Source organism: Pseudophryne corroboree, chromosome 3 (genome assembly GCF_028390025.1).
Source record: "Pseudophryne corroboree isolate aPseCor3 chromosome 3, aPseCor3.hap2, whole genome shotgun sequence".
In the NCBI taxonomy this organism is placed as follows: Eukaryota; Metazoa; Chordata; class Amphibia; order Anura; family Myobatrachidae; genus Pseudophryne; species Pseudophryne corroboree.
In genome coordinates this window covers 91,206,506-91,350,684 of record NC_086446.1, presented here as the reverse complement: position 1 = coordinate 91,350,684, position 144,179 = coordinate 91,206,506, and the positions used below count along the sequence as shown (strand labels likewise).

The 144,179-nt window shown below is 48.1% G+C and overlaps 1 protein-coding gene across 2 annotated transcripts; it reads left to right on the top strand.

Annotated features, from left to right (window-relative positions):
- The first annotated feature begins 23,908 nt into the window (after window positions 1-23,908).
- On the top strand, window positions 23,909-128,894 carry LOC135054845 (zinc finger protein OZF-like). Of its 2 annotated transcripts, none has more exons than XM_063958244.1 (9): window positions 23,909-24,052; window positions 32,404-32,456; window positions 90,430-90,512; window positions 91,582-91,699; window positions 99,153-99,250; window positions 111,170-111,287; window positions 111,591-111,685; window positions 112,094-112,214; window positions 126,177-128,894. In XM_063958244.1, the coding sequence occupies exons 2-9, from the start codon at window positions 32,426-32,428 to the stop codon at window positions 126,986-126,988; spliced, it is 1,476 nt and encodes a 491-aa protein (XP_063814314.1). In that variant the 5' UTR covers window positions 23,909-24,052; window positions 32,404-32,425; the 3' UTR covers window positions 126,989-128,894. The 2 variants fall into 2 exon arrangements, with proteins under 2 accessions (XP_063814314.1, XP_063814313.1); XM_063958243.1 differs by lacking the exon at window positions 23,909-24,052 and adding an exon at window positions 25,028-25,096.
- Window positions 128,895-144,179: the final 15,285 nt, after the last annotated feature.

The window sequence follows — 144,179 nt, the reverse complement described above, 5'->3', positions numbered from 1 at the left end:
TGAGGTGCTCTACTTTGTGGAATTGCGTATAGAAAGGGCACTACTGTGTCGTCTAATGTGAATAAAGAGCAATAGGGTGTGGTGTAATGTGAATAAGGAGCAATTCAGTGTCATGTAATGTGAATAAGGAGCTCTACTGTGAGGAGTAACGTTTATAAGGAAAAGTGATACTACTGTGGGATGTAATGTGAATTATAGACACTATCGCATGATCAAATGTGAATAAAGTTGCAGTACTGTGTGGCATAATTTGAATTGGGGGTACTATTGTGTGGCCATGCCCCTTGCCAGCAAAAACACACCCCTTTTTGGGCTGTGCGCCAAATGTGCGAACTGTTCCTATTTAAAATATAGGGGGTACAAACACCAAAATAAGAACTACTATGGGTGAGGGGTTATGGTGCTGGGAAAGAGGTGCAAGGTCAGAGGCGGAACCAGCAGTGGTGCTAGGGGGCACCAGCCAAAATCTTGCCTAGGGCATCATATAGGTTAGGGCCGGCTCTGGGTATCACAATATATTTCTATTATACTGGAGGTATCACTATATATTTCTATTATACTGGAGGTATCACTATATATTTCTATTATACTTTAGGTTTCACTATATATTTCTATTATACTGGATGCATTACTATATATTTCTATTATACTGAAGGTTTCACTATATATTTCTAATATACTGGAGGTATCACTATATATTTCTATTATACTTTAGGTTTCACTATATATTTCTATTATACTGGAGGTATCACTATATATTTCTATTATACTGGAGGTTTCACTATATATTTCTATTATACTGGCGGTATCACTATATATTTCTATTATACTGGATGCATTACTATATATTGTTATTAAACTGGGGGCATTACTATATATTTCTATTATACTGGCGGTATCACTATATATTTCTATTATACTGGAGGCATCACTATATATTTTTAGCCTTGCCTCCAGAATCCCCACAAAAAGGGGCTGTGTCATGTGCCCCATCACAATACATGACATACCCATTTTTCGTCACTCAGTACCCATAAGAAAATATTTCTACTTGCACCACTGCCTGAATCTAGGAACAGACAGGTCCGTAATCCACTGCTGATGTAACAGATGCCCCGTAGCTAGGCACAGACAGGGCCGTAATCCGCTGCTGATGTTACAGCTACCCTGTATCTAGGAACAGACAGGGCCATAATCCACTGCTGATGCTACAGCTGCCCCGTATCTAGGCATAGACAGGGCTATAATCCACTGCTGATGCTACAGCTGCCCCATATCTAGGAACAGACAGGGCCGTAATCCACTGCTGATGTTACAGCTGCGCCGTATCTATGCACCGACAGGGACGTAATCTGCTGCTGATGTTACAGCTGCCCTGTATCTGGGCACAGACAGGGCCGTAATCCGATGCTGATGCTACAGCTGCCCCGTATCTATGCACAGACATGGCCGTAATCTGCTGCTGATGTTACAGATGCCCCGTATCTAGGCACAGACATGGCCGTAATCTGCTGCTGATGTTACAGATGCCCCGTATCTATGCACAGACAGGGCCGTAATCCTCTGATGTTGCTACATCTGCTCCATATCTAGGCACAGACAGGGCCATAATCCACTGCTGATGCTACAATTGCCCCGAATCTAGGAACAGACAGGTCCGTATTCCGCTGCTGATGTTACAGATGCCCCGTATCTAGGCACAGACATGGCCGTAATCCGCTGCTGATGCTACAGCTGCCCTGTATCTACGAACAGACAGGGCCATAATCCGCTGCTGTTACAGATGCCCCGTATCTAGGAACAGACAGGTCCGTAATCCGATGCTGATGTTACAGATGCCCCGTATCTAGACACAGACAGGGCTGTAATCCGCTGCTGATGCTACAACTGCCCCGTATCTAGGCACAGACGGGGCCGTAATCCGCTGCTGATGTTACAGATGCCCCGTATCTAGGCACAGACATGGCCGTAATCTGCTGCTGATGTTACAGATGCCCCATATCTATGCACAGACAGGGCCGTAATCCACTGATGTTGCTACATCTGCTCTATATTTAGGCACAGACAGGGCCATAATCCACTGCTGATGCTACAATTGCCCCGTATCTAGGAACAGACAGGTCCGTAATCCGCTGCTGATGTTACAGATGCCCCGTATCTAGGCACAGACATGGCCGTAATCTGCTGCTGCTGTTACAGATGCCCTGTATCTAGGCACAGACATGGCGGTAATCCGCTGCTGATGTTCCAGATGCCCTGTATCTAGGCACAGACAGGGCTGTAGTCCACTGCTGATGCTACAGCTGCCCTGTATCTAGGAACAGGCAGGGCCATAATCCGCTGCTGATGTTACAGATGCCCCGTATCTAGGCACAGACATGGCCGTAATCTGCTGCTGATGATACAGATGCCCCGTATCTATGCACAGACAGGGCCGTAATCCGCTGCTGATGCTACAGCTGCCCCGTATCTAGGAACAGGCAGGGCCATAATCCGCTGCTGATGTTACAGATGCCCCGTATCTAGGCACAGACATGGCCGTAATCTGCTGCTGATGATACAGATGCCCCGTATCTATGCACAGACAGAGCCGTAATCCGCTGCTGATGTGACAGATGCCCTGTATCTAGGCACAGACAGGGCCGTAATCCGCTGCTGATGCTACAGCTGCCCAGTATCTAGGCACAGACAGGGCTGTAATCCACTGCTGATGCTACAACTGCCCCGTATCTAGGCACAGACATGGCCGTAATCCGCTGCTGATGTTACAGATGCCCCGTATCTAGGCACAGACAGGGCCGCAATCCGCTGCTGATGTTACAGATGCCCCGTATCTAGGCACAGACAGGGCCATAATCCACTGCTGATGCTACAGCTGCTCCGTATCTATGCACAGACAGGGCCGTAATCCGCTGCTGATGTTACATATGCCCTGTATCTAGGCACAGACATGGCCGTAATCTGCTGCTGATGTTACAGATGCCCCGTATCTATGCACAGACAGGGCCGTAATCCTCTGATGTTGCTACATCTGCTCCATATCTAGGCACAGACAGGGCCATAATCAACTGCTGATGCTACAATTGCCCCGTATCTAGGAACAGACAGGTCCGTAATCCGCTGCTGATGCTACAGCTGCCCCGTATCTAGGCACATGTTTGTGTAATGTTGACAGGGCTGTAATCCGCTGCTGATGTTACAGATGCCCCGTATCTAGGAACAGACAGCTCCGTAATCCGCTGTTGATGCTACAGCTGCCCCGTATCTAGGCACAGACAGGGCTGTATTCTGCTGCTGCTGCTTCACCTGCCCTGTATCTAGGCACAGACAGGGCTGTAATCCGCTGCTGATGCTACAACTGCCCGTATCTAGGCACAGAGAGGGCCATAATCCGCTGCTGATGTTACAGATGCCCCGTATCTAGGCACAGACAGGGCTGTAATCCGCTGCTGATGCTACATCTGCTTCATATCTAGGCACAGACAGGGCCATAATCCACTGCTGATGCTACAATTGCCCCGTATCTAGGAACAGACAGGTCCGTAATCCGCTGCTGATGTTACAGATGCCCCGTATCTAGGCACAGACATGGCCGTAATCTGCTGCTGATGTTACAGAGGCCCCGTATCTATGCACAGACAGGGCCGTAATCCGCTGCTGATGTTCCAGATGCCCTGTATCTAGGCACAGACAGGGCTGTAGTCCACTGCTGATGTTACATCTGCCCTGTATCTATGCACAGACATGGCCGTAATCCGCTGCTGATGCTACAGCTGCCCTGTATCTAGGAACAGACAGGGCCATAATCCGCTGCTGTTACAGATGCCCAGTATCTAGAAACAGACAGGTCCGTAATCCGCTGCTGATGTTACAGATGCCCCGTATCTAGGCACAGACATGGCCGTAATCTGCTGCTGATGTTACAGATGCCCCGTATCTATGCACAGACAGTGCCGTAATCCGCTGCTGATGTTACAGATGCCCTGTATCTAGGCACAGACAGGGCCGTAATCCGCTGTTGATGTTACAGATGCCCCGTATCTAGGAACAGACAGGTCTGTAATCCGCTGTTGATGCTACAGCTGCCCCGTATCTAGGCACAGACAGGGCTGTATTCTGCTGCTGATGCTTCAACTGCCCTGTATCTAGCACAGACAGGGCTGTAATCCGCTGCTGATGCTTCAACTGCCCTGTATCTAGCACAGACAGGGCTGTAATCCACTGCTGATGCTACAGCTGCCCCGTATCTAGGCACAGACAGGTCCGTAATCCGCTGCTGATGTTACAGATGCCCCGTATCTAGGCACAGACAGAGCTGTATCCCACTGCTGATGCTACAACTGCCCCGCATCCAGTGGTGCAAGTATGTGGGTACGCTTGGGTACGGAGTACCCTTAAAAATGTGGCAGCGGGTACTCAGTACCACCTGTCACACACTTTGCCAATGCCACAATTATAATGTTCCACAAAGCAACAAGACCATGGTGCTTGGCAGCATGACGGCTCCTCCCACTTTGTCAGGGTTACTGGGAGTGCGACAGTGCCTGTATTTTCCTGTTATAATGGAGGCATTACTATATATTGTTATTAAATTGGGGCATTACTATATATTTCTATTATACTGGAGGTTTCACTATATATTTCTATTATACTGGAGGCATTACTATATATTGTTATTAAATTGGGGGCATTACTATATATTTCTATTATACTGGAGGTATCACTATATTTCTCTATCGTCCTAGTGGATGCTGGGGTTCCTGAAAGGACCATGGGGAATAGCGGCTCCGCAGGAGACAGGGCACAAAAGTAAAGCTTTCCGATCAGGTGGTGTGCACTGGCTCCTCCCCCTATGACCCTCCTCCAAGCCAGTTAGATTTTTGTGCCCGGCCGAGAAGGGTGCAATCTAGGTGGCTCTCCTAAAGAGCTGCTTAGAAAAGTTTAGCTTAGGTTTTTTATTTTACAGTGAGTCCTGCTGGCAACAGGATCACTGCAACGAGGGACTTAGGGGAGAAGAAGTGAACTCACCTGCGTGCAGGATGGATTGGCTTCTTGGCTACTGGACATCAGCTCCAGAGGGACGATCACAGGTACAGCCTGGATGGTCACCGGAGCCTTGCCGCCGGCCCCCTTGCAGATGCTGAAGTAAGAAGAGGTCCAGAATCGGCGGCAGAAGACTCCTCAGTCTTCTAAAGGTAGCGCACAGCACTGCAGCTGTGCGCCATTTTCCTCTCAGCACACTTCACACGGCAGTCACTGAGGGTGCAGGGCGCTGGGAGGGGGGCGCCCTGGGAGGCAAATGAATACCTATTTTGGCTAAAAATACCTCACATATAGCCTCCGGAGGCTATATGGAGATATTTAACCCCTGCCAGAATCCGTTAAGAGCGGGAGACGAGGCCGCCGAAAAAGGGGCGGGGCCTATCTCCTCAGCACACAGCGCCATTTTCCCTCACAGAAAGGCTGGAGGGAAGGCTCCCAGGCTCTCCCCTGCACTGCACTACAGAAACAGGGTTAAAACAGAGAGGGGGGGCACTAATTTGGCGTTAGAAATATATAAAAAAGATGCTATAAGGGAAAACACTTATATAAGGTTGTCCCTATATAATTATAGCGTTTTTGGTGTGTGCTGGCAAACTCTCCCTCTGTCTCTCCAAAGGGCTAGTGGGTCCTGTCCTCTATCAGAGCATTCCCTGTGTGTGTGCTGTGTGTCGGTACGTGTGTGTCGACATGTAGGAGGACGATGTTGGTGAGGAGGCGGAGCAATTGCCTGTAATGGTGATGTCACTCTCTAGGGAGTCGACACCGGAATGGATGGCTTATTTAGGGAATTACGTGATAATGTCAACACGCTGCAAGGTCGGTTGACGACATGAGACGGCCGACAAACAATTAGTACCGGTCCAGACGTCTCAAAAACACCGTCAGGGGTTTTTAAAACGCCCGTTTACTTTAGTCGGTCGACACAGACACAGACAGGGACACTGAATCCAGTGTCGACGGTGAATAAACAAACGTATTCCTTATTAGGGCCACACGTTAAAGGCAATGAAGGAGGTGTTACATATTTCTGATACTACAAGTACCACAAAAGAGGGTATTATGTGGGATGTGAAAAAACTACCATAGTTTTTCCTGAATCAGATAAATTAAATAAAGTGTGTGATGATGCGTGGGTTCCCCCCGATAGAAAATTATGGGCGGTATACCCTTTCCCGCCAGAAGTTAGGGCGCGTTGGGAAACACCCCTTAGGGTGGATAAGGCGCTCACACGCTTATCAAAACAAGTGGCGGTACCGTCTATAGATAGGGCCGTCCTCAAGGACCAGCTGACAGGAGGCTGGAAAATATCATAAAAAGTATATACACACATACTGGTGTTATACTGCGACCAGCGATCGCCTCAGCCTGGATGTGCAGAGCTGGGGTGGCTTGGTCGGATTCCCTGACTAAAAATATTGATACCCTTGACAGGGACAGTATTTTATTGACTATAGAGCATTTAAAGGATGCATTTCTATATATGCGAGATGCACAGAGGGATATTTGCACTCTGGCATCAAGAGTAAATGCGATGTCCATAACTGCCAGAAGATGTTATGGACACGACAGTGGTCAGGTGATGCAGATTCCAAACGGCACAAAGGTGTATTGCCGTATAAAGGAAGAGGAGTTATTTGGGGTCGGTCCATCGGACCTGGTGGCCACGGCAACTGCTGGAAAATCCACCGTTTTTACCCTAAGTCACATCTCTGCAGAAAAAGACACCGTCTTTTCAGCCTCAGTCCTTTCGTCCCTATAAGATCATATCTGCCCAGGGATAGAGGAAAGGGTAGAAGACTGCAGCAGGCAGCCCATTCCCAGGAACAGAAGCGTTCCACCGCTTCTGACAAGTTCTCAGCATGGCGCTGAGACCGTACAGGACCCCTGGATCCTACAAGTAGTATCCCAGGGGTACGGATTGGAATGTCGAGACGTTTCCCCTTCGCAGGCTCCTGAAGTCTGCTTTACCAAGGTCTCCCTCCGACAAGGAGGCAGTATGGGAAAAAATTCACAAGCTGTATTCCCAGCAGGTGATAATTAAATTACCCCTCCTACTACAAGAAAAGGGGTATTATTCCACACTATATTGTGGTACTGAAGCCAGAAGGCTAGGTGAGACTTATTCTAAAAATTTTTTTTGAACACTTACAAAGGTTCAAATCAAGATGGAGTCACTCAGAGCAGTGATAACGAACCAGGAAGAAGGGGACTATATAGTGTCCCGGGACATCAGGGATGCTTACCTCTATGTCCCAAATTTGCCCTTCTCACTAAGGGTACCTCAGGTTCGTGGTGCAGAACTGTCACTATCAGTTTCAGACGCTGCCGTTTGGATTGTCCACGGCACCCCGGGTCTTTACCAAGGTAATGGCCGAAATGATGATTCTTCTTCGAAGAAAAGGCGTCTTAATTATCCCTTACTTGGACGATCTCCTGATAAGGGCATAGTCCAGGGAACAGTTGGAGGTCGGAGTAGCACTATCTAGGATACTGCTACAACAGCACGGGTGGATTCTAAATATTCCAAAATCGCAGCTGATCCCGACGACACGTCTGCTGTGCCTAGGGATGATTCTGGACACAGTCCAGAAAAAGGTGTTTCTCCCGGAAGAGAAAGCCAGGGAGTTATCCGAGCTAGTCAGGAACCTCCTAAAAACAGTGCATCATTGCACAAGGGTCCTGGTAAAAATGGTGGCTTCCTACGAAGCAATTCCATTCGGCAGATTTCACGCAAGAACTTTTCAGTGGGATCTGCTGGACAAATGGTCCGGATCGCATCTTCAGATGCATCAGCGGATAACCCTATATCCAAGGACAAGGGTGTCTCTCCTGTGGTGGTTATAGAGTGCTCATCTTCTAGAGGGCCGCAGATTCGGCATTCAGGATTGGATGCTGGTGACCACGGAGCCCAACCCGAGAGGCTGGGGAGCAGTCACACAAGGAAAAAATTTCCAGGGAGTGTGATCAAGTCTGGAGACTTTTCTCCACATAAATATACTGGAGCTAAGGGTAAATTTATAATGCTCTAAGCTTAGCAAGACCTCTGCTTCAAGGTCAGCCGGTATTGATCCAGTGGGAAAAACATCACGGCAGTCGCCCACGTAAACAGACAGGGCGACACAAGAAGCAGGAGGGCAATGGCAAAAACTGCAAGGACTTTTCGCTGGGCGGAAAATCATGTGATAGCACTGTCAGCAGTGTTTCATCCCGGGAATGGAAACTGGGAAGCAGACTTCCTCAGCAGGCACGGCCTCCACCCGGGAGAGTGGAAACTTCATCGGGAAGTTTTTTCCACATGATTGTAAACCGTTGGGAAATACCAAAGGTGGACATGATGGCGTCCCGTCTGAACAAAAAAAACGGGACAGGTATTGCGCCAGGTCAAGAGACCCTCAGGCAATAGCTGTGGACGTTCTGGTAACACCGTGGGTGTACCAGTCGGTGTATGTGTTCCCTCCTCTGCTTCTCATACCTAAGGTGCTGAGAATTATAAGACGTAGAGGAGTAAGAACTATACTCATGGCTCCGGATTGGCCAAGAAGGACTTGGTACCCGGAACTTCAAGAGATGCTTACAGAGGTCTTATGGCCTCTGCCGCTAAGAAGGGACTTGCTTCAGCAAGTACCATGTCTGTTCCAAGACTTACCGCAGCTGCGTTTGTCGGCATGGCGGTGGAAAGCCGGATCCTAAGGGAAAAAGGCATTCCGGAAGAGGTCATTCCTACCCTGGTCAAAGCCAGAAAGGAGGTGACCGCACAACATTATCACCACATGTGGCGAAAATATGTTGCGTGGTGTGAGGCCAGGAAGGCCCCACAAAGAAATTTCAACTCGGTCGTTTCCTGCATTTCCTGCAAACAGGAGTGTCTATGGGCCTAAAATTGGGGTCCATTAAGGTTCAAATTTCGGCCCTGTCGATTTTCTTCCAGAAAGAATTGGCTTCAGTTCCTGAAGTCCAGAAGTTTGTCAAGGGAGTATTGCATATACAAACCCCTTTTGTGCCTCCAGTGGCACTGTGGGATCTCAACGTAGTTCTGGGATTCCTCAAATCACATTGGTTTACAACCAGTCAAATCTGTGGATTTGAAGCATCTCACATGAAAAGTGACCATGCTCTTGGCCCTGGCCTGGACCAGGCGAGTGTCAAATTGGTGGTTTTTTTCTCAAAAAAGCCCATATCTGTTTGTCCATTCGGACAGGGCTGAGCTGCGGACTCGTCCCCAGTTCTCTCCCTAAGGTGGTGTCAGTGTTTCACCTGAACCAGCTTATTGTGGTGCCTTGCACCTACTAGGGACTTGGAGGACTCCAAGTTGCTAGATGTTGTCAGGGCCCTGAAAATATGTTCCAGGACGGCTGGAGTCAGGAAAACTGACTTGCTGTTATCCTGTATGCACCCAACAAACTGGGTGCTCTTGCTTCTAAGCAGACTATTGCTAGTTGGATGTGTAATACAATTCAGCTTGCACATTCTGTGGCAGGCCTGCCACAGCCAAAATATGTAAATGCCCATTCCACAAGGAAGGTGGGCTCATCTTGGGCGGCTGCCCGAGGGGTCTCGGCTTTACAACTTTGCCGAGCAGCTACTTGGTCAGGGGCAAAACACGTTTGCTAAATTCTACAAAATTGATACCCTGGCTAAGGAGGACCTGGAGTTCTCTCATTCGGTGCTGCAGAGTCATCCGCACTCTCCCGCCCGTTTGGGAGCTTTGGTATAATCCCCATGGTCCTTTCAGGAACCCCAGCATCCACTAGGACGATAGAGAAAATAAGAATTTACTTACCGATAATTCTATTTCTCGGAGTCCGTAGTGGATGCTGGGCGCCCATCCCAAGTGCGGATTATCTGCAATACTTGTACATAGTTACAAAAATTGGGTTATTATTGTTGTGAGCCATCTTTTCAGAGGCTCCGCTGTTATCATACTGTTAACTGGGTTTAGATCACAGGTTGTACGGTGTGATTGGTGTGGCTGGTATGAGTCTTACCCGGGATTCAAAATTCCTCCCTTATTGTGTACGCTCGTCCGGGCACAGTATCTAACTGGCTTGGAGGAGGGTCATAGTGGGAGGAGCCAGTGCACACCACCTGATCGGAAAGCTTTACTTTTGTGCCCTGTCTCCTGCGGAGCCGCTATTCCCCATGGTCCTTTCAGGAACCCCAGCATCCACTACGGACTCCGAGAAATAGAATTATCGGTAAGTAAATTCTTATTATTTCTATTATACTGGAGGCATTACTATATATTTCTATTATACTGGAGGTTTCACTATATATTTCTATTATACTGGAGGCATTACTATATATTGTTATTAAATTGGGGGCATTACTATATATTTCTATTATACTGGCGGTATCACTATATATTTCTATTATACTGGAGGCATTACTATATATTTTTAGCCTTGCCTCCAGAATTCCCCAAAAAAGGGGCTGTGTCATGTGCCCCATCATAACACATGACATACCCATTTTTCGTCACTCAGTACCCATAAGAAAATATTTCTACTTGCACCACTGCCTGAATCTAGGAACAGACAGGTCTGTAATCCGCTGCTGATGTTACAGCTGCCCCGTATCTAGGCACAGACAGGGCCATAATCCACTGCTGATGTTACAGATGCCCCCCATCTAAGAACAGACAGTGCCGTAATCCGCTGCTGATGTTACAGATACCCCGTAGCTAGGCACAGACCTGGCCGTAATCCGCTGCTGATGGTCCAGATGCCCTGTATCTAGACACAGACAGGGCCGTAATCCGCTGCTGATGCTACAGCTGCCCCGTATCTAGGAACAGACAGGGCCATAATCTGCTGCTGTTACAGATGCCCCGTATCTAGGAAAAGACAGGTCCGTAATCCGCTGCTGATGTTACAGATGCCCCGTATCTATGCACAGACAGGGCCGTAATCCGCTGCTGATGCTACAGATGCCCTGTATCTAGGCATAGACATGGCCGTAATCCGCTGCTGATGCTACAGCTGCCCCGTATCTAGGCACAGACAGGGCTGTAATCCGCTGCTGACGTTACAGATGCCCCATATCTAGGAACAGACAGGGCTGTATTCTGCTGCTGATGCTTCAACTGCCCCGTATCTAGGCACAGACAGGGCTGTAATCTGCTGCTGATGTTACAGCTGCCCCGTATCTAGGCACAGACAGGGCTGTATTCTGCTGCTGATGCTTCAACTGCCCCGTATCTAGGCACAGACATGGCCGTAATCCGCTGCTGATGTTACAGATGCCCCGTATCCAGTGGTGCAAGTATGTGGGTACGCTTGGGTACGGAGTACCCTTAAGAATTTGCCAGCGGGTACTCAGTACCACCTGTCACACACTTTGCCAATGCCATAATTATAATGTGCCACAAAGCAACAAGACCATGGTGCTTGGCAGCATGACGGCTCCTCCCACTTTGTCAGGGTTACTGGGAGTGCGACAGTGCCTGTATTTTCCTGTCATAATGGAGGCATTACTATATATTGTTATTAAATTGGGGGCATTACTATATATTTCTATTATACTGGAGGTTTCACTATATATTTCTATTATACTGGAGGTATCACTATATATTTCTATTATACTGGAGGCATTACTATATATTTCTATTATACTGGAGGTATCACTATATATTTCTATTATACTGGAGGCATTACTATATATTTCTATTATACTGGAGGCATTACTATATATTTCTATTATACTGGAGGTATCACTATATATTACTATTATACTGGAGGTTTCACTATATATTTCTATTATACTGGAGGTTTCACTATATATTTCTATTATACTGGAGGTTTCACTATATATTTCTATTATACTGGAGGTATCACTTTATATTTCTATTATACTGGATGCATTACTATATATTGTTATTAAATTGGAGGCATTACTATATATTTCTATTATACTGGCGGTATCACTATATATTTCTATTATACTGGAGGCATTACTATATATTTCTATTATACTGGAGGTATCACTATATATTTCTATTATACTGGATGCATTACTATATATTTCTATTATACTGGAGGTTTCACTATATATTTCTATTATACTGGAGGTATCACTATATATTTCTATTATACTGGAGGTTTCACTATATATTTCTATTATACTGGAGGTATCACTATATATTTCTATTATACTTTAGGTTTCACTATATATTTCTATTATACTGGAGGTTTCACTATATATTTCTATTATACTGGAGGTATCACTATATATTTCTATTATACTGGATGCATTACTATATATTGTTATTAAATTGGGGTCATTACTATATATTTCTATTATACTGGCGGTATCACTATATATTTCTATTATACTGGAGGCATTACTATATATTTCTATTATACTGGCGGTATCACTATATATTTCTATTATACTGGAGGTATCACTATATATTTCTATTATACTGGAGGTATCACTATATATTTCTATTATACTGGATGCATTACTATATATTGTTATTAAATTGGGGGCATTACTATATATTTCTATTATACTGGAAGTATCACTATATATTTCTATTATACTGGAGGCATTACTATATATTTTTAGCCTTGCCTCCAGAATCCCCCCAAAAAGGGGCTGTGTCATGTGCCCCATCACAACACATGACCATACCCATTTTTCGTCACTCAGTACCCATAAGAAAATATTTCTACTTGCACCACTGGCAGCAACACCCAAGGAGAGCCCACCCCCTAGAAACACTGGGGAGAGATGGGGAAAAGGGGAGCCTACCCCACACTTTACCACACACAGGGCAGATGGGTATCGCGGAGCCTAATCCCTATTTACTATTTTGTCCCCAATATGCAGAGTGTTTGCAGCAGAAGGGCGATAGGAGAGGGTTTGGGGCACCAATATCTCACCCCCTGCTGCGGTTTCTCCTGGGACTCTGACACTCCAACCCCCTTGTGGTGAGTGTTCCTCCACAGCAGTAGAGGCAGCAGCCATGTAGCACTTCTCCTCCCCAGGGGTCTGATCCAGGCTTGGATTGGCCCACAGAGGTACAGGGGAAACCACCGGTGGGCCCTACTGCCCGGGGGGACCACCTCCTACTCTAAGGATCAGGTTCTAGACTGTGCACTTGAATTATACATATGTTACCTTATACTGGACTATGGTGTATTTTCTACAGTACATTGCTGTTATTAATCTGTTATTAATCTGGTACATTGTCGTGTATGCAGCAGCTGAATTTGCTGTATATATTTCTGAAGGGGCCCAGATGTTGCACTCTCTAATGGTTAGTCAAACCAATGAGGTGGCAGGCCAAACCCCCTCAGCAGACTGGCCACACCCCTAAACATGGGACCCTACCACTGCATTCCCTGGTGGGCCCTACATGCCCCAGTCCAACACTGGTCTGATCCACCATCCAGCAACAACCTCCTCCCCACAGGGAGGGGGAGGGGGAGCGCCCACTCCTGGCAGCACAGCAGCACTTCTCCTCCCCAGAGGGGAGAGAGAGCCACGCCTTGCAGCTGGCTCTCCCTTTAAAGGGCCCTGGCAGCCCTCAGGACCTCCTTTCTGCCCGGCCCATTTACAGGTCACTGGGTCCCAGCAACAACCCGTCCCCAGGTCCCTCTGCACTGCAACCCAGGGGATCCAATCAGCTAGGGGCCATACTTTCCCAGACTTTTTATGTTGCTGGGTAAGAGGTGACACACCAGAGAATTGGCTGCAAAATCCCAGTCAGACAAGCTGACAGGGTCACATAACGTTCAGGCAGGGCTTCCATTTTGTCCCTATAGGAGTGTATAGGAGGGGTGCTACATAGGAATTTTTGGGGAATGAGAGCAGTTTACAGAAAAAAATTTGGGGTCTGCGTTCTACTGTTACAGGGCATTACAAGTTGTTTCTTTATCATCACTGGTGGGAAACCATGTGGTTCTCCCCATCGATGGTAAAAGTATTCAATCAGTCATAAACTATTGAGTATATTAAATCATCGATAGTCGATGGCCATCCCTAGTTCTACAAAATGAGGCGTGTCTACCAGGGTCTTCATCGTTGCATGCAGACTTCCTGGACCCGGTTAACCGGTCCGATGGTCAGTCTAAGTCATACTTGCCTACTCTCCTGGACTGTCCAGGAGGCTTCTGAATATCGGGTGGCCCTCCCAGGAAGAATGGGCAAGTCTACCGACTTCAGCTGCACCCCGGCCCTTGTTACCCACTTAGCGAGTAAAATGGGTGGTCCTGGTGACAGTGGGGCTGATTCAGCAATTTTTGAGATGGCCACGCTGTGCGCACACGCAGGTCCCATCCAGCGCGAGCAGTTAATGGGATTCGATCACATTAACTGCGAATGCCTCTGCATCATTGATAGACAGAGGCGTTCACGGTGGGCGGCCATGGGCATTTGAGGGGCGGTGCCGGGGAAACAGGGGTGTGTTGGTGTCGTTTTCAGTGTCGTCACACGCATTGGCTCCAATAAAAAAAATGGCGGCGGGACTCCTGCCGTCGCAGCTAGGCTGTGCTGGCAGGAGGCATCCACAGTTTCTGCGACCACATTGTAATTGCGGTGCGATCGCAATTACAGCGTGATTGCAGTGGGTGGGCGGTGGGTAGCATGTTTGCGGCCTGGCCCTGCGATGGGCGGCCCCCAGCATGCGATTAAAAGGATTGCAGATTCTGCTAAAAAGCAACATCTGCAATCCTTACTGAATGAGGTCCAGTGATGCAAACCAGGCCCACAGAGTATATTAATGTTACTCATATCCTTCGCACTAAGACATGGCTGACGTTAGCTTCTTATTGGGCTAGCTTCTTATTCAGAGCATGTGATATTACAACAATGAGTGAAGTTAGGTCACTAGGCTGATATATTTATAGACAGTAGGTGTGCAAGGGTTAAATAGCCTTGACCATCAAAAGTGTCGCTTGGATCCCACAGATGGTAACCATAGCGATATGGCATGCCAAGCAGCCTTTACCTGTATTTTCATATTAGTGTTCTCTCAGCGCAGTAGACCATGGGGTTTATATAATAGCTTCCGCTGTCACAGAAGCTGCAGGATGCTGGTGAGATTGCAGCTAAATTTAAAGCGGCAACGAGTTATAAGGCTGATTCCGAAATCGAGAAGCTATTACGTAACCCCCCGTATGGGCTTATACACACTGCAAACTGCTGCTAATAGTGCATCATTTATAGTGTATGGCCACCTTTATGCAGATGTAATGCAATAGATACTGGGAGCTATGAGCCTAATTCAGACCTGCTGGTAGCGGCGTACGCAGGCTGAAGCCCAGAGAAGTGTGCGCACGTGCAGCAGCTGCACTGCACGTGTGCACATAGTGAGATGCAAAGGCATTTTACTTGTGCGATCGCCTCTGTCTGATTGACAGGCAGAGGTGGTCATGGGGAGTGTTGGCGGCGTTGCGGCGGCGTTTGGAGGGTGCGGTCCAGACAACGCAGGCGTGTGCGGACCATTTGCAGGGCGGGCCGCGGTGGCTTTGTGACATTACACGCAGCCGCTGCGACTCTGGTGTAGCTAGGCTGTGTAGTCAGACAACTACTCGGCAGGTGCGAAAGCATCAATCAGCATCACCGCCGTACGATGCTTTCGCATGTCTGCGGGGGTAAGAGGACCGGGCATGCGGGGCAGACTTGCCCTGTGCTGGGCGTCCCCCTGCATGCCAAAGATTTTGATCGTAGATGTGCGGTTTTTTTTAGCACATCTACAATCAGGTCTGAATGCAGCCCTATGGTGGGTTAGGGGGGGGGGGGGGGGGGGTCATTTTGCAATGACGCCAAGGGGGGGAACAGTATAAACACTGGGTGTAGACCTATATGATGGAATTGGTCGCTCCATCTCACTGTCCAAGCATAGGTCCCGGTTCAGGTTTAATCGCAATAGGCGATCCAACCACAAAACTTACTAGAGCGTCCTGCACATGCGCCCGCATTTTCTGTGGATGCCCAGAAATTGGGCGCAACACTGAGGGGGCGGAGGCGGGGAAACGAGGACGGTGTCATTCAAATGGGGGGCGTGGCGTGGGCGTGATCACAGTGGCTACATCAGAAAGATGGTGGTGGGCCTCCTGCGGGTGCAGCAAAGCTGCACCGGCAGGAGGCAACCATACTTTCTGTGACCAAGCAGAAATTGCGATCGCATCGTCAAGGTCTTCGTCAGAGGGTGTCTAATGACGAAGTCCAATGACGAAATGCGTTGGACGTGGCCAACAAAATCTGTGACGTGCTGACCAGAGTTCGGCGGGTGTTCTTGGCTTGTTCCCAGTCCTTGCTGCTTTGAGACATTCCCACGGCATCGGGTATCCTGTTGCGACGGTGGTTGCGGTGTCTGGCGTTCCGGAGGCCTGACACAGCTCTACAATAAGCGGGTTACCTTATACTGAAATGTATGTGAGTTGCTATGTAATAGTACATTTTTAAGTAATCATACTCACCTGTACGCCCTTCATTTCTTTTATATATATATATGATATATATGTGTGTGTGTATACACATAATCTAATCTATTTATCTATCTATCTATCTATCTATCTATCTATCTATCTATCTATCTATCTATCTATCTATCTATCTATCCAGATAGATGATAGATAGATGATAGATAGATAGATAGATAGATACTGTATAAAAGCTCTGTAGTTTTTAGTCAGTGCCGTTTCTAACGGCGGGCGAGCCGTGCAACGTCACGGGGCGCCCGCCGCAGCACTTTGTGTTTCCTTATCTCCTCTCCTCCCTCTTCCCGAGCGCTCCTGCTCGGGGGGCGGAGTTTCGCAGAATGACGCGTTTGCGTCATGACGTCACAACGCAAACGCGTCATTCCGCGAAACCCCGCCCCCCGAGCAGGAGCGCTCGGGAAGAGGGAGGAGAGGAGATAAGCCTGGAAGGAGGAGGCGGCCGGCGCGAGGGACGTGAGGCGGCTGGACCAGAAGAGCGGGAACATGTAAGTAGTATCTCTATCTCTCTCTCTCTCCCTTCCTTCCCCCCCCCCACTTGACACCTGCATGCCGCACTGTGTAAAATGGGGGCACGTGCCTGCCGCACTGTGTAAAATGGGGACACCTGCCTGCCGCACTGTGTAAAATGGGGATACCTGCCTGCCGTACTGTGTAAACTGGGGACACCTGCCTGCTGTACTGCGTAAAATGGGGGCACCTGCCTTCCGCACTGTGTAAAATGGGGATACCTGCCAGCCGCACTGTGTAAAATGGGGGCACCTGTCTGCGTACTGTGTAAAATGGGGATACCTGCCTGCCGTACTGTGTAAAATGGGGACACCTGCCTGCTGTACTGTGTAAAATGGGGGCACCTGCCTGCGTACTATGTACAATGGGGATATCTGCCTGCCGCACTTTGTAAAATGGGGACACCTGCCTGCCGTACTGTGTAAAATGGGGATAACTGCCTGCCGCACTTTGCAAAATGGGGACACCTGCCTGCTGTACTGTGTAAAATGGGGACACCTGCCTGCCGTACTGTGTAAAAATAAGAATTTACTCACCGGTAATTCTATTTCTCGTAGTCTGTAGTGGATGCTGGGGACTCCGCAAGGACCATGGGGAATAGACGGGCTCCGCAGGAGACTGGTTACACTATAAGAAAGATTTGGTACTACCTGGTGTGCACTGGCTCCTCCCTCTATGCCCCTCCTCCAGACCTCAGTTAGGATACTGTGCCCGGAAGAGCTGACACAATAAGGAAGGATTTTGAATCCCGGGTAAGACTCATACCAGCCACACCAATCACACCGTATAACTCGTGATATTAAACCCAGTTAACAGTATGAAATATAACTGAGCCTCTCAACAGATGGCTCAACAATAACCCTTTAGTTAGGCAATAACTATATACAAGTATTGTAGACAATCCGCACTTGGGATGGGCGCCCAGCATCCACTACGGACTACGAGAAATAGAATTACCGGTGAGTAAATTCTTATTTTCTCTGACGTCCTAGTGGATGCTGGGGACTCCGTAAGGACCATGGGGATTATACCAAAGCTCCCAAACGGGTGGGAGAGTGCGGATGACTCTGCAGCACCGAATGAGAGAACTCAAGGTCCTCCTCAGCCAGGGTATCAAATTTGTAGAATTTAGCAAACGTGTTTGCCCCTGACCAAGTTGCAGCTCGGCAAAGTTGTAAAGCCGAGACCCCTCGGGCAGCCGCCCAAGATGAGCCCACCTTCCTCGTGGAATGGGCTTTCACTGATTTAGGATGCGGCAATCCAGCCTCAGAATGCGCCAGCTGAATTGTGCTACAAATCCAGCGAGCAATAGTCTGCTTAGAAGCAGGAGCACCTATTTTGTTGGGTGCATACAGGATAAAAAGCGAGTCAGTTTTCCTGACTCCAGCCGTCCTGGAAACATAAATTTTCAAGGCCCTGACTACGTCCAGTAACTTGGAATCCTCCAAGTCCCTAGTAGCCGCAGGCACCACAATAGGTTGGTTCAAGTGAAAAGCTGATACCACCTTAGGGAGAAACTGGGGACGAGTCCTCAATTCTGCCCTATCCATATGGAAAATCAGATAAGGGCTTTTACATGACAAAGCCGCCAATTCTGACACACGCCTGGCCGAAGCCAAGGCCAATAACATGACCACTTTCCACGTGAGATATTTCAGATCCACGGTTTTAAGTGGTTCAAACCAATGTGATTTTAGGAAACTCAACACCACATTGAGATCCCAAGGTGCCACAGGAGGCACAAAAGGGGGCTGAATATGAAGCACTCCCTTTACAAAAGTCTGAACTTCAGGCAGTGAAGCCAGTTCTTTCTGGAAGAAAATCGACAGAGCCGAAATCTGGACCTTAATGGAACCCAATTTTAGGCCCATAGTCACTCCTGACTGTAGGAAGTGCAGAAAACGACCCAGCTGAAATTCCTCTGTAGGGGCCTTCCTGGCCTCACACCACGCAACATATTTTCGCCAAATGCGGTGATAATGATTTGCGGTTACTTCTTTCCTGGCTTTTATCAGCGTAGGAATGACTTCCTCCGGAATGCCCTTTTCCTTTAGGATCCGGAATTCAACCGCCATGCCGTCAAACGCAGCCGCGGTAAGTCTTGGAACAGACAGGGCCCCTGCTGTAGCAGATCCTGTCTGAGCGGTAGAGGCCATGGGTCCTCTGATATTATTTCTTGAAGTTCTGGGTACCAAGCTCTTCTTGGCCCATCCGGATCCACGAGTATCGTTCTTACTCCTCGTTTTCTTATTATTCTCAGTACCTTTGGTATGAGAGGCAGAGGAGGGAATACATAAACCGACTGGTACACCCACGGTGTCACTAGAGCGTCCACAGCTATTGCCTGAGGGTCCCTTGACCTGGCGCAATATCTAGTTTTTAGTTTAGGCGGGACGCCATCATGTCCACCTGTGGCCTTTTCCCAACGGTTTACCAACAGTTGGAAGACTTCTGGATGAAGTCCCCACTCTCCCAGGTGTCGGTCGTGTCTGCTGAGGAAGTCTGCTTCCCAGTTGTCCACTCCCGGAATGAACACTGCTGACAGTGCTAAGACGTGATTTTCCGCCCATCGGAGAATCCTTGTGGCTTCTGCCATCGCCATCCTGCTTCTTGTGCCGCCCTGTCGGTTTACATGGGCGACTGCCGTGATGTTGTCTGATTGGATCAGTACCGGCTGGTTTTGAAGCAGAGGCCTTGCAGACTTAGGGTATTGTAAATGGCCCTCAGTTCCAGAATATTTATGTGTAGGGACGACTCCTGACTTGACCAAAGTCCTTGGAAATTTCTTCCCTGTGTGACTGCCCCCCAGCCTCGAAGGCTGGCATCCGTGGTTACCAGGACCCAGTCCTGTATGCCGAATCTGCGGCCCTCTTGAAGATGAGCACTCTGCAGCCACCACAGTAGAGATACCCTGGTCCTTGGAGACAGGGTTATCAGCCGATGCATGCGAAGATGCGATTCCGACCACTTGTCCAAGAGGTCCCACTGAAAGGTTCTTGCATGGAACCTGCCGAATGGAATTTTGCTTCGTAAGAAGCTACCATTTTTCCCAGGACTCGTGTGCAGTGATGCACCGATACCTGTTTTGGTTTCAGGAGGTCTCTGACTAGAGATGACAGCTCCTTGGCTTTCTCCTGCGGGAGAAACACTTTTTTCTGTTCTGTGTCCAGAACCATCCCCAGGAACAGCAGGCGTGTGGTAGGAACCAGCTGTGACTTTGGAATGTATAGAATCCATCCGTGCTGTTGTAGCACTTCCCGAGATAGTGCTACTCCGACCAACAACTGATCCATGGACCTCGCCTTTATAAGGAGATCGTCCAAGTACGGGATAATTAAAAACTCCCTTTTTTCTAAGGAGTATCATCATTTCTGCCATTACCTTGGTAAAGACCCTCGGTGCCGTGGACAGTCCAAACGGCAGTGTTTGGAATTGGTAATGACAATCCTGTACCACAAATCTGAGGTACTCCAGGTGAGGATGGTAAATGTAATCCCCCTCCTCCAGGCTTGCAATAACCGCCTTGAGCGATTCCATCTTGAACTTGAATTTTTTATGTATGTGTTCAAGGACTTCAAATTTAAAATGGGTCTCACCGAACCGTCCGGTTTCGGTACCACAAACAGTGTGGAATAGTAACCCCGTCCTTGTTGAAGTAGGGGCACCTTGACTATCACCTGCTGGGAATACAGCTTGTGAATTGCCTCTAGCACAGCCTCCCTGCCTGAGGGAGTTGTCGGCAAGGCAGATTTGAGGAAACGGCGGGGGGGAGACGCCTCGAATTCCAGCCTGTACCCCTGAGATACTACTTGAAGGATCCAGGGATCCACCTGTGAGCGAGCCCACTGATCGCTGAAATTTTTGAGGCGGCCCCCCACCGTACCCGGCTACGCCTGTGGAGCCCCCGCGTCATGCGGTGGACTCAGAGGAAGCGGGGGAAGAATTTTGATTCTGGGAACTGGCTGACTGGTGCAGCTTTTTCCCTCTTCCCTCGTCTCTGTGCAGAAAGGAAGCGCCTTTGACCCGCTTGCTTTTCTGAAGCCGAAAGGACTGTACCTGATAATACAGTGCTTTCTTAGGCTGTGAGGAAACCTGATGTAAAAAATTTTCTTCCCAGCTGTTGCTGTGGATACGAGGTCCCAGAGACCATCCCCAAACAATTCCTCACCCTTATAAGGCTCTATGTGCCTTTTAAAGTCAGCATCACCTGTCCAGTGTCGGGTCTCTAATACCCTCCTGACAGAATGGACATTGCATTAATTCTGGATGCCAGCCGGCAAAATATCCCTCTGTGCATCCCTCATATATAAGACGACGTCTTATGTTCGCAAAATAGTATCCCTGTTTGACAGGGTTACAGACCACGCTGCAGCAGCACTATCTGCAGGTCTCAGTCTAGTACCTGAGTGTGTAAATACAGACTTCAGGATGGCCTTCTGCTTTTTATCAGCAGGTACCTTCAAAGTGGCCGTATCCTAAGACGGCAGTGCCACCTTTTTTTGACAAACGTGTGAGCGCCTTATCCACCCTAGGGGATATCTCCCAGCGTAACTTATTCTCTGGCGGGAAAAGGTACGCCATCAGTAACTTTTTAGAAATTATCAGTTTCTTATCGGGGGAACCCACGCTTTTTCACACTTCATTCACTCATTGGATGGGGGAACAAAACACTGCCTGCTTTTTCTCCCCAAACATAAAACCCTTTTTTAGTGGTACTTGGGTTAATGTCAGAAATGTGTAACACATTTTTTATTGCCTGGATCATGTAACGGATGTTCCTAGTGGATTGTGTATATGTCTCAACCTCGTCGACACTGGAGTCAGACTCCGTGTCGACATCTGTGTCTGCCATCTGAGGGAGTGGGCGTTTTTGAGCCCCTGATGGCCTTTGAGACGCCTGGGCAGGCGCGGGCTGAGAAGCCGGCTGTCCCATAGCTGTTACGTCATCCAGCCTTTTATGTAAGGAGTTGACACTGTCGGTTAATACCTTTCACCTATCCATCCACTCTGGTGTCGGCCCACAGGGGGCGACATCCCATTTATCGGCATCTGCTCCGCCTCCACATAAGCCTCCTTATCAAACATGTCGACACAGCCGTACCGACACACCGCACACACACAGGGAATGCTCTGACTGAGGACAGGACCCCACACAGCCCTTTGGGGAGACAGAGAGAGAGTATGCCAGCACACACCAGAGCGCTATATAATGTAGGGATAAACACTATCACTGAGTGAATTTTCCCCAATAGCTGCTTGTATAAACAATATTGCGCCTAAATTTAGTGCCCCCCCTCTCTTTTTAACCCTTTGAGCCTGAAAACTACAGGGGAGAGCCTGGGGAGCTGTCTTCCAGCTACACTGTGAAGAGAAAATGGCGCCAGTGTGCTGAGGGAGATGGCTCCGCCCCTTTTTCGGCAGACTTTTCTCCCGCTTTTTTCTGTATTCTGGCAGGGGTAATTACCACATATATAGCCTCTGGGGCTATATATTGTGGTTATTTTGCCAGCCAAGGTGATTTTATTGCTGCTCAGGGCGCCCCCCCCCAGCGCCCTGCACCCTCAGTGACCGGAGTGTGAAGTGTGTATGAGGAGCAATGGCGCACAGCTGCAGTGCTGTGCGCTACCTTGGTGAAGACTGAAGTCTTCTGCCGCCGATTTTCCGGACCATCTTCTTGCTTCTGGCTCTGTAAGGGGGACGGCGGCGCGGCTCCGGGAACGAACACCAAGGACGGGTCCTGCGGTCGATCCCTCTGGAGCTAATGGTGTCCAGTAGCCTAAGAAGCCCAAGCTAGCTGCAAGCAGGTAGGTTCGCTTCTTCTCCCCTTAGTCCCTCGTTGCAGTGAGCCTGTTGCCAGCAGGTCTCACTGTAAAATAAAAAACCTAACATATACTTTCTTTCTAGGAGCTCAGGAGAGCCCCTAGTGTGCATCCAGCTCGGCCGGGCACAGAAATCTAACTGAGGTCTGGAGGAGGGGCATAGAGGGAGGAGCCAGTGCACACCAGGTAGTACCAAATCTTTCTTATAGTGTGCCCAGTCTCCTGCTGAGCCCGTCTATTCCCCATGGTCCTTACGGAGTCCCCAGCATCCACTAGGACGTCAGAGAAATGGGGATACCTGCCTGCCGCACTTTGTAAAATGGGGACACCTGCCTGCCGCACTGTGTAAAATGGGGGCACCTGCCTGCGTATTGTGTAAAATGGGGATATCTGCCTGCCGTACTGTGTAAAATGGGGATACCTGCCTGCCGCACTTTGTAAAATGGGGGCACCTGCCTGCGTACTGTGTAAAATGGGGATACCTGCCTGCCGTACTGTGTAAAATGGGGATACCTGCCTGCCGCACTGTGTAAAATGGGGATACCTGCCTGCCGCGCTTTGTAAAATGGGGACACCTGCCTGCCGCGCTGTGTAAAATGGGGACACCTGCCTGCCGCGCTGTGTAAAATGGGGACACCTGCCTGCCGCGCTGTGTAAAATGGGGACACCTGCCTGCCGCGCTGTGTAAAATGGGGACAATTGCCTGCTGTAATGTGTAAAATGGGGACTTTATTATTTTTATTCCCCCCCCCCCCTGTGGTGGGCGTGATATCAGACGAGGCCACGCCCACTTTAATGAGGCCACGCCCATTTTATTCAGGCCACACACCCTTGTCGGGAGCATGCTCTTTCTTTTTATAGCAATGGTGGGGGGGGCGCATTTTGAAATCTCGCACTGGGAGCCAAATTGTCTAGAAACAGCCCTGTCTTTAGGGATCTACAAATATCTTTTAAAAAACCCAAACCAGTAAGCTAGGCATGCCCAGTGGTTAGGGAGACAAGAATAGGCAGACACAGACCCTCCCTCTTGCAGCCATGTTATGTGTCCTTTATTACAGACACCTCTCTGTACATGCAGTATTCCTCTAGCGCTTACACTGTAGAGCAGAGAACAGACACAGAGGAAACTACATCTCCCATGAGCCTCTCTTGCAGGGAACATCTTAATGACATCAAAAGGCAGCGACTGACTTGATCAGAGAAATCGGAGTGCTCACTCCCGGCACACACAGTACGGTGAGAGCTGCTACCCATTCTCTGCTGATGCTGCGTGTGCAGGGGGAAGTAGTGGGGACAGTGCTGGGAGAGCAGGCAGAGGGGAGTCAGGGAAGGAGTAGTGGGGACAGTGCTGGGAGACCAGGCAGAGGGGAGTCAGGGGAGAGCACAGGGAAGTAGTGGGGACAGTGCTGGGAGAGCAGGCACAGGGGAGAGAGCAGAGAATGAGTAGTGAAGACAGTGCTGGGAGACCAGGCAGAGGGGAGTCAGGGAAGGAGTAGTGGGGACAGTGCTGGGAGACCAGGCAGAGGGGAGTCAGGGGAGAGCACAGGGAAGTAGTGGGGACAGTGCTGGGAGAGCAGGCACAGGGGAGAGAGCAGAGAATGAGTAGTGAAGACAGTGCTGGGAGACCAGGCAGAGGGGAGTCAGGGAAGGAGTAGTGGGGACAGTGCTGGGAGACCAGGCACAGGGGAGTAAAGGGAGATAGCAGGGAAGGGGTAGTGGGGACGTGCTGGGAGACCAGGCAGAGGGGAGTCAAGGGAGAGTGCAGGGAAGGAGTAGTGGGGACAGTGCTGGGAGACCAAGCAGAGGGGAGTCAGGGAGGGAGTAGTGGGTACTGTGCTGGGAGACCAGGCAGAATTACTGTTGTGATTTTTTTTTTAATAATTATTATTATTATGCTTTCAGACTGTTAAAATAGCAATGCTTTCTTGTGCTCTAGGGTAGGTCACCTTTTTTCTGCTTTAGTATAGGAATAAAGATTTCAGTCCTTAAAAAAAAAAAAAAAAAAAAAAAAAAAAAAACGGATAGTTTCTGTCATGGGTGATGGAACATCTAGACTTGGCTTGTATATAAATTTAATTGACTTGAACATTTGTTGTTTGTTTTATTATTTCTAAATATTAATTTTATGATTAAACTGTTTATTTTCAAATAGATTTAATTTGTCTGAACAACAGGTTTCATCAGTTTTCCGGTGTTTGGGAAGAAATGGCTGATTTCCACATTTTCATTCCACCACCCAAGTGGTTGGACGATTGTCTTTAAGTGTATGTCCAGCTTTAGGTGATTGTTTATGTAGAAAGATTTCTATTGCCCTATATTTATCTGAGGTCCTAGTGGATGCTGGGAACTCCGTTAGGACCATGGGGAATAGACGGGCTACGCAGGAGACTGGGCACACTATAGGAAAGATTTGGTACTACCTGGTGTGCACTGGCTCCTCCCTCTATGCCCCTCCTCCAGACCTCAGTTAGATTTCTGTGCCCGGCCGAGCTGGATGCACACTAGGGGCTCTCCTGAGCTCCTAGAAAGAAAGTATATGTTAGGTTTTTTATTTTACAGTGAGACCTGCTGGCAACAGGCTCACTGCAACGAGGGACTAAGGGGAGAAGAAGCGAACCTACCTGCTTGCAGCTAGCTTGGGCTTCTTAGGCTACTGGACACCATTAGCTCCAGAGGGATCGACCGCAGGACCCGTCCTTGGTGTTCGTTCCCGGAGCCGCGCCGCCGTCCCCCTTACAGAGCCAGAAGCAAGAAGATGGTCCGGAAAATCGGCGGCAGAAGACTTCAGTCTTCACCAAGGTAGCGCACAGCACTGCAGCTGTGCGCCATTGCTCCTCATACACACTTCACACTCCGGTCACTGAGGGAGGGGGGGGGGGGGGGGCGCCCTGAGCAGCAATAAAATCACCTTGGCTGGCAAAATAACCACAATATATAGCCCCAGAGGTTATATATGTGGTAATTACCCCTGCCGGAATACAGAAAAAAGCGGGAGAAAAGTCCGCCGAAAAGGGGCGGAGCCATCTCCCTCAGCACACTGGCGCCATTTCTCCCTCACAGTTCCGCTGGAAGGAAGCTCCCTGACTCTCCCCTGCAGTCTACACTACAGAAAAGGGTAAAAAAGAGAGGGGGGGCACAAATTTGAGGCGCAGTAAATATTATAGCAGCTATAGGGGACATAATTCAGTTAGTCCCTGCATTATATAGCGCTCTGGTGTGTGCTGGCATACTCTCTCTCTGTCTCCCCAAAGGGCTTTTGTGGGGTCCTGTCTCCTTTAACAGCATTCCCTGTGTGTGTGTGTGGTGTGTCGGTACGGCTGTGTCGACATGTTTGATGAGGAGACTTATGTGGAGGCGGAGCAGATGCCGATAAATGTGATGTCACCCCCTGCGGGGCAGACACCTGAGTGGATGGACTTATGGAAGGAATTACGTGCAAGTGTCGACTCCTTACATAAAAAATTTGACGACATGCCAAATGCGGGACAGCCGGCTTCTCAGCTCGTGCCTGCCCAGGCAATTCAAAGGCCATCAGGGGCTCTAAAACGCCCACTACCTCAGATGGCAGACACAGATGTCGACACGGATACTGATACCAGTGTCGACGATGATGAGTCAAATTTAATGTCCACTAGGGCCATTCGTTGCATGATTGAGGCAATGAAAGAGGTTTTACACATTTCTGATATAAACCCAGGTACCTCAAAAAAGGGTATTATGTTTGGGGAGAAAAAACTCCCAGTAGTTTTTCCCCCATCTGAAGAATTAAATGAAGTGTGTGAAGAAGCGTGGGCTTTCCCTGATAAAAAATTGGTGCTTTCAAAAAAATTACTAATGGCGTTCCCTTTCTCGCCAGAGGATAGGTCACGTTGGGAAACTCCCCCTAGGGTGGATAAAGCGCTCACACGTTTGTCTAAAAAGGTGGCACTACCGTCTCCGGATACGGCCGCCCTAAAGGAACCTGCTGATAGAAAGCAGGAGGCTATCCTAAAGTCTATATATACACACACTGGTGTTATACTGAGACCAGCTATTGCTTCAGCGTGGATGTGCAGTGCTGCTGCTGCTTGGTCAGATTCCCTGTCAGAAAATATTGACACCCTGGACAGGGACACTATATTGCTAACCGTAGAGCATATAAAAGACTCAGTCTTGTACATGAGAGATGCACAGAGGGAGATCTGCCGGCTGGCATCTAGAATAAGTGCATTGTCCATTTCTGCTAGGAGAGGCTTATGGACTCTGCAGTGGACAGGGGATGCAGATTCTAAAAGGCACATGGAAGTTTTGCCTTATAAGGGTGAGGAGTTATTCGGGGATGGTCTCTCAGACCTTGTTTCCACAGCAACAGCTGGGAAGTCAGCATTTTTGCCCCATGTCCCCTCACAGCCTAAGAAAGCGCCGTATTATCAGGTACAGTCCTTTCGACCCCAGAAAAACAGGCGGGGAAAAGGCGGGTCCTTTCTGTCTAGAGGCAGAGGAAGGGGAAAAAAGCTGCACCACGCAGCAGGTTCACAGGAACAAAAGTCCTCCCCCGCTTCTTCCAAATCCGCCGCATGACGGTGGGGCTCCACAGGCGGAGCCAGGTACGGTGGGGGGCCGCCTCAAAAATTTCAGCGATCAGTGGGTTCGCTCACGGGTGGATCCCTGGATCCTTCAAGTAGTATCTCAGGGGTACAAGCTGGAATTCGAGGCGCCTCCCCCCCGCCGTTTCCTCAAATCGGCCTTACCGACAACTCCCTCGGGCAGGGAGGCTGTACTAGAGGCAATTCACAAGCTGTATTCCCAGCAGGTGATAGTCAAAGTACCCCTACTTCAACAAGGACGGGGTTACTATTCCACACTGTTTGTGGTACCGAAACCGGACGGTTCGGTGAGACCCATTTTAAATTTGAAATCCTTGAACACATACATAAAAAGATTCAAGTTCAAGATGGAATCGCTCAGGGCGGTTATTGCAAGCCTGGACGAGGGGGATTACATGGTATCCCTGGACATCAAGGATGCTTACCTGCATGTCCCAATTTACCTTCCTCACTAGGAGTACCTCAGATTTGTGGTACAGGATTGCCATTACCAATTCCAGACACTACCGTTTGGACTGTCCACGGCACCGAGGGTGTTTACCAAGGTAATGGCAGAAATGATGATACTCCTTCGAAAAAAGGGAGTTTTAATTATCCCGTACTTGGACGATCTCCTAATAAAGGCGAGGTCCAGGGAGCAGTTACTGGTCGGAGTAGCATTATCTCGGGAAGTGCTACAACAGCATGGCTGGATTCTAAACATTCCAAAGTCACAACTGGTTCCTTCCACACGCTTACTGTTCCTGGGGATGATTCTGGACACAGAACAGAAAAAAGTGTTTCTCCCGCAGGAGAAAGCAAAGGAGCTGTCATCTCTAGTCCGAGACCTCCTAAAACCAAAACGGGTATCGGTGCATCACTGCACACGAGTCCTGGGAAAAATGGTGGCTTCGTACGAAGCGATTCCATTCGGCAGGTTCCATGCAAGGACCTTCCAGTGGGACCTCTTGGACAAGTGGTCGGGATCGCATCTTCAGATGCATCAACTGATAACCCTGTCTCCAAGGACCAGGGTGTCTCTACTGTGGTGGCTGCAGAGTGCTCATCTTCTAGAGGGCCGCAGATTCGGCATACAGGACTGGGTCCTGGTGACCACGGATGCCAGCCTTCGGGGCTGGGGCGCAGTCACACAGGGAAGAAATTTCCAGGGACTTTGGTCAAGTCAGGAGTCGTCCCTACACATAAACATTCTGGAACTGAGGGCCATTTACAATGCCCTAAGTCAGGCAAGGCCCCTGCTTCAAAACCAGCCGGTTCTGATCCAATCAGACAACATCACGGCAGTCGCCCATGTAAACCGACAGGGCGGCACAAGAAGCAGGGTGGCGATGGCAGAAGCCACAAGGATTCTCCGATGGGCGGAAAATCATGTACTAGCACTGTCAGCAGTGTTCATTCCGGGAGTGGACAACTGGGAAGCAGACTTCCTCAGCAGACACGACCTACACCCGGGAGAGTGGGGACTTCATCCAGAAGTCTTCCTACTGTTGGTAAACCATTGGGAAAGGCCACAGGTGGACATGATGGCGTCCCGCCTCAACAAAAAGCTAAAGAGATATTGCGCCAGGTCAAGGGACCCTCAGGCGATAGCTGTGGACGCTCTAGTGACACCGTGGGTGTACCAGTCGGTTTATGTGTTCCCTCCTCTGCCTCTCCTACCAAAGGTACTGAGAATAATAAGAAGGCGAGGAGTAAGAACGATACTCGTGGTTCCGGATTGGCCAAGAAGAGCTTGGTACCCGGAACTTCAAGAAATGTTATCAGAGGACCCATGGCCTCTACCGCTCAGACAGGATCTGCTACAGCAGGGGCCCTGTCTGTTCCAAGACTTACCGCGCTGCGTTTGACGGCATGGCGGTTGAATTCCGGATCCTAAAGGAAAAGGGCATTCCGGAGGAAGTCATTCCTACGCTGATAAAAGCCAGGAAAGAAGTAACCGCAAACCATTATCACCGCATTTGGCGAAAATATGTTGCGTGGTGTGAGGCCAGGAAGGCCCCTACAGAGGAATTTCAACTGGGTCGTTTTCTGCACTTCCTACAGTCAGGAGTGACTATGGGCCTAAAATTGGGTTCCATTAAGGTCCAGATTTCGGCTCTGTCGATTTTCTTCCAGAAAGAACTGGCTTCACTGCCTGAAGTTCAGACTTTTGTAAAGGGAGTGCTTCATATTCAGCCCCCTTTTGTGCCTCCTGTGGCACCTTGGGATCTCAATGTGGTGTTGAGTTTCCTAAAATCACATTGGTTTGAACCACTTAAAACCGTGGATCTGAAATATCTCACGTGGAAAGTGGTCATGTTATTGGCCTTGGCTTCGGCCAGGCGTGTGTCAGAATTGGCGTCTTTGTCATGTAAAAGCCCTTATCTGATTTTCCATATGGATAGGGCAGAATTGAGGACTCGTCCCCAGTTTCTCCCTAAGGTGGTATCGGCTTTTCACTTGAACCAACCTATTGTGGTGCCTGCGGCTACTAGGGACTTGGAGGATTCCAAGTTACTGGACGTAGTCAGGGCCTTAAAAATTTATGTTTCCAGGACGGCTGGAGTCAGGAAAACTGACTCGCTTTTTATCCTGTATGCACCCAACAAAATAGGTGCTCCTGCTTCTAAGCAGACTATTGCTCGCTGGATTTGTAGCACAATTCAGCTGGCGCATTCTGCGGCTGGATTGCCGCATCCTAAATCAGTGAAAGCCCATTCCACGAGGAAGGTGGGCTCATCTTGGGCGGCTGCCCGAGGGGTCTCGGCTTTACAACTTTGCCGAGCTGCAACTTGGTCAGGGGCAAACACGTTTGCTAAATTCTACAAATTTGATACCCTGGCTGAGGAGGACCTTGAGTTCTCTCATTCGGTGCTGCAGAGTCATCCGCACTCTCCCGCCCGTTTGGGAGCTTTGGTATAATCCCCATGGTCCTTACGGAGTTCCCAGCATCCACTAGGACGTCAGAGAAAATAAGATTTTACTCACCGGTAAATCTATTTCTCGTAGTCCGTAGTGGATGCTGGGCGCCCATCCCAAGTGCGGATTGTCTGCAATACTTGTATATAGTTATTGCCTAACTAAAGGGTTATTGTTGAGCCATCTGTTGAGAGGCTCAGTTATATTTCATACTGTTAACTGGGTATAGTATCACGAGTTATACGGTGTGATTGGTGTGGCTGGTATGAGTCTTACCCGGGATTCAAAATCCTTCCTTATTGTGTCAGCTCTTCCGGGCACAGTATCCTAACTGAGGTCTGGAGGAGGGTCATAGTGGGAGGAGCCAGTGCACACCAGATAGTACCAAATCTTTCTTATAGAGTGCCCAGTCTTTTGCGGAGCCCGTCTATTCCCCATGGTCCTTACGGATTTCCCAGCATCCACTACGGACTACGAGAAATAGATTTACCGGTGAGTAAAATCTTATTTTAACATTCATGTACATCTAACGCAAGGGCAATCCAAAACATCACTGCATAAAAGCCATGTGCACACACTGTTGTGGAATAGAAAACTAAAGGGAATGTCTTGTGTCCTGGGTGCCATATAGGATAAGGGTGGCATACAGGCACATGAGTTGGGCAGCACCGTTAAGGATAGACTGGCAAGGGAGAAGGCGAGACTTTGGAAGGCTAGATTGCAGTAATCAAGGTGGGAAATGATTAGGGCATGAATGAGTTTGTTTTGGGACCTTGAATAAAGATAGTACTGCAAACCAAAGAAGCTGATGACATACCCAAGTGAGGAGGTGTTGTCTGCAGGCAGAGCCTTCAGGGATCACTGTAGGAAGCAGGAAAGGGCGAGAGGTGGAGGTAGAGGCCGAGAAGGAATGGCAGGAGATAGAAAACTTAGGGGCACATTTACTAAAGTGCTGTTCTCTAGAAGTGGAGATGTTGCTCGTAGCAACCATTCAGATTTTCATTATCATTTATCTAGCACCATCTAGGAGATAATTGCTAGAATCTGATAAATTTAGTAAATATACCCCCAAGAGAGAACTGTGTCACGAAGGTCAACTTAATGGAGAGAGTGAAGGAGAAGGTTAATGGGGTAAAAGGCTGCTGTGAAGTAATGAAGGATGACAACAGAGGGAATACTCTTGGATTTAGCAAGGAGCTTGTGAGCGACTTTGGTCAGCGTAGTTTCTGTGCAGTGACGGGGACGGAGGGCAAATTGTAGAGAGCCAAGGAGGGAGTCCTCAGAGAAGACGAGCCTCTCAAGGGTTTTGTAGTCGAAGGGAAGGAGAGAGATTGGATGGTAGTTTGACAGAGAGGCAGGGTGAGGAAATGGGAGACACAAGGGAATGTTTAAAGGAGAAGAGGAAAATGCCACTGGAGAGGGAGAGGTTGAAGAGGTGTGCATGTTGGGGCAGACACTAGGGGAGATGAAGAGAAGGAGGCAAGATGGAGTGATATCAACGGGGAGAAGAAGGGAGGTGAGTGTATATCTATATACGAAAGCAGATGGCAAGTCACTGGCATCCAGGGCATTAGTTGTGAATGTTGGAATTAACTCCTGCAACAAATGGGGTCCTCCAAGTACTGCAAACAGTGAAGGAAACAGCCCCTGGTAGCTGATAACATACTGGTGTCCTGTCCCCCTGCAATAAACTGAATTGCCAGATAGTTTGGTGCCTCCGGTGCATAATTGTGGCACTCCCTAAACAGCAGTATGACGTGGTAGTACCTTCCACAGCAGCTTACCTGTAACTGGCAGCATGGTGCAGAACAATCGCAATGGGCGGCATTCAGATAGAAAAAAGTCTAAAGAATAAAAACGTAATTCTCAAACCAATGTTTCGGGGTATTGGAACTCTCTCTTCAGGGTGGAGAAATGAATACACAGAGAAACTAGCCCAGCTATATAACCAGATATGTCCCAATAAAATAAAATGTACGTATGTGATTATGTATAATGTACAGGACACGGCTAACTGATGTCTGACTGTCGGACACCAAGTAGGTCATCCGCATTCCACCAATCCTCATCTCCGTGTATTCCTCCTGTTTCCTCTGTGTACAGCTATTACTCTAAGGACGAAATAATGATGATCGGAGACCAGTCGGAATCACTGGGTAAGTGGGAATTTCCCACACAGCGCTTATATATTATAACAATAACTAAAAGTCTTCCATGTAAGCAGGTAACATGCGCATGTTCAGCCAATCAGGGGCGGCTCCAGAGGTGGGGCTGCAGCTCAGTTCAAATTCAAATATGGGAATCGCGCCAACTGCCAGTGAGTCAGTTTGAAGTGGCAGTTGGTGACGGTTGGTGTGGCTCTCATATTTGAAATTTGAACTGACCTGCAGCCCCTCCTCTGGAGCCGCCACTGCTACAACAGTTTTGAAATGTACTGTCCGTATAAACGCAACTGGGCTAAAGAATTAGCAGTAACTGCTTTAGAAAGTGTTCTTGTTAATTACCCAATGGGGAAGATTTCCTTACGTTAGACTGGGTTGTATTGTATTAGGAGAAAGTGAATAATGCTAGAATGACACCTACAGGTGCTGTAGCGTGAGAGCCACTGCCAGCAGTGAGACAAGTGTACAGTATTTCTTTGTAGAAAGTGTTGTTACTGTAGTAATTGTTAATCGATTTTTGGGCAATCCTATAAGTAACATTATACACCACCTTACTGATCAATGGCAAAACAATATTTTGGAGATTTAATATACCCTTACCCACTTGGGGAACACTGGATGTCCAATTCCTGCATATGAGGAGATCCCTGAGCTCCATCCTAAGCCTTACTTCCCGGAGCAGTAGTAGCTGTGCACATTACACGTGACTGCAGCAGTGGTGTCAGAAGGGGGGGAAGGATGACACCAAAATGCCGGCTTCTCCATAGAGACAGGAGCCAGGTGCTGCAGTGTAACATTCTCCTGCAGCATCTGGCTCCTGTCATAGTGGAGGAGCCGACACTGTATACAGCCCTGTCCGGTGGCAGCCAGTATCTACGTGGATGCTGGACACGCCTCCTGGAGTGATGAAACTGGTGCTGTCTGCTAAGCCACGCCTCTTTATAACAAGGCCATGCCCATTGTACGTTACTTCTCTATGCCATGAACCCTCCGTGATATGCCACTCCCCCTTTTTGGTGCACAGGGGGTGGCGCAGTGGTTGTCACCTATACAAGTGACACCTCTGCACTGCAGTCAGGGCTGCTGGAAGTTTCCTAGCAGGGTATTACCTTGCACTGACATATACTGTATATGTGAGAGGTACCCAATAACTGCGTTGTGGTTATTGTTACATTAGTGCTGTGAGGGGCACAGACCTCGGCTACTAAATCTCAGGAGTGTAACTATGACATAAACTGGACTTACATAGGGACCCTGAAGAGAGTGTGCTTGGCTACTGTGTGGGGAACCCACAGGCTCTAGCCCAGTGATTTTCAACCTTTTTTTACTCGCGGCACACCAAACAATATTTTAAAATTCCCAAGGCACACCATCAGTTCCCCACAGAAAAAAAACAAAAAGCACACATTGGCCCTCACAGTAAAAAAAATATATCGAAACATACATTAGCCTACACAGAAAAACAATCACATTGCTCCCCACATAAATCATGTTGCGTCTACATAAATCAATCACATTTATTCACATTGTTCCTACCATAAGTCCATATAAATCCTTATTCTCTCCACAAAAATCCTATTGAAATCCTATTGTTCCCCACAGGAGAAATAAAATAACAAATATTAGCTCCTACCTGTCAGCTGTCCTACTCCCTATCCCTCAGTGGCGGGGGCTGTTTATAGTGGAGTACTGCGAATAATGAGCAGCGGGCATTTGGGCAGGTGTGGATGTGGGTGGGCAAGGAAAGCTGTGTATGCAGGCGGGAACTGGAAGATGTGTATGCAGGCCGGTGGGCTGGCTGGGTGGTGAGACGCGGCGGCCATGACCTATGATATCACATTGGCGCGTCTTCAATGCATAGGTCACGGCCGGAGCTGCTCTGGCTCCACGGCACACCTTGCAACTGGTCACGGCACACTAGTGTGCCACGGCACACTGGTTGAAAAAGCCTGCTCTAGCCCCTGGGCTAATCTCTGGAGGTGACTGGTGAGGGAGAGATAGGAAGATGGTGACTGAGCCGTGGTCAGGGCTGGGAGATCAGGTGACCCCATCAGAGCACCACATGTCAGGGGCAGCCAGCACTTGCAGCATGCGGGATAACAATAAGGGAGACCAGGGCCATAAGCAATCACACATTGTGGTAAGTCAGTAGTATAGTAAGGAAGTACAGACACCGCAGGCAATGCTGGTCACTGCTGACAGAGGGGGGCATCAGAGGAACAGTATGGAAGCACAGAAGGATGAGGTTTTGGTCCTGAATAGGAGAATGCTTGTTGTGTTTCAGCTTCAATAACTGAATAGGGAAAGCAGCAGACATTTACTATAGAACAGAATAGAGGCCCAGATTCAGCATGAGTTGAAAAAGCACAAAGCTATAATTCCTTTCTCTAGCATGCAGGGAGCGCCCAGCACAGTGCAAGGCTGCCCCGCATGCCCCCCGCACTGAAATGCCAGCGCATTACTAAATAGTGATAAGCTCGTATCTTAAGGGTAGACCCCTACCTTCATAGCGAAGTCAGTCTCCGGGCCCCCATGTTTTGGGTCACAGCGGCTGTGTGTGACATCACGCAGCCGCTGCAGCCCACCCAGCAAACTGCCTGGTCATGCCTCTGTTGTCCGGCCTGCGCCTCCCCAAAGCCACGCCGCTGCCCATAAAACGCCCCGGACATCACTGTGCACATTTACACAGCACAAAGCACACTGTGGGCCTGATTCAGAGGAGGGCGATACTGTGCCTGCAATAGCGCCCGCTGCTGGATTTGCAGGTGCAATAATATGACAATGAAAGTTTCAGCCTTGCCCTTCTGCATTAGCGTGTGCCAGACAGTGCAAGCAGGGAGACACCCATTTCCTGTGCCCCCTTCCCATATGCAGTAACACCGCCGGAGATTGCAGACAGTCCCCTGTCAGCGCTCCATCGCATTCAGACTTTTTTCCGCATACGCAGTTGGAAAGAATCTCCCAAATGATGTGAACTTTGGTCCTGTGTGTGGCTCTGAATCAGGCCCTGTATGTGATGTGTATAAGGGCACACTACCCAGAGATCTCAGGTTTAGGGGACATATTTCCAGATGGTTTCATCTTGGTTCCACGCGTCCCTCATGACCCCTCTTCTATGCGGTGACACGTTCATCTGCATAATTTATTTTATTTATTTATTTATTTATTAACAGTTTCTTATATAGCGCAGCATAATCCGTTGCGCTTTACAATTAGAACAACAGAATAGAACCAAACTGGGTAAAAACAGACATAGAGGTAGGAAGGCCCTGCTCGCAAGCTTACATTCTATAGGGAAATAAGCATTGATACACAAGGATAGATGCTACCTACAGTATTGCATAATGGTCCACCAGATTGCTAGGTTCCTAATGGGTTGTATGATATGATCACCCGTGCAATGTTGGCCAAGTGTCAGGACGGTGTGAGAGTAAAGAAAGACAAAATATGTGATGTTATGTGTACTGTACAGAGAGGATGTAATTGGATAGGGAAGCATTGAAGGTTATGTAGGTGGGTCTGGAATTTGATAGGCTTGTCTTTGGTCATCACTCTCAGGATCTATAAGCTGTCTGATGGCTGATGCCCTCCCCTCTCTTTTCAGCCCACAGTATACCACCCCATGAACTTCAGGTCAAATAAAGACAAGGAGACGGATGTAGGGGAGAAAGGGATCAGAGCTTTTATTTAGAACTGATGCTAATTTAAGTCATCCTTCAGCACTCAGGAGAGGAAAAACCCCTGGTGGGGGAAACCTCTGGGGAACCATGGCTGGAAGGACTGCCCTTCCCTCTGGGCATTAAGAGGCTCTGCAGCTGTAGTGGAGATGTAAGTGACGGGCAGGGTTGCCAGGAGCCATCACATTCACCTTTACAAAAGGCAAAACAGACCAAGGGCTCCTAACGCGCAGCAGCAATCCTGTGTGCATTCATCCCACTCTCTGAGGGCTTCTTCCACAAAATTGCCAAACCTGCTGACGAAATTCATTTCCTTGTCCGGATTATCTCTCCTGGCTCTGGGTGGGATTACACCAATATCTGCGTTGGAAACTGTGTCACTATCTGAGTGGGAGACTTCATCATTACGTGGGGATATGATTGCGTCACAATCTGGGTGGGTGCTGTCAGACGTGTCACTATGAGGATCCGGTGCTGCCTGTCCTATGAAGTATTCATGGACAAATGCAAATTCTGTCTCTAGCGCTGAAGAAGATGCGGAATCCCCTTCCAACCTGTAATACATAAAGGGTCATTTTACCATTTGCTCATTAGTGCTGTGCCCGCTAATTGAACAATTAGCTCCCTTTTCCCACATAATGTGCAGCTGCACTCGCCTACTCTTCTGGAACATCCATATTTATTTAGGAAGTCCAGTGGACTCCCTAGTGAAGTGGGAGTAATGGGTGAAATTATGACATGTTGTTCAGAAAGTCGCATCATCTTGGCCCTGACCCCTCTTGACAGTCCTGTAATGTACAGCATTATGTTGTGAGGAGTGGGTCCTAATGAGAAGCACCAGGCCACGCCCCCTCAGTGATCCGCTGCATGTCCCCTCCAGGAATTTTCCAGTGGAGGAAGACTACAGGAGGAAGTTGGCACGTATGTGACTGCACTGCATAGAAGCCACTTCCGAAGGAGGGTTCTGGCTCTGGCCTTCTTCAAGTGGCCGAAACCCCAGGAACCGATATCGGGAATACGTCACATTCCTGATATTGGTAAATTTGGCAGCATCATATTCCCCATAAAAACCTATGGGGGATGCAGCTGCCGGCGGCAATGGAGGGATCGCATCAGATATCTGCTGTGGTCCCTCCTACATACATTCAGGAGATACCTTATATTTGTGGCCAACCCCCGAAAACTGATGTTTTCGGGGATAAAGCCGCAAATATACTTTGATAAATGGGCCCTTAAGTACGGTTTGGGAATGACCCCGATTGCTTGGGAAATCACACTCATGGCTCCCTGTGGCTGCCAGAGCTTAGTGGTCATGTGGAACCACAAACTTCAGAATGCCCTGGCAGCCAGGACCTGCTAGAGTTCCACAAACGTATCTAATGGTGTAAAGGAAGTTAATAGTCACCCAAGTCTCTTGATTACCACATTATTATTCTACTAAATCTATGAGGAACCTTCTTCCTTCTGTTCTCCCTGCTAGGAGCCAGCCCTCATCATCCTATCAGGGTTTTATTCTTTTCTGTAGAATAGGACCTCTTCCCGACAGACAGAAAAATATTCCTTATGGATTTAGAAGGATACCACGTGACAGTAGAACCGCCGCGCACGGGTTGCGCCACACGTTTTTATTCCAAGATATATTTATGAAGAATTCTCTGTTTAAAAAGCCAATTCTCATCAAGTTGTGGTGTTTGGGCGCTACTCTAAGTCAGGCTGTCACTTGCATTGTCACTATTGTATGCGTGTTATGTTATACCTGATGTGGCAGGGTTATTATATGCATATGGATGAGTCCTGAATGTGTGTACACAATGATAATAATAATACTAGTATTGGTAAAATTCAGTATACATTGGTGAGATATAGACGGTGCTTATATGGAACTCACACTTCCTCTGATGAAGCGCCTGCGGCTGGAGCCGGACCCTTTTGGCGACCACGATACACTAAGATCTTTAGTTTTTTCCCAGCTTGATGTTGTTTTCATATTGCAGAAAATCTAGGACGCTCCATCCCACCACATTCTGCTTATTGATCTTTATTAATTTGTCTCCTGTAAATGATAACATAGTTGAATATTAAATAACTGGAAGGGGTTAGCTAGTCATTAAGCTCCAGATAATAGTAAGTTATTGACAATGCTAAATTCCTTTGTCGTATAAACAACCCTTTATGAAGTCTAAGAACACTGTACGCTGTTTATTTAAGAAGTACCGTACGGGTACGCTGGTTGCGTAACGATCGCTCCGCCGTAGGCGAGACGCTCAAGCGTCACGTTCGCTCACGGCCCAGCGATCACAGGACAGCACGTTAAGGGCTATGACTAGAGTAATGATTCGCTATGGCGTAGCGGACGCTCGAGACCACGAGGAGATCACCAGCGGCGCTGACGCTCACAACGCTATACCTTTATGTCTAAACCTTATACCAATGAAATACACAGAATACCTTAATGTGAATACAGGGTGTAAGTGCAACCTTATGTAACCTGACTAACTACAAAGCTGCTTGAGCGTCACCGACGCTCAAGTGAACACTTAACACTATAGGAAATACACAGATACTGGTTTAGGGTCCAAAGCCTATTAACTGTATTATATCTAATATACTTGTAAAAGGGGATAACAGTACAAATGATACACTACAATATAACAGAGACTTCCTAACCAAAATACAATACTATCTAATACAATTCAATACTAGTCTAGGGGAGATGTGAGAGAAAAGAGAAAGGAGAGAGAGAGAGAGAAATGGAGAGAGATGAGAGAAATTGGCTCACAGTAAGACAATGATTACGGAGAGAAACTTACGCACAAAGGGTATGATCGCATGCGCCTCGATATCCAGCTCCCGGTTATCAGCAGAAAACCGTTGATGAGAGAGTGAAGTTGGATATGGTCGGCCTGCCTATTTATGCCCCTCACACAATGCAATCTCATAGTCCCTACAATCCCATTGTCCATTGGACGTCGGAATTCGGCCCTGTATCATAACAAAAGGTCATAGGTTGATTCATACAGGTGGGCTGTGACGATTTCAAACAGCTCAGGTGGGTGGGAAACTAGGTTTCCCGCCGCATACCTGAGTATGAGTAAATAATAGAAATGGACATAAACTTCTTATGTCCATAACTATTCGCACGAGCGATTAATACGCTCCAAACCAACACCGGAATATTGCTAATTAAATACTCTTCCGATGGGTACCAAACACTGCTGCATGACTCTTGTTAGACCCTTCCCACAATACAAAGAGGGATTCCTCAGCTCAGGGACATTCTATATTAACTAAACTTTCAGAAACTATCAAAGGGACCATGATCTACAAACTACATTAATTGTGAAAATATGTAACGATTGGGTCGCACGCTACGACTACATACTCTTTACCGTAAATACGCATACCGATGCGAGCGGGTGCACGCATCAGCGGGTATGCGCTATCACGGGAAAGCGCACGCATGCGCAGCACGGACCAGCATGAGGTGCAAATATGGCAGCGTGTATAGGGATATTTTTCTGACTTTGACAGTCCACCCTTTGGCAGTCAGTAATAACTGCCACCTTCTAAAACATTTCAAAAGGAGAAAAATATATGTCAGGGGTTAATTCATTTCCATGGTTGGGTGAGGGAGGAGAGAGGAGTAGGTGTGAAGAGGGTATAACCTAGTGTGATAGCAGAAGCATGTGTGTATGAGTCCATGTTTGGAGGGTCATGTATCATCGTGCCGTACGTGTTGTAAATCAAGCTTCGAGGTATTGCGAAGTATACATTTGAATTCCTTCTTATCCCGTGGTACGGGTCTGTGGATGGGCTGTCAAACTTTACCGAGCTCATTTCGGCTTTCAGTTGTAACAAAATGGGGATGCACATTTTAGTTGATGATACATGAATGGGGGAGGTATGTGGTTGCTGATATCTGTGCCTGTATTCCCTATCGTCTATGTGTGTCATTACCTGAGGGTTGTAGAGATGAAGATAAAGAACACTTATGGAAAATGCAATGATATTCTATGTCAGGGAAATGTACATCTGTCGTTGAAGTTGTGTTCGGTATCTGTTGAGAGTCGTCTTCTTTGCGCTGTATTGCTCCTTGGGCATGAGCAAATAGCTTTGTCAGTGCCATCAGATTTACAAAAAATGTTGGGCTAGCGTGAGTTTAAAAATACTAGGGAAACTGGGGATCCATGGCAAAGTTCATCAAGTGTCCATATCATAGGTTGTCAAAACTTCATCTTTGGTGCTTGTCTGTTGTCTGTATAGCGTCTCGTCAACTTCCTCGTCCAAGGGGGTCTTTGTATCTTGGAGAAAAGCAGAAAAACAGGTGAAAGAAACGGACCGTATAATCGCATTTTCATCACATTCTGGTTTCTATCATTGGGTCATAAATCAAATCCAGGTTAATTATAGTTTCCTCACTCCTCAAGCTCATCACTTTTGTACTTTGTTTGCACCTCATTAAAGCCTGCCCGCATCTAAATATCAATCCAATCGATATAACGACACCCAAGATACATAGTAGAAACTTTCCAACATCCATTATGACTCCTTGAGCCCAGTCTCCCAAACCGGAGAACCAATTTCGCGGGTTCAACCATGACACCCAACCAGTCAGCTCATTACCTACAGCAGCAAGGGTGAGATTGTGTTTTCGACGAAATTCCCACTTCAATTGGAGAATATCGTCCATCTTTTGGTCTATGACCTCTACCGGATCCTCGGTGCTATTTGTGATATACGTGCAACACTTTATGCCGTACTGTGTTGCCAATGTAACACAATATCCGCCTGTTACTGCTGTAAGATAATTAAGAACCATCCTATGCTGAACTAGTTCTGTTTTATAAGCTTGAAGTTCTCTTCCAGTGTATCTAAACGTGTCATCATACATTTCAGTGATATTATCTAACAAATTGGCGAGTGCGGAAATGTATTTATAGTTCATCACTCCTCGAGCGGTGCGAGTGAAATCTAACGCTACCAGAACCTGAATCCCGGTGGATTCATGGATAAGATCAGAGGCCGGATGCTCTAACCTTTCTGACAGTTGTCTTTTAACTCGGTGCTCGTAATGAGTGTGAGTATAAGGAGCTTGGGCACCACGGTGTATGTCCTTCATTTTGTCATGTGTAACAGTCATCACTTCAGGCAATACTTTTCCAATATAACACAATCCTTCAGAGTTTGGGGCAAGCCACTTGTACGCCTTTCTCCCGCATATGAAATATGCATCATCGGGGAGAACATATGGGACGGAGAAGGACATTACCATGTTACAAACCTTCCAGGTGAAATCTCCTGACCCTAATTCTTCCATCTGCTTAATGCACGTATCAGTTTGTACGATATGTGCACAGTATACTGGTGATACCTCTCCAACTCTAGTAATCCTATTTCCTAAGGTATATCGATACCGGAAAGATTTTCCTCTACTGGCTATGTGGCGTACAAGCTCTGTATCTGTAGGCATTCTATCTGCTCTGTGTGAAAAGGTCATGGTTAAATTGCTCCACGACACTTCCCAATTTCCCGGTTTTCTGGGATTGGAGATGTTGAAACATAAGAGGGACCTATCCACATGGTATTGGTGGAGCTTCAAACTAGGAGGGCTGGAGATATTAAACCTCCGGTCCACCGGTCTCCCACCACTTAGCTCAAGTACCTCCCCTAACGTTAAAGGAAATGGTACTAGCCCTGATTTGCTATAACCCTGAGGTACTTGAGAGCATACCCAACAATCTGTTTGGTTTAATACGTTACCCACTAAGGAGTGATAGTCACTCAATGGATGCCGGTCTATATGGATATTAAAACTGGATTGGCATTTCTTTATGCATCCATCTTCAACCAGATTATCACAGAGCCTACAGATACAGTTTTCTTCAGCTAACAATCCGTCACAATTTCTTCTATGATCAATGCTATCGGATCGTTTTCTGATACTCGCCTTTGCTTGTTGGTTTGGTTGATCTTGGAAAACTACTCCTCCATCATCATAATCGGAACCCATTCCAGAACCTCTCTCGACCTCTATGGTACTCTCGCCGGAACAGACTGCTCTGGTCAACATCATGGTCAACATCATAATCCGGATCACAGTCTCTTGGGGCAAGTCCATCTTTGAGGAGGAAATGGAGAAGAATGAGAAGGGGGAAAAGAAATTTTAAGGGAGAGGGGATGGGAAGTGGAGAAAAACAATAAAAGGGAGAGGGGAGTCGACAACTGCTTTCGGTCTTCAAGGCTCAGGTGCCGCCTCAGTCCTCCTGGAACAGACACTCCAGTGATACAACCTCTACCGTCTGTTCCTTATCACGGGACTTCTCTGGATCAGCAACCTTTTTGCAGTGGGATGAATGGACCCAAGTCTCTCTCTCAGCAACCTTCAATGCTGTGGTGCTAGTCAATAAGACCTGGTATGGTCCTTCCCATCTATCAATAAGACAACCTGAGCGTAGAAAATTTCGTATCATTACATAATCCCCAGGTTCAATGTCATGACAATTACTATCTGGTAAATCAGGAATCACCAACTTCAGATTATCATTTTGATTCCTTAACTGTTTACTCATGTTAATTAAGTACTTTACAGTTACTTCATTGTTACATTTCAAATCATCCTGAGGGTTAATCATGACATGCGGTTGTCGACCAAACAAGATTTCAAAAGGAGACAGATTAAGAGGGGACCTGGGAGTGGTTCTGATGCTATACAAAACGATGGGTAAAGCTTCTGGCCACGTCAGTCCTGTCTCTGCCATTACTTTACTCAATTTATTTTTAATAGTGCTGTTCACTCTTTCCCCCTACGCACTCGCCTGTGGACGGTACGGAGTGTGCAGCTTGCTATCAATACCCATTAATTTACACATTCCTTGAAAGACATCACCTGTAAAATGGGTACCCCTATCACTTTCAATGATTCTAGGGATACCATATCTACATACAAATTCCTGCACAATTTTCTTAGCTGTAAACATAGCGGTATTTGTAGCTGCTGGAAATGCTTCGACCCAATTCGAGAAAACATCTATACAAACAAGTACATATTTCAAATTTCGACATGGGGGTAATTGAATGAAGTCAATTTGTATTACCTGGAAAGGGCCGCCGGCAGGTGGGATATGGGATGGTTCTGTAGGTATTGCCTTTCCAATATTCCTTCTCAGACAGGTAAGGCATGACATTGCTCTTTTACTCGCATGAGAGGAGAATCCTGGGGCGCACCAGTATGCTCTTACCAATTTTCACATTCCCTCCTTGCCTAGATGAGTCAGCCCGTGAGCTGCTTCAGCCAGACATGGAAGATATGCTCTGGGGGCCACTGGTTTACCATGTCCATCCGTCCAGAGCCCTGAGGACTCCTGGCCATATCCCTTTGCCTTCCAGATCGCTCTTTCCTGTGTGGAACACAAATTCTGCATCTCACACAACTTTTGTGTGTTGATGGTATGAAATACCATCAGTTGTGTGGTGTCTGTCTGTATGGGGGTAGCAGCTGCAAGCTTTGCGGCTTCGTCTGCTCGGCTGTTACCAAGTGACACTGGGTCTTGACTATATGTATGTGCTTTACATTTGATAACAGCCACTCTGTCGGGTTCCTGTATCGCTGTTAGAAGCCTTTTTATGTGAGCTGCATGCGCTATCGGTGTACCAGCTGCCGTCATGAAATTTCTGAGGCGCCATAGGGCTCCGAAATCATGTACTACCCCGAAGGCGTATCTAGAATCGGTGTAGATATTGGCTGACTTGCCCTTAGCCAATTCACATGCTCTGGTTAGGGCGACCAGTTCAGCAACCTGGGCTGAGTGAGGTGGGCCTAGCGGTTCCGCTTCTATGGTGTCTTGGTCATCTACGACTGCGTATCCAGTACACAAGTCTCCCGAGTCTGACTGTCTATGACAACTACCGTCAGTGTAGAACGTGAGTTCTGCATCTTCCAGTGGATTGTCACTGATGTCAGGCCTTGCGGTAAAATTTTGGGTCAAATATTCCATACAATCATGTGTATCTTCCTTTGCATTAAATCCTCCTTCCCCATCACTCTCACCTTCCACCCTTTGTGTCTGACCAGGCACACCTGGTAGAAATGTTGCAGGATTTAATGCGCTGCATCTCCTTATGGTGATGTTTACTGGGGCCATTAATGCCAATTCCCATCTTGTAAACCTTGCTGATGAGACGTGTCTGGTTTGGGCAGAATTCAATAAGGCAGATACCGCATGTGGTGTATGGATTGTGAGGTTGTGGCCTAGCACGACATCTTCGCTTTTTGTCACTAGCAATGCTATCGCCGCAACGCTACGCAAGCATGTGGGGAGAGATCGCGCTACCGTGTCTAGCTGGGCGCTGTAGTATGCGACTGGCCTGCTGGCGTCACCGTGTTTTTGGGTTAGTACACCTGCTGCGCACCCAGCACTTTCTGTTCCGTATAGTTCAAAGGGTTTCCCATAGTCTGGCATACCTAGTGATGGTGCCTGCGTTAGGCATTGCTTAAGTCTCTCAAATGCTGCTTCGGATTCGTCTGTATGCGAAATCCGATCAGGTTTGTTTGAAGAGACCATTTCCTGCAAAGGTAGCGCCAATATGGAAAACCCTGGGATCCAATTACGGCAATACCCACACATTCCTAAAAACGTCCTGATCTGTTGCTGGGTTTGTGGCAGTGTCATGTCTCTAATGGCTTGGATTCTATCAGCGGTCAGGTGTCTCAGTCCTTGTGTTAGACAGTGTCCCAAATATTTTACCTTAGTCTGGCATAATTGTAACTTGTCTTTGGAAACCTTGTGACCTGTGTCTGAAAGATGAAACAGGAGCTGTTTCGTATCCTTCAGAGAGGCTTCCAGTGAATCTGAACACAGCAGTAAATCGTCCACGTACTGTATCAATACTGATCCACTCTCCGGTTGGAAAGACTGTAAACAATCATGCAAAGCCTGAGAAAATATACTTGGACTATCTATGAAACCTTGGGGTAACCGAGTCCACGTGTATTGGACTCCTCTGTATGTAAAAGCAAACAAATATTGGCTGTCAGGGTGCAGAGGTACCGAAAAGAATGCGGAGCAGAGGTCAATAACAGTGAAAAATTTGGCAGTGGGAGGAATTTGCATTAGGATGACAGCTGGATTAGGCACTACGGGGAACTGACTCTCAACTATTTTGTTAATCCCCCTTAGATCCTGCACTAGCCTGTAACCCCTCCCCCCACTCTTTTTAACAGGGAAGATGGGACTATTTGCTGTGCTGGACGTTCTTACTAGAATGTCCTGTTGCAGCAAGCGTTCTATTACTGGAAAAACTCCTAACTCCACCTCTGGCTTCAGAGGATACTGTGGGATTTTTGGAGCTATCCTACCATCTTTTACTTGTACAACTACTGGAGCTACGTTTGCCATTAATCCAGTGTCCTGTCCATCTTTTGTCCAAAGTGACTCTGGTATCTGAGATGTCATCTCTTCTACTTGGGATGGATTCCTATTTGTCATAATGGAATGTGACATTAATTTTGATGGGGAGTCTAACATGTCTCGTACCTCTTGAGCGTGATTCTCAGGAATGTCCAAGAATACACCTTCAGGAGTACAATAAATGACGCAACCCATTTTACATAGTAAGTCTCTACCCAGGAGATTAGTTGGTGCCGATGCAGCCAGCAAAAAGGAATGCTTGGTATGCAAAGGCCCTATTGTAATCTCGGCTGGTTTGCTAACAGGGTAGTGCTGGACTACTCCTGTTACTCCCATGGCTGGAATTGTCCTACCAGTGGTTCTCATGCCCACTGTCGAATTTATCACTGACTTGGCCGCCCCTGTGTCTACAAGAAAGTTTAAAGTTTTACCAGCTACATTGATTGCAATCTCTGGTTCGCTTCCAAGACTGGCAATCAACTTAACTGGCTGCAGATTACAGGTATGGCCACACCCCTATTGGGTATGGTGACCTGCCTGTACCCCGCTGGCAGCGACTACTTGTGAGGGAGTTAGCTGGGAACTACCAGAGGCATGCCAGTCTCTGTTCGGGGGATATCTTTTTGTTTCCCCTGTATGTGGCTCAAAACTCCGTCTCTGTGGACCCTGCTCCCAATGTCGTGTGTCGTGTCGTTGTCTAGGGGGTTGAAAAGATCTTTGTACACTCTTTGTTCTACATTCTCGTGCATAGTGTCCTGGTCTGTTACAGGAATAACAAGTTATTACAGTTGATTTACTTACAGGATTCGATGGTACATACGCAGGCTGCCTTGTGGTCAGCGCCTGTATACTTACTGACATTAACTTATCACTTTGCGACTCCCTGTGTCTAGTGATGTTTCTGTCGTGATCAATAGCAGCCTCTCTCAAAGTGGACACCGACAGACCTCGCCAACATGGTTGCGTGGTCTGTACCCTAGTCTTTAATGTTTCCTTTAAACCATCCATCAGTACAGATACTGCTACGTCTTGATGGTTTGGGTTGGTCTTAATGTCTTCTATTCCAGTGTACTTTGCCATTTCTAATAGTGCCCGGTGAAAATATTCTGATGCCGTCTCGGACTCTTTTTGTCTAATGGAGAATATCTTGTTCCATTTAACAACGGCTGGGAAATACTCCTTTAGCTGTAAATTTATCCTTTTTACATTATCCTTGTTGTACACGTCTGTAAGCGGTACATCTTTATCCAATGCACAGTCAGCTAAAAATTGAGTTGCGTCGACATTGGAAGGTAAACAAGCTCTTAGTAGTATCTGCCAGTCCTTGTTGTTGGGTTCTACAGTGTTGCCTAGATCCCTGATGTATTTTTGGCTAGCAACTAAGTCCTTCCTGGGGTCAGGAAATTCGGACACTATTGTTCTTAATTCCATTCGGGAAAATGGAGTGTACATGGCAATGTTCCTTATGGGAGTGGCTCCAGACACATCTGTTTTTCCATTGGGAACTGCTATTACCCTTACAGGAGCAAGTCTAACAACCTCATTCTGTGTAGATTCTACAACTTGTGGTGAAATTGTTTCAGTGTAGTGCATGGTGCCGTACTTACCCGTTGACACGACCTCACCTATCCCTCCGCTAGGGGCTTTCGCTAATCTCGTGGGTGTTGTTGTGCCTACTGTGGTCTCTGCTATGGTGGCCGCGAGAGAGAGAGCTGAAATTGTTGTTGAATCGTCTTCTTGATCACACTCCTGAGGAAGGTTCAAAACAGGGTACATCTTGCACGGGTTAATAATTGCATGAGTTACTTGGTTAACATCATTAACATTTACAGGGTTACTAAGAGTTTGTGTTTTACAACCCAGTGCGTTTCTCTCCGCAATCAACTTCTCTCCTGCAATGTATGGTGGAGGAGGGGCTGTGGCTATCAGCTTCCTGACTGCCCCAGATCCTGCCGCCAGAGCCAAACCTCTCTGTATCTCACCTTCCTGGTGCCATAACTGTAAATAATCATGATGCTGAATTCGTCTCTTTGTTGATTTTAGGAGACATATCCTCCTCCTTAAATTTTGTAACACTTCTGGACTGAAGCTACCTATTCTTGGGAATTTGTCCCTGTCTTGTACAGTCATTCTCTCCTATTCATCACATAAAGATTCTGTGTGACTTCCGTATTTTTCACACATGATGTACCTTGCCGACCCGACGGGTCGGTTCTCTGAATCAACCCGAACCAAGGTTGATCGCCCCCTACCTGAACAATTGGCCCCCATAATCTGCAGGTGTTGCTTACTACTCCTGTGATCTTTATATCACGGTCTTCAGCGAACCCTTACAGCAAACCAAATTGTCCAAAAATAGGCCGGCGGTGGCGGTTTACCGAGTACCCCACTCACTCGCCCACCTCGACCAATACGACCTGATCACACCGATATGGTGCTGGCGTACTCGATACAGGGCCCCTATGGAACCTTCTGTTTACTGGAACATATGAGGGTTACCCGCAGGACACTTACTCTTTCCAGTAAAGGTGGGGTTGTTAGATAGTTCCTGAGTGACCAGCGAACTTCCCTTCCAAAAATAAAAAATTACACAAATCACGTCAGAATGTACAAATAGCGTTTGTGACCACTTTACTCTAATGGTATTAGGTCAGATTACTAACTACTGCACACAATTACGTGCGGTACAATCGTTCAGTACATAAGCACTACTTGTCATGTACTGAAAGATCAATGGAATCGATGTTTCCGGCCGCGATTCCTTCAGCAAGAGCTTGTATGGCCTATATGGGTTCTGCACCAACACCCCAGGCGTTGTGCCTCTTGTACCTTTATAGCGGACCTCTTTGTCTATTTAACCTGTTACCTTATGACCTCCTGGTCTGTTACCGTCTGTTAATGACCTCCTGGTCTGTTACCTTATGGTCCGCTATACTCTAATGCTCAAATATTATTTAACCAGGGATGCCTCCCTAGCCACCGTATATGTCACTTACACGTATGTCCTTTGACGAGTACCCGACTTTCCTTTTGGTTCAACCTCTAAGTTATATAAACTTATGTGATAAAAACACACTCACTCAACACATGTACACTTTGTTTCTATATCTATTTCTGCGCAGAAATTTTCTTCAGCCCAGCTGTGTTACCAATTAGGAGCAGGATCTGTTAAACTAAATTTCAGATTTTTCCAAAAATAGATTTGCGTTATTTACCGCGTTGCGTTATCTACCGCTGTGCGTTACTTATCGCCTTTGCGTTAATTATCGCTTTGCGCTAATTATCGCTTTGCGCTAAAATCCAACTTTTCGTGACTTGAGCTACGTGGGCGTAACCGGACGCTACGTTGCGTAATGAACGCTGCGTGCGTCTGCCTTTGGATTGCGTACGCTAGTCTTTGTTAGTGACACGTGTACGCAAAACAAAGATCCACCGTAACACAATTTCTACTTTTATCAATGTAGATGATCCCTGATCATCTACCGCACACCACACTGACTGCCTTATCTCCCAGACAAGCCGTGTGTTGGTCTATACTTTAACTATTACCTCTACTATGAAATAACAGCAAATCTCTTTTAGCACTTTCTATCAACTATAAAAATTGGCAAACAGGAATAGTGATATACGAAATTTGAAAAAAAGAAATGCAGATATATATGTATGCGTGCGTGTATACGCAAGACAGAAGAGAAATAAACAGTTTTAAAAGACACAAGCGTTTTGTTCTTACTTCCGGTTCCCGGATTCCTTCAGCACTCTTTGTCTAAGCGAAGCAGACGCTTATCCCGTCAGCACAGCACTGCGAGACAACCTCCCACCCTTTGCTGGGGGGATAATGTCTGCTGATCTACCTAGTGCAGATATGAGAAGGATAGGACGAGTCCCCAATTGACAATGCTAAATTCCTTTGTCGTATAAACAACCCTTTATGAAGTCTAAGAACACTGTACGCTGTTTATTTAAGAAGTACCGTACGGGTACGCTGGTTGCGTAACGATCGCTCCGCCGTAGGCGAGACGCTCAAGCGTCACGTTCGCTCACGGCCCAGCGATCACAGGACAGCACGTTAAGGGCTATGACTAGAGTAATGATTCGCTATGGCGTAGCGGACGCTCGAGACCACGAGGAGATCACCAGCGGCGCTGACGCTCACAACGCTATACCTTTATGTCTAAACCTTATACCAATGAAATACACAGAATACCTTAATGTGAATACAGGGTGTAAGTGCAACCTTATGTAACCTGACTAACTACAAAGCTGCTTGAGCGTCACCGACGCTCAAGTGAACACTTAACACTATAGGAAATACACAGATACTGGTTTAGGGTCCAAAGCCTATTAACTGTATTATATCTAATATACTTGTAAAAGGGGATAACAGTACAAATGATACACTACAATATAACAGAGACTTCCTAACCAAAATACAATACTATCTAATACAATTCAATACTAGTCTAGGGGAGATGTGAGAGAAAAGAGAAAGGAGAGAGAGAGAGAGAAATGGAGAGAGATGAGAGAAATTGGCTCACAGTAAGACAATGATTACGGAGAGAAACTTACGCACAAAGGGTATGATCGCATGCGCCTCGATATCCAGCTCCCGGTTATCAGCAGAAAACCGTTGATGAGAGAGTGAAGTTGGATATGGTCGGCCTGCCTATTTATGCCCCTCACACAATGCAATCTCATAGTCCCTACAATCCCATTGTCCATTGGACGTCGGAATTCGGCCCTGTATCATAACAAAAGGTCATAGGTTGATTCATACAGGTGGGCTGTGACGATTTCAAACAGCTCAGGTGGGTGGGAAACTAGGTTTCCCGCCGCATACCTGAGTATGAGTAAATAATAGAAATGGACATAAACTTCTTATGTCCATAACTATTCGCACGAGCGATTAATACGCTCCAAACCAACACCGGAATATTGCTAATTAAATACTCTTCCGATGGGTACCAAACACTGCTGCATGACTCTTGTTAGACCCTTCCCACAATACAAAGAGGGATTCCTCAGCTCAGGGACATTCTATATTAACTAAACTTTCAGAAACTATCAAAGGGACCATGATCTACAAACTACATTAATTGTGAAAATATGTAACGATTGGGTCGCACGCTACGACTACATACTCTTTACCGTAAATACGCATACCGATGCGAGCGGGTGCACGCATCAGCGGGTATGCGCTATCACGGGAAAGCGCACGCATGCGCAGCACGGACCAGCATGAGGTGCAAATATGGCAGCGTGTATAGGGATATTTTTCTGACTTTGACATTATTTATAATTTACCCTCACATTACTGGTGACACGGTACCAATCAGGTAGTTATCATGTCACATAGGGTAGTGTAAGCAGGGATGCTGAGAAGGGGAGGGTGGGCACACAGGGGCCTGGGCTGTAGAGGGGCTGCACCAGGCCACCAAGTTGGTGTGAACACGTGCTCTCTAGTGGGCAGTGCATCATGTAAATAGGGCCTCAGTGTTCCCGATGGGCTGTGGTCACCCCCCACATGCTTGGCCACGCCCCTTAGTACTTGGGCCCGATCTCCTGCTACTAGTTCTATTTAGCTCTGTAATGCAGATATGTACACACATGGGGCGGGATGTAATGACACCTGAGTTTGGTGGCCACGTGGGATGCCGGCCGAACCCAGATTTTTTTAAAGGGGCAATCACTTACAAGGCAAACCCGAGTTCGGCCGTCATCCTGTACTGCTGGTGAACTCGGGCGGGCATTTCATTTTGCATGTATTCCTTATAGGCACTAGGGATCTTTAGTCATATGAATTAATTACTTAGTTAGGTTAGCCACAGAATTATTCCTCATTTCTGCAGCGGGGTACCCGGGAACTGAGCCGCGGGAGTATGCGACGCCGCTAGGTAGGTGACGGAGACGCAGCACTGAATGTCACCCTGACATAACAGTGCTGCGGCCTTTGAAGTCTTCAGCTTTTTCAGGGCTGCCCAGTGCAGCCCGCCTGTCAGGTGACCTGCTGCCTGCAGGCACCACTCGAAACTGAGCTCTCAGTGCCTGGAGGCGGGGTTATAGAGGAGGCCCCAATGCATCCTGGGACAGTCAAAGCTTTGCCTGATAGTTCCTCTGGATCCAGGATTCCGCTCTACACCCCGATGTTTTCCCTGTGGAACACAGTGTACTTTGCAGAGAGTTAATCATGGTAAGTGTATCATAATAACTCTCCTTATTTTTTAATTAAATGATGTATTTATTTACTTTTTGTGGCCATTATCTCATTGTAATTGACCTTTTAGTTCCTGTCATGTAAGTGCCTTTTTACTTTCCATGCATTGACTCGGTTGGAGTTATGTTCTTTTATGGCAGCGCATATATATATATATATATATATATATATATCACTTTCTTATTTAGATAATACTTCACGTTCTCTTACATATATGAATGAGTATATTACCTTTCTGTAGTCCACTCTTGGCGATTTGTCCATGTTGTTCTAAGGACTTTGGGGTATATGCAATTCACGGCGAATCGCGGCAAATTATCGCCGTTTTTAAATTCGACACAATTTGACAGGTGAATTCCGGCAGGTGGCTGCTGGAATTCACCATATTCAATGCAAAACGGATTCGACAGACCCGCGGGCGAAAATCGGCCGATTTGGCGGATTTTGCCGCGATTTTAAAAAACGGGGAAAAACGGGAAAAACCCGGAAAAAAAAATGGCGTGGGGTCCCCCCTCCAAAGCATAACCAGCCTCGGGCTCTTCGAGCTGGTCCTGTTTCTAAAAATGCGGGGAAAAATTGGGCAGGGATCCCCCGTATTTTTAAAACCAGCACCGGGCTCTGCGCCTGGTGCTGGTGCCAAAAATACGGGGGACAAAAAGAGTAGGGGTCCCCCGTATTTTTCACACCAGCATCGGGCTCCACTAGCTGGACAGATAATGCCACAGCCGGGGGTCACTTTTATGCCGTGCCCTGCGGCCGTGGCATTAACTACCCAACTAGTCACCCCTGGCCGGGGTACCCTGGGGGAGTGGGGACCCCTACAATCAAGGGGTCCCCCCCCCCAGCCACCCAAGGGCCAGGGGTGAAGCCCGAGGCTGTCCCCCCCCCATCCAATGGGCTGCGGATGGGGGGGCTGATAGCCTTTTGTGATAATAAAAAGATATTGTTTTTTCCAGTAGTACTACAAGTCCCAGCAAGCCTCCCCCACAAGCTGGTACTTGGAGAACCACAAGTACCAGCATGCGGGAGAAAAACGGGCCCGCTGGTACCTGTAGTACTACTGGAAAAAAATACCCAAATAAAAACAGTACACAGACACCTTGATAGTAAAACTTTATTACACACTACCGACACACACATACTTACCTATGTTGACACGCCGACTGCCACGGTCTCCGACGATCCGAGGGTACCTGTGAAAAAATTATACTCACCTTCCAGCGTCCAGAGGTACATCCACGTCCAGATATAAATCCACGTACTTGTTAAAAAAACAAACCGAACACCCGCTCCATGCCGGACTGAAAGGGGTCCCATGCTTTCACATCAGACCCCTTTCTCCCGAATGCCGGGACATCACGTGACTCCTGTCACTGAAGTCCCTTCAGCCAATCAGGAAGCGCTACTTCCGTGGCGCTCACCTGATTGGCTGTGCGCTGTCTGTGCTGTGACAGCGCATCGCAAAGCCGCTCCATTAGTTTCAATGGTGGGAACTTTGCTGTCAGCGGTGGGGTTACCCGCGGTCAGCCGCTGACCGGCGGGTGACCTCACCGCTAGCCGCTAAGTTCCCACCATTGAATATAATGGACGGGGCTGTGCGATGCGCTGTCTGAGTTCAGACAGCGCACAGCCAATCAGGTGAGCGCAACGAAGTTGCGCTTCCTGATTGGCTTTAGAGACCTTTGTGTGACAGCTGTCACTGACAGGTCTCATTCGTGGAAAGGGGTCTCATGTGTCAGCATGGGACCCCTTTCAGTCCGGTGGCCCGTGTGTTCGTTTTCTTTTTTTGCCAAGTACGTGGATGTATCTCTGGACCATGGCTGAGGTGAGTATATTGATCTTTTATTTTCAGGTATCCGTGGATTCTACATGGAGAAGAGGACCGATGTCGGCGTGTGAACATAGGTAAGTATGTGTGTGTCGACGTATGAAATAAAGTTTTACTGTCACGGTGTGTGTGTCCTGTTTTTATTTGGGTATTTTTTTCCCAGTAGTACTACAGGTACCAGCGGGCCCGTTTTTCTCCCGCATGCTGGTACTTGTGGTTCTCCAAGTACCAGCTTGCGGGGGAGGCTTGCTGGGACTTGTAGTACTGCTGGAAAAAACTATTCTTTTCATTATCACAAAAGGCTATCAGACCCCCCATCCGCAGCCCATTGGATGGGGGGGGACAGCCTCGGGCTTCACCCCTGGCCCTTTGGTGGCTGGGGGGGACCCCTTGATTGAAGGGGTCCCCACTCCCCCAGGGTACCCCGGCCAGGGGTGACTAGTTGGATATTTAATGCCACGGCCGCAGGGCACGGCATAAAAGTGACCCCCGGCTGTGGCATTATCTGTCCAGCTAGTGGAGCCCGATGCTGGTGTGAAAAATACGGGGGACCCCTGCTCGTTTTGTCCCCCGTATTTTCGGCACCAGCACCAGGCGCAGAGCCCGGTGCTGGTTTTAAAAATACGGGGTATCCCCTGTCAATTTTTTCCCCGCATTTTTAGAACCAGGACCAGCTCGAAGAGCCCGAGGCTGGTTATGCTTTGGAGGGGGGACCCCACGCCATTTTTTTTAAGGATTTTACCGTTCCAGCAATAAAAAAAAATTAAAAAAAAATAATATTTTAAAAAATATATAAATAATATTTGTGCCTCCAAAAAAAAAATAAAAAAATACCTAATCCCTTCTCATATAAATAGATATGCTATTCCTAAAAAAAAAAAACACCAAAAAAAACATGTTTAAAATTTTTTTTATTGTTTTCACCCTCCAAAGTGTGGCGGATTGAAAATGACGAATTTGCTGTCTAAAAGCACTGCTGTCGAATTTCCAAACTTGAATTGAATATGCTTTTGTCGAATTGCAGCACTTGTTTCATTGCAGAAAAGTCGAATTTGCAAAAATTCGAATTTCAAAAAGTCGAATTTTGAAAGTCCGTTTTTTGGTCGGAAAGCACTGAATTGCATAGGCGATTTTTTTTGGGGGGCGAAAATGACCCGAAATTCGACAATTTCGGGAATTCGACCGCAATTGCATATACCCCTTTATCTCCAGAAAGTGATCTTTATTGTCGAACACCTTTTATCCCGATCTTTCTACTCCCCTTTATCATAGTGGCCAGCACGGTGGTACCCAGGTTATATTGGGAGACCTTCAATTACAGAAAGACGCAATTCACTATCTAGTTACATACACAACTATTGTATAACTGCTACACAGTAATGCAGACCTATATCTGTATATAACACATGAAAGATGCAGTGCTATATGAGCTGATCTAATCCCTCATTCTCGGGTTCTCAATGCCAACCCTTTACTAAATGACACAAGTGGGTCTGAGCAGCGCAGGTCAGGGTGTCTGCCATGCACATTATGGAGGGTATGCATAGCCAGTGGTAAGCAATGGGAGCTGCTCTGACACTACACATCCCAGCATACTTTGCCACAGATTTGCATTTAGGGCACCCCAAAAAGTGTGGCAGGGCATGCTGGGATGTATAGTTCCACAGTAGTGCCGCATGTTGCAACTCTGAGTAATTACCTCCAGCTTATCATCGTTATCACCACCAATATTACATAACAGTGTAGCTACTCAAATATTTAAAGGGCCATTTAAATACATATAGAACAGTCCCTGGGCCCCTTTCCCTTGTTAGGTATAAGCAGTGTGCCCCAAGTTACAGGCATACGGGTACCTGAGGTTATCATAGACTTACATGCTGCCCTCCAGGTTTTGTGGGACTACACAGCCCAGCATGTTCTGCCACAGTTTTAGTATTCCCTAATAGCTACACTGCGGCATGGCATGCTGGGATGGATAGTTCCACAACAGCTAGAAGTCTGCATGTTGAACACACCTGGGCTAGAACAACTATGTCGGCTCATATGTAATGCCTATGATTTGCGGCTATTGAGAACCAGAAATACTGTAATAATGAATACTCTCTTAACGTATAGATTTAGGCACAGATACCTCCTGACATTGTGGCCTATTAAATTGGGACAAAACACAGCCTTCTGCGCCCAGACACGACCACTTTCAGGTGAGCCCTGCCCCTTTTAAGATCCTAAGCCCCTTTTAAGACCCCTTTGAAAAACCCCAATTGTGCAAATAATGAAGTACAATAAATAAAAATAATAATAGGGATAAGCAGGGCAGAATAGCATACCCCCACCTGCCCAAACTCACATACCCAAGGGGCAATATTTGACCAAAATGGGCAGAGCTTTGCAGATTGGGGCAAGGTTATTTTACCGCAGTGTTACATGTCTGAATGCTGTAAAGGGCTCAGGTATTGCCAAGCACCAAAGTAAACTTTGGGTAGGGGCCTGGTGCATACTTGCCTACCTGACCCTCTCCATGAGGGAGAAAATGCTCTGTTCCTGGACTTTCCTGGTAATGTATGATTGCCATCACCTGTGGTGAAACACCTTTCTTATCAATTAACTAGCTAACCACAGGTGATGGCAATCATACGTTACCAGGAAAGTCCAGGAACAGAGCATTTTCTCCCTCATGGAGAGGGTCAGGTAGGCAAGTATGCTGGTGGTGCTTCTCCAGCCTTCCAGGACACCCACTTTAGAGGCCTGCCCACACCATTATAACATCCACTACACGAGCATGGAATGTCATCCCATTTAGGCCTGGCAATGTGTCAGACCCAGTTGCCTAGTAGGCAATACCAGAATGTTGGTAAACCATTTTATGACCTTAGTCCCTAAGCCTCTGGGCCCATAGCAATGGCACCTGGTGTAGCCAGGTGCGGATTAACAAGCTGCTGCTTCAGGACCTCCATCAAAATAGGCCCACAGTATAGGGCCACAGGATCTGCTACAGCAACCTGTCACTGGCAGCAGCCATCAGAGGGCTGGAGACAATAGTCCCCCCCGATGCCGGATTGTATACTCCGTTGGCAGAAGGGACATGACTGGGATAGGGAAGGTACTGGTTCCGGCTACGTCAGGACGCACCAGCTGGGCATTCCTGGGCAGTGACTGGGAGGTGGTGGCTATTAATGTGTGCAAACATGGTCCGTATCATGGGCATGCTGCGTACATGATGCTAATATGTTGGCGCACACAGGCACTTAATCGTTCTCATTGGAGGCCAGAGTCAGATGGAAAATCTGCACTTACCCAAGGGCTTGTGCCAGTTTTCATGGTGCGATTAGTAATGGTGTGTAATGTAGTATTACAGCGTGTACTTACAGTGGGCGTCTCTTTCCTGGCACATTCGGACGCACGGATGAACACCAGGGAAGGGCTTTGTGGCGAAATTTGCATAAAGTGCTGGTCACATATTAGTTTTATTATTTATTTATTATTATTTCTTTTTTTCAAATATATATTTTTTGGAATCTGAAGCAATGTATAGAAAAAGAAGATAGCCGAACATGGTTTGTACCTCTGTTGTGTATTTTTTACTAAACAATTTTCTACATTTTCCTTCACACTATAAACATATCAGATATAAACTGGATTATGAGCAGGCGGCTCCAGCAGGCATAAGCCTAATGTGTTAGTCTCTAAACCAGAGATTATATACAGATATGTCCAGAGAGCAGACATTAAGCGAGTATAAATGCTCATAGACGCTGATGTGGCAGAACCAGCCTGGGTAAAATTCCTTCTTTCTGCTGCGGGGTACACTGGGCTCCACAAGGATAGACATAGGGGTGTAGAGTAGGATCTTGATCCGAGGCACCAACAGGCTGAAAAGCTTTGACTGTTCCCAGAATGCATAGCGCCGCCTCCTCTATAACCCCGCCTCCCTGCACAGGAGCTCAGTTTTGTAGTTGGTGCTGCAGATAGCAGGCACATAGCTGAGGGGCTGCTCTGGGCAGCCCTAAAAAGAGCTTTTTGAGAAGAAAAGTGAAGACTTCAAGGGCAGCAGCAGTGTGTATATGTTTTTTTACATTCACTGCTGCAGCTCCATCTCTCCCCAGCGGCGCTGTACACTCCCGAGCCCTGGTTGCCGGGTAACTACAGCAGGAGGCTCCGGTTTTCTTCCATGGTCAGGAACACACGACGGAGGCTCTCTGGGATCGCATGGCTGCGCTTCGGGAGGTGGTGAGTGGGTCCCGCTTGCAGGACCCGTACTTTATCGCGATCCAGCGCGGTCAGTGGGAGGCGGGCCGCGCGCGCTGGCGGTGGACACTGTGGCAGTACAGGCGATCCCACTAGATCACCAGGGCATGGGTGCAGGTCAGGTTTTCCCTTAAAACTATTTTAATAGTAGCCCACAGTACCCGGTGGTTTTGCCAGCAGGGGGTTAAGGCTTAGACCTGGAGCCCCTCCCCCAGCCCCAGGACGCCATTTCCCGCAAATGTTCCCGCCCTGGAGCTGCATATCTGTCTCTCCTTCACTCCCTGTCAGTGTCTGGGCGCCATTTCTCTCAGCTACACTGTTCCTGGGACTGCTTGGGCAAATCCTCCTGTGTAAAGCCACCCGGTTGTCAGCGCTGTGACTTTACATGACACTTAAGTATTCTACCTGCCTATTAGACAGTGATAGTTAAGAAAGAGTGCACTTAGTCAGGGTTTTATAGTACAATTACCCTGTGATATACATCCAGTTCTTACTGTGTACTATTATATCTATTGTTATATAGCTGTGTAAGCTAGTCCAGTGCAGTATTATTGTTAGTAATAACCTCTGCATTGTACAGACTGTGACTATTTGTGTGTGCATTGATAGCTGAGTGGTTTCCATTTCGTGTCTCTTACTCAACTTGCTATTCCTATATTCTATAACCTGAGGGGGCTTGGTGCGTCCGGTTTTTTTTTTTTATTCAATACTTTTTTTATTGATTTTTCAGTTTTTCCTTTAAACAAAAACACACAAAAAAAAGGAATAACACAACTCACATCAGATCCCCACCCAGGGAATACGCAGATTCCTGTGTCCAGTAGGGACCAATTATCACAATTAGCATAATAAACCGGTGCAGGCCCAACTTCCGAAACATAAATTATAAGTTAAAATCAATATCACATGGTAACATGGAACTTATAGAACAATGTATGCTGTACATAGTCATCTATGGCAACGCATCATAAATATTGAGCTGAACGCAGAGCTAGAACACTGGCACGAGAACAGGAGTGGCTGTCCGCGGGCGCCAGGGGACAACACAAACAAAAATAGGCAGTTCACCCAATGCAGATCTAAAGTACACACCCACTCTAACCCCCGTTGCATGTCTAGACGTTCCAGGTCCTAGAGAGCGGGGACTCAAGCCATCGACCCCACAGGTCCTGATATTTTTTCTCCGCTTTTCTAGCTAAGTATACATATTTCTCATGAGAGACCGTATCATTTACGAGTGAGACCCAGGACCGTAGTGTGGGCGCATCCCTGGCTAGCCAAAGCCTAGCGATACACACCTTGGCCAGGCCACATAGATTAATTACATAACGTCTGGCAGGGGGGTCCAGGGCATCCTCCTCCACAGCAGATAACACACATGTCGTCGGGGAGCATATAGACGAGGGAATACCTGTTGACACCAGGGCGTCAGTAACACCCGACCAGAATACGGCTACCTTGGGACATAGCCAGATAATGTGCCAAAAGTCCGCATCCAGATTATCGCACTTAGGACACCTGGAGGAGTGGGTACCCCCTATATGTCGCAACCGCACTGGTGTCATATATACTCTGTGTATTATAAACAGTTGGATTTGTTGATATCTAGTGGTGGTAGTGGACAATCGTGGAGAACATAAAGCATCCTCCCAGATCTCATCAGAGATGGCACCCAAGTCAGATTCCCACTTGTTCCTGAGAAGGGACAACGGGTCAGAATAGTGAGATAGAAGCATGCTTGCGTAAATGTTGGACACCAGATGTCCGCTTCCCAGGGACTGCAGGAGAGACTTGATCGGAGAATCGTCAATCATTGGAGGAGTTGCGGGAAATTGTGCGTTAAGCGCATGTCTCAACTGTAGGTATCGGTAGAAATGTGAAGAGGGTATATTGTAATCCCGTTGAAGCTGCATGAAGGACCTCAGTATACCATCGCTATATAAGTGTCCCAGGGACGTCACTCCCCACCTCCCCCACACCGCCCCAGTCCGCAGCGAAGCCAATTTTGGAAAGCCAAGGGCATTGTCCAGAGGAGTATCCGGGTCAATACCCTGGCCTAATAGGATAACATGTACCTGTTTCCATATGAGGACGGCCTGTCTTATTATAGGGATCTTGGACAAGTTAGGGTTCCCACAAAGAAGCATCTGTAATGGAGAGCCAGCAGGGTAGACCCGGATAAGCATTTGGGAGTGTATAGTGAGAGCATCCGAGGCATTCACACACTCCCATATATGTGCCAACTGCGCGGCATAATAGTAAAATCGAAAGATAGGGAGAGCTAAGCCTCCCAGCACTTTCGGCCTGGACAGAACATCAAGTCTCAACCGCGCTCTCCTGCTGGCCCATATTAGAGAAGAGAGCAAACTGTCAATCTGTCGAAATGTCTTCAAGTTAATATATATAGGGGACTGCTGGAGAGCATAAAGGAGTTTAGGCAAGTATACCATTTTTACCAAATTGACCCTGCCGGTAACAGTCAGGGGCAAAGACCCCCAAACCCAGACCTTCGAGCGTAGATAGCCCATCCGCGGCATGATATTAAGAGAAACATAGGTACAAGGGTCATTCGATACCCATATACCCAGGTATTTGAAAGAATCTACCCATTTAAGGGGGGTTTGAATCACTGGGGCTTCCGAGACCGGGCCGCTAAGTGGAGTAATGGTGGATTTATCCCAGTTAATTTTTTTTCTCTGACGTCCTAGTGGATGCTGGGAACTCCGTAAGGACCATGGGGAATAGCGGGCTCCGAAGGAGGCTGGGCACTCTAGAAAGATCTTAGACTACCTGGTGTGCACTGGCTCCTCCCACTATGACCCTCCTCCAAGCCTCAGTTAGATTTCGTGCCCGGCCGAGGTTGGATGCACACTAGGGGCTCTCCTGAGCTCTTAGAAAGTTATAGTCTTAGAATTTGTTATTTTCAGTGAGACCTGCTGGCAACAGGCTCACTGCAGCGAGGGACTAAGGGGAGAAGAAGCGAACTCGCCTGCTTGCAGCCGGATTGGGCTTCTTAGGCTACTGGACACCATTAGCTCCAGAGGGATCGACCGCAGGCCCAGCCTTGATGTTCGGTCCCGGAGCCGCGCCGCCGTCCCCCTTACAGAGCCAGAAGCAAGAAGATGGTCCGGAAAATCGGCGGCATGAAGACATCCTGTCTTCACCAAGGTAGCGCACAGCACTGCAGCTGTGCGCCGTTGCTCCTCATACACACTTCACACTCCGGTCACTGAGGGTGCAGGGCGCTGGGGGGGGGCGCCCTGAGGCAGCAATAAAAACACCTTGGCTGGCTAAAATACCTCAATATATAGCCCCTGGGGCTATATATGAGGTAAATACCCCTGCCAGAATCCCATAAAAAGCGGGAGAATACGCCGCGAAAAAGGGGCGGAGCCTATCTCCTCAGCACACTGGCGCCATTTTTCCCTCACAGCTCGGCTGGAAGGAAGCTCCCTGGCTCTTCCCTGCAATTCTACAGTACAGTAAGAGGGAAAAGAGAGGGGGGGCATTAAAATTGGCACTGTATACAGTATATTATATTGAAAAGCAGCTATTAGGGACATAACTCAGTTAGTCCCTGTATATATATAGCGCTCTGGTGTGTGCTGGCATACTCTTACTCTGTCCCCCCAAAGGGCTTTTGTGGGTCCTGTCCTCTGTTTGAGCATTCCCTGTGTGTGTGGAGTGTGTCGGTACGGCTGTGTCGACATGTTTGAGGAGGATAATGATGTGGAGGGGGAGCAGATGCCTTTAGCAGGGATGTCACCCCCTGGGGGTCAGACACCTGAGTGGATGGTATTATGGCAGGAAATGAGTGCACGTATAGACTCCTTACATAAAAAATTTGACGACATGCCGAGTCTTCAGCTCGTGCCTGTCCAGGTGTCTCAAAAGTCATCAGGGGCTCTGAAACGCCCGCTATCTCAGGTGGCACAAGTAGATGTCGACACGGATACTGACACCAGTGTCGACGACGATGAGTCAAATTTAATGCCCGTTAAGGCCATTCACTGCATGATTGAGGCAATGAAAGAGGTGTTAAATATTTCTGATTTACATCCAGGTACCACAAAAAAGGGTATTATGTTTGGGGAGAAAAAACTACCTGTAGTTTTTCCCCAGTCAGATGAATTAAATGAAGTGTGTGAAGAAGCGTGGACTTCCCCTGATAAGAAATTGGTAATTCCTAAGAAGCTACTAATGGCGTTCCCTTTCCCGCCAGAGGATAGGTTACGTTGGGAAACACCCCCGAGGGTGGATAAAGCGCTCACACGTTTGTCTAAAAAGGTGGCACTACCGTCCCAGGATACGGCCGCCCTTAAGGAACCTGCTGATAGAAAGCAGGAGGCGATCCTGAAGTCTGTATATACACACTCAGGCATTATACTTAGACCAGCTATTGCGTCAGCATGGATGTGCAGTGCTGCCGCTGCGTGGTCAGATAAACTGTCAGAAAATATTGACACGTTAGACAGAGACACGATCCTGCTAACAATTGACCATATCAAAGACTCAGTCTTATACATGAGAGATGCACAGAGGGAAATCTGCCGGCTGGCATCTAAAGTAAGTGCATTATCCATCTCTGCTAGGAGATGCTTATGGACTCGCCAGTGGACTGGAGATGCAGATTCCAAAAGGCACATGGAAGTTTTGCCTTATAAGGGGGAGGAATTATTTGGGGATGGTCTCTCCGACCTAGTTTCCACAGCAACGTCTGGGAAGTCAGCATTTTTACCCCATGTCCCCTCACAGCCTAAGAAGGCGCCATTTTATCAGGTTCAGTCCTTTCGGTCCCAGAAAAACAAGCGGGGAAAAGGAGGGTCTTTTCTGTCAAGAGGCAGAGGCAGGGGAAAAAGGCTGCAGCAAACAGCAGGTTCCCAGGAACAAAAGTCCTCCCCCGCTTCCTCTTCCAAGTCCGCCGCATGACGGTGGGGCTTCACAGGCGGAGCCAGGTACGGTGGGGGCCCGCCTCAGGAATTTCAGCGATCAGTGGGCTCGCTCACAGGTGGATCCCTGGATCCTTCAAATAGTATCTCAGGGATACAGGCTGGAATTCTAGGCGACTCCACCCCGCCGTTTCCTTAAATCCGCCTTGCCAATTGCTCCCTCAGACAGGGAGGCGGTGCTAGCAGCGATTCACAAGCTGTATTCCCAGCAGGTGATAATCAAGGTACCCCTACTTCAACAAGGCCGGGGTTACTATTCCACACTATTTGTGGTGCCGAAACCGGACGGTTCGGTGAGACCCATTTTAAATTTGAAATCCTTGAACACATACATAAAAAAATTCAAGTTCAAGATGGAATCGCTCAGGGCGGTTATTGCAAGCCTGGACGAGGGGGATTACATGGTATCCCTGGACATCAAGGATGCTTACCTGCATGTCCCCATTTACAATTCTCACCAGGAGTACCTCAGATTTGTGGTACAGGATTGCCATTACCAATTCCAGACGCTGCCGTTTGGACTCTCCACGGCACCGAGGGTATTTACCAAGGTTATGGCGGAAATGATGATACTCCTTCGAAAAAAGGGAGTTTTAATTATCCCATACTTGGACGATCTCCTAATAAAGGCACGATCCAAGGAACAGTTGTTAGTGGGAGTAGCACTATCTCAGGAAGTGCTGAGCCAGCACGGTTGGATTCTGAATATCCCAAAGTCACAGCTGGTCCCCACGACACGTCTAATGTTCCTGGGAATGATTCTGGACACGGCCCAGAAAAAAGTGTTTCTCCCGGAGGAGAAAGCCAGGGAGTTGTCTTCTCTAGTCAGAGACCTCCTAAAACCAAAACCGGTATCGGTGCATCACTGCACGCGGGTCCTGGGAAAGATGGTAGCTTCTTACGAAGCAATTCCATTCGGCAGGTTCCATGCCAGAATTTTTCAGTGGGACCTGTTGGACAAGTGGTCCGGATCGCATCTTCAGATGCATCGTTTAATAACCCTGTCTCCACGAACCAGGGTGTCTCTTCTGTGGTGGCTGCACAGTGCTCATCTTCTGGAGGGCCGCAGATTCGGCATACAGGACTGGGTCCTGGTGACCACGGATGCCAGCCTACGAGGCTGGGGGGCAGTCACAAAGGGAAGAAATTTCCAAGGACTATGGTCAAGTCAGGAGACTGCCCTTCACATAAATATTCTGGAACTAAGGGCCATTTACAATGCCCTAAGTCAAGCAAAATCCCTGCTCCTACACCAGCCGGTGCTGATCCAGTCAGACAACATCACGGCAGTCGCCCATGTGAATCGACAGGGCGGCACAAGAAGCAGGACGGCGATGGCAGAAGCCACAAAAATTCTCCGATGGGCGGAGAATCATGTACTAGCACCGTCAGCAGTGTTCATCCCGGGAGTGGACAACTGGGAAGCAGACTTTCTCAGCAGGCACGACCTCCACCCGGGAGAGTGGGGACTTCATCCAGAAGTCTTCCAAATGATTGTAAATCAATGGGGTCGTCCACAGGTGGACATGATGGCGTCCCGCCTAAACAAAAAACTAGAGAAGTATTGCGCCAGGTCAAGAGACCCTCAGGCGATAGCTGTGGACGCTCTAGTGACACCGTGGGTGTACCGGTCAGTTTATGTGTTCCCTCCTCTACCTCTCATACCAAAGGTATTGAGAATAATAAGAAAGCGAGGAGTAAACACAATTCTCGTGGTTCCGGATTGGCCGAGAAGAGCGTGGTACCCGGAACTTCAAGAGATGATCTCAGAGGACCCGTGGTCTCTGCCGCTCAGACAGGACCTGCTGCAGCAGGGCCCCTGTCTGTTCCAAGACTTACCGCGGCTGCGTTTGACGGCATGGCGGTTGAACGCCGGATCCTGAAGGAAAAGGGCATTCCGGAGGAAGTCATTCCTACGCTTATTAAAGCCAGGAAAGATGTTACGGCAAAGCATTATCACCGCATATGGCGGAAATATGTTGCATGGTGCGAGGCCAAAAAGGCCCCAACAGAGGAATTTCAACTAGGTCGATTTCTGCATTTCCTGCAAGCAGGAGTGAATATGGGCCTAAAACTGGGCTCCATTAAGGTACAGATCTCGGCTCTGTCAATTTTCTTTCAAAAAGAACTAGCTTCAGTACCTGAAGTTCAGACATTTGTGAAAGGAGTGCTGCATATTCAGCCCCCATTTGTGCCTCCTGTGGCACCTTGGGATCTCAACGTGATGTTGAGTTTCTTAAAATCACATTGGTTTGAGCCACTAAAAACCGTGGATCTGAAATATCTCACGTGGAAAGTGGTCATGTTATTGGCCTTGGCTTCAGCCAGGCGAGTGTCAGAGTTGGCGGCTTTATCATGTAAAAGCCCTTATCTGATTTTCCATATGGATAGGGCAGAATTGAGGACTCGTCCCCAGTTTCTCCCTAAGGTGGTGTCAGCGTTTCACCTGAACCAGCCTATTGTGGTGCCTGCGGCTACTAAGGATTTGGAGGACTCCAAGTTGCTAGACGTTGTCAGGGCCCTGAAAATATATGTTGCCAGGACGGCTGGAGTCAGAAAATCTGACTCGCTGTTTATCCTGTATGCACCCAACAAGCTGGGTGCTCCTGCTTCTAAGCAGACTATTGCTCGTTGGATTTGTAGTACAATTCAGCTTGCACATACTGTGGCATGCCTGCCACAGCCAAAATCTGTCAATGCCCATTCCACAAGGAAGGTGGGCTCATCTTGGGCGGCTGCCCGAGGGGTCTCGGCTTTACAACTTTGCCGAGCTGCTACTTGGTCAGGGGCAAACACCTTTGCAAAATTCTATAAATTTGATACCCTGGCTGAGGAGGACCTGGAGTTCTCTCATTCGGTGCTGCAGAGTCATCCGCACTCTCCCGCCCGTTTGGGAGCTTTGGTATAATCCCCATGGTCCTTACGGAGTTCCCAGCATCCACTAGGACGTCAGAGAAAATAAGAATTTACTCACCGGTAATTCTATTTCTCGTAGTCCGAGAGGCTCTATTGTTTCATACTGTTAACTGTGTTTCATATCACGAGTTGTACGGTGTGATTGGTGTGGCTGGTATGAGTCTTACCCGGGATTCAAAATCCTTCCTTATTGTGTACGCTCGTCCGGGCACAGTACCTAACTGAGGCTTGGAGGAGGGTCATAGTGGGAGGAGCCAGTGCACACCAGGTAGTCTAAGATCTTTCTAGAGTGCCCAGCCTCCTTCGGAGCCCGCTATTCCCCATGGTCCTTACGGAGTTCCCAGCATCCACTACGGACTACGAGAAATAGAATTACCGGTGAGTAAATTCTTATTTTTTTGTATAATCTGTTTTTATTGTAACAATACAGACTTATAACAGGTTGCAAACATTTCTGGGTAACAATCAATGGCAAAATGATGTGACAACATGAGCGTACACAGATTGATAATCGCATGTTCAGTACAGTTATAGTCCGCATTAACATTTTGGGTTAAGGAAGCATAATAAAGGATAGGTATATAACAAGAGAAGAGAAAAAGAAAACATCAAAGGAGTGAGGTGGCTGAACCGAGTATGTTAAGAAAAGGGGAGTAAGATATGTGCAATGATTCAAGAGTTAAGCTTATTCGTCTAGGACCCCATTACAAATTGAGTCAGAAAGCAGTTCCCGTCATCTACTCTATTTCGCAGAGGAAATGTAAGTCTTATATGACTCGGATGTCTTATAGTCTATCCAAGGCCACCACATAGCAGTAAATTCCGAGCGCCTGTCCCCGGCGCTCATTAATACATCTTCCATGTTCATGTAATAATCTAGTCTGGAGAACCAGGTATGCCTTGTGGGAGGACTGACAGATTTCCACATTGTGGGGATCACTGCTCGTGTGGCATTGCCCAGGTGTCGTAATAACGATGACTTGTAGGCAGAGATTGGGGTAGTGGAATTATTTAGTAACCAAAAGGCCGGGTCAGATGGGACGGAAGTATGTAAAATAGCACCGGAGGTAGAAATTACGTCATCCCAGTAATTTTTAATAAGGGGGCAAGTCCACCAGATGTGTAGTAGAGAACCTAGGTCCCCATGACATCTCCAACAGGTAGGTGAGATGGATGGGGAGATGACGTGTAAAAGAGTGGGGTGTCTGTACCATCTCATCAGGATCTTATATTGCGTTTCTCTAACCTGGATACAGATGGAGCTCTTATGGGTTTTAAGAAAGATATAGTCCCATTCCTTGTCCGAGAGTGAGATGTTTAGATCCCTCTCCCACTTTTGAATAAAATGGGGAGGTGTCAGGGAGTCAGACGCACATAGGAGTTTGTACAGGGTGGAGACAGTGTGTACGGGATTCATAGGGGCCACACACATTTTTTCAAACGTGGTCAGCTCCCTTGATGCCTCACGGTATGCATTATCTGTGTGTAGGAAGTGTCGGACCTGCAGGAATTTCCAGAAGTCTGTCTGTGGGATCTCCCATTTCTCTCGTATCTCCGAGAACTGTTTAACCCCAGATGGGTGGACCAACTGCCCCACTCTAAAGAGTCCCTCTAGCGCCCAATTTTGATAATATCCCAGTGAGAGGCCAGGTGGAAAGGTCGGATTGCTCAGAAAGGAGGTGAGGGGGCCAAAAACAGAAGAGATGCACGATCTTCGTCGTGTCCCCTTCCAAAAAGAAAGTGTAGGAGTAATGGTCGGGTGAGGGCGTTGTAGTTTGGGCAAGGCCGGGAGCCACGGGAATATTTCTGGGAACAGTTGTAAGCATAAACCTTCTAAGACCACCCATTGTTTAATCTCCCGGCTCCTGGTCCAATCTAAGACTCTGTTTAAGAGGATTGCTTGGTAATAAATTTTAATATCTGGGAGCATGAACCCACCTTTTTGAGGTGGTCGAGTCAGGATGGATCTACTAATCCTAGGTCTCTTACGACGCCAAATAAATTGCTGGATCAAAGATCTCACAGTCCGGAACCAGGAGTCGGGGATCTGAATTGGTAAGGTCTGAAGGAGATAGAGCAGTTTGGGTAACGTGTTCATCTTTACAACGTTAATTCTACCTAGCCAAGAGAGATTATGATATTGCCATCTGCAATAGTCGTTTCTAATGGCTTGGAGAATGGGGTGGAAGTTCAAGGACAATAGACGTGAGGGGTCGCTAGATAGCTGAACTCCCAGGTAAGTGATGTGGGAGTCTCTCCACTGAAAGGGAAATGTGGCTTTCAAGCCGGTTAAGACCGAATGGGGGGTTGAGACATGAAGGGCATAGGATTTGGATGTGTTGATTTTAAAGCCTGATAGTGAGCTGAAAATGTCCAACTCGCTCATCAGGTTGGGGAGCGAGAGTGCGGGGTCTGTGACCGTCGTCAGCAGATCATCTGCAAATAGAGCAAGTTTATAATCTATATCTCCTACTTGTAGTCCCTTAATCTTGTCATTAGCCCTAATCGCCCTGGCCAGGGCTTCAATACAAAGGACGAAAATCAGGGGGGACAGGGGGCAGCCCTGTCTCGTTCCATTACTGATAAAAAAGTTATCAGAGAGGGTCCCGTTAACCCGTACTTTAGCTGATGGTTGTGTATACAAAGATAGTATTCTATGGAGGGCTCGTGGGCCCAGCCCAATATGCTCCAGCACCGCTCTCATGAAGTCCCAACTTACCCTGTCGAAGGCCTTTTCGGCATCTGTAGACAACAGTACAGTGGATGTCTTACTGCTAGAGGCCAAATGGATTAGATTGAGGAGTTTAGTCGTATTATCTTTAGCTTCACGACCGGGTACGAAGCCCACTTGGTCGTTATGGACGAGCGACGGGAGAAAGTCATTCAATCTAAGAGCCATTAACTTCGCAAAGAACTTGAGATCTAGATTAAGCAGGGAAATTGGCCTGTAACTGGAGCATACTGAGGGGTCCTTTCCTTGTTTAGGAATCACCGTGATGTGGGCCTCAAGTGATTGTCTGGAGAAGTGGGTGTCGGCGGATATGGAGTTAAAAGCCCGCAGTATTTTGGGAGCAAGAACTTCTTTAAACATCTTATAATAGGTGGCTGTGAAGCCGTCTGGGCCCGGACTTTTACGTAGGGGAGCGGTAGAGATAACATGTTCCACCTCGTTTAAAGTGAAAGGTACTTCTAAAGATTTCCGGGCAGACTGTGATAGTTGAGGAAATGCCACATCGGCTAGATATTTCCTGGCTCTCAACATATTGGAGAGAGGGTCATGGGCCTGGGAAGGGTTACCTAGGTTATATAGAGTATTATAATAGTTTTTAAAGCATGCTGCTATCTCCGGAGATTTAAAGCATGTGGAGCCCGTGTTATTTTTCATTGAAGGAATGAAGGAGGCCAATCTCTGGGATCTAAGTGCTTGGGCCAACAGCCTACCTGGTTTATTCCCCCACTTATAATATTTACTATTACATCTACGCAAGGTGGCTTGGGTTTTGTTATTAAGGGTTGTTCGGAGTTGTGCTCGGGCCGCAGACAGCTCCACCAAGTCTGATGGGGTCAGGGAGGATTTGTGGCGGGTTTCCAAGGCATGAATTTTATGTAATAATGTAGTGATCAAGGCCTGACTGTTTTTCTTCACAAATGAGCCTAATTGGATTAGTTTACCCCGTATAACACATTTGTGGGCCTCCCAGATCGTAATTTCAGATACCTCTCCTGTATCGTTGATATCAAAGTAATCGGACAGTGCCTTATCCAATTCTGATTTGCAGTATGTATCATATAAGAGTGATTCATTAAGGCGCCAGGTCCAAGGACCGGGGGTTCGAGAGGGGGCCGATAGGGACAAGGATACTGGGGCATGGTCAGACCACGTGATGGAGCCAATAGAGGCATCTACGATTAGGGGGAGGTGTCTATGGCTTAAGAACATATAGTCAAGGCGTGAGTAAACCTGATGTGGGTGTGAGAAAAAAGAGAAGTCCCTGTCAGTGGGATGTGTGACCCGCCAGGAATCAGCCAATTGAAATTCATGGAAGATCTTCCTAACCTGTCTATGTTTGTGTTCAGAGAATCTAGGGGCTGGGGGAGAAGTGTCGATGGAGGGGTCCATGGACCAGTTTAGGTCGCCTCCCAAAACCACTATGCCTATCGCAAGGGCTTCAAGCCGGGGAAGGAAGGATCGAAAAAAGGGTACTTGGCCTTGATTTGGAGCGTAAAGGGATATGAGGGTGTATGCCTGGGAAAATATATTGCATTGGACTACTAGTAACCTCCCTGGGACAAGTTTATGGACCGAGACATTAGACACTTGGAGGGCTTTGGAAAAAATTATGGCGACTCCCTTAGATTTACTTTCAGGATTATTGGAATAGAAAGCCAGGGGATATCTTTGATTTACTAAGGAGGGGCCTCGAGCAGAGATCTTAAAATGTGTCTCCTGAATTAGAGCCACATCCACCCTGTCGGATCGTAGTGTCCGAAGTAAATGGGATCTTTTCTCGGGGGTGTTAAGTCCCTTTGCATTGATCGAGGTGAATTTAATTACACCTGAAAGAGACATCACATTGTATCACAACACAAAGAAGCATAGCACTCGGACAGTTCACCCCAAAAAATAAAAAAACAATGAGGAGAAAAAGAGTGAAGAAAAGAGCAGGTTACAAAAAATAGAAACATCGTAAACATAGTAACATCCGCAATGGGGGAGCAGGTAGGTATATTAACCAGCATCCCCATGGGGCACAATGGCCGTATGCGGGATCGGGGTAAGGGAGTCACCCCTACAGGCACTATTTTTAGCATAAACATCGTAATAGTACAATACTAATTTAGTAAAGCTTATAATAACCAATAATATTAATCGGTAGAAACAAGTAATTAACTTCTAATAAAGTCCCGTCGCTGAGTTCTAGGACTGAGAATGAGACCGGGGGGGGGGGGGGGGGAGGAAAAGGGAACACAGCAAAACGAGGTCAAATTGGCACTAGGCCGCGTGTAACGTGTCTCACCCGGTACCTCACAGTCAGGATATTCAGTCCTCCCAGAGAAAACAGCAGAGTTCAATCAGCAGAATAGTGGGAGACAATTTCTTCAGGTAGGGGAGTGATCCTGGCGTGCAGGAAGTGGGTTTGAGGGTTTCTTTTGAGAACTGCCGACCACCTGCCATGGCTCTCCCCCTCCTGAAGGCTGTGGTGGGTGTAGATCCGGGAGGGTGAAGTCCCAGTCCGGGACCTTTAAGGGTGGGAGACCGAGACCGGAGCAGAAAGTAGGGAGGTCAGATGTGGTGTGGAGAGAGTGTGTCTTGCCTGAGGAAGATACTTGTAGGCTGAAAGGGAAACCCCATCTATATTTCAGCTGTCGCTTGCGGAGTTCATCCGTCAGGGGGCGAAGAATCTTCCTTTGTTGTAGGGTGTGCCAGGAGAGATCTTGAAAGACGGAGATAGGGTCGCCGTTGTAGTTCAAGTCATCAATATGACGCGCTTTATTCATGATTTCTTCCTTCTGGGAATAATAATGCAGGCGACATATGACGTCTCGGGGTCGATCGGAGGAAAGCCCCCTTGGTTTTAGAGCGCGGTGGGCTCTATCAAATGTTATGGCGGCAGCTGGGTCTTTGCCCAGAATTGTGTTGAAGATTATCGTCAAGGCATCCACTATGCCCGCCTGGGGGACCTCCTCCGGAACACCTCTCACCCGGATATTGTTCCTCCTCCCTCTGTTATCCAAATCCAATACACGGGACCGTAGCGATCTGATCTCTTCTGACTGGGATTTGATAACGTCTGTTAAGGACCCCAGAAAGTTATCAGTGGAGTCTCGGTGCTCTTCCAGCGTGTTTACCCTTTCAGAGAGCTGTGAGATATCTTGTTTGATTGATGCCAGCTCCCTTCGCATGGTATCTTGGATATCCTGCTTAGTTGGGAGTGTTTTCATAAATTGCAGGATATCTTGAAGAGCGGTATCGCTGTGAGTGTGTGAAATAGGCTGCTCCATCATTGACGGGGAAGCAGAGGAAGCAGAATGACAGGAAGACGGGCTGGAGGGAGAGAGGTTTCCGGATAGCCTTGCCGGTTGTAGGAACGATCTCATTCCCGGTTGGGTCGCGGTCTCCTTAGGTTGTGCGATATTACATTTTTTTTCCCCCGGATCTAACCATGCTTAAAAGTGAGTAGATGAATACTTGATTGCAAGAGATATCATAGGTGTAGACTTGGCATTGCTTGGTGCGCTATGAAGTGCCTATAGCATGGTGACTCCCAATGGAATGGCACTAGCACGCCATTAATCGGTGATCGTTATTAGAATAACAGGCACATAGAGGGCATCAGATCCCGCTTCTTCGGTAATGTGGAAGTAGATATGAGGCGCCCGCATTGCCGGCTCCCAGGGAGCGACCCACTTCCTTTGCAGATTCTATCAGGGAAGTATAAAGAGACCTGAGTGATACATGTATAACTATGTATATGGATAGGCCACTAGAGGGAGCTCCAGCTCAAGACATAAATCACAAAGGGCACTGCCACTGGAGATTAGGAGTTAATCCCACTGGTCCAAGTAGGTATAATATCAGAACTGTAAATCATAAAGGGTCCTCTATGGGACTCAGCAGACACAGTGGGATATGATGAGATAAATGGTGCAGGGTCTCCAAGGGGTGTATTCACATCAATGAGCTGTGTGTTATTGGGATATAAAATATTAAATAATGAATACCCCCATACATTGAGTGCTGATAGAAGCTGTTATTAGGCCTGTCACAGGTGGAGAGGGGCCCTCTGGATGAGGAAGGTGGTTGAGGGTGCGTGCTTGGGGCCCGCCGTGTCTCGTTCCGGTCCCGGAACTCACGGCCGGGCCTCTTCCAAACTTCAGTCCCCGGCCCACGGATGCGGGGAGTGGAGGCCTCGGATGTCGGGCCCAAGCTGGGCGCCTTTCTGGCTGAGCGACAGGGGGCGGGAGAGGTGCAGTGGATGCCGCCGGGCGGCAAGGGACTGGCAGGCTAGTAAAAACCTACCAGCCGTCGCCTCCGTCTGGTCCGCGGGTGTTCCGGACCTCCGTCACCGCCGCCGCGCCTCGGGAGCGAAGGTTCGAGGGGCCTACGTCTCCACGGCCCGCGGTCTCCCTCCTCACTTGTCGCTGCCTCTCGATGTGGGCAGGTGTAGGCTCCGTCTCCGGGCCCCTAAGCAGGGGTGCAGCACTCGGCCGAGTGTCGGAGCGGATCCGGGGGGGGAGTCTCTACTTCAGTCCCCGGCTTCACAGTGACACCTCAGGCACTGCTTTCAAGATGGCCGCCGGGCGCCCGCCAGCGCCGTCCCGTGCGACGCTTCTCAGGGTGCCCGCCGGCCGGGAGTGTTATAATTACAGCGGGGAGGCACGCTTAGTCGCGGTCAGCGGCTAGCGGCAGCAGGAGGCCCAGAGCTCCGGAGGAGGTTCGCGGCCCGAGCAGCGGGTCCCGGAACTATCTCCGGCTTGAAGTCAAAATCGAGGCCCCGGCTTCCGTGATCCCCGTAGGCCGCAACCCGCGGGAGCAGTTAAAACTGCTCCCCGATTCCGCGGTGCCTCGGGGGACTCAGCAGGGGGTACAAGAAGGGCAGAGAAGGTGTTGGGGCAGGCAGGAGGTTTTAGGTAGGTGGAATTTAAGTGTTTTTTTGTTGTGGGTCCCGGGAGCTCCACTAATACACAGCTGCCTCCTTCAGCAGCCAGACCACGCCCCCCTATCCCAGTTAATTTTGAGCCCGGAGAAGCGTCCATAGTCAGTTATTAAGTCAAGGAGTTTAGGCAAGGAGGAAACGGAATCGTCCACAAAGAGCAATAGGTCATCAGCGTATAACGCTATCCTGTCCTCTCTTGCACCGACCCTAATGCCCACAACATCCTGAGATGCCCTAATCAAACATGCCAGTGGCTCAATAGCAATGGCAAACAGAGTCGGAGACAGAGGGCAGCCCTGCCTCGTTCCCCTGGATAGGGGGAAGGAGTCCGAAACAAACCCATTCACCGAGACTCTGGCCATGGGCTGAAAGTATAACAATTTAACATAATTGATAAAGTTGGGGCCCACACCAAACCTACTCATAGCCTCCCAGAGGAAGGTCCACTCCACCGAATCAAAGGCCTTTGCGGCATCTAAGGAGGCTATAACGGCAGAGCAGTCCTCCTCCCGAGGAACCTGAAAATAAGTAAACAGGCGCCTCAAATTCACAGCAGTGGACTTGCCAGGCATGAAGCCCGTTTGGTCAGGGTGTATAATTTGGGAGATAACCCGGCCAAGTCTGGAAGCTAAAATCTTGGCCAGGATTTTAATATCCGTGGGCAACAGGGAAATAGGACGGTAGGATTCAACCTTCCTGGGGTCCTTATTTGGCTTGGGAATGACTATAATCAAAGCCTCCGACATAGACGGGGGAAGCGCATTTTGGGCAAAAATTTCACTGAACAAATCAAGCAACGGAGGGGCAAAGAATTTTGTAAATTTCTTATACAGTTCTGATGGGATGCCATCAAGGCCAGGGGCCTTACCATCGGGGGAGGCAGAGATCGCAGTCTCAATTTCCTCCACCGACAAAGGAGCGTCCAGAAGGGCCCTGGCCTCACTGGAGATGCGGGGCAAGTGGACTCCGTCCAAGTAGTCACACAGCTCCAGCGGGGAACAGGTCAACCTAGAACTATATAGTGCCTGATAGTATGAGACAAATTCCGCCACGATCTGGGGGGTGCGGTCCAGCACAGACCCAGCTGAATCCAAGATCTCCACTACAGTATGAGAGGAACGATCACCCCTTGCAAGACTGGCTAAATAAGAACCTGGTCTATCCCCAGTAGCATACTGGACATGCGAGGAGAAGAGAAGTCTGTGCTGGGTTTTCCCCCACAGATACTCCTTCCATTCACCCTGCGCATGAAGCCACACCAACCTAGAGGCATCCAAGCCATCCCGCACATACGTCAGCTCTGAAGCAACCACCCGAGCCTCCAATTCAGACTCATGTTTTCTGAAGGAGGATTTAAGACTCCCTACCCGCTTAATCAATGTTCCTCTCAAGAAAGCCTTGAAAGTGTCCCATAGCAGAGACACATCCAAGGTGTCATCATGCATAACAAAAAATTCTAACCAGCTAACCTCCAAATCGGATCCCTCACCCATATGCGTCAGCCAAAAGGGATTACATTTCCACACTGCTCGGCCTCGCTGACAGTTTAAGTCAATATGTAATGATACAGGTGAGTGATCCGAGATACCCCTAGTCTCATATTTAACATTTTGAACTTTGGGCAAAAGCTCCCGGGACAGAAGAGCCAAATCTATCCTAGAGAAGGAAGAGTGAGAGCGTGAAAAACATGAGTATTGCCTCAAATCAGGATTCTTCAATCTCCAGGGGTCGATCAGACCCAACTCCGACACAGTGTCTGCAAATGGGGAATGCCTGGGCTGTGGGTTGGAGGACGCCCCGGACAACCTATCCAACTTGTGATTTAAAACGTTATTGAAGTCCCCCATACAGATAACGGCTATGTCAGGGGAAGCAGCCATAAAGGCAGACGCCTTTTTAAGGACGTCATGCGAGTATGGAGGGGGTACATACACAGCCAGCAATAACAGGGGGATGGAGTTAATTCTGCACCTGAGAAATACATATCTATCCCATTGATCCGTTTGCACAGAATCAAGTGCAAAGGGAACAGACTTCCTAATTAGGATTGACACTCCCCGGGACGCTGCAGTATGCATGGAATGGTAAGCCCAGCCCACCCATGGTTTTTTAAGGGACATAATCTTAGTACCCAGTAAGTGGGTTTCCATCAGGCAAATTATATCCGAAGCGTAAAGCTTAATCTGTCGAAGGATCAAGGAGCGTTTAATCCTGTCATTGATGCCCCGCCCGTTCCAAGACTGAAACTTAACCAACGCCATAGCAGGGCATCATTGTAATATTGCAGAGTGCCCGCGGCCAGCCACCGTCAGTGAACATCAAAGAAAATAAGCCTGCAGTTAGTTGCAACATAGACATAGCGGAAATGAGCACATTGCACAGCAAAAAATTAAAACTTATCAATACTAACAGTCTAAAGTAACCCCCACCTCCACCCCGTATACCACCTAAAACTAGCAGCATACCTGGTTCCCTAACGACAAAACTCCCTAACAACTAACAATCCCAACTAAGGCAGAGAGCACCGTAACATACTCCGCCAATACCAACTGGGGTTAAATTCCTATATCCACTAAGGAGGCCAAGAATATAATGACCTTGAGACAGGAGAATCCCCCAGCTAAACTTAAAACAAAACCGGTCCCCCCCCAGACCAGCACCCCCACCCCAACAAACTAACCGCTTACCCCTTAAACTGTATAGCAGAGAGAACACCGAGAGCATAAGGCCCAAGAGCAACATAGAGGCAACATCTAACAACGCCCATCTCCACAGAGCCACCCACTCCCAGTGAAGGCCCACAATGGCCCTAGAAGGCCCCTACGTGAACAACATAGCAGCACATCACAAATGGTAGTATATTGACTAGTTGAGAAATCACTTATATAAGTGCAATCAGCGGCCACCGCTCCCCGAGTCGGAAAGCGTCTATCCAGCCAAAATAACAACTCGCAGGGAGTCGTAAAAAAAACATAACCACTAACAACTATACATCCCTCCCAAGACAATATAACAATAACATAGCAGGCATAAAAGAAGCAGTATACTTGCAAGTAGAGAAATCAAATGCATAAGTTCAATCAGCGGCTAACGCCCGCCGTGCCAGAAAGCGTCCGTCCAGCCACACTGATGCTTCACGAGGGGTCATGAAGAATTTTGTTTCTCCATCCGAGACCACCCGCAGTTTAGACAGAAAGAGCATGGCATAGGGGATATTCAGTTCCCGCAGCCTGCGTTTCACAGTGACAAACTGAGCTCTGTCCTTCTGGACGTCGACAGCAAAATCCGGAAAAACTGAAACTGGGGAACCGTTCCACTTAAGGGGACCCTTGGTGCGGGCCAGTCTCAGAATCACATCTCTATCCCGATAATGGAGGATTTTGGCGATAAATGTACGGGGAGGTGCCCCTGGAGGTAACGGGCGCATCGGGACCCTATGGGTGCGTTCCACCGCGAAGTGTGAGGTGAACTCCTCCGCTCCAAACGTATCCAACAGCCAACGTTCAAGATATTTTTCAGGGGAGGCACCTTCCTCCTTCTCTGGGAGTCCGACGAAACGGACATTATTTCGCCGCAGTCTCCCCTCCATATCCGTCATCTTTTTATGTACCTCCGTCATCTGAGACTCCAATGCATAAGTGTGTCTACCGAGAGGCGTAACAGTGTCTTCCAGCGTGGAGGTGCGCGTCTCAACTTCACCGACCCTCTCTCGCACCCGCTGAAGGTCTTGGTGTATAATGGATAAGTCCGCCTGGACCTGACCGATCCTGTCGGCCAAGCGGGCTTCACTGGCCGTGACTGCATCCAGCACCTTTTGCAAAGCAGCATCGGTGGCCTCCACAGATGAGGAGCTAGCCGACGGAGAAGGCGGTGCCGAGGTCGACTGCACCTCCCCCCCCTGTTGGGACCGTGTCGGCGGATTTCTGGCAAACTTCTCTAGCTTCGCCGCAGCGGCGGCAGACTGATGCGGTTTCACCATTATAGCCGAGCGGACGGCAGGGAGCAGGAAGTATATTAAATAGTATTTCTCTGACGTCCTAGTGGATGCTGGGAACTCCGTAAGGACCATGGGGAATAGACGGGCTCCGCAGGAGACTGGGCACTCTAAAAGAAAGATTAGGTACTATCTGGTGTGCACTGGCTCCTCCCACTATGCCCCTCCTCCAGACCTCAGTTAGATTTCTGTGCCCGGCCGAGCTGGATGCACACTAGGGGCTCTCCTGAGCTCCTAGAAAGAAAGTTTATTTTAGGTTTTTTATTTTACAGTGAGACCTGCTGGCAACAGGCTCACTGCATCGAGGGACTAAGGGGAGAAGAAGCGAACCTACCTGCTTGCAGCTAGCTTGGGCTTCTTAGGCTACTGGACACCATTAGCTCCAGAGGGATCGACCGCATGGAACTGGCCTTGGTGTTCGTTCCCGGAGCCGCGCCGCCGTCCCCCTTACAGAGCCAGAAGCAAGAAGAGGTCCGGAAAATCGGCGGCAGAAGACTTCGGTCTTCACCAAGGTAGCGCACAGCACTGCAGCTGTGCGCCATTGCTCCTCATGCACACTTCACACTCCGGTCACTGAGGGTGCAGGGCGCTGGGGGGGGCGCCCTGAGGGCAATATATGACACCTTGGCTGGCAAATCTACATCATATATAGTCCTAGAGGCTATATAGATGTAAAATTACCCCTGCCAGTATTCCAGAAAAAGCGGGAGAAAGTCAGTTGAAAAAGGGGCGGGGCTTCTCCCTCAGCACACTGGTGCCATTTTCTCTTCACAGTGCAGCTGGAAGATAGCTCCCCAGGCTCTCCCCTGTAGTTTTCAGGCTCAAAGGGTTAAAAAGAGAGGGGGGGTGGGCACAAAATTTAGGCACAATATTGTATATACAAGCAGCTATTGGGAAAAATTCACTCAATATAGTGTTAATCCCAAAATTATATAGCGCTCTGGTGTGTGCTGGCATACTCTCTCTCTGTCTCCCCAAAGGGCTGTGTGGGGTCCTGTCCTCAGTCAGAGCATTCCCTGTGTGTGTGCGGTGTGTCGGTACGGCTGTGTCAACACGTTTGATGAGGAGGCTTATGTGATGGCAGAGCAGATGCCGATAAATGTGATGTCGCCCCCTGTGGGGCCGACACCAGAGTGGATGGATAGGTGGAAGGTATAAACCGACAGTGTCAACTCCTTACATAAAAGGCTGGATGACGTAACAGCTATGGGACAGCCGGCTTCTCAGCCCGCGCCTGCCCAGGCGTCTCAAAGGCCATCAGGGGCTCAAAAACACCCGCTCCCTCAGATGGCAGACACAGATGTCGACACGGAGTCTGACTCCAGTGTCGACGAGGTTGAGACATATACACAATCCACTAGGAACATCCGTTACATGATCCCGGCAATAAAAAATGTGTTACACATTTCTGACATTAACCCAAGTACCACTAAAAAAGGGTTTTATGTTTGGGGAGAAAAAGCAGGCAGTGTTTTGTTCCCCCATCAAATGAGTGAATGAAGTGTGAAAAAGCGTGGGTTCCCCCGATAAGAAACTGGTCATTTCTAAAAAGTTACTGATGGCGTACCCTTTCCCGCCAGAGGATAAGTTACGCTGGGAGATATCCCCTAGGGTGGATAAGGCGCTCACACGTTGTCAAAAAAGGTGGCACTGCCGTCTTAGGATACGGCCACTTTGAAGGTACCTGCTGATAAAAAGCAGGAGGCTATCCTGAAGTCTGTATTTACACACTCAGGTACTAGACTGAGACCTGCAGATAGTGCTGCTGCAGCGTGGTCTGTAACCCTGTCAAACAGGGATACTATTTTGCGAACATAAGACGTCGTCTTATATATGAGGGATGCACAGAGGGATATTTTGCCGGCTGGCATCCAGAATTAATGCAATGTCCATTCTGTCAGGAGGGTATTAGAGACCCGACACTGGACAGGTGATGCTGACTTTAAAAGGCACATAGAGCCTTATAAGGGTGAGGAATTGTTTGGGGATGGTCTCTGGGACCTCGTATCCACAACAACAGCTGGGAAGAAAATTTTTTACCTCAGGTTTCCTCACAGCCTAAGAAAGCACTGTATTATCAGGTACAGTCCTTTCGGCTTCAGAAAAGCAAGCGGGTCAAAGGCGCTTCCTTTCTGCACAGAGACGAGGGAAGAGGGAAAAAGCTGCACCAGTCAGCCAGTTCCCAGAATCAAAATTCTTCCCCCGCTTCCTCTGAGTCCACCGCATGACGCGGGGGCTCCACAGGCGTAGCCAGGTACGGTGGGGGGGCGCCTCAAAAATGTCAGCGATCAGTGGGCTCGCTCACAGGTGGATCCCTGGATCCTTCAAGTAGTATCTCAGGGGTACAAGCTGGAATTCGAGGCGTCTCCCCCCCGCCGTTTCCTCAAATCTGCCTTGCCGACAACTCCCTCAGGCAGGGAGGCTGTGCTAGAGGCAATTCACAAGCTGTATTCCCAGCAGGTGATAGTCAAGGTGCCCCTACTTCAACAAGGACGGGGTTACTATTCCACACTGTTTGTGGTACCGAAACCGGACGGTTCGGTGAGACCCATTTTAAATTTGAAATCCTTGAACACATACATAAAAAAATTCAAGTTCAAGATGGAATCGCTCAGGGCGGTTATTGCAAGCCTGGAGGAGGGGGATTACATGGTATCCCTGGACATCAAGGATGCTTACCTACATGTCCCCATTTACCATCCTCACCTCAGATTTGTGGTACAGGATTGCCATTACCAATTCCAAACACTGCCGTTTAGACTGTCCACGGCACCGAGGGTCTTTACTAAGGTAATGGCAGAAATGATGATACTCCTTCGAAAAAAGGGAGTTTTAATTATCCCGTACTTGGACGATCTCCTTATAAAGGCGAGGTCCAAGGAGCAGTTGTTGGTCGGAGTAGCACTATCTCGGGAAGTGCTACAACAGCACGGATGGATTCTATACATTCCAAAGTCACAGCTGGTTCCTACCACACGCCTACTGTTCCTGGGGATGGTTCTGGACACAGAACAGAAAAAAGTGTTTCTCCCGCAGGAGAAAGCCAAGGAGCTGTCATCTCTAGTCAGAGACCTCCTGAAACCAAAACAGGTATCGGTGCATCACTGCACACGAGTCCTGGGAAAAATGGTAGCTTCTTACGAAGCAAAATTCCATTCGGCAGGTTCCATGCAAGAACCTTTCAGTGGGACCTCTTGGACAAGTGGTCGGGATCGCATCTTCAGATGCATCGGCTGATAACCCTGTCTCCAAGGACCAAGGGTATCTCTACTGTGGTGGCTGCAGAGTGCTCATCTTCAAGAGGGCCGCAGATTCGGCATACAGGACTGGGTCCTGGTAACCACGGATGCCAGCCTTCGAGGCTGGGGGGCAGTCACACAGGGAAGAAATTTCCAAGGACTTTGGTCAAGTCAGGAGTCGTCCCTACACATAAATATTCTGGAACTGAGGGCCATTTACAATGCCCTAAGTCTGGCAAGGCCTCTGCTTCAAAACCAGCCGGTACTGATCCAATCAGACAACATCACGGCGGTCGCCCATGTAAACCGACAGGGCGGCACAAGAAGCAGGATGGCGATGGCAGAAGCCACAAGGATTCTCCGATGGGCGGAAAATCACGTCTTAGCACTGTCAGCAGTGTTCATTCCGGGAGTGGACAACTGGGAAGCAGACTTCCTCAGCAGACACGACCTACATCCGGGAGAGTGGGTACTTCATCCAGAAGTCTTCCAACTGTTGGTAAACCGTTGGGAAAGGCCACAGGTGGACATGATGGCGTCCCGCCTAAACAAAAAACTAGATATTGCGCCAGGTCAAGGGACCCTCAGGCAATAGCTGTGGACGCTCTAGTGACACCGTGGGTGTACCAGTCGGTTTATGTATTCCCTCCTCTGCCTCTCATACCAAAGGTACTGAGAATAATAAGAAAACGAGGAGTAAGAACGATACTCGTGGTTCCGGATGGGCCAAGAAGAGCTTGGTACCCAGAACTTCAAGAAATGATATCAGAGGACCCATGGCCTCTACCGCTCAGACAGGATCTGCTACAGCAGGGGCCCTGTCTGTTCCAAGACTTACCGTGGCTGCGTTTGACGGCATGGCGGTTGAATTCCGGATCCTAAAGGAAAAGGGCATTCCGGAAGAAGTCATTCCTACGCTGATAAAAGCCAGGAAAGAAGTAACCGCAAACCATTATCACCGTATTTGGCGAAAATATGTTGCGTGGTGTGAGGCCAGGAAGGCCCCAACAGAGGAATTTCAGCTGGGTCGTTTTCTGCACTTCCTACAGTCAGGGGTGACTATGGGCCTAAAATTGGGTTCCATTAAGGTCCAGATTTCGGCTCTGTCGATTTTCTTCCAGAAACAACTGGCTTCACTGCCTGGAGTTCAGACATATGTAAAGGGAGTGCTACATATTCAGCCCCCTTTTGTGCCTCCTGTGGCACCTTGGGATCTCAACGTGGTGTTGAGTTTCTTAAAATCACATTGGTTTGAGCCACTTAAACTGTGGATTTGAAATATCTCACGTGGAAAGTGGTCATGTTATTGGCCTTGGCTTCGACCAGGCGTGTGTCAGAATTGGCGGCTTTGTCATGTAAAAGCCCTTATCTGATTTTCCATATGGATAGGGCAGAATTGAGGACTCGTCCCCAGTTTCTCCCTAAGGTGGTATCAGCTTTTCACTTGAACCAACCTATTGTAGTGCCTGCGGCTACTAGGGACTTGGAAGATTCCAAGTTACTGGACGTAGTCAGGGCCTTAAAAATTTATATTTCCAGGACGGCTGGAGTCAGGAAAACTGACTCGCTTTTTATCCTGTAGGCACCCAACAAAATAGGTGCTCCTGCTTCTAAGCAGACTATTGCTCGCTGAATTTGTAGCACAATTCAGCTGGAGCATTCTGCGGCTGGATTGCCGCATCCTAAATCAGTAAAAGCCCATTCCACGAGGAAAGTGGGCTCATCTTGTGTGGCTGCCTGAGGGGTCTCGGCTTTACAATTTTGCCGAGCTGCAACTTGGTCAGGGGCAAACACGTTTGCTAAATTCTACAAAATTGATACCCTGGCTGAGGAGGACCTTGAGTTCTCTCATTCGGTGCTGCAGAGTCATCTGCACTCTCCCGCCCGTTTGGGAGCTTTGGTATAATCCCCATGGTCCTTACGGAGTTCCCAGCATCCACTAGGACGTCAGAGAAAATAAGATTTTACTCACCGGTAAATCTATTTCTCGTAGTCCGTAGTGGATGCTGGGCGCCCATCCCAAGTGCGGATTGTCTGCAATACTTGTATGTAGTTATTGCCTAACTAAGGGTTATTGTTGAGCCATCTGTTGAGAGGCTCTGTTATATTTCATACTGTTAACTGGGTGTAGTATCACGAGTTATACGGTGTGATTGGTGTGGCTGGTATGAGTCTTACCCGGGATTCAAAATCCTTCCTTATTGTGTCAGCTCTTCCGGGCACAGTATCCTAACTGAGGTCTGGAGGAGGGTCATAGTGGGAGGAGCCAGTGCACACCAGATAGTACCTAATCTTTCTTTTAGAGTGCCCAGTCTCCTGCGGAGCCCGTCTATTCCCCATGGTCCTTACGGAGTTCCCAGCATCCACTACGGACTACGAGAAATAGATTTACCGGTGAGTAAAATCTTATTATCAGGAACTGTCCAGGGACGGCCAATGAGTAACTCGATGTAGTATATCAGAATTGTCCAGTCGCTGCCTGAGGGTAAGTATAGTATATCAAAACTGTCCAGTGATCGTGTATGATATTGAAAGAATCAGCCTCTGTTAGCACAGAATGAATGAATGCAACAGGATGTAGAAGTATTTTCCCCCCCTCAGCATATGGGGCACATGCAGCATAGAGCTGGATCCAATCAAATGAATTAAGTGTGTGCCATCATCATCAAAGCCCTCCAAGGGTTAACAGCACACTGCTCCCTGTCCCAGTGTGGAGCAGAGCTCAGCAGGGCAGCAGCAGTATGGGGAGAGCACAGGCACTCATAAACTCCAGCCTTGCCATACACTTCCTCCTCAGCAGCAGGACACAGGGCGATCGTGCAGGAGCTGGGGCCGCCGGAGTGAGCAGTGAGAGCGGTAGCGGGTCACGTGACGGAGCCGCGGCCGGGGATCCCCCGCAGGCGCCCCCGAACAGAGACGGGAGCGAGGCAGGAGAGGCGCCCGCCACAGCGTCCTCAGCGACGGCAGAGGGGGGAGCCGCGGACTTGATATGAGCAGCGCTCAAGACGGGAGTCGGGTGGAGGTCTCAGCGCAGGCAGCAGGATAGCGGCGTCCCACGTGTTCCAGCAGGCCCGGGGCCCCCGCTCACCAGAAGCACTGTGTTGCTGCGGATATCGGTGCTGACGGGTCCCAGAACAGCACAGGGGCACCCCCACACCGTACTGCAGGTATTGGGGCGGATTGCAGGCCCAGGGGGGGACACAGGATGGTATGACAGGATAAGATAGCTGGAGAGACACACAGCCTGTGTGCTACTCCATGTCCGCCGAAGCCACGCCCCCCTGGTGCGGCCGGTTTTATATTTATATAGGATTTTCACAAGATGTACTTTAATACGTATTTTTCTCTGTGATTTTAGTCCCCATATCTCTCCTACATCTCTGCTTGTGCTGACTACACTGCGCAGGGGTTTGGGTAAGAGGTATTGTGCTGCTGCCAATTGTACTGTGTTGCCTGATACTGCAAGTTATATCATGTCTGCTTCTGAAGGTAACGGTTCTGGGGCGGAACACACTGGCAGGTGTTGCTGAAGCCACAGATCCATATGAGGAGAATATAGCAGCTGTGGGCTCTAGTTCTGGGGGCTCCTTGCCCCCCAGTGGGACTGTGGCAACGGAGGTACATAATGACCCACCGTGGGCTGCTTTTTCCACGCTTCTGCATACGCTAGTTAATAAACTAACACCCCCTATGGGACCCCCTATGCCGGTTCAACCGTATGTGGTCCCTGCAGCTAACCCGCCGTGAGCAGACAATTTATCTGCTCAATTGAAGAAGTTGAACCAGTCCCTGACTACTAAAAAGTCCTCGCTCGCCTAAGACCAAGGGGTCCTCTAAGCGAGCTCTTATCTCCTCACAATCCACTGCTGTCACTGACACCTCGTCTGATGAAGATGGCACTTACACTGACCCCACAGATTCTGACACAGATACTGCTGATGGGGAGGGTAGTTCACATGTGGATGTTCCTGATCTTTTGGAGGCTATTAAGTTGATTTTACAGATTACGGATGATCCCGAGCCATCCGTCCCTCCTAAGAAACCAGATAGGTTAAAGCGTCAGAAGGTGGTTAAGCAAGTTTTACCTCACTCTGACCACCTAGTGGATATACGTCAGGAACCTTGGGTAAGAAGTTTGTGCCTCAAAAGAAGATGCTGGCTCGCTATCCCCTCGCGCCAGAGCTGTCTAAAAATTGGGAAACGCCTCCTCAAGTAGACTGTAGACTCACATGTGGCTAGGATGGTGGTTTCCTCAGCTCTACCTGTCACTACCGTCACGTCTCTAAAAGAGCCTACGCATAAACGTGTGGAGGGTTGTCTGAAAGCGATTTACACCCTCACGGGTGATGCACAAAGGCCCACTATTGCCTGCAGAGGCTATTGAAGCGTGGGCCTTGGAGTTAGAAGCTGAAATCTCTTCTGACCATGCTAGACAATGCTTGTCATATATTGTCACAGCTTCTCACTATATTAAAGAGGCGGCTTCTGATGCCGGTATCCTGGCTCACCGGATATTGTGGCTGAGATCCTGGTCTGTGGATCTGGACTCTAGAAAAACCATGGAGGTACTCCCTTTCAAGGGAGATATTCTGTTTGGGGAGGACTTAAATAAGATTGTGGCTGACTTGGCTACTGACAAAACTGCCTGTACCGCTCCTTCTGTGTCGAAGGCTAAAGGTACTTCCTTTCGCCCCTTTCGTCCTTCAGGTAAAGCAAAAGGTCAGGCGTACCATAAGCAGGCCCGCACTTCCAAACCTGGTAAGCCAAAGCCCAAAAGAGCCTGGGCGGCCCATCAGCCAGCTTCCAAGACCGATAAGCCTGCCGCATGACGGGGCGGGCCTCCCCCTGGGGGATCCCAGGGTGGGGGGCCGACTTCTAGGGTATACACAGGAATGGTTGAAGACCACTTCAGATGCCTGGGTACGGGAAGTCGTCACTTGAGGTTACGCCATAGCCTTCAAAAACCGACCCCCTCATCGATTTTGCCGGACAGACGTCCTGTTGGACCAGACAAAGGCAAACACTCTACATTCGGTGGTACAGACCCTCCTGGATACAGGAGTCGTAGTACAGGTGCCTCTTGCTCAGAGGTGCGGAGGGTACTATTCTACGCTGTTTCTAGTCCCGAAACCGAATGGGTCCTCCCGGCCCATTCTCAACCTCAAGGCATTGAACAGGTTTGTGAAGGTTTCCAAGTTCCGTATGGAAACCCTTCGCTCTATAGTTCTGGCCCTGGAACCTGGGGACTACATGGTCTCCCTGGACATACAGGATGCTTACCTGCATATTCCTATAGCAGCGTCACATCAGCAATACCTGAGGTTTGCGATTGGCAACCTCCATTACCAGTTTCAGGTGTTACCTTTTGGTTTAACTACGGCTCCGCGAGTCTTCACCAAAGTTATGGCGGTGATGAAGGTGGTACTCCGCCGTCAAGGGGTCAGGATACTGCCGTATCTGGACGACTTGTTAATCCTGGCAAATTCCCCAGAACTTCTCCTACGTCATCTGGATATGACTGTCCAGTTTCTACAAGCCCACGGGTGGCTCATCAACTGGAAGAAATCCTCCCAGGTCCCTGCTCAGAGCATGGTGCACCTGGGAGCGCTATTGGACACTCACAACCAGAGGTTGTTCTTGTCTCAGGAGAAAGTCCTGAAGCTTCAGGACAGGATTCGTTGCTTCCTTTCTCGTCCGCAAGTGTCGATACATTCGGCGATGCAGGTGCTGGCCCTCATGGTATCAGCATTCGACATGGTGGAGTATGCTCAATTCCATTCTCGCCCCCTCCAGAAGCTGATTCTAGCCAAGTGGGACGGCCTGCCTCACCGGATCAGGTCTCACATGATCTCATTGACTCCGGAGGTCCGCCTGTCGCTGCTCTGGTGGCTCCAGGACTGACAATTTTGCAGGGGCCGTCCCTTCTGGATATCCAACTGGGTCCTGTTGACGACAGATGCCAGTCTAAGAGGTTGGGGTGCGGTGCTGGAGCAACACTCCCTTCAGGGTCGGTGGACCAAGGAGGAATCCCTCCTCTCGATCAACATTCTGGAATTGCGGGCGGTCTTCAATGCGTTGAACCTGGCCCATCATTTAATTCAGAACCATCCTGTTCAAGTACAGTCGGACAACGCCACCACAGTGGCTTACATAAATCATCAATGCGGCACTCAAAGCCGTTTGGCAATGAAAGAAGTCTCACGGATTCTAAATTGGGCGGAACGCCATCTACCGGCCATATCGGCAATATTCATTCCGGGAGTCCTGAATTGGGAAGCGGACTTTCTCAGTCGTCAGGACGTACATGCCGGTGAGTGGGGCCTCCATCCAGAAGTGTTTCAACTCCTAGTGGAAAAGTGGGGCCTTCCAGACGTAGATCTGATGGCGTCTCGACACAATCACAAGGTTCCGGTCTTCGGAGCAAGGACAAGGGATCCTCAAGCAGCATTCGTGGATGCGCTGGCGGTGCCGTGGAGGTTTCGGCTGCCGTACGTGTTCCCTCCGGTGTCACTCCTGCCCAGGGAAATTCGGAAGTTCGAGCAAGAAAAAGGAAATCTGCTTTTCATAGCTCCAGTGTGGCCCAGACGGCACTGGTTCTCAGACCTGCAAGGCCTATCGTCAGAGCGTCCAATTCTACTTCCACAACACCCAGACCTCCTTGTTCAGGGCCCTTGTGTCTACCAGGACCTAGCCCGGCTGTCTTTGACGGTGTGGCTCTTGAAGCTTCCGTCTTATGGGCTAAAGGGTTTTGTGAGGCGGTCATTCAAACTATGTTGCGGGCTCGGATTTACTATAGGGCCTGGCATTCTTACTTTGTTTGGTGCACATCTAACGATTATGACGCTTCCAAGTTTAGTATAGCCAAGTTGTTGGCTTTTCTTCAGCAGGGCCTGGACTTCCCTCAAGGTTCAAGTATCTGCCTTGTCGTGTGGTTTCATTCAGAGAAAAATTGCGACCTTACCTGATGTGCATACCTTTACTCAGGGTGTGTTGCGTATCCAACCTCCCTATGTCCCGCCTGTGGCTCCTTGGGACTTATCGGTGGTTTTGGAGGCATTACAAGAGTCTCCGTTTGAACCTCTTGGTTCAGCTGATCTTAAATGGCTTTCCCTTAAGGTTGTGTTTCTGCTGGCTATTGCTTCAGCTAGAAGAGTGTCGGATTTGGGTGCCTTGTCCTGTAGTTCCCCATATCTGATATTTCACCGGGACCGGGCGGGTCTTAGGACTCGTCCCGGATATTTACCTAAAGTGGTTTCTTCGTTCCACCTTAACCAGGAGATTGTGGTTCCGGCACTTGTTTTTCCTGATCTGTCTCCCAAAGAGCGGTCTTTGGTTGTGGTACGGGCTCTCCGTATCTATGTGAAGAGAACTGCTTCTATTAGAAAATCTGATTCTCTCTTTGTGCTGTTTGGATTTCACAAACGGGGCTGGCCTGCTCACACGCAAACTTTGGCCAGATGGATTAGAATGGTGATTGCACATGCTTATGTGAGGGCTGGTCTATCAGCTCCTGCTCACATTACGGCCCATTCTACTCGGTTTGTTGGACCTTCTTGGGCGGCCCGCCGTGGTGCGACCCTTGAACAATTGTGCTAGGCGGCTACATGGTCCTCTGTGAACACGTTCATAAGGTTCTATGCCTTCGATACTGCCGCTTCCCAGGATGCTTCCTTTGGACGCCGGGTTCTTGTGCCCGCTACAGTGCATCCCCTCCCATAAGGAACTGCTTTAGGACATCCCCAATGTCTATCCTTGTGGAGCCCAGTGTACCCCGTAGCAGAAAACAAATTTTATGGTAAGAACTTACCTTTGTTAAAACTCTTTCTGCGAGGTACACTGGGCTCCACAAGGCGCCCACCCTGACGCACTTAGCTTCTTTGGGTTGGTATGGCATTAGCCGCTGACACTTCTCCTGTTGTGAGAGTGTGGTGTATGTGGCTACTAACCGTCGTCGTCTCTTTTCCTGCTACTGCATTGGGCTGGTTAACTAAAAACAGGGAGGCGGGGTTATAGAGGAGGCGGCGCTATGCATTCTGGGAACAGTCAAAGCTTTTCAGCCTGTTGGTGCCTCGGATCAAGATCCTACTCTACACCCCTATGTCTATCCTTGTGGAGCCCAGTGTACCTCGCAGAAAGAGTTTTAACAAAGGTAAGTTCTTACCATAAAACTTGTTGTTGTCCACTTTCTGGTTGTAGGTGAAGGGATTCGTCCTAATGCCTATTTCCATGAAACGTCAGCAAATGTCCCAGCACAGCAGAGTACCCTTGGCTAGGAATCATTGGTTCCTTTGGTGTCGCTCATAAATGAACAGTATAGAGAGCATTGCAAAGCGGGTTCAGGTTGAATTCCCGATCTATGGAATGCCGGCGGTCAGAATCCCAGCAGCCCCCTCTAAAGGCCCCTAACCCCCCCCCCCCCTGCCCCCTACTCTAACCCTCCAGGGTGGTCCCTAACCCTCCCTTCCCCGCTGCCTGAACCTAACCCTTCCCGCTTGATGCCTAACCTTAACCTCCCCTTCTATATGCCTAAGCCCAATCCTCCCTCCCCGATCCCTAACCCCCCTTCTCCTGCCTAAACCTGAGCTCCCCCCACCCTGCGGCAGGACGCTAACGTGTCCCGCTGTCAGGACAATCGGACTGCCGTCTGTCAGTATTGTGATGCCGGTATCCCACGCAGCTTCGGTGTCTAGATGCCAGGATTGCGTCCTCCTTCGGGATCCCGGCATCAGTATATCGACTGCCGGGATCCCGTCCGTCAGGAAGGTAACTGCTTCCCTGCTTGGCAAAGTCGTTCAGGGTAATGGTAAAGTTTCCTCTTTGAGAGGATGCCATAGAACCCCTTACTGGATAGGTTTAGAAACCTCTGAGTTCTATCTTCGGGGTGATCTGAATCCAGTCATGAAAAGGGTGAGGAAGCGGAGGAATCCGACACTGAGGATCGTTCATGGTATCATGAGAACTCTAGTCGATGGAATGAGGGTGGTACCAAAGTAAGATTAACGGATATTCAAAGTGTAATTATATACGGTGCTGATAAGGTAATAAAATATATTATTATATCTGTTCTAGGAAAGGACGGTAAAGAAAACACAGTATTATTATACTACTATGTAGTATATGATTTGCCAGAAGGTTGGGGTATGTGTGTATAGTTTTTGTGAAACGTGTATAAACACTGTCGGAACCTAATAAATGGGGCATCTTTTAGAGTAACAGACTTACAAGACCCATGCACCTTTATTTAGTTAGTTATTCTTTTATATACCACCTGCTTGTTTTGTAGTGCTGTACAATCAGGGAGATACATCTGCCCAGGGATAGAAAATAAAAGCATTTGCATAAACCTAAGATGAAACGCGCCGCATGCTAGAGCTTAAGTTCTGTGTCTAAATGGTATGAGGCGGTCATTGACTTGGTGTAAAGCTAGCCTATGGGCAGCAGGTAGCACTGAGTACATTGACCTCCCAAATGATTGCATCTACCCATATTTGTAATAGATGCTGAATGAACTGGTTGACACACGTCCGCTATAGAGAGAACAGATTCCTTTCGTATATACCTGCACAGGCCACCAATATATAAAAACGGTATATGCATCTATGGTAATAGTCTATTTAATCAAGGTCTGTGATATCTCAAGAAACCAAATTATCACGGTCACTGAAGAACAAATATATTAACACACAGTCCTTGGTGTAAATACTGAGACAGTAGGAATGAGAGGCGGTCAGAAGTGAGTGGTCATGTGGTCACTCTGGAGAATAGGTTCCTGCGCTGCTCACAACATGCGCCTTGTGATAGATACTACATCAGTAATGTAACAGTGTGTGTCTCCCACAGGTGGGTCTTGTACACCCGAACAAAGTCTTTATTCAAGGGATTGTATACAGAATGCTAAAAATCTGCATAGGAAACATAAAAAGGTTTGGACTATTCTGTTTTCTTTTTTTAAGGCATGTTCTTGTTTTGTGTCTCTAAGAAAAGTATCCCACTTATTTCTGCACTGGAGATGTGCTTCATGTCGGCATAATAGGGAAGGAATTGTAGCGTTTTAAATCTCCCGCTTTCTTAAACTCAACATGTTTAATGCCCCCTACACACTCGGCGATGCATCGCCAAGCTGCCCGACGGCGGATACGGCCGACGGGCGACCCGGCAGGGGGATGGGGGGGGGTGACTTGGAGAGTGAAATTTCTTCACTCCCCCCGTCACCCGGTTCCATAGCCCTGCATGGTAATATGGACGAGATTGTCTATATTGGCCTGCATGCATAAGCGACCCGACACCAACGAGAAACGAGCGCGGGGCCGTGCATCGTTCATCGCTGGTGCCTACACACTGCACAATATGTACGAGTTCTCGTTCATATCGTTCAGTGTTATCGCCTAATATGTAGGGCCCTTAAGACTGAGCTGATCATCTTCCCTCCCCCATAACCTCACGGCCGGACACAGCTGAAAGCCAATCCCGGGAATCCCAGGAATTGAGCATTTTTCAGTCTCGATACCCGGGACTGAAAAAAATGGCCCGGGATTGTACTCCCTAATGGATACACTTCAAGAACATTTTTGGACATGGATGTCCTTGTTCTTTTAATCATTTATGATGATGATGATGATTTAATATTATAGTAGAGAAGGCTCCACCCGCACATACATATACATTATGTGTTAAGTGCTCCTTTGAACTAATGGCTCTGCATGTGGTTTTCTGTAGACTTTATTTCTGCTCCAAACCATCCTTCAGAACAGCGGTAGGCAACCTGTGGTACTCCATCTGCTGTGGAACTACACATCCCAGCATGCCCTGCCACAGTTTTAGCATTCCCTAACAGCAAAACTGTGGTGGGGCATGCTGGGATGTGTGATTCCCAGCAGTTGGAATGCCACAAGTTGCCTGCCCCTTCCTCAGAGCATTGCATTGTTAGTTGTCCTCTATAGAAATGATGGTAATAATATTGTGCTGTATTGCAATGTCCATTCATGTCGTTAGGTGGAGGATCTGAGATACGTGAAGGTTGAGGTGAAATCTGAGATTACGGAAGATGTCACCTGTTCCGGTGAAGAAGTGCTAAGTAATGAGGTTGAGGTAATATCGGATATCAGTACAGGTCAGTGACCTCATTTCTGCTTCCTCCTCTGCTGGTACAGACTGTTGCAGAAAAATGTATCAGCCCAGTGGGTGGGTGGTTGCCATTTCTATCCCCCCATTTTTCTAGGTATGCGCACACCGCCACCTGAGATTATGGGGGAGATGTATCTCCTCTTGGAGGGAGAGAAAGTGGACGGAGTACCAACCAATCAGCGCCTAACTGTAATTTTTCAACATGACCTGTAAACTGACAGAAGATAATTGATTGGTACTTTCTTTTCCCCAAGCTTTGATAAATATGTTCTTTGTCCATGGTCGCAACTCCTGTTTTCCAAATGATCCTGTCTTTAGCTAACTTTTTGTGCTGCAGTCATAAATTTTTTGCTGTAGGCCCCATCAACCGATTTGGTCTCCAGATGTTGTTTTGGCCCATAGAGAGGACCATGTCCCATGTGCCCCAATGGATCGGTATACTCATTTTGCAGGCACAGGGTTCCCGGTCCACTCCCATTAGAAAGACTTTGTGGGAGAGCTCTCTGTTTGTGCATCTTGATGCCCTTCAAGACTTAGGGGTCAGTTTACGAAGCCTTGGATGGAGATAAAGTACCAGCCAACCAGCTTCTAACTGTCATTTCTCAAACACAGCCTGTGACATGGCAGTTAGGAGTTGATTGACTGGTACTTTATCTCCGTCCACTTTATCTCCACCTGAGGCTTAGTAAATAGACCCTTAACCTTCTTTCTCTAACGTCCTAAGTGGATGCTGGGGACTCCGTAAGGACCATGGGGAATAGCGGCTCCGCAGGAGACTGGGCACATCTAAAGAAAGCTTTAGAACTACCTGGTGTGCACTGGCTCCTCCCCCTATGACCCTCCTCCAAGCCTCAGTTAGATCTTTGTGCCCGAACGAGAAGGGTGCACACTAGGGGCTCTCCTGAGCTTCTTAGTGAAAGTTTTAGTTTAGGTTTTTTATTTTCAGTGAGACCTGCTGGCAACAGGCTCACTGCATCGAGGGACTAAGGGGAGAAGAAGCGAACTCACCTGCGTGCAGAGTGGATTGGGCTTCTTAGGCTACTGGACATTAGCTCCAGAGGGACGATCACAGGCCCAGCTTGGATGGGTCCCAGAGCCGCGCCGCCGGCCCCCTTACAGAGCCAGAAGGCAGAAGAGGTCCGGAAAATCGGCGGCAGAAGACGTCCTGTCTTCAACAAGGTAGCGCACAGCACTGCAGCTGTGCGCCATTGCTCTCAGCACACTTCACACTCCGGTCACTGAGGGTGCAGGGCGCTGGGGGGGGGGCGCCCTGAGACGCAATAAAAAACACCTTGGATGGCAAAAAATGCATCACATATAGCTCCTGGGCTATATGGATGCATTTAACCCCTGCCAAAATACATAAAAAAAACGGGAGATAAGGCCGCCGATAAGGGGGCGGAGCCGATCTCCTCAGCACACTGGCGCCATTTTCCCTCACAGCTCCGTTGGAGGAAGCTCCCTGTCTCTCCCCTGCAGTCACTACACTACAGAAAGGGTTAAAAAGAGAGGGGGGGCACTAATTACGCGCAGTATTAAAGATACAGCAGCTATAAGGGGAAAAACACTTATATAAGGTTATCCCTGTATATATATAGCGCTCTGGTGTGTGCTGGCAAACTCTCCCTCTGTCTCCCCAAAGGGCTAGTGGGGTCCTGTCCTCTATCAGAGCATTCCCTGTGTGTGTGCTGTATGTCGGTACGTTTGTGTCGACATGTATGAGGAGAAAAATGATGTGGAGACGGAGCAGATTGCCTGTAATAGTGATGTCACCCTCTAGGGGGTCGACACCTGAGTGGATGAACTGTTGGAAGGAATTACGTGACAGTGTCAGCTCTGTATAAAAGACAGTGGTTGACATGAGACAGCCGGCTACTCAGCTTGTGCCTGTCCAGACGTCTCATAGGCCGTCAGGGGCTCTAAAGCGCCGTTACCTCAGATGGCAGATATAGACGCCGACACGGATACTGACTCCAGTGTCGACGGTGAAGAGACAAATGTGACTTCCAGTAGGGCCACACGTTACATGATTGAGGCAATGAAAAATGTTTTACACATTTCTGATAATAAGAGTACCACCAAAAAAAAGGGGTATTATGTTCGGTGAGGAAAAACTACCTGTAGTTTTCCTGAATCTGAGAAATTAAATGAGGTGTGTGATGATGCGTGGTTTTCCCCCGATAACAACTGATAATTTCTAAAATGTTTATTGGCATTATATCCTTTCCCGCCAGAGGTTAGGGTGCGTTGGGAAACACCTCCTAGGGTGGGATAAAGCGCTCACACGCTTGTAAGGGCTCTACCCTCTCCTGAGATGGCCGCCCTTAAGGATCCTGCTGATAGAAAGCAGGAGGGTATCCTAAAATGTATTTACACACATACTGGTGTTATACTGCGACCAGCAATCGCCTCAGCCTGGATGTGCAGTGCTGGGTTGGCGTGGTCGGATTCCCTGACTGAAAATATTGATACCCTAGATAGGGACAGTATATTTTGCCAATAGAGCATTTAAAAGATGCATTTCTATATATGCGTGATGCACAGCGGAATATTTGCCGACTGGCATCAAGTCTAAGTGCGTTGTCCATTTCTACCAGTAGAGGGTTATGGACACGTCAGTGGTCAGGTGAGGCGTATTCCAAACGGCATTTGGTAGTATTGCCTTATTAAAGGGAGGAGTTATTTGGGGTCGGTCTTTCAGACCTGGTTGCCACGGCAACAGCTGGAAAATCCACGTTTGTACCCCAGGTCGCCTCTCAACATGAGAAGACGCCGTATTATCAGGCGCAGTCTTTTCGTGGACAAGCGGGCAAAAGGTTCCTCATTTCTGCCCCGTGACAGAGGGAGAGGAAAAAGGCTGCAGAAATCAGCCAGTTCCCAGGAACAGAAACCCTCTCCCGCCTCTGCCAAGCCCTCAGTATGACGCTGGGGCTTTACAAGCAGAATCAGGCACGGTGGGGGTCCCGTCTCAATGAATTTCAGCGCGCAGTGGGCTCACTCGCAAGTAGACCCCTGGATCCTTCAGGTGATATCTCAGGGGTACAAATTAGAATTCGAGACGTCTCCCCCTCGCCGTTTCCTAAAGTCGGCTTTACCGATGTCTCCTTCTGACAGGGAGACAGTTTTGGAAGCCATTCACAAGCTGTATTCCCAGCAGGTGATAATCAAGGTACCCCTCCTGCAACAGGGAACGGGGTATTATTCCACACTGTTGTGGTACCGAAGCCGGACGGCTCGGTGAGACCGATTCTAAATCTAAAATCTTTGAACACTTACATACGGAGGTTCAAATTCAAGATTGAGTCACTCAGAGCAGTGATTGCGAACCTGGAAGAAGGGGACTACATGATGTCTCGGGACATCAAGGATGCTTACCTTCATGTCAAAATTTACCATTCTCATCAAGGGTACCTCAGGTTTATGGTACAGAACTGTCACTATCAGTTCAGACGCTGCCGTATGGATGGTCCACGGCACCCCGGGTCTTTACCAAGGTAATGGCCGAAATGATGATATTCCTTCGAAGGAAGGGAATTTTAGTTATCCTTTACTTGGACGATTCCCTGATAAGGGTAAGATCCAGGGAACAGTTGGAGGTCGGTGTAGCACTATCTCAGGTAGTGTTGCGGCAGCACGATTGGATTCTCAATATTCCAAAATCGCAGCTGGTTCCGACGACTTGTCTTCTGTTCCTAGGGATGATCCTGGACACAGTCCAGAAAAAGGTGTTTCTCCCGGAGGAGAAAGCCAGGGAGTTATCCGAGCTAGTCAGGAACCTCCTAAAACCGAGCCAAGTCTCAGTGCATCAATGCACAAGGGTTCTGGGTAAAATGGTGGCTTCCTACGAAGCAATCCCATTTGGCAGATTCCACGCAAGAACTTTCCAGTGGGACCTGCTGGACAAATGGTCCGGGTCGCATCTTCAGATGCATCAGCGGATAACCCTGTCACCAAGGACAAGGGTGTCCCTCCTGTGGTGGTTGCAGAGTGCTCATCTTCTAGAGGGCCGCAGATTCGGCATTCAGGACTGGGTCCTGGTGACCACGGATGCCAGCCTGCGAGGCTGGGGAGCAGTCACACAGGGAAGGAATATCCAGGGCTTATGGTCAAGCCTGGAGACATCACTTCACATAAATATCCTTAAGCTAAGGGCCATTTACAATGCTCTAAGCTTAGCAAGACCTCTGCTTCAAGGTCAGCCGGTGTTGATCCAGTCGGACAACATCACGGCAGTCACCCACGTAAACAGACAGGGTGGCACAAGAAGCAGGAGGGCAATGGCAGAAGCTGCAAGGATTCTTCGCTGGTCGGAAAATCATGTGATAGCACTGTCAGCAGTATTCATTCCGGGAGTGGACAACTGGGAAGCAGACTTCCTCAGCACGACCTCCACCCGGGAGAGTGGGGACTTCACCCAGAAGTCTTCCACATGATTATAAACCGTTGGGAAAAACTCGACAGGTATTGCGCCAGGTCAAAGGACCCTCAGGCAATAGCTGTAGACGCTCTGGTAACACCGTGGGTGTACCAGTCAGTGTATGTGTTCCCTCCTCTGCCTCTCATACCCAAGGGACTGAGATTGATAAGATGGAGAGGAGTAAGCACTATATTCTTGGCTCCGGATTGGCCAAGAAGGACTTGGTAACCGGAACTTCAAGAGATGCTCACGGAGGATCCGTGGCCTCTACCTCTAAGAAGGGACCTGCTCCAGCAAGGACCCTGTCTGTTCCAAGACTTACCGCGGCTGCGTTTGATGGCATGGCGGTTGAACGCCGGATCCTGAAGGAAAAAAGGCATTCCGGATGAAGTCATCCCTATCCTGATCAAAGCCAGGAAGGATGTAACCGCAAAACATTATCACCGCATTTGGCGAAAATATGTTGCGTGGTGCGAGGCCAGTAAGGCCCGACGGAGGAAATTCAACTGGGTCGATTCCTACATTTCCTGCAAACAGGAGTGTCTATATGGGCCTGAAATGGGGGTCCATTAAGATTCAAATTTCGGCCCTGTCAATTTTCTTCCAAAAAGAACTAGCTTCAGTCCCTGAAGTTCAGACGTTTGTAAAAGGGGTACTGCATATACAGCCTCCTTTTGTGCCTCCAGTGGCACTTTGGGATCTCAATGTAGTTTTTGGGTTCCAAAAGTCACATTGGTTTGAACCACTTAAATCTGTGGAGTTAAAATATCTCACAGGGAAAGTGGTCATGCTGTTGGCCCTGGCCTGGGCCAGGCGCGTGTCAGAATTGGCGGCTTTATCCTGTAAAAGCCCTTATCTGATTTTCCATTCGGACAGGGCGGAATTGAGGACTCGTCCTCAGTTTCTCCCTAAGGTGGTTTCAGCGTTTCACCTGAACCAACCTATTGTGGTGCCTGCGGCTACTAGGGACTTGGAGGACTCCAAGTGCTAGACGTTGTCAGGGCCCTGAAAATATATGTTTCCAGGATGGCTGGAGTCAGGAAAACTGACTCGCTGTTTATCCTGTATGCACCCAACAAGCTGGGTGCTCCTGCTTCTAAGCAGACTATTGCTCGTTGGATTTGTAGTACAATTCAGCTTGCACATTCGGTGGCAGGCCTGCCACAGCCAAAATCTGTAAATGCCCACTCCACAAGGAAGGTGGGCTCATCTTGGGCGGCTGCCCGAGGGGTCTCGGCTTTACAACTTTGCCGAGCAGCTACTTGGTCAGGAGCAAATACGTTTGTAAAATTCAACAAAATTGATACCCTGGCTGAGGAGGACCTGGAGTTCTCTCATTTGGTGCTGCAGAGTCATCCGCACTCTCCCGCCCGTTTGGGAGCTTTGGTATAATCCCCATGGTCCTTACGGAGTCCCCAGCATACACTTAGGACGTTAGAGAAAATAAGAATTTACTTACCGATAATTCTATTTCTCGTAGTCCGTAGTGGATGCTGGGCGCCCATCCCAAGTGCGGATTGTCTGCAATACTGGTACATAGTTCTTGTTACCAAAAAATCGGGTTATTGCTGTAGTGAGCCATCTTTCAGAGGCTCCTCTGTTATGATGCTGTTAACTGGGTTCAGATCACAGGTTGTACGGTGTGATTGTGTGGCTGGTATGAGTCTTACCCGGGATTCAAGATCCTTCCTTATTGTGTACGCTCGTCCGGCACAGTATCCTAACTGAGGCTTGGAGGAGGTCATAGGGGGAGGAGCCAGTGCACACCAGATAATCCTAAAGCTTTCTTTAGATGTGCCCAGTCTCCTGCGGAGCCGCTATTCCCCATGGTCCTTACGGAGTCCCAGCATCCACTACGGACTACGAGAAATAGAATTATCGGTAAGTAAATCTTATTATTTCAGTTGATTAATCCATAGAACTTGTTGTTACTGTCCCAAACCTCTGCACAATGATTCACTATAGGGCTGCTGCTGCTGCTGCTGATACTACTATATATATTAAATATTGGCTGTTGACTAAAGTTACTTTTATATCCGTTTCTATATTGGGTGCTAAACTGTTTTGTTACTCATTCGTTGTTACACTTGGATGCAGTTTTGTAATTCCTGGAGGCCATAAAGCATTGTTTTCTTGGGCACCAGCTGTCAGGGGGCACGAAGCACGGAGAAGTGAGGAAGGGGCAGTGGCACCCCAGTTAGGGCGCCTTATGGACAATGAGATCAGAGATTGCAGCAAATTGCGTACATTTCATAAGGGATTTGCAGCAGTCACTGATGTTGTTGCTCAGGTGCCCCCTTAGTGTTGCTCAAGTGCCCACCTTAGTGGATGGGCAGAGGTTCGGTGCCATGGTTCTCCCAGAAGTTTACTGTTTATCCGATATGTCCTCCATTTTGAAGTGGGCAGGGATAGGACAACGTTTAGCCAATCAAATCATCAGAATGGTCACAGCAGCAGGAGAGTAATGTGCTGGAATTGTCGCAGTCAGTGGGCTGTGATTGTGTTAGGACAGGACTGCGTGTGACAGAGGCAGGGGCATGATGTGTGAGGGGTAATTCAGAATTGGGTAGTCATAGACTGTGTGGGATCTCCAGTATAAGGGTTCTCACCCAACTGGTCATTCTCCAATGCACTAATTTCCTATTCACATAGGAGCAAACCATCACAAGAAACAGAATGCGTGTCAGGTCAGTCTACTACACTTGGAACCAAAGGTTCTGCTTCTAAAGACCTGCTGTACCATCTTCCCATGCTCTCATACTTATCGCTGTACCCTAATGACCTATTGGAGGAGTAAGGGTTTGCAAGCGGGAAATAGGCCAAGTACCTAGTAAGAGGAGCTCCTTTCTACACAGCCTCGAAATGTCATTCCTGAGATTATAGTGAGGAGGGAGAAAGGGTAGATCTGAGTGTGGGCGATCGAGAGGACACTTGGCAGAAGAGAGTACATCTAGAAACCTGTGACACGCATCACCTGAGTCTTCTATATACAATGTACTCAGTCATTCTGTGTGTCCTACAGATGGGTCCAGTAACAGAGATACCCCAGAGAGATGTCCCCGTCCTCCTTGTTCACAGGATGGCTCAGGGAAAGGCTGCCATATCCGACGAGATCATCAGGTATATAGAACTGAGTCTTACCCTTAATTCCAGAATTCTAATGGGAATCTACTCTATATGGGGTATATTTACTAAAGTGCGGGTTTATAGTAGTGGAGATGATGTCCATAGCAACCCATCAGATTCTAGCTATTAGTAGACTATGGGGTCTATTCATGAAGCAGTCAGAATTGTGGAGAAGTGAACCAGTGGAGAAGTTGCTCATGGCATCCAATCAGCATTGATGTAAAATTTATAATTTGCATAATGTACAGAGCAGCTGATTGGTTGCCATGGCAACTTTTCCACTGGCTCACTTCTCCATTCTTTTCACTGCTTTATGAATAGACCCCCATGATTGGTTGCTGTGGGAAATATCTCTACTTCTATAAATCCGCACTATAGTAAATATACCCCTATGAATGCAGTTCACTAAGATAAACTTTATTATTCACCTTTTCTCTTACGTCCTAGAGGATACTGGGGTTCCATTTAGTACCATGGGGTATAGACGGGTCCACTAGGAGCCATAGGCACTTTAAGAGTTTAATAGTGTGGGCTGGCTCCTCCCTCTATGCCCCTCCTACCAGACTCGGTTTAGAAAATGTGCCCGGAGGAGCTGGTCACAGCTAGGGGAGCTCCTGGGGAGTTATCATAGTTTTTTTTTTAGTTTGTTATTTTACAGGAGGCTGTTTGGCAACAGCCTCCCTGCTTCGTGGGACTTAGGGGGGAGAACGGCCCAACTTCCTAAAGAGTTAATGGTCCCGTTGCTCCGCTGACAGGACACTGAGCTACTGAGGGAGTTATTGCAAGCCCCACCGCGGTGAGCGTACCCTCCCGCAGCACGCCGCCACCCCTAACAGAGCCAGAAGATATGAAGAGTGGTTTGTACATCACCGGCGTCCCAGTTAGTGGGTCGCCGGCGGGTATGGCGGCACAAGGGTAGGAGCGCAGCTCTGGATGCAGGCTGCGCTCCAGGAGGCTCAGATAGCATATGTATGTGTATGTGGACGCTGCTGAGGGGCGCGCTGGTCCACCGCTGAACCCTACACTGGAATACAAGGTCTGACAAGGGTTCTAACCCGCTGACAGACATAAATTACCTCAGGCCAGTATAAAGAAAGTGCGGGACGCTGCGCGCCATTACGGAAGGCGGGGCTTCACTCAGAGCGGACCCAGCGGCTCACCAGCACATTTTTCTCCCTGCAAATCTCTACTACAGGATGCTGACAGGGAAGCTCTGCCCCTCCAGACAACTCCAGCATACCTCTGCGTTACCAGGAGGTTATAGAGAAGGGGGGGGGGAGCAAGTCAATAGTACTGACTACCCTACTAAGGGTAGTTAGTCTGCGACTGGCTTTTATTACTATATTAGCTACATAAGGTGCTGTGTGGCTTGTTTCCTCATACTCTGTGGCTCTCTGAAGGACTCTGTGGGAATTTGTCTGACATTTTCCTGTGTGTGTGTGTATATATATGTGTCATATATCTCACATTACCATGTCAAAGGACTGTGGGGCAGATTTATTAAGCCTGGTGAAGTGATAAAGTGGAAGGTGATAAAGTACCAGCCAGTCAGCTCCTGTCATTTTTCAAACCCAGCCTGTGACATGGAAGTTAGGAGCTGATTGGCTGGTGCTTTATCCCCATGTAATTTATCACTTCACCGAGCTTAATAAATCTGCCCCTGTGTGTCTTGTTCAGCGGAGTGTTTTTCTTCACCTGGAGAGTCTATAGAATGTACTCAGAACAGTACACATTCTCAGGCTTCTGGGTCCGAACCCCATTGGGTGGACTCCATAAGGGGGATGATTTCAAATATTTCTACCAAATTATCCCATACTGAGAAGGAGAAGCAGTTTTTAATAAAATCTGTGGAGGAACTGATGAATAAAGATTCAGCCCTCACAACTGCGCCTCTCACCCCACCTACGTATCCACAAAAGTGTACACTATCTCAGATATTGCAGGCTGACACTGATGACTATGCCTCAGATACAGGGGACGGTGAGGTGGATCTGGAAGGGGGATGGGGGGGAGTTACGCAGCTTTTGCCCAAGGGGTGCAATCTATGAGTGAGGCCATTAGGGACATATTGCAAATCACAGAGAAGGTACCGGTTGAAGACGAGGAGTCTTATTTTATAGTAAAAAAGAAATCCTCCGTTACTTTCCCTGCATTAAAGGACTTAAACTCCTTATCTGAAGGAACCTGGGAAAATCCAGAGAAAAAATTCCAGATCCCTAAAAGGTTACTAATTTCCTTCCCTTTCCTTCAGGAGGATAGGAAGAAGTGGGAAAACCCACCTATTGTGGATGCCTCTGTGTCTAGATTATCTAAAGAGGTTGTTCTACCTGTCCCTGGCGCAGCCTCCTTAAAGGATACGGCTGACCGCAAAATTGAGACTACACTCAAATCACTGTACACAGCTGCAGGCGTTGCCCAGACACCCACTATTGCTTGTGCGTGGATCTCTAGGGCCCTTGCAAAGTGGTCAGGCACCTTAATTGATGATTTAGATTCCATGAATAGGAGTGAAATTGACTTGCTTTTGCGTCATATACAGGATTCTGCAAGCTTCATATTGGAGGCCATGAAGGAAATTGGCCTGCTTAACGCACGGGTTACAGCTATGGCAGTTTCGGCACGCGGAGGACTGTGGCTACGCCAATGGACTGCGGATGCAGACTCCAGGAGAAGCGTGGAGAGCCTGCCCTTCACAGGTGAGACCTGTTTGGGGACGCACTAGATACGTGGATATCCTAGACAACTACGGGTAAGTCGACATATCTTCCTTCTGCAGCTGCACCGGCTACACCTATACTTAAGTCCTTGCGGACCGCAGAGTTTAGAAACAAATCCAAAGGTCCCTCCACTTCCTTTAGAGGAGGTCGAGGAAAATCCCGAAAACCTGCAGCGCCAGGTTCCCGGGAACAGACCTCAGGTTCTGCTTCCTCAAAACCTTCGGCATGACGGTGGACCACACTGCCTGAGAGTCAGGCAGGTGGGAGCAAGATTAAAAGATTTCATTCACGTCTGGGCGATATAATGCCTAGACCCCTGGGTCAAGGATATTATTGCCCACGGGTACAGACTGGAATTTCAAGAACTCCCACCTCACAGATCCTTCAAATCAGGATTACCAGCTTTTCAGGAAGACAGTACAATCCTGCAGGAGGCTGTTCAAAAATTGGTTCTGACACAGGTTATTGTTCCAGTTCCTCCTCCACTACAGAACAAGGGTTATTACTCTAACCTGTTCGTTGTACCGAAATCGGACGGTTCGGTATCGGTAAGACCGATATTAAACCTAAAATCCTTGAACTCCTACTTGCGGGTATTTAAATTCAAGATGGAGTCTCTGAGAGTGGTAATCTCACGTCTGGAAGAGGGGGAAATCCTGGTATCTCTGGATATCAAAGATGCGTACCTTCACATTCCGATCTGGCCTCCTCACCAGGCATACCTAAGGTTTGCACTACAGGACGGTCACTATCAATTCCAGGCACTACCATTTGGCCTCTCCACTGCACTGAGGGTGTTCACCAAGGTCATGGCAAAGATGATGCTCCTCCGCAAGCAGGGAGTGAACATAATACCATACCTGGACGATCTACTGATAAAGGCATCTTCCAGGCAGAGGTTGTTGCAGAGCATTACTCTGTCAACTCAACTACTTCAGGATCATGGATGGATTCTGAATCTTCCAAAATCGCATTTGGAACCGACAAGGAGACTTCCCTTCTTGGGGATGTTGGTGATCCAGTCCATGGTCCAGGATGTCCTGAAGCCAGCCTGGGTATCGATTCATCAGTGCATTCGCCTTCTGGGGAAGATAGTAGCCTCCTACGAGGCACTGCAGTATGGAAGATTCCATACAAGATTCTTCCAGCTGGATCTCCTGGACAAGTGGTCCGGATCACATCTTCACATGCACCAGCGGATATACCTGTCGCCGAAAGCCAGAATTTCGCTTCTCTGGTGACTGCAGACTTCTCACTTGATCGAAGGCCGCAGGTTCGGGATTCAAAATTGGATTCTTCTAACCACAGATGCAAGCCTCAGAAGTTGGGGAGCAGTCACCCGGGGGAAAGTGGTCAAGTCAGGAAGCCATCCTTACAATAAACATTTTAGAACTAAGGGCCATATACAATACCCTTCTACAAGCGGCACATCTTCTGCAAGATCAAGCCATTTAGGTGCAGTCGGACAACGTAACTGCAGTGTCTTACATAAACCGACAGGGCGGAACGAAGAGCAGAGCTGCAATTTCAGAGGTAACAAGAATTCTTCTCTGGGCAGAAAGACATGCAGTGGCGCTGTCGGCAATCTTCATTCCGGGAGTGGACAACTGGGAGGCAGCCTTCCTCAGCAGACACGATCTCCATCCAGAAGAGTGGGGCCTCCACCCGGAGGTGTTCGCGGAGGTGACAAGCCAGTGGGGAGTACCTCAGATAGACGTGATGGCCTCTTGTCTCAACAAGAACCTCCGGCGGTACTGTTCCAGGTCGAGAGACCCGCAAGTAGTGGCAGTAGACGCGCTGGTAACTCCGTGGGTGTTCCAGTCAGTGTACATGTTTCATCCACTTCCGCTAATCCCAAGGATTCTCAAAAGAATCAATAGAACAATGGTTCAGGCGATCCGCATTGCTCCGGACTGGCCAAGAAGGGCTTGGTACGCGTATCTTCTGGAATTACAGATAGAGGATCCGAGGCCTCTTCCTTTTCACGAGGACATTCTACGGCAGGGGCCGTTTGTCTATCAAGACTTACCACGGCTACGTTTGACGGCATGGAAGTTGAGCGTCTGATTTTAGCTCGGAAGGGGATTCCGAACAGGGTGATTCCTACTCTGATCCAAGCTAGGAAGGGAGTAATATCTAAGCATTACCATCGTATTTGGAAAAAATATGTACCTTGGTGTGAGGCCAAGAAGTTTCCTGCGGTGGAGTTTCAACTGGGACGTTTCCTCCTCTTTCTGCAAGCAGTTGTGGATGTGGGCTTATGCCTGGGCTCCATAAAGGTCCAGATTTCAGCCTTGTCCATTTTCTTCCAGAAACAATTGGCTGCCCTCCCTGAGGTTCAGACTTTCTTGAAGGGGGTTCTGCATATCCAACCGCCCTTTTTGCCTCCTACGGCTCCTTATGATCTTAATGTGGTGTTGCAGTTCCTGCAATCGGATTGGTTTGAGCCTTTACAGGAGGTAGATGTAAAGTTTCTTACGTGGAAGGCTGTCACACTGTTGGCATTGGCATCAGCAAGACGTGTGTCAGAGTTGGTGGCGTTGTCTCACAAGAGCCCCTACTTAATTTTCCATGAGGATAGAGCGGAGCTCAGAACGCATCAGCAGTTTCTTCCTAAGGCTATGTCGACTTTTCATATTAACCAACCTATTGTGGTGCCAGTGGCTACTGACACCTTGGCTACTTCGAAGTCCTTGGATGTGTCCTCGGATGCGCTGTTTGTGGTTTATGATCCCAACAAGATTGGGTGTCCTGCATCAAAGCAGACAATTGCTCGCTGGATCAGGCTAACTATCCAGCATGCTTATTCCACGGCAGGATTGCCAAATCCAAGATCTGTACAGGCCCACTCTACACGTTCAGTGGGTTCTTCCTGGGCTGTTGCCCGGGGTGTCTCGGCTCTACAGCTTTGCAGAGCGGCTACTTGGTCTGGTTCGAACATGTTTGCTAAGTTCTACAAGTTCGATACTTTGGCCTCTGAGGACCTAAAGTTTGGTCAATCAGTTCTGCAGGAACCTCAGCACTCTCCCACCCGTATTGGGAGCTTTGGTACGTCCCCATGGTACTAAATGGAACCCCAGTATCCTCTAGGACGTAAGAGAAAATAGGATTTTAATTACCTACCGGTAAATCCTTTTCTCGTAGTCTGTAGAGGATACTGGGCACCCGCCCAGTGCTTCGTGTTTCCTGCATAGTTACTTGGTTAAGTATTGGTTCAGCTGTTGCTGTTCATGTTTCTTGTTTGGTTAGCATGGCTTTCTTTTGCTTGTGTGTGTGCTGGTTCGAATATCACCACTGCCTGTGTATATCCTTCTCTCAAAGTATGTCCGTCTCCTCGGGCACAGTTTCTAGACTGAGTTTGGTAGGAGGGGCATAGAGGAAGGAGCCAGCCCACACTGTTAAAGTGCGCATGGCTGCTAGTGGACCAGTCTACTAAATGGAACCCCAGTTTTGCTGACGTCCTAGTGGATGCTGGGAACTCCGTAAGGACCATGGGGAATAGACGGGCTCCGCAGGAGACTGGGCACTCTAAAAGAAAGATTAGGTACTATCTGGTGTGCACTGGCTCCTCCCTCTATGCCCCTCCTCCAGACCTCAGTTAGAATCTGTGCCCGGCCAGAGCTGGGTGCTCCTAGTGGGCTCTCCTGAGCTTGCTAGAAAAGAAAGTATTTGTTAGGTTTTTTATTTTCAGTGAGCTTCTGCTGGCAACAGACTCACTGCTACGTGGGACTGAGGGGAGAGGAGCAAACCTACCTGCTTGCAGCTAGCTCGTGCTTCTTAGGCTACTGGACACCATTAGCTCCAGAGGGTTCGAACACAGGGCCTGACCTCGATCGTCCGTTCCCAGAGCCGCGCCGCCGCCCCCCTTGCAGAGCCAGAAGACAGAAGAGAAGCGATGAAATCGGCGGCAGAAGACTCCTGTCTTCATTAAGGTAGCGCACAGCACCGCAGCTGTGCGCCATTGCTCCCACAGCACACCACACACTCCGGTCACTGTAGGGTGCAGGGCGCTGGGGGAGGGCGCCCTGGGCAGCAATTATAATACCTTTTGGCATAAAATACACATAATACAGTCTGACAACTGTATATGTGTGAAAACCCCCGCCATTAAGTTACATAAAACGCTGAGGGGGCGGGGCCTTCTTCCTCAGCACACCAGCGCCTTTTTCCCTTCACAGCTCCGCTGGAAGCAGCTCCCCAGGCTCTCCCCTCAGTATCCTGATACAAGAAGGGTAAAAAAGAGAGGGGGGGCACATAAATTTAGGCGCAAATAAGATACTTAAGCAGCTATTGGGTAAATCACTTTTTATAGTGTAAATCCCTGTGTTATATAGCGCTGTGGTGTGTGCTGGCATACTCTCTCTCTGTCTCCCCAAAGGACTTTGTGGGGTCCTGTCCTCAGTCTGAGCATTCCCTGTGTGTGTGCGGTGTGTCGGTACGGCTGTGTCGACATGTTTGATGAGGAGGGTTACGTGGAGGCGGAGCAGGGGCAGATAAGTGTGGTGTCGCCCCCGACGGGGCCGACACCTGATTGGATGGATATGTGGAAGATCTTAACTGACAGTGTCAACTCCTTGCATAAAAGGTTCGATGACGCAGCAGCCTTGGGACAGCCGGGGTCTCAGCCCGCGCCTGCCCAGGCGACTCAGAAGCCGTCAGGGGCTCATAAACGCCTGCTAGCTCAGATGGCAGACACAGATGTCGACACGGAGTCTGACTCCAGTGTAGATGAGGATGAGACAAATGTACAGTCTACAAAGGCCATCCGATGCATGATTACTGCAATGAAAGATGTATTGCATATTTCTGACGTTAACCCGGTTACCACCAAGAGGGGTATTATGTTTGGGGAGAAAAAGCAGCCTGTGACTTTTCCCCCATCTGATGAATTAAATGAATTGTGTGAAGAAGCGTGGAGTTCCCCTGATAAGAAACTAGTGATTTCTAAGAGGTTACTGATGGCGTACCCTTTCCCGCCAACGGATAGGTTACGTTGGGAGACATCCCCAAGGGTGGACAAGGCGCTCACACGCTTATCTAAAAGGGTGGCACTGCCGTCTCAGGATACGGCCGCCCTAAAGGAGCCTGCGGATAGAAAGCAGGAAGCTATCCTGAAGTCTGTGTATACACACTCTGGTATTCTACTGAGACCTGCTATTGCTTCAGCCTGGATGTGTAGTGCTGCAGCAGCATGGACTGATACCCTGTCAGACAACATTGATTCCCTCGACAGGGATACTATTTTGCTAACCCTTGAACATATAAAAGACGTCGTCTTATATATGCGGGATGCCCAGAGGGACATTTGCCTGCTGGCATCTAGAATTAATGCAATGTCCATTTCTGCCAGGAGAGTATTATGGACTCGGCAGTGGACAGGTGATGCTGATTCTAAAAAACACATGGAGGTTTTGCCTTATAAGGGTGAGGAATTGTTTGGGGACGGTTTGTTTGGGGACAGCAACAGCTGGGAAAGTCGACTTTTTTACCTCAGGTTCCCTCACAGCCTAAGAAAGCACCGTATTATCAAGTACAGTCCTTTCGGCCTCAGAAAGGCAAGCTGGTCAGAGGCGCATCCTTTCTGGCCAGAGGCAAGGGTAGAGGAAAGAAGCTGCACCAGGCAGCCAGTTCCCAGGAACAAAAATCCTCCCCTGCTTCCACTAAGTCCACCGCATGACGTTGGGGCTCCACAGGCGGAGCCAGGTGCGGTGGGGGCCCGTCTCCGAAACTTCAGCAACCAGTGGGTTCGCTCACAGGTAGATCTCTGGGCTGTACAAATTGTATCTCAGGGATACAAGCTGGAGTTCGAGGCGACTCCCCCTCGCCGTTACCTCAAATCAGCCTTGCCAGCTGCTCCCAGGGAAAGGGAGGTAGTACTGGCGGCAATTCACAAGCTGTACCTCCAGCAGGTGATAATCAAGGTACCCCTCCTTCAACAGGGAAGGGGTTACTATTCCACAATGTTTGTGGTACCGAAACCGGACGGTTCGGTGAGACCCATTCTGAATTTAAAATCCTTGAACACTTAAATAAAGAAGTTCAAGTTCAAAATGGAATCGCTCAGGGCGGTTATTGCAAGCCTGGAAGTGGGGGATTTTATGGTGTCGCTGGACATCAAGGATGCTTACTTGCATGTCCCCATTTACCCACCTCACCAGGAGTACCTCAGGTTTGTGGTACAGGACTGTCATTACCAATTCCAGACGTTGCCGTTTGGTCTCTCCACGGCACCGAGAATATTTACCAAGGTAATGGCCGAAATGATGATACTCCTTCGGAAGAAGGGAGTTATAATTATCCCGTACTTGGACGATCTCCTTATAAAGGCGAGGTCCAGAGAGCAGTTGTTGGTCAGCGTAGCACTCTCTCAGGAAGTGTTGCAACAGCACGGCTGGATTCTGAATATCCCAAAGTCGCAGCTGATTCCTACGACGCGTCTGCCTTTCCTGGGCATGATTCTGGACACAGAACAGAAGAAGGTGTTTCTCCCGGTGGAGAAGGCCCAGGAATTGTCATCTCTGGTCAGGGACCTCCTGAAACCAAAACAGGTGTCGGTGGATCACTGCAAGCGAGTCCTGGGAAAGATGGTGGCTTCTTACGAAGCAATTCCCTTCGGCAGGTTCCATGCAAGGATCTTTCAGTGGGATCTGTTGGACAAATGGTCCGGATCGCATCATCAGATGCATCGGTTGATCACCCTGTCCCCGAGGGCCAGGGTGTCTCTGCTGTGGTGGCTGCAGAGTGCTCATCTTCTCGAGGGCCGCAGGTTCGGCATACAGGACTGGGTCCTGGTGACCACGGATGCAAGCCTCCGAGGATGGGGGGGCAGTCACTCAGGGAAGAAACTTCCAAGGACAGTGGTCAAGTCTGGAGACTTCACTACACATAAATATACTGGAACTAAGGGCCATTTACAACGCCCTGAGTCAAGCAGAGCCCCTGCTTCAAAACCAACCAGTACTGATTCAGTCAGACAACATCACGGCGGTCGCCCATGTAAACCGCCAGGGCGGCACAAGAAGCAGGATGGCGATGGCAGTAGCCACAAGGATTCTTCGATGGGCGGAGAATCACGTGCTAGCACTGTCAGCAGTGTTCATTCCGAGAGTGGACAACTGGGAAGCAGACTCCCTCAGCAGGCACAACCTCCACCCGGGAGAGTGGGGACTTCATCAAGAAGTCTTCACACAGATTGTAAATCGTTGGGAACTGCCACAGGTGGACATGATGGCGTCCCGCCTCAACAAAAAGCTAAAAAAATATTGCGCCAGGTCAAGGGACCCTCAGGCGATAGCTGTGGACGCACTAGTGACACCGTGGGTGTACCAGTCGGTTTATGTGTTCCCTCCTCTTCCTCTCATATCCAAGGTACTGAGGATAGTAAGAGAGAGAGGAGTAAGAACTATACTCATCGTTCCGGATTGGCCAAGAAGAACTTGGTACCCAGAACTACAAGAAATGATCTCAGAGGACCCATGGCATCTGCCTCTCAGACAGGACCTGTTACAGCAGGGGCCCTGTCTGTTCCAAGACTTACCGCGGCTGCGTTTGACGGCATGGCGGTTGAACGCCGGATCCTAACGGAAAAGGGCATTCCAGATGAAGTGATTCCTACGCTGATCAAAGCTAGGAAGGATGTGACAGCAAAGCATTATCACCGCATATGGCGGAAATATGTTGCTTGGTGTGAGGCCAGGAAGGCCCCAACAGAGGAATTCCAGCTGGGTCGATTTCTGCACTTCCTACAGTCGGGGGTGACTATGGGCCTAAAATTGGGGTCCATAAACGTCCAGATTTCGGCCCTATTTTCTTTCAAAAAGAACTGGCTTCACTGCCTGAAGTTCAGACGTTTGTTAAGGGAGTGCTGCATATTCAGCCCCCTTTTGTGCCTCCAGTGGCACCTTGGGATCTTAACGTTGTGTTGGATTTCCTGAAATCACACTGGTTTGAGCCACTTAAGACCGTGGAGCTAAAGTATCTCACGTGGAAGGTGGTCATGCTGTTGGCCTTAGCTTCAGCTAGGCGTGTGTCAGAATTGGCGGCTTTGTCATGTCAAAGCCCATATCTGATCTTCCATATGGACAGGGCAGAATTGAGGACTCGTCCCCAATTTCTCCCAAAGGTGGTGTCAGCGTTTCATTTGAACCAACCTATTGTGGTGCCTGCGGCTACTCGGGACTTGGAGGATTCCAAGTTGCTGGACGTAGTCCGGGCTTTGAAAATGTATGTTTCCAGGACGGCTGGAGTCAGGAAAACTGACTCGCTATTTATCCTGCATGCACCCAACAAGCTAGGTGCTCCTGCTTCAAAGCAAACTATTGCTCGCTGGATCTGTAGCACGATTCAGCAGGCTCATTCTGCGGCTGGACTGCCGCATCCTAAATCAGTGAAAGCCCATTCCACAAGGAAGGTGGGCTCTTCTTGGGCGGCTGCCCGAGGGGTCTCGGCTTTACAGCTTTGCCGAGCTGCTACTTGGTCGGGTTCAAACACATTTGCTAAATTCTACATGTTTGATACCCTGGCTGAGGAGGACCTTGAGTTTGCTCATTCGGTGCTGCAGAGTCATCCGCACTCTCCCGCCCGTTTGGGAGCTTTGGTATAATCCCCATGGTCCTTACGGAGTCCCCAGCATCCACTAGGACGTCAGAGAAAATAAGAATTTACTCACCGATAATTCTATTTCTCGTAGTCCGTAGTGGATGCTGGGCGCCCGTCCCAAGTGCGGACTCTCTGCAATACATGTATATAGTTATTGCTTGACTAAAGGGTTATTGTTATGAGCCATCCGTTAAATGAGGCTCAGTTGTTATTCATACTGTTAACTGGGTATGGTTATCACAAGTTGTATGGTGTGATTGGTGTGGCTGGTATGAGTCTTACCCTGGATTCCACATCCTTTCCTTGTTGTGTCAGCTCTTCCGGGCACAGTTTCCCTAACTGAGGTCTGGAGGAGGGGCATAGACGGAGGAGCCAGTGCACACCAGATAGTACCTAATCTTTCTTTTAGAGTGCCCAGTCTCCTGCGGAGCCCGTCTATTCCCCATGGTCCTTACGGAGTTCCCAGCATCCACTACGGACTACGAGAAATAGAATTACCGGTGAGTAAATTCTTACTATTCTCTACGGACTACGAGAAAAGGATTTACCGGTAGGTAATTAAAATCCTATTTTTTTATTGCTTTTTTTTTCCATTAAGGTTGAAAACCTGATCAATATCAAAGTTGAATATATGGAGGGAGAAGAGGACAGGTGTAAGTTGAACAGCAGTGAAAAGCCGAAAAGGAAGGAGGAAATCCCTACAGATACCGGCATTGGTGAGTAATAATCCCCAAACACAGAATAGCAGCACATGTTCCTAATTGGTTGCTATGGGCAACTTCTCCACTCTATTTCTCTCCAATACTTGATACAGTACATCTGCCCTACAGTCAATTCCGTATCATGATGTACATTCATAGAAAACTCTAATATAATGGGGTAACTATGGGCTGGAGGGGGAGTTGGAGCACAGAACCCCTGGAGAAGAGTCCTCATGCAGATTCCTGGTTAGGCCACTATTAGGCGTCTCTGCTAATATCCTGTACACAATGTACTCAGTCACTGTGTGTCTCCTACAGATGGCTCCGGCAACAGACATACATCAGAGAGATGTACCAGTCCCTGTTATTCAGATTGTTCTGAAGAAGACAGCAGTACCCGGCGCAATGACCAGGTATTTACTAGTCTCTTTATGACACTGACTTGCCTAAAGAAGCCCAGAGAGGAGACGCTGCCTGAAGCTTCGGGGGGCGGAACCGGGCTTACACGTAATTAGGCCATGCCCCCAACCCGAGAAACTTGCCGAGGGCTAAATGCTACAATTCACATCATTTAGTCCGGCCCCCTCTGGCAAAATTTTGGTGAGTGGGATGACTAATTTCTCCTCATCCTGCCAACTTCACTAGGAAGCAAGTGGGATGCAGGAGATTTGCCAACTCTTCCGTGGGTGCGGGGGGACTACTCGGAAAATCGTGAGTCTCCCGCAACTTCCTGGAGAGTAGGCAAACATGCACCGACTATAGATACATTGTGCTGCACACCATTGGGGCATATTTGTGATCTTATTCTGTGTGACATTCAGGCCGAATGGCTGGGAGCTGAGACGGATGGCACCTCATCACAGACAGAGGGGGAGGAAGAGGTGTATATGTCCGCTGACCAGCAGGTTAAGGAGGAGAACGTTCCTGCACATATACACCCAGGTGAGAACACCACATGTAGTCTGGTCTGTATATATTAGCGGGCATCGATGTGATCGTATATTCCCTCGTGGTAGAGTGTAAATGGATATTAAGTAGGTCCCCTCTAAGGCAACTTTTTCCAGAATAATCAAACCTAGTTTTCCCCAATCTCTAATTTCACCTGTCCCTTCACAATGAGGTTCCACATCTCTGGCACCATATATACAAGATGTGGCTTTGCCACGTATACATTTATTCAGGGTGTAGTATGGTATGCCGGCGGTCGGGCTCCCGGCGACCAGCATACCGGCGCCGGGAGGCCGACCGCCGGCATACCGACAGTGTGGCGAGCGCAAATGAGCCCCTTGCGGGCTCGCTGCGCTCAACACGCTGCCGGCACGATGGCGCGCTATGCGCGCCACTATTATATTCTCCCTCCAGGGGGGTCGTGGACCCCCACGAGGGAGAATAAGTGTCGATATATGCCGGCTGTCGGGATTCCGCCGCCGGTATACTGAGCGCCGGGATCCCGACAGCCGGCATACTGAAGACCACCCATTTATTCATACTATGGAGGAGATGTATCAAGCCTTGTGGAGAGATAGTGGAGTAATTGCCCTAAGTAACTACTCCACTTTATTTCCCTCAAACGCTTGATACATCTCCTCTTATGTTTGAATCCTGTGTGGGTTTTTTCTCTGGCTGGGTCCACAGGATTATCCACAGGATAACATTGGGATATTGTCGAGCGACAGCGAAAATGGCACCAACACGGTCACGAGCTTTCTGGCCTCCCAGGATGCATTGGGGCCTCCACTATATAGTCCCGCCCACTGACTCAGTCAGATCAGTTTTTTGCTTGGTGCGGCAGGAAGCCGCATGGTCACAGGGCTGCTGTGAATAAAGCAGCCTAAAGCTTTTATTATTTTATCTTTATAGACTTACTATATTTTTTAGAGCGACTTATCTTAACAGCGTCTTAAACGCATATTAGAAAGAGTCGCTCCAACAACTCCCCACCGGGTCGCAACAACGCTTACCTTCGCGGTACAGTGCTGTCTCGACGGGCGTCTGTGTCGGATGTTCTAGCAGGTCCAGCAGACGTTACCAGGCTGTGGCCGGAGCATGGGGAGACAGTGAGTATATGGACTTCCTCTTACTAGAGGGGTCAGGACACAGATACTCTGATTTGGTGGAGATTACAAACAGTGTGTTGATGCGCCGAACATCTCGAGTGTGACAGCGCTACGCTCTGGGGATCATAGGCGCCAGGACTAGGTGAGGCCGCGATCCTGGGAGTTTAAGTCAACGGGGGGATTCAGACGCTCTCCTGGCCGTCCCTCCTCAGAGTTCATGGCCAGTTCCCGCGTGTCTCTCGTTTCATGAACTAAATGACCTCACTTCCGGCTCAGACGCTACCACGAGGGTACTCGGTCGCAGCTTAGACGCTGCGGTTGTGTATACTGGATATAAACCCGCCCAGACCGAGTCGCAGGCCTTAGCGTCTGCATACACGTGGAAGTTGCTCAGCGTCCGTGTCCGTTGGTGAGCGTCCGTGTCCGTTATCAGTTATCAAGAGCGGCAGTGTACACCAGTAGTGTCTGAATCCACTCAGCGTCTTACGAGCGTGTTTGCTTGGATATGGAAGTGTGGTGAGTCTCCCTGTATCCCGCTCTCTGGGGGCAGGGTATACAGTACTAAAAATGCCTTCTACTTTTTAGTATGCATTGTTAATTTTTAGTACCTATTGCATATGAGACCTGTATATTACTGTGTTTTCTGCATGCTATGTTGAAAATAGAACCAGTTAAAACAGAAGTACAATTTTCCTACTTATGTATAAGTTATTATGGAGGTTGTATTCTCATATGACAATGTCTAATGCTTTAACATGTGACTGACTGCTAGTATGTGTGCTGACTTTTCTGTGTAATGTCAGTCCTGTTCTGACCCTCAAATCAGGTGCACTGTGGTCAGATTGATCTCACCTCTATATACTGACATATAGGGTGTTTTTCAGTCACAAAGTGTGTAGTCGATAACCGGTTAATACCATGTCTATGAGCGGCAAAAGTGATGAGGAGAATTTACGAAGCACTCCTATAACCCTAACATGCTTATCTTGTAAGTCAGGGGTAGTTGATATGAATCAAATGGTCACTTATGAGGGTTTGTGTGCAAACTGTTTCGCTTTTCAGCGAAGTAAAAAACAGGAGTTTGTTCAACCTCCAGTAGAGCCACCATGGAATATGTTCGCAAAGACTCTGTATTCAATAGCGGACAGGTTAGCTCCGGTAGCACCACCTCAAGGGTTAGGTTACACTATGAACCCATACATGCAGCTCCCTTCCTATGGTTTGGTTCCAGTAGCTTCTACAAGCAACCAAGGGGCAGGTAAGACTAAGACAGATACGTCTGTATGGCAGACTACACAAGATGATGATGTGGAAACAATAGATTCAACTCCGTATGATGATCAGTCGCAGAGCTTTAGTTCAGAAGATGTAGCTGAACTTATTAATGCCGTGAAGGCTGTGCTTTCTTTGGAAGAGCCAGCCAAGACAGCGTTAAAAGCAAAAGCACCTGTATTTAAAAGAACAAAATCAGTGAAAGCTGAATTTCCAGCGTCAGATGAGTTGACGGAAATGATGGATGAGTCTTGGGCAGCGCCCAGTAAAAAGTATAAGATTCCTAAGAGATGGGATTCTTATTATCCATTTCCTGCTGTGGATTGTTCGAAGAGAGAAGTTCCTCCAAAAGTAGATGCACATGTTCTGCGACTCGTGCATAAATCTGCTTTACCACTGTCATCTACCTCATTAAATGATGTCACAGACAGAAGGGTAGAGAGCCTATTGAAAAATATTTTTTCTCTTGTAGGAGCAGTGGTAAGACCTGCTATGGCTTCGGCCTGGGTAGCAAAGGCAATGGGCGAATGGATAGAGGAACTAGAGAATGACATCCCTTCTCCTACTAGGGAGCAAAAGGATCGTTTTTGCCGTTTAAGACAATCTGCCCAGTATTTAGAAGAAGCAGCAATTGATGTAGGCACTGTTGCTTCTAAAGCTTCAGCCTTGACAGTAGTCGCTCGCAGAGCAGTTTGGCTACGGACCTGGAAGGCGGATGCGGAGTCCAAGAAAGAATTGGAAGCATTGCCTTTCGTGGGTAATATATTATTTGGAAAACCTTTATCGGATATCCTAGAATCAGAGGCTGAATCGAAAAAGGTCAGATTTCCGGCTGCTTATAACCCTAAGTCCAAGGGTTTAAAATTTCGCTCTTTTCGTTGGCAAAGCAAAAGCTAAGGAGGAGCCTAAGCAACCCCAGTTTAAATCCAGGTGTAGGAAGCAGTGGGCTAGCAAGAAGTCAGCTTCCAAACCTGAACAGAAACCCTCAGCCTGAAGAGACGGGCCTCCGCCTGGAGGATTCCAGGGTTGGGGGCCGACTCCTTCAATTTGCACACATATGGCAACAGTCAACAACAGATGCCTGGGTGCAGAAGGTAGTATCTCAGGGGTATGGGTTCCCATTCAGGAGGCAGCCTCCTCAAAGATTTTTTTTGCACCAGCCCGTCTCGTATAGAGTCGAAGGCCAATGCCCTGCAAGAAGCAGTCCAAAAATTACTGCAGTCAGGTGTGATTGTCCCAGTACCTCCATCACAAAAGGGACAGGGGTTTTACTCCAATCTATTTCTAATCCAGAAACCAAATGGGTCATATTGACCAATTCTAAATCTAAAAATGTTGAACAGCTACATATGGATCCCGAAGTTCCACATGGAGACGTTACGCTCCATAATGTTGGCTATGGAACCGGGAGATTACATGGTATCTCTGGATGTACGGGATGCTTACCTACATGTGCCTATAGCACTATCACATCAGTGTTACCTCAGGTTTGCCATCCTCCAGGAACATTTCCAGTTCCAAGCTCTGCCCTTCGGGCTAGCTACAGCACCCAGGGTGTTTACCAAGAATCATGGTGGTTATGGCAGCTTGTCTGCGCAAGCAGGGGATAAGAATATTCCCATACCTCGACGACCTGTTAATCTTAGCGCAGTCGCAAGATTTACTGTTGAGCCATCTCCAACAGACGATAGTTTGTTTACAGAGACACGGGTGGCTCATAAATTGGGAGAAGTCGTCCCTGAATCCGTCACAGCGGATGGTTCATTTGGGGGGCCATATTGGATTCAGACCTACAGAAGGTTCTCTTGCCAGAGAAAAAGATAGTCAAATTGCAGGTCATGGCTCAGGAAGCGTTGCAAGCCCAGACAATGTCAGTCCATGCAGCAATGCGACTGTTGGGTCTGATGGTATCAACTTTCGACATGGTGGAATATGCGCAAATCCACTCCAAACCATTGCAGCACCTGATTTTGACCAAATGGAACGGAAATCATCAAACGATAAAGAAGCAGATGATAAAGATTCCAGTAAACGTAAAGAGGTCTCTAGCGTGGTGGCTACAGACAGACCATTTAAACAAGGGGAGACCCTTTTGGATAAAGGAGTGGCAAGTCCTGACAACAGATGCCAGCCTGCAAGGCTGGGGGGCAGTACTCGGAAGCCTATGGTTCCAAGGAAAATGGACCGCAAGGGAAAGTCGCCTGCCGGTAAATCTGTTAGAAATAAGAGCCATTTACTTGGCTCTGGTTCAGGCAAAGGACAATCTACAAGGAAGACCAGTCCAGATCCGCTCAGACAATGCGACGGCAGTAGCATACCTCAATCATCAAGGAGGAACTGACAGCAAGAGTCTGATGGAGGAAGTAACCCCCATTCTAAAATGGGCAGAACTCCATCTCCCGGCATTGTCAGCAGTATTTGTCCCGGGTGTACTAAATTGGGAAGCGGATTTTCTCAGTCGGCACACCATTCAGGAAACAGAATGGGCACTACACCCAGAAGTGTTTCAGACACTGGTGAACAGATGGGGTCTACCGGACATAGACCTTATGGCGTCTCGTCTAAACAACAAAGTTCTGAGGTACGGATCAAGGACAAGGGACTCATGAGCGGTCCTGGTAGACGCACTGTCAGTAGAATGGAGGTTTCAGCTGGCGTATCTGTTCCCTCCAATATCTCTGTTACCCAAAGTAGTGAGAAAGATAAAACAGGCAAAAGGAGCAATCATTCTAACAGCTCCAGCTTGGCCAAGAAGGCATTGGTACACAGATCTGTTGAGAATGTCCGTGGAAGCACCGATACTGCTCCCTCAACATCCAGATCTGTTAATGCAGGGTCCTTGTTGTCACAGTCATCTGGATCGCCTATCGTTGACGGCGTGGCTGTTGAAACCTCTATCTTAGAGGCTAAAGGATTTTCGAAACAAGTAATCCAAACCATGCTTAGAGCAAGAAAGCCTTCTTCGGCTCGTGTGTATCATAGAATATGGCAAGCCTATATTCACTGGTGTACTGGAAAAAATTACAATCCGAGATCTTTTAAAGTAGCTAGGATTTTGGATTTCCTTCAGGCAGGATTGGATAAAGGGTTGAAAGTTGCTTCCTTGAGGGTGCAAGTCTCAGCGTTGACTGTATGGTTTCAGCAGAAGATTGCTGACCTACAGGATGTACGTACATTTTTCCAAGGAGTAGTACATATTCAACCTCCATTTGTTCCTCCTGCAGCTCCCTGGGATTTGAATTTAGTTCTTAAATTTCTCCAGGGTCCTCTGTTTGAATCACTTGAGAGAGCGGATCTCAAGTGGTTAACGGTTAAAGTTATTTTTTTACTGGCAATGGCGTCAGCCAGAAGAGTGTCAGATTTAGGAGCATTATCATGTAAGTCTCCTTTCCTAAGTTTTTTTCCAGACAGAGCAGTTCTCAGAACGAGATCTAGTTCTCTTCCAAAGGTGGTATCAAAGTTTCACCTGAATGAAGAGATTGTAGTCCCAGCTTTTCAGGTATCGGGACTATCTGTGGGAGAAGCGTCGCTGGACGTGGTCCGGGCCTTAAAAATCTACATAGATCGTACTAGTGCCATCAGGAAAACAGATTCCCTCTTCATCCTCTACGGATTCCATAGGAGAGGTTGGCCTGCTAGTAAACAGACGCTGGCGAGATGGCTCCGAATGGTAATATCAGAAGCTTATTCTCATGCAGATCTCCCTATTCCGGCTAATGTCTCTGCACACTCTACACGTAAGGTAGGTCCTTCTTGGGCAGCACAACAGGGTGCTTCAGCAGAACAGATATGTAGGGCAGCCACATGGTCTTCCATAAACACATTCATCAGACATTATGCCTTGGATACTTTTGCCTCTCATGACGCAGACTTCGGGCGAAAGGTCCTCCTGTGCAATCAGGAGCGTCCCCACCACTAAAATGGCTTTGGGAATCCCAATGTTATCCTGTGGACCTAGCCAGAGAAATATACGTTATGGTAAGAACTTACCGTTGATAACGTGATTTCTCTTATGTCCACAGGTATCCACAGGGATCCCACCCTGACGCATCTGATTTGAGGATCTAGACAATCACTAAAACCTCTTCCTTCTTGTATGGAAGGGTGTGCATGTGTGTTCTTATCGCCTGTACAGGTCTCTACCTAATGTTCCTGCCTAAAATCGCTGTGGAAAGAACTGATCTGACTGAGTCAGTGGGCGGGACTATATAGTGGAGGTCCCAATGCATCCTGGGAGGCCAGAAAGCTCGTGACCGTGTTGGTGCCATTTTCGCTGTCGCCCGACAATATCCCAATGTTATCCTGTGGATACCTGTGGACATAAGAGAAATCATGTTATCAACGGTAAGTTCTTACCATAACGTATATTTTTATGCATTCCAGGATTTTATGAGCCTTTTACAGTTGCAGCCTGACACCGTTTTCTACTCCATTTTCTGTCATTTAACATTCCGAAGCCATTTTCAAAAATAAAAGTTTTCCTTCAATTTTATTTCAAGTAGTGTGCAAGAATCACAGACCCCACAACCTAGGTGCACCACCCTAAATCACAGACCCCACAGCCTATGTGCACAACCCTAAATCACAGACCCCACGGCTTAGGTGCACAACCCTAAATCACAGACCCCACAGCCTAGGTGCACAACCCTAAATCACAGACCCCACGGCTTAGGTGCATAACCCTAAATCACAGACCCCACAACATAGGTGCATAACCCTAAATCACAGACCCCACGGCCTAGGTACACAATCCTAAATCACAGACCCCACGGTTTAGGTGCATAAGCCTACATTGAGCCACATTAAACTTCAGCTGCCATATCACAGCACAGTTTATAGTTTGTGTAAAGCTTTCTGCAACAAGTTACTGATCTGTGGTGGTAACCCTGCAAAGCTTAGGGAGAAAACAACTGAACATCGGTTTTGCAGGGGTTTGGGATCTGCTGCAGATTGACAATCAAAAATACAGCCTTTACTAAAGGTCGTTGCTAGGGACTTGTGCAGCCCTTTCCAGCAATCTGCCTGTCGGAAGCAGGTCATTTTTCTTTTGTGGGATCGTGGCAGGTTCTAAACCTGTCGTGCTCTACCTCTTGGTGCCAGCAGCCACACCCCCGCATCATGATATCACAGGTTTGGGGGGCAGGGCCGGTACAGGACAACATAGAGCCCTGTTCAGAATGAAACTGTCAGGAATCGACTCACCACGGTGACATCTGTCCGCCGCTGCGGACTCCGTCCTGGGTCCCTGCGTTCATCTGTCATCCGCGTCTCTGCCATCAGACGCCATCCTGGGCCTGGGAGCGCTCCTGTGATAGCGGGCGTGTAGCACGCCGCGTTCCCGCTAGGCCGCGGCATGGGCGCCGCCATGACAGCCTCCAGCAGTCAGCATACGGCGGCCAATCCGGTGCTTGGCCGCACCCACTTTTCCTCACTCCACCAATGACTGTGTAACAAGGGGTATATATGAAGCTGCAGGATCAGTCTGCAGGCATCCTGAACTTTGTGTCACTCCTGCGACTCATGTGTAAGGATCTGGTTCCTGTTTCCTCCGTGTACCTGGATACCTACCTGCTGTTCCGTGTTCCTGGCTATCTACCTGAGACTCTGTACTCCTGGTTACTTCTCACAGCTCCGTGGAACTACAAGCCCCAGCAATACCTGCTTCCATCTACAGGCTTCACACTTACCACCATCTCTGTGTGCTTTAGCCTAGCAGTAGAGACTGACTCCAGGTGTGTTCCATCTCCCCACCTGTGATGCAGCTTGCATGCTGCCAGTGCCTCATCACCTGCACTGTGGACATAGTCAGACTCCTGCCTCTGCTACCAGGTTTGCCATACAACACCATCTCTGCTGGTTCCATGTTTTAATCTGCTCTGGTTCCCATACCAGAATATTCTCTGCCAAGTTATCACTCATCTGTTATCATCACTACCGGTTATCATTTCATCAGTCACCATTCATTCTGTTACCATAGACTTTCAGCTGCCACGCTGTACAATTGACATTTGCATTTCCTACTGTTATTTTCTGCTGCCGTTTTGTGAACCATCTGTCTAATAAATATCATTGCGCTCATGCGCAGAAACATAATCCAGCCTCCTCGTTTTCTCCCATCCACCTCCACTGACCCACTAGCGCCCCCTCCGGGGACACAGACAAAACCAAGTCTGACAGTAAGTTCAGGAACGATGGACTCGGATGGTGGACGGAGTGTGGGGTCAGAGGCCTTGCAAAATCTGGTCTCCCGTTTGGATGGTCAAGAGGCTGCGCAGCAGCAGATGTTCCAGTTCCTGCAAGGGATGTCCTCCCGGATAGATACACTACAGCAATCCCTGCCTAGTGTACACACTCCTACAGTTCCTGTTACTCCAGCACCTGCCAGTACTGTGAGTCCTTCTATGCCGGCTGCATCAGCTCCAGTGTCACGTCTGCACCTGCCCGTGCCAAGCAAGTATGATGGCAGCCCAAAGTTATGTCGCGGGTTTCTCAACCAATGTGAAATCCAGTTTGAATTGTTGTCACATAATTTCCCCACGTCAAGATCCAAGGTTGCCTACATCATCTCTCTACTTTCTGGATCTGCTTTGAGTTGGGTGTCTCCTCTGTGGGAACGTGCCGACCCTCTGATTAACAACTATGCAGAATTCGTGTCAACCTTCAGACGGATCTTTGACGAGCCTGGTCGTGCAACATCAGCTTCTGCCGACCTAATCCAACTTCGTCAAGGTACCCGTAGTATGGGACAATATGTCATCCAGTTCCAGACGTTGGCCGCAGAGATTCAGTGGAACAATCAAGCCCTGGTAGCAGCTTTCTGGCATGGACTCTCTGATCGGATCAAGGACGAACTGGCAACCCGCGATCTTCCTGTACAATTGTCCGATTTAATTTCCTTGTGCATCAAGTTGGACTCTCGCATCCGCGAACGCAACAATGAACGTGCTCGGAGTGAGCCACGCAGATCAAGGATGATACCTTCCGTACAGTTCCAGTCTCCACCTTCTGATGAGCCTATGCAAATAAATAGGTCCCGCCTAACTCCTGAGGAGCGGTCAAGAAGACTTCGTGAGAGACTATGTCTTTATTGTGCGGCTGCAGGTCACCAGATTAATTCCTGCACAGTGCGTTCGGGAAACGCCAGATCCTGACTTGTAAAGGAGGAGTCAAGTTGGGATCTTCTAGACAAGCTCCTTCTAATCAAGACCTTATCCTTCCTGTGACTTTAGAGACTTCAGTTGGGCTTCAGTCTGCATCAGCATTAGTGGACTGTGGAGCCGCAGGAAATTTCATCACCCAAGCTGCGGTAAATAAATTTTGCTTGCCTGTATGTGAACTTTCTTACCCAGTCTACATTACCGCCGTGGATGGTAGCCGAATCTCCAAGGGGAATATTTCTCACCAAACTGCACCAGTGGTTTTGGGAGTTGGGTTCCTACACTCAGAATTAATAAAGTTCTTAGTCATTCCTCAAGCCACCCAGGAGATCGTTTTGGGCATGCCCTGGCTCCAGCTACACAATCCACAGTTTGACTGGTCAACGTTACAACTTACTTCATGGGGTTCACATTGCCATCAGTCCTGTTTAGCCCAAGTTTGTCCAATCAAGTCTACTGAAGTAAAAACCCAGTCAAGTCTTCCTGCGGCTTATCAAGATTTCTCTGATGTCTTCAGTGAAAAAGCCGCGGATGTCCTGCCGCCCCATAGAGAATGGGATTGTCCCATCGATCTCCTTCCTGGCAAGAAGCCACCTAGGGGGCGTACCTACCCGTTATCTGTTCCCGAAACTGAAGCGATGAGCGACTACATCAGGGAGAATTTACAGAAGGGATTCATTCGTCCTTCATCATCACCCGCTGGTGCAGGCTTCTTCTTTGTTAAAAAGAAGGATGGAGGACTGCGTCCATGCATTGACTACCGGGGTCTCAATGACATTACCATTAAAAATAGTTATCCATTACCACTCATTACCGAATTATTTGACAGAGTTAAAGGAGCCCGCATCTTCACCAAGCTAGATCTCCGCGGTGCCTACAACCTCATCAGAATCCGGAGTGGTGACGAATGGAAGACAGCTTTTAACACTCGAGATGGTCATTACGAGTACCTGGTAATGCCATTCGGGTTGAGTAATGCCCCAGCAGTGTTCCAACACTTTGTGAACGAAATCTTCCGTGACGTTCTGTATAAATACCTCGTTGTTTATCTGGATGATATCCTCATCTTCTCCCAAGATCTTCCCTCTCATCGTCTACAAGTCCGTGAAGTCCTCCGACGTCTTCGTGAGAACCGGCTCTACGGTAAACTATCCAAGTGTACCTTTGAAGTTTCCTCTATACCCTTCCTGGGATATATAATTTCCGGATCGGATCTCCAGATGGACCCGACAAAGTTGGAAGCCATTGCCAATTGGTCCATTCCAAATTCTCTCAAGTCTATTCAGCGGTTCCTGGGATTTGCCAACTACTATAGGAAATTTATTCGGGGATTCTCCACTCTCATCGCTCCTATTACCAACTTAACTCGGAAAGGGGCAGACCATTCCAACTGGTCAGAAGAGGCTTTAGCGGCCTTCCAGAAAATCAAGCTGGCCTTTATGTCTGCTCCAGTTCTGTCCCAGCCAGATGTAAACAGACCGTTCGAGTTGGAGGTGGATGCCTCTACAGTTGGAGTTGGAGCTGTTCTCTCCCAGAAGGGAACTGATGGGAAAATCCACCCCTGTGGATTTTATTCTCGTAAATTCCTCCCTGCAGAAGCTAACTATTCCGTTGGAGATCAAGAACTACTGGCGATTAAGCTGGCCCTCGAGGAATGGAGGTATCTCCTGGAAGGGGCCAAACATCCGTTCAACATCTACACGGATCATAAAAATCTGCTATATTTAAAGGCAGCCCAGTGCCTTAATCCTCGCCAGTCCAGGTGGGCTATGTTTTTCTCACGTTTTAACTTTAAGCTTCATTTCCGCCCAGGTTCGCAGAATGTTAAAGCTGACGCCTTATCCCGATCTATGGAATCCGAAGAGGAAACGCCTGACTCAGTTCCACATTCCATCCTGAGTCCAGTGGTATTTGCTGCATCTCAAGTCTCCCCAGCTCCTCCTCCTGGTAAGACTTTTGTTTCCCCAGAACTCCGTCCCAAGTTGCTGTCTTGGGCCCATCAATCCAAGTTCACTGGTCATCCCGGTGTTCTGAAAACCTTCAAGTTCCTCTCTGAGACATACTGGTGGCCAAAGATGAAAGCTGACATCAAGGATTTCGTGGCATCCTGTCCTAAGTGTGTGCAGCACAAGACTCCTCGTCAGTCTCCAGCAGGTCAGTTACAACCATTGTCTGTTCCTAGTCGCCCTTGGTCACACCTGTCCATGGACTTTATCTCCGACCTTCCTCCTTCTCAAGGATACAATACCATCTGGGTTGTAGTGGACAGATTTACCAAGATGGCCCATTTTGTTCCTCTCCAGGGTCTCCCTTCTGCCCCAAAACTCGCCCAAATCTTCCTACGGGAGATTTTCCGCTTACATGGTCTACCCTCAGAAATAATATCCGACCGAGGTGTACAGTTTGTAGCGAGGTTTTGGAGGGCTCTCTGTTCTGCCATGCAGGTTAAACTGAAGTTCTCGTCATCTTACCACCCTCAGACGAATGGGCAGACAGAGAGGGTAAATCAAGAACTAGAGACATTTTTGAGGTTGTATGTTTCATCTTCTCAGGATGACTGGTTTGATCTGCTCCCATGGGCCGAGTTTGCCCACAACTTCCGCTACCACACTGCTACTGAGACAACTCCATTCTTTGCAGTGTATGGGCAACATCCTCGTGTTCCAGATTTCCAAGAACTCCCTCACATGGATGTTCCTGCTGCCACTACTGCCCTGAGTCAGTTTTCTTCAATCTGGAGGAAGATTCACACTTCTCTCAAAAAGGCCTCCAGCCGGTATAAATACTTTGCTGATCGCAAAAGACGTGCAGTTCCTAGCCTGAAACCTGGGGACAAGGTTTGGCTGTCTACCCGGAACCTCCGTCTTAGGGTCCCGTCTATGAAATTTGCACCACGTTTCATTGGTCCCTTTCCTGTCGAAAGAGTCATCAACCCTGTGGCCTACAAGCTGAAGTTACCACCTTCTCTGCGAATACCTAATGCTTTTCATGTTTCCCTCCTCAGACCTTTAGTCCTGAATCGTTTCCAAAGAGCTCTTCCAGTTGGTCCCAAAGTTCGAACTCTGCGGGGCGTGGAGTTCGAGATTGGCAAGATTCTGGATTCCCGTTGCCGGTATGGACGTCTTCAATACCTTGTCGATTGGTCCGGTTATGGCCCAGAGGAGAGAAGTTGGGTAAATTCGTTGGATGTCCATGCTCCAAGGTTGGTCCGTGTCTTCCATAACACTCATCCTTCCAAGCCACGTGGGTGTTCGGTGCCCACCCTTAAAGGGGGGGGTACTGTCAGGAATCGACTCACCACGGTGACATCTGTCCGCCGCTGCGGACTCCGTCCTGGGTCCCTGCGTTCATCTGTCATCCGCGTCTCTGCCATCAGACGCCATCCTGGGCCTGGGAGCGCTCCTGTGATAGCGGGCGTGTAGCACGCCGCGTTCCCGCTAGGCCGCGGCATGGGCGCCGCCATGACAGCCTCCAGCAGTCAGCATACGGCGGCCAATCCGGTGCTTGGCCGCACCCACTTTTCCTCACTCCACCAATGACTGTGTAACAAGGGGTATATATGAAGCTGCAGGATCAGTCTGCAGGCATCCTGAACTTTGTGTCACTCCTGCGACTCATGTGTAAGGATCTGGTTCCTGTTTCCTCCGTGTACCTGGATACCTACCTGCTGTTCCGTGTTCCTGGCTATCTACCTGAGACTCTGTACTCCTGGTTACTTCTCACAGCTCCGTGGAACTACAAGCCCCAGCAATACCTGCTTCCATCTACAGGCTTCACACTTACCACCATCTCTGTGTGCTTTAGCCTAGCAGTAGAGACTGACTCCAGGTGTGTTCCATCTCCCCACCTGTGATGCAGCTTGCATGCTGCCAGTGCCTCATCACCTGCACTGTGGACATAGTCAGACTCCTGCCTCTGCTACCAGGTTTGCCATACAACACCATCTCTGCTGGTTCCATGTTTTAATCTGCTCTGGTTCCCATACCAGAATATTCTCTGCCAAGTTATCACTCATCTGTTATCATCACTACCGGTTATCATTTCATCAGTCACCATTCATTCTGTTACCATAGACTTTCAGCTGCCACGCTGTACAATTGACATTTGCATTTCCTACTGTTATTTTCTGCTGCCGTTTTGTGAACCATCTGTCTAATAAATATCATTGCGCTCATGCGCAGAAACATAATCCAGCCTCCTCGTTTTCTCCCATCCACCTCCACTGACCCACTAGCGCCCCCTCCGGGGACACAGACAAAACCAAGTCTGACAGAAACCCTTACACTTCAGAATCGAGTCAGTGACTTTCTATATTTATTACCTGTAATTTAAGAGGATGGCTCCCACTGAATATTTATTTGCATTTTAATCTAAAATAATGCAGGACGATATTTTGAATTATCTCTCTCTCTCCCTAGGTCATGAAATTCATTGTAAGAGAAGGAAGAAATTATATCGTTCAGCCGCAACATCCAGGGCCGTGAACCATGAAGCTGATTGCAACGGCATCTCTGAGGAATGCGATCAGGCTGGGGGGGGGAAACAGTTCATCTGCACTGAATGCGGTAAAAGCTTCAGCCTCTACTCTTATCTCACAAAGCACCAGCGATCTCACTCGGGGGATAAACCGTATTCCTGCTCTATATGCGGCAAGTGTTTTGCCTACAAACCAAGTCTCGTTAGTCACCAAAGGGTCCATACTGGGGAGAAGCCGTTTCCCTGCTCCCAGTGCGGGAAACTGTTTGCCAGTAAATTCAATCTGAAAACACACGAGAAGGTTCACACCGGGGAGAAACCGGTAGAATGCCCGGCTTGCGGGAAATGCTTCAGCAACAACCCGGCTCTCGTTAAGCATGTGAGAATCCACACAGGCGAGAAACCGTTCTCCTGTTCCGATTGCGGGAAGTTTTTCTCCAGCAAGTCCGGTCTCAACGCGCATTTGATACTTCACACCGGGGAGAAACCGTATATGTGCGCCGAGTGCGGGAAATCCTTCGCCAACCAATCCAATCTGATTTCACACAGGATAATCCACACCGGGGCGAAACCCTACATCTGCCCCGAATGCGGCAAGGGTTTTGCCAACCAGTCCAATCTCGCCAAACACAAAGTCATTCACACCGAAGAGAAACCCTTCCTGTGTATGGAGTGCGGCAAGTTCTTCACCAGGAAAGGAAGTCTCATTAAACACCGAGAGAGGATTCATGAAAAGGGGAAAATGTTTCTATAGCTCCGTTCTGTTATACAGTAGTGTTCATTTTATCAGACTGCAGCTCAGAAAGAAGCCCCTTTTTGTAAGAAAATTCATCGTTAATATGGGAAAAAGGACATTTGTGGTAGTTTGAAAAATAGATACAATATACTATTAATACATTTTAGTAATGGTCTCTTATATAGAAAGTTGTACAATCATTTTGACTCTAGGCGTTGTCTGTGTGCCATAGTTCTGAGGCCGGTATGAGGTTAGCATCCGGGTGCTGCGGATGTCGGCGGCTAGGGAACAGATGCCGGAATCCCAACACCACTCAGAATCTCGGCGCCAGAACCCCAACCAATGGCATCCTGAAAGAGTCGGGGTAAGGGTTAGGACCCGGGGGGAGACGGAGGGGTTACCCACAAGAGGAAATGTTAGCTGTAGATGCTACCCATCGTGTCCTTAACCCTAGTGGCCACCCCGAGGGATTAGCCGTAACCTCGTCACCTGTGTCCTTAGCCGCCACCCTAACCGTTAGGGTAGAGGGCAGGGGAGGGGTAAATGGATTTCCCCGTCCCCTGTCGCCATTCAAAAAGTTGGAATGCTGTGATGGTTGATGTGACCACCAGCATCCCGACTTTCGATAATGCTTATGACACTCTCTGAGACCTAAGGTTCGGTGGAGTACAAAGGGTGGATGTATCAAGCAGTAAAAAGACTTGAGAGGTGGACCAGTGGTTGCCGATAGCTACAGATCAGCTTTGAGGTAGCATTTGTCAAGAACATTCTATAAAATGATAGGCAGAAGCTGATGGTTGAAATGGGAAACTTTTCCGCTCCTCCACTATTCCACTGTTTTCACTGTTCGATACATCAACTCCAAAGTGACGGTTGGGGGGACCCCAAAAACAGGTTGTTGGGGAGTACTGTGATTTTGGATGTATATCTAGAAGACCATTATAGTTCCAGTCATCTGTTATGTATAAAGTGAAACTTATAGGGTAGCAGCTTTGGTGCTAGTTTTCATACCTAAACTAATGTATACAATTATGTAAAATATATAAATGTACTTTTTAACAAAAAGATTACAGATTTTCCTTTGCTTTCTATTTATTGTACTTTCACCGAGAGTACCTTGGGGCATGCCGGGAAAGTGCAGACACCAATTTTAATGGCCGTTATGGGCGTGAATGCGGAGAGTCCCCGCCCATCCCCTGGATTACTGAACACTGTGCAGCTGATGAACAGTTGGCCACAGATGCAACTTTACTTCATAGATGAAGATGAACTTGCAGTTATATTGAGATGCATGCCAGTTAGCAACAGAAGCACACGTGCCTGGTTTATGCCAGACTAAAGTTGCGATACTCTTACCTTCACTCCTGCGCCCATGTTTTTAACAATTTATTTTATTTGCAATGAATGCGTTCGATATTAGAACTGAATAATAATGCAAAAAAAAACCCTCTAATACAACAAACACAATGAAACATGTACACAAAAGCCCATGTATGTTCCAGGGAGCGACACTTCTGCATTTAGCGGGAAATCCTGAAATCGGTCACATTGTGATGTCATCAGGTCCTCTTGCTGGCGAGCTGCAGCAATGCAGTGGGGACCTGTATCCAGTCTCCTCTGCTAACTTGTCTTAGGAGATAACAGGCGCACTGTTATAAAAAAAAAAAAAGTGGTGATCATTTGTTTCCACCATTGTAATGTCAACCTTTAATAAATGTCAACCTTTTGTAACTGTCGGACTGTTGACCTCTATCTATCACCCGGATATCCTATTAGATACAGTTGACTCTGTTATTATCTGCTCCTGTCAACACTAACTAGAGTCTCTTGAGTCTTTACCGTGATCCATTGTTTCAAAAAAAGTTCTGTCTGATGTAAATATGTAAAATATTTTATAAAAATAAACACATTTGGTTTTTCCTAGCTTATTTGGTTAAACTTTGGTTAGTTAGTTAGATAGTTAGTTAGTTAGTTAGTTAGTTAGTTAGAGTATGGTGTAAGTAAATGGGCCTATTTTCCTGAATGGAATTGTTTCTCACACACTTTTGTTCCCCAATATCCATCTAAATGAAAATCTGTATAAAATGTTCCTGGGTAGAGAAGTTTTTCCCTGTTATATAATACCATGACCTGAGCCACACCTTCCCCAATACCGGCTTACCAGGAGCATACCCGCAGCTAATTGATGGCATGATCGGTGCTAAATGGGTCTCCTATTGGCCATGCTGATTGCCCCTTGGTATCTTGTTATACAGTGGGGATCGAAAGTTTGGGCACCCCAGGCAAAAATTCATTTTAATGTGCAAAAAGAAGCCAAAGAAAGATGGAAAAATCTCCAAAAGGCATCAAATTACAGATTAGACATTCTTATAACATGTCAAAAAAAGTTTGATTTTATTTCCATCATTTACACTTTCAAAAGAACAGAAAACAAAAAATGGCGTCTGCAAAAGTTTGGGCACCCTGTAGAGTTAATACCTTGTACTGCCCTGTTTGGCAAGTATCACAGCTTGTAAACGCTTTTTGTAGCCAGCCAAGAGTGTTTCAATTCTTCTTTGAGGTATCTTCGCCCATTCTTCCTTACAAAAGTCTTCCAGTTCTTGGAGATTACTGGGCTGTCTGTGATGCACTGCTCTTTTAAGGTCTGTCCATAAATTTTTAATTATGTTGAGGTCAGGAGATTGTGAAGTCCATGGCAAAACCTTCAGTTTACGCCTCTTGATGTAATCCACCGTGGATTTTGAGGTGTGTTTAGGATCATTATCCATTTGTAGAAGCCAGCCTCTCTTTAACTTCAGCTTTTTCACTGATGGCATCAAGTTAGCGTCCAAAATTTGCTGGAATCTTATTATCCATTTTTCCTTGTTCCCTGTGCCACTGGCTGCAATACAACCCCAAAGCATGATTGATCCACCCCCATGCTTAACAGTTGGACAGAGGTTCTTTTCATTAAATTCTGTGCCCTTCCTTCTCCAAACGTACCTTTGCTCATTCCGGCCAAAAAGTACTATTTTAACCTCATTGGTCCACAGAACTTTATTCCAAAATGCATCAGGCTTGTCTATATGTTCATTTGCAAACTTCAAACGCTGATTTTTGTGGTGAGGACGTAGAAGACTTTTTCATCTGATGACTCTTCCATGAAGACCACATTTGTACAAGTATCTCTTTAGAGTGGAATAGTGTACCACAACTCCAGTGTCTGCCAGATCTTCCAGGAGGGATCGTGCAGTCAAACGTGGATTTTGACTTGCTTTTCTCACAATCCTGCGAGCTGTTCTGTCTGATATTTTTCTTGGTCTCCCAGATCTTGCTTTAACTTCCACTGTTCCTTATGACTGCCATTTCTTAATTACATTCCAAACAGAGGATATGGGCATCTGATAACGCTTTGCTATGTTCTTATAGCCTTCTCCTGCTTTTTGTGAGCGTCAACTATTCTCAGTTTCAGTGTTCTACACAACTGCTTAGAGGAGCCCATGGTGCTGATTGTTGGAGCAAGGTCAGATGAGTCTGGGCTTTTAAAACCTTTGAGATTGACATCACCTGGTCTTTCCAGATGATGAGTGAGAACAATCCATGACACTGCCAGGTCTCAGCTGTCCAAAGGGGGCAGTACAAGGTATTAACTCTGCAGGGTGCCCAAACTTTTGCAGACGCCATTTTTTGTTTTCTGTTATTTTGATAGTGTAAATGATGGAAATAAAATCAAACTTTATTTAACATGTTATAAGAATGTCTAATCTGTAATTTGATGCCTTTTGGAGATTTTTTCCATCTTTACTTTGCTTCTTTTTGCACATTAAAATGAATTTTTGCCTGGGGTGCCCAAACTTTCGATCCCCACTGTAGGTTTCAGCATATCTCCCAACATGACCCTCTCCAGGAGGGACACAGTGCTCTGCTTATGAACTTTTCTCTTAATTTATGATTGCCGACACCTTTGTTGAACAGGTTAATGAATAAGAAAGGTGTTTCAGCACAGGTGATGGCAATCATAGAGTAAGACGGAAGTCCAGGAGCAGAGCATTCTGTCCCTCCTGGAGAGGGCCATGTTGGGAGGTATGGTTTCAGTATGTAATATAAGTGAGCAATGTTCATCAAGCATTTTGGCTACCTTTATCTTGGCCGGTTCCCAGGGATACTTCTCCGTCTGCCAGGCTGGGTAGACCTCTGTATCAAACGACAGCGCCCTTTTGATGGGCACACAAAACTTATCAGACCCTTTTTGGGGTGGATATAGATTTTGGAACATCATGGTCTCTTCTCGTACCTTTTAGCGCTGTTGGATCCGGACATGTCAGCAACAGCCATAACCACCAACCAGGTCCTGCCAGTAGAGCCCTGATTTGTCCTTTGCCTCATCCTTTTATGTACCTCCAGATTTGCTATGGTCTAGGGCATTGGTTCTCAAACGCGGTCCTCAAGGCACTGCAACAGTCCATGTGTTAAGGATATCCATGCTTAGGCACAGGTGACTTCATAGTACCACAGTCAGTTTGATTATACCATCTGTGCATAAGCAGGACTATGCCTAAAACCTGGGCTGTTGGGGTGCCTTATGAGGAGGTCATTTGGGAACTACTGATCTAGGAGAAGTGGGGTACCTGTGGAGCAGTGGTTCCCAAACTCAGCCCTCAAGGACCCCCAACAGTTAAGGTTTTCCAGATCAACATAGCAAGTGCACAGGTGTGCTCATTACTCACTGACACATTTTAAAAGATCCACAGGTGGAGCTAATTTTCTCATACGTCATTTTTGGGAATGATATTGGACACAGATCTACAGAGAGTTTCTCATACGTCCTAGAGGATGCTGGGGTCACCATTAGAACCATGGGGTATAGATGGGATCCGCAGGAGACATGGATACTTTAAGACTTTGAAAGGGTGTGAACTGGCTCCTCCCTCTATGCCCCTCCTCCAGACTCCAGTTTTAGAATTTTGCCCAGTGAGACTGGACGCACTACAGGGGGCTCTACTGAGTTTCTCTGAAAAAATACTTTTTGTTAGGTTTTTTTATGTTCAGGGAGACTGCTGGCAACAGTCTCCCTGCTTCGTGGGACTTAGGGGAGAGAAGTATGACCCACGTCCAGTGAGTTCAAGGGCTCTGCTTCTGGCTACAGGACACCATTAGCTCCTGAGGGTGCTGATCGCTGGGTACGCCTAGATGCTCACTCCCGCAGCCTGCCGTCACCCCCTTACAGAGCCAGAAGTCAGAAGACAGGTGAGTAGCTGAAGAAAAGAAGACTTCAGTGACGCATTATCTGAGGTACCACGCTGCGCGCCAAGCTCCCACATATACACAGCACTACAGGGCGCAGTGGGGCGCCCTGGGCAGCTAACAACTCCTCAGTGGATACTGGCATAAGAGGGACATTCGTGCCGAGGCACTGTCCAAAACCCCTGCCAGTATAATCATAGAAGAAGTGGGACGGAAGCGCGCCATTAAGGGGGAGGAGCTTCGTCCTTACAGCTCACTCAACGCCATTTTCCCTCCATCAGGCTGCAGAGACGCTGGCCCTTCCTTCACACTGACAAGTAAAATCAGGGTGCAAAACGGGGGGGAAGCACTGGCTAATTTGGTGCAATATACTATGTATTAAAAGCGCTACAGGTCTGAGGCATTTATTGGGCGCTTCAGAACCGCTGGTTGGGCGCAGGGGTGTGAGCTGGCAAATCCCCTCTGTGTCTCTCTAACAGGCTTTACTGTGGATCTGTGCCCTATATGCCCGGTGTGTCTGTGGGTGTTTGGAACACGTGTGTCGACATGTCTGAGGCTGAAGGCTCTTCCCAGGAGGAGGCTGTGTTAGGGACACAAACGACTGTGGGGGTGACCCTGTCGGCACCGCCGACGCCGGACTGGATGATTGTGTTGAATGCTAATGTGGCTCTTATTAGTAAGAGGCTAAATAAGTCTTAGTCTGAGACCCAGGCATGGAAGAAATCTGTAGAAGATATGTTATTGCAAAGTTAGGTCCCCTCAGGGTCACAGAAACGTACGCTGGTCCAGTTGGCAGACACTGATACCGACACGGACTCTGATTCGAGTGTCGACTATAGCGATTCCAGATTAGATCCAAAATTGGCAAAAAGCATTCAGTCATTCAGTACATTGCGGCGGTTAAAGAGGTACTACATATCACTGAGGACCAAGCTGTCCCTGATAAAAGGGTCTGTATATATAAGGAAAGGAAACCTGAGGTAACGTTTCCTCCCTCTCATGAACTGAACACGCTATTTGAAATACTCTGGGAAGCTCCTGACAAAAAGTTTCAGATTCCCAAAAGGATTACGGCAGCTTATCCGTTTTTCTCGACGGATAGGGAAAGGTGGGAGTCACCCCCCACCGTGGACAAGGCCCTGTCACGTTTGTCTAAAAAGGTGGCGCTCCCGTCACCTGACACGGCGGCCCTTAAGGATCCTGCGGATCGTAAACAAGAAACTACGTTAAAGTCCATTTATGCGACCACAGGCACGCTACTCAGACCTGTCATTGCGTCGGCGTGGGTAAGTAGTGCTATCGAAAAGTGGGCAGACAACTTGTCTTCTGAAATAGACACCCTAGATAGGGATAGCGTCCTCTTGATGCTGGGTTATAGCAAGGACGCTGCAGCATACCTTAAGGAAGCTGCGAGAGATATTGGTCTCTTGGGATCAAAGGCCAGTGCCATGGCAGTCTCAGCTAGACGAGCGTTGTGGATTCACCAATGGAATGCTGACGCTGACTCCAAGAAAAGTATGGAATCTCTACCATATAAATGTAAGGCTTTATTTGGTGACGGCCTTGATGATTTGGTATCTACAGCTACCGCGGGTAAGTCATCCTTTTTGCCTTATGTTCCTCCACAACAAAAGAAAACGCACCACTATCAGATGCAGTCCTTTTGGCTCAATAAATACAGAAAGGGCCGAGGTTCTTCCTTCCTTGCTACTAGGGGAAGGGGACGAGGTAAACGCTCACCAGCCTTGTCAGGTTCCCAGGAGCAGAAGTCCTCCCAGGCTTCTGCCAATTCCACCGCATGACGTTGGGGCTCCTATGCGGGAGTCCGCACCGGTGGGAGCACGTCTCAAACTCTTCAGTCAGTTTTGAGTTCGTTCGGACCTAGACCCATGGGTTTTACAAATAGTTTTCTAAGGGTACAAGCTGGAATTTCAAGACGTTCCCCCTCGCAATACAAAAATTGTGTCTAAATCAAGTTCTCGTCAAGGTTCCCCTGTCACAACAGGGAGAAGATTTTTATTCGAGCCTGTTTGTGGTCCCGAAGCCGGATGGCTCGGTCAGACCAATCCTAAACCTGAAATCCTTAAATTTCTACCTAAAGAAATTCAAATTCAAGATGGAGTCTCTCCGAGCAGTGATCTCCTGTCTGAAGGAAGGGGATTTTATGGTATCGGTGGACATAAAGGATGCCTACCTACATGTCCCCATTTATGCTCCACATCAGGTTTACCTGAGGTTTGCAATTCAGGATTGTCATTACCAATTTCAAACGTTGCCGTTTGGTCTTTCCACGGCTTCAAGGATTTTCACCAAAGTGAGGGCGGAGATGATGGTTCTCCTTCGCAAGCAAGGAGTCACAATTATCCCATACTTGGATGATCTCCTGATAAAGGCGAGATCATGGTAACAGTTGGTGCAAAGTATTGCACTCTCCCTGACAGTTCTTCGACAACATGGTTGGCACTTAAACTTACCAAAATCACAGTTGATTCCGACGACGCGGTTGTCGTTCTTGGGAATGATATTAGACACAGAGCTACAGAGAGTTTTTCTTCCGGTGGGAAAGGGTCTGGAACTTCAGAGTCTGGTCAAACAAATGTTGAAACCAGCAAGAGTGTCAATCCATCAATGCATTTGGTTGCTGGGGAAGATGGTTGCGTCCTACAGGCCATCCAGTTTGGCAGGTTCCATGCCAGAGTATTCAAGTGGGACCTGTTGGACAAGTGGTCCAGGTCCCACCTACACATGCACCGGAGGATAATCCTGTCGTCCAAGACCAGGGTCTCACGGCTGCACAGCTCTCACCTCCTAGAGGGGCGCAGGTTCGGGATACAGGACTGGACTAGTGACCACATATGCAAGCCTCAGAGGTTGGGGGGCAGTCACAATGGGAGAAAACTTCCAAGGAAGATAGTCAAGTCAGGAAACTTGTCTACACATAAATGTTCTGGAGTTAAGGGCCATTTACAACGGCCTTCTACAAGCGGAACATCTTCTTCGAGATCTACCTGTACTGATCCAGTCGGACAATATAACAGCAGTAGCGTACATAAACCGTCAGGGCGGAACGAAAAGCAGAGCGTTGATGGCGGAAGCCACAAGGATTTTCTGCAGGGCGGAAAAACATACAAGCGCTCTGTCAGCGATATTCATTCCAGGAGTGGACAACTGGGAAGCAGACTTCCTCAGCAGACACGATCTCCATCCGGGAGAGTGGGGCCTCCACCAAGAAGTCTTCGCAGAGATAACAAGTCGCTGGGGAGTTCCTCAAATAGACACGATGGCATCTCGTCTCAACAAGAAGCTTCAGAGATATTGTTCCAGGTCAAGGGACCCTCAAGCAATACCAGTGGATGCACTGGTGACACCGTGGGTGTTTCAGTCGGTGTATGTATTCCTTCCACTTCCTCTCATTCCAAAAGTTCTAAACATCATAAGAAGAACAAAGATCCGGGCGATCATCATTGTCCCAGACTGGCCAAGGAGGGCCTGGTATCCAGATCTTCAGGAATTACTCATAGGAGATCCCTGGCCTCTTCCTCTGCGCGAAGACCTGTTGCAACAGGGGCCGTGCGTTCATCAGGACTTACCGCAGCTGCGTTTGACGGCATGGCGGTTGAGCGCAAAATCCTAGCCCGTAAGGGTATTCCCAGTGAAGTCATTCCCACACTTATTCAGGCCAGAAAAGGGGTAACATCTATACATTACCACCGTATTTGGAGAAAATATGTTTCTTGGTGTGAATCCAAGGGGTTTCCTACGGAAGAGTTTCGCCTAGGACGTTTTCTCCATTTTCTACAAGCAGGTGTGGATGCGGGCCTAAAATTAGGCTCAATTAAGGTACAGATTTCAGCCTTATCGATTTTCTTTCAGAAACAATTGGCCTCCCTTCCAGAAGTTCAGACTTTTGTGAAAGGCATGTTGCACATCCAACCTCCATTTGTGCCTCCAGTGGCACCATGGGATCTAAATGTGGTGTTGCAGTTCCTTCAATCACATTGGTATGAACCTTTACGGAAGGTGGAGTTGAAATTCCTCACTTGGAAAGTGGTCATCCTGTTGGCCTTGGCTTCTGCAAGGCGGGTGTCTGAGTTAGCGGCCTTGTCTCACAAGAGCCCTTATTTGGTCTTCCATGAAGATAGAGCTGAATTGAGGACACGTCAGCAATTTTTACCGAAGGTCGTTTCCTCTTTCCACATAAATCAAGCTATTGTGGTACCTGTGGTTACTGACACCTTCGCTGAGTCAAAATTCTGGATGTGGTCAGAGCTTTGAAAATTTATGTCGCCAGAACGGCTCAGATGCTCTCAACAAAGTTGGGTGTCCTGCATCCAAGCAGACCATTGCACGCTGGATCTGTAACACGATTCAGCAGGCTCATTCCACGGCTGGATTGCCGTTACCGGAATCGGTGAAGGCCCATTCTACTAGAAAGGTGGGCTCATCCTGGGCGGCTGCCCGGGGGGTCTCGGCATTGCAACTTTGCCGAACAGCTACTTGGTCGGGGTCAAACACATTTGCAAAGTTCTACAAGTTTGACACCTTGGCCGATGAAGACCTTAAGTTTGGTCAATCGGTGCTGCAGAGTCGTCCGCACTCTCCCGCCCGTTCTAGAGCTTTGGTATAACCCCATGGTTCTAATGGTGACCCCAGCATCCTCTAGGACGTATGAGAAAATAGGATTTTAATACCTACCGGTAAATCCTTTTCTCCTAGTCTGTAGAGGATGCTGGGCGCCCGTTTGCAGTTATTAATTGTGGTTACACACATGTGGTGTTACGTTTATTGTCAGAATGTTGCTGCAATTCTTCATGCCGTTGGTTTGTGTTCTGTTTAATGCCACGTTGTGCGGCATGTTTGAGGTGGGAGCTGGTATGAATCTCACCTTAGTTTAACAATAAATCCTTTTCTCGAAATGTCCGTCTCCCTGCGCACAGTTTTTATAACTGGAGTCTGGAGGAGGGGCATAGAGGGAGGAGCCTGTTCACACCCTTTCAAAGTCTTAAAGTTCCCATGTCTCCTGCGGATCCCGTCTATACCCCATGGTTCTAATGGTGACCCCAGCATCCTCTACGGACTAAGAGAAAAGGATTTACCGGTAGGTATTAAAATCCTATTATTTCACTTGTGATTCTGTGAGGAGACCTGGAAAACATGAACTGTTGAAGACTGAGTGTGGGAACCACTGCTGTGGAGGCACCATTCCCCATATTGGGTTTGGTAGACACCATGGGGTATATTTACTAAAGTGCTGAATTAAAGAAGTGGAGACCAGAGTCTACTTCTCATTTATCTAGCACCTTCTAGAAGATAATAGATAGAATCTGATTGAGCAACATCTCCACATCTATAAACCCACACTTTAGTAAATATACCCTCATGTTTCTGGGAATGCCATTGTGTCAGCCCACGTGGGACCGAGAACTTCTGGTTGCTTTGGCTCCTTAGAATCTATAGGTGTGTACACACGGTGAGATCCTTGCCATGTCTGATTTTGACTATGCGATTTCCCTTGAACTCCCCCAGAGCCCAGATAGCACAGATTTTGACTAAGGGGGTAATTCCAAGTTGATCGCAGCAGGACATTTTTTAGCAGTTGGGCAAAACCATGTGCACTGCAGGGGGAGCAGATATAACATGTGCAGAGAGAGATAGATTTGGGTGTGGTGAGTTCAATCTGCAATCTAAATTGCAGTGTAAAAATAAAGCAGCCAGTATTTACACTGCACAGAAACAAAATAACCCACCCAAATCTAACTCTCTCTGCAAATGTTATATCTGCCCCCCCTGCAGTGCACATGGTTTTGCCCAACTGCTAAAAAATTTCCTGCTGCGATCAACTTGGAATTACCCCCTAAGTGCCAATTTTGACTATACTTTGTACTAGATAGTACACTAGATAGACTGTGCAGGCAAGTCAATCTTGACAATCTAGCCTTACGATACCGACCCCACGGGAGTGCGCATTGGGATTGAATCTGTATCGCAAGCTGCCTAACACCTTGAGATATGAGAATGTTTAAAAAATAATTTTATAATAGAGAGCGCGGATGCAAGATAAATCTAAGAATTTTAATCAACACAATTAAAATGTAAAAATAAGAACATTATGGATGATATTAAATAGACACCTTCCGTGGAGAGATTGGACACAATTACTGGTGGATGAAAGTCCAAATAAGGCTAATTTAGCCAGATGACAATGAACCAGCTAGTATTCCTACAGTATTTAAATGTCAATTGCACCAGCAGGTATCTTGAGCTGTAAATATAGATACAATGCAGCAGCACGATAATAGCCACCTTTAAAACAATGCTCACCGCTGTTTGGAGGCATTTTCAAACCTCCATCAGTTGCTGGTCAGCGGTGTCTCTGTCTCCCCCACAGGCTTACTTAGCGTGAGCTGTGGCCGCACAGCCGGACGTCTCCGGCGGTGATACGGTGCCTGATATGCGGACTGGGGGAGAGAAGAATGCAGGCTGCTCGGAGCGGGATGGTAAACGGAATCCAGTCAATTCCACGGAAGATAGTACACTAGATAGTCAAGATATTGCAAGCTGCCTAACACCTGGAGATTTGCACTAACTTCCCTTAAGATTTTGACTATATCAGCCATGTCCAAACTGCGGCCCTCCAGCTGTTGTGAAACTACATATCCCAGCATACCCTGACACAGTTTTGCTGTCAGAGAATGCTAAAGCTGTGTCAGGGCATGCTGGGATGTGTAGTGTCTCAACAGCTGGAGGGCCGCAGTTTGGACATGCCTGGACTATATAGTCAAAATCTTATAGATTTATCTCACCGTGTGCACACACCTTATGGCTGTGTATAATTGCCAATATGGGTATCACTTGACACATAATAGTATATTATCCTAAAGGAAGACATTGAGGGGTCTATGTACTAAGCCTTGGAGAGTGATAAAGTGGATGGAGATAAAGTACCAGCCAATCCGCTCCTGTCATCTTTCAAACACAGGGATCTATTCATGAAGCAGGGATAAGAGTGGAGAAGAGAGCCTTTGGAGAAGTTGCCCATGGCAACCAATCAGCCGCTCAGTACAATTGTATGGTATGCAAATGATGTTACTTGAGTGCTGTTTGGTTGCTATGGGTAACTTCTCCTCTGGCTCACTTCTCCACCCTTTTCACGGCTTCATAAACAGACCCCAAAGTCTGTAACTTGGCAGTTAGGCGTTTTTATTGGCCGGTACACTTTATCTCTCTCCATTTTATCTCTAAGGCTTAGTACAGATCCCCCCCAAAAAACACTAATAGGTTATGTATCAAACCTACTATGTTCCAAAGTTTCCCAACTTCTCAATTCTTTTTAGAAGTTTTGATATATTCCTCCCCCCCTCCTCCTTATTAGGTAGATGTTTGCTCATTCTCAAAGTCTCGTAGGCCATACTGCTAGCGGTCAGTACGTGAGGGGAATCTGCAATACACAGGGATGAGGGGGCCTAAGTAATCATCCTCCTTTGGCTGACAACATAACATTGCAGTAATGTAAACTTGACACATAACAAAGAACGTATAGGGGAAAGGCCTCCGTCGTTCTTCTCAGTGACAGTGGGGTCCCCAGTGGGCTTAACCAATAATGACAGTGCTGCCCACCCTGCTCCTGTCCCACTGACGCACGACAAATGCATGGAAATAGACCTGGTCATTGAGGTACAACTTACATCCAGTCATTAAGAGGTTAATAGTGTCATCCTTCATATCTGCTTTCATTTTCATTTATGCCTTGCCTTGTGTGTATTGGCAATACATGCTTTAAAAACAACCAGTTTGTCTCTCCCCCTTTTCTTCTTTTTTCCTTTTCACATAAAGTAGGGTTGTTCCATTACTTGGATAGTGACTCAGACAACACAAGATAGGGTGACCATACTATCCCTTTTACCTGGGACGCTCATGGATTACACAGGTTCTGTGGCTGGCTGACTACAAGCCTACATTTCACCTGGTTTTAATCAGCCACAGAACCTGTGTAATCCATGAGCGTCCCAGGTAAAAGGGATAATATGGTCACCCTACACAAGATAGCGCATCCTCGTCAGATTATCGGGATGTGCGGGGAAAGGAGGCAGGGTTGCAGAACACATCCCAGGGTTGGTGCTGGCTGATCCACTGCTGATGATGGAGACTTTATGTAATGGCTGTTACAGTTTAAAATAAAAGTAGATTTAACCCCTTAGAACACCAGTGACGTCCTCTTGTTTCCAGGATAGTTCGGGTTGGGGCTGGGAGACCTGCGCTAGTCACGCAGCGGGCTCGCTACGCTCGCCACGGGTTCTATTCCCCACTCTATGGGTGTTGTAGACACCTACGAGTGGGAATAGTCCCTGTCAGTTGGCATGCCAACTATCAGGCTGGTAAGCAGGCAGGATCCCAGCGTCGGCATGGTGACCACCGGGATCCCGACCTCTGGTCACATGACAAGATCCCAGTAGTTCTTGTGTAAGGTATTCGTGTAAAAGGGTGATCCAGCACTAGATCTCACAAGGCAGCAAACAAAAGAAATCTCACAGAAAATAACCAACAAAGCATCAAACCCTATATCAGATGCTGATAATTCTTTAAAAACAGAATAATCCTTAAAAATTTTAGCATGGATATCTTTAAAACCTGGACTGTTAGGGTTCCTTGAGGGTTGCGTTTGGGAACCACAGGTATAAACTATGGCCCAGATTTATCAATCCGTAGAAAATGATAAATTGGACGGTGATAAAGTACAAACCAATCAGCTCCTAACTGCCATGTTACAGGCTGTGTTCGAAAAATTACAGGAGCTGATTGGTTTATGGTTGGTACTTTAACACTGTGCAATTTATCACTCTCCAATGCTTGATAAATCTGGGCCATAGTTTATACCTGTGGTTCCCAAATGCAGCCCTCAAGGCACCCTAACAGTCCAGGTTTTAAAGATATCCATGCTAAAGCACAGGTGACTTAATTAGTACCTTATTCAGTTTGATTATACCATCTGTGCACAAGCAGGGACATACTTTAAAACTTGGACTGTTCGGTTGCCTTGAGGACAGACCAGTGCTAAGTGCAAGGTGATAACACACTAGCCAGTCAGCCCCTGTCATTTTTCAAATCGTTATGATTGGCTAGTGCGTTATCACCTTGCGCTTATCACTGGTTTCTCATACGTCCTAGAGGATGCTGGGGTCACTTCAAGAACCATGGGGAATTGACGGGATCTGCAGGAGGCATGGGCACTTTAAGACTTTCAAATGGTGTGACCTGGCTCCTCCCTCTATGCCCCTCCTCCAGACTCCAGTTTAGAATTGTGCCCAGGCAGACTGGATGCACACTGAGGAGCTCTACTGAGTTTCGCGGAAAAATACTTTTGTTAGGTTTTTTATTTACAGGGAGACTGCTGGCAACAGTCTCCCTGCTTCGTGGGACTGAGGGGAGAGAAGTCAGACCTACTTCTAGTGAGTTTAAAGGCTCTGCTTCTTTGGCTACAGGTCACCATTAGCTCCTGAGGGTTTGGAACACTAGGTTTATTCCCAGAGCCCGTCGTCACCCCCCTTGCAGAGCAGAAGTCAGAAGACAGGTGAGTAGAAGAAGAAAAGAAGACTTAAGTGACGGCTGCGCGCCATGCTCCCACACACAGCGGCACCGTAGGGTGCAGGGCGCGGGGGGGGCGCCCTGGGCAGCATAAAATCCTCATATGTGACTAGAAAACAAGGGTATGAGTGTCTAGGCACTAAATCCTGACCTCCGCCAGTATAAATATAAAAAAAAATAGCGTGGCTGAAGCGCGCCATTAAGGGGGCGGGGCTAAGCCCTCACAGCTTTCATCAGCGCCATTTTCTCTTGTAGAGACGCTGGTCCTTCCTCACACTACTGTACACATAACAGTGAAAAACGGGGGGGGCACAGTTGATTTCAGGCAATATAAGTTAATAATAAGGTCTGAGGCAATATATAAAGGTTTCAGAACCGAGATTGAGCGCTGGGTTGTGAGCTGGCAAACTCCATCTGTGTCTTCCTGACAGACTTTACTGTGGGTCTGTCCCCTATATGCCCAGTGTGTCGGTGGGTGTTTGGTACACGTGTGTCGGCATGTCTGAGGCTGAGTGCTCATCCCACAAACGGCTGTGGGAGTGACCCTGTCGACATCGCCAGCTCTTGATGCTACTTGGTACATGTGTGTCGACACGTCGGTGGCTGAATGTTTTTCCCAAGAGAAAACAATATTAGGGACACAGACGGGTGTGGGTGGCCATGTAGGCCCCACCATTATCTGACTGGGTAGAAAATTTGCATAACTCTGTGTCCCAAACACAGACGTAGAAATATCTATGGAGGATGTCATGTTCATAGCTATATTTCCCTCAGACCCCTCGGGGTCTCAAAAATGTTCTTTTGCCCAGTTACTACTCCCTGATATCGACACGGATACTGTTTCCTATGTCGACCATAATTTTTCCTGATTAGATCCGCAAAAAAAAAAGAGAGAGAGCATTCAGTACATGAGTAGTGCACAGTAAAGACGTCACTGAGGACTCTCGCTGTTCCTGACAGAAGGGTCTATGGGGGTAATTTCAAGTTGATCGCAGCAGGAAATTTTTTAGCAGTTGGGCAAAACCATCTGCACTGCAGGGGGGGCAGATATAACATTTGCAGAGAGAGAGAGATTTGCGTGGGTTATTTTGTTTCTGTGCAGGGTAAATACTGGCTGCTTTATTTTTACACTGCAATTTAGATTGCAGATTGAACTCACCACACCCAAATCTATCTCTCTCTGCACATGTTATATCTGCAGTGCACATGGTTTTGGCCAACTGCTAAAAAATGTCCTACTGCGATCAACTTGGTATTACCCCCTATGTGTGGATATGTGTGTGTGTATATATATATATATATATATATATAAAATTGTGTATGTTTGTATATATATATATATAAAGTTATAATGAAAGCTGAGGTATCATTCCTCCTTCTCATGTGCAGAGAGCTCTGTGTGTGAAAGTCTGGGTCAGCCCTGACAAGATGGTTTCAAATCCTCATGAGGATTCTGATTATTCTGTCCACGGTGGGAAAAGAATAAACAAAGTGGGAGTCACCCCCTGTTCTGCAGGGGGCCCTGTCACAAATCCAGCGGATCGTATGCAGGAAAATACGTTATTTTCTAGTTATGTGTTCACGCGTACGTCAGTTAGACCTGCCATTACATGTGCATGGGGGAGTAGTAGTATTCAAAAATGGTCGGGTGCCTTGTCATCCGATATAGATACCCTGGAGAGAGATGGGATACTCCTTACGTTGGGTCATATCAAATACTGCAGCATACTTTCGTGCAACTGCAAGGGATATAGGACTATTGGGTTCTCAGGCCAATTCCATGGCGGCCTCAGTTAGGAGGGCGTTGTGGATTCACCAATGCAATGCTGATGCGGACTCCGAGAAGAAATGGAGTCTTGGCCCTATGAAGGTGAAGCCTGGTTTGGTGACGGCCTAGTTAATTTGATCTCGACAGCTGCCGCTGGTAAGTCTACCTTCTTGCCCTATGTTCCCTCACAGCGGATGATGACGCATCATTGTCGGATGCAGTCATTTCGGCCCAATAGATACTGATTCCCCTTTCTTTGCAGGTAGAGGAAGGAGAAAAGGGAAGAGGTCCGAAACCTCTTCAAGATCACAGGAGCAGACATCATCCTCTGTTCTGCCACATCCACCGCATGACGCTGGGACTCTCTTGCGGGAGTCCACACCGGTGGGGCCACATCTAAAAACTCTTCAGTCAGTCCTGGAACGGACCTGGACCCGTGGGTTTTACGAATAGTGTCCCAAGCGTACATACTGGAGTTTCCAGACGGTTTCTCTCACCGATTTTTCAAATTATCGATTCTCCCTCGGACGGGGAGGTAGTTTGCGACACAAGACAAAGGTTGTATGTATCAGGATCAGGTCATTGACCTGTTTTTCCCCTGTCACAACAGGGAGAAGGTTTTTATTCAAGCCTCTT

Coding starts and splice junctions, on each gene's coding strand:
- LOC135054845 (XM_063958243.1), top strand. Junction 91,700..99,152: donor AATATCGGATATCAGTACAG/GTCAGTGACCTC, acceptor TGTGTCCTACAG/ATGGGTCCAGTAACAGAGAT. Junction 111,288..111,590: donor CCCTACAGATACCGGCATTG/GTGAGTAATAAT, acceptor TGTCTCCTACAG/ATGGCTCCGGCAACAGACAT.